We start from the raw sequence: 139,182 nt of genomic DNA, 5'->3' as shown, positions 1-139,182 counted from the left end.
TTGAGGGCCCATTAAGGCCCATCAGCTAATACAACTGACCCATTGCGAGAAGCAGATACACCCTGTGACTCAGCAAGGCAGGGACAGGCCTAGGGACAGAACTTTTAAGCCGTGTGCTGGGCAGCTTGTGTTTGGAGCAAAGGAAGCACAAGCCACATGGCAAGAGACTATAAAAGGCAGCTGCAGCTCCTCCATCTTGTCTTCAGTCCTGCTTCTGACCTCTGGAGGGACTTTGCTACAAACTGAAGCTCTGCACAAAGGACTGAATGACCCATCCCAGCAGGGGATGTTCCAGAAACTTGATTTGAACCTGCAGTTTACTCCAGCACTGCTGCAAGCCTGAACTAAGAACTTTGCCATTACTGTATGTAACTGATTCCATTTAACCAATTCTACCTCTCATCTCTACCTTTTTCCCTTTGTAAATAAACCTTTAGATTTTAGATTCTAAAGGATTGGCAACAGCGTGATTTGTGGGTAAGATCTGATGTGTAGATTGACCTGGGTCTGGGGCTTGGTCCTTTGGGATCGAGGGAACCTTTTTCTTTTACTGGGTTATTGGGTTTTCATAACTGTGATGGAGCAGGGACTGTCTGTGTGGGGGATGGGAGAGCCAGGGAGGATTTTAGGTGAGAGACAGGGAGTCAGCCTGTAACCTGAGCTAGGCAGGGGGGAGGGGAGGTCGACACCTCTGCCCGGGAGCTGGACAAAGGAGAGAAGCTGAGGGGGAGGGTTGGGTCAGTTTTCGGTTTGGGGCTGGGTGGTGGGTTTGCAGGGGAACCTGTGCTGGAATCCAGACACCCTGAACCCCCAGAGAGGCCAGAGTGAGGGGTCCTGGCTCTGAACACGAGCTCTGCTGTAGCCTGTGCTCCTGTTGTTCAATAAACCTTCTGTTTTACTGGCTGGCTGAGAGTCACTGTGGGTCCCAGGAAGAGGGGTGCAGGGCCGGGCTCCCCCACACTCCGTGACAATAACCATTCATCCCCAGGACGAGTGCACTGGTGGTGATACTGGGAGACTGGAGTGTCTAAGGAAATTGCTTGTGTGACTTGTGGTTAGCCAGTGGGGTGAGACTGAAGTCCTCTCTGTCTGGCTGGTTTGGTTTGCATTAAAAGTGGAGAAACCCCGGCCTGGGGCTGTGACTGCCCGGCTCTAAATAATTTGTCCTGAACTGATGCTCTCAGAAGTGTCCCGCCAGAGGCAGCACCGTCACAGTGGCATAGTCGGCAGGATCCACAGAACCAGGTCAATGAAGCTTTGGGTCAGAACCCCACGCTGTCCACATTGGAATTTGGGATTGAGAGTTTGGTTGGCTAAAGAGAAGTTGCAATGGGTGAAGCACCTGAAAGCTGCTGCTTACCACCCCCGGCCTGCATCTCATTTCCCCTCCCCTACAGTGAGTGGGGCTCAGGGCGGCAGGTCTCCCCCGGTTCACCCAGCTAGTGCCGCTCACCTCGAGCTGTGCCTGCCCTTCACACTCTGCCAGGATGCTGCTCCGCAGCAGACCCCAGACCCACTAGCTGAGTGTGACACCAAACCGCCTCTCCCCTGGCAAGCCGGTTCCGGCTGGGAGCCAGGCGCGTCTAGAGCGAAGGTGCCTCTGGCACGGGTGCCCTGCCAGCCCAGCTAGTCTCAACGACAATGGGTCTCCGGGGGCTGCGGTGCCCTGGGCTAGTGGGCGGGTGCTGGGGTGTTGGTGGCCTGTGCTACACAGGAGTCAGACGAGGAGATCGGGGGGGCCCTTCTGGCCTCCAGCGCTGACACTTGAAGGGAATGACCCCCTATTGCTCCCCCTTTGCCACCGGCCTTGGGGCGCACAGTCAGCACAGAGGCAAATGGGCAACAGAGACGGGCAGGGGCTGCACCTGCCGCATGGACCATGCGGCTGTAGAGATACAGACGTTGCTCCCCAGGTGGCCAGGTCTCCATCAGGGTCTGTCTCTGTGGGAATCGCTGGGCAGAGCTCATGGGGTGAAGCAGGGGGGCTGCAGGCCCAGAGGTCCAGTCTCAGGAGGCGGAGAGGCCGCATGGGGGTGACCCTGGAGGAAGAGTGAGACCTATGGGGGTCTGACCCGTTGATGGGTTCCTCCTAGAGACTGCTCCAGAGCTGGGAGTGCAGCACCGATCCGGTGGCTCCGTGACACTCCTAGACCATCCTCTTCCGAGTCGCTACGGTCCCCGCCCTGCCCGCCGGCTGCAGTCCTGCTCCCCAAGGGGAGGGCTCTGCCGCTGTTTGCCTGGGCCCAGCTTACCAAGGGATCCCGCTCGCTCTGGGTGCCAGGCCCGTCCCCATCGGTCTGCGCCAGGCTGCGTGTCAGCCACAAACTCACGCCGCTGGCTCTCGTATTTACTGCCAGCTCCGGGAGGGATGACAATGCTGAGCAGCAGCAGGCCTAGAACTGCCCACAGTGAGTGAGCATGGGAGGGGCCCGGCTCCAGGCAGGGCTGTGGGGTGAGAGGGCCGGGGTGGGGGCAGGTGCAGCTTGGGGGCGCAGGGCTGAGAGCCCCGCATGGGGGGAAGAGCTGCACCCGGCCACGCGAGGAGAATCCCACGGTGCCCTGCCCCCGCCTGCCCCCCCCCTGCAGCTCAGACGTGCAGCAGCAGGGCCCCCGCGGCCAGTTAGCGCCCAATTAACGGGCTCTGCTGTAGGAGGCCGAGCAATTAGGCCGGCAGCTGTGGCCAGGCTGCCGGCCGGCTCAGCACCTGCCTCCCCGGCCCCACTGCTAAGAATAGCCCAGGGCCTGTAGCAGTGACGCCAAGGGAATTGCATCAGACCCCGTGTGTCCCCCCCCCCGCCCTCTCCAGGCCCCCAGGGCCATGCAGCCACCCAGCGCCCGCCCCCTCCTGCAGAGGGGTGGGGGGTAACCCCCGGACACAGGGAGCCCCTGGGGGGTCCCCGCTCCCACACAGCCTGGCACAGCTCGTCCGCCGGCGTGAGGGGCGGGCAGGGCAGCGGGGACGGGGAGTGCCGGGGCCTCAGCTAGGGCTGCCAACTTGGGCTGGACATATCCCTGGAGGTTTCATCCCATGACATCATCTTTAATTAACAATTAATTAATTCCTGGAGACTCCAGGACTATCCTGGAGGCTTGGCAACCCCCCAGCTCAGGCTTTCTCCCCGCAGAGGAGCAGTGAGGGCCCAGAGATGGTGCCCCTGTCCATCAGGCTCTCCCCACCCCCTCCCCGATCCCCTCTCCCAGCCTATGCTCCCCACACCGCCCCCTCCCATGATCCTCCCTCCTGGCCTGTGCCTCCCACACTGTCCACCTCTTAATGTTGTGTATGAATGCTGTGTGTGCCTCAGTTTCCCCTACGTGCTGTGTGTCTAACGAGGTGCTGGGCGAGGGTGTTTGTTGTTGTGGAGTACCAGATGTGACCTCGCCTAGCGGCCTGGACACAGGCAGCCTGGACACTGTAAGTTAGTGACTGATGCCCAACGCTGCTTGTGACCCGCAGGAGAACCAAGGCTGAAGAGAGACCCCAGGTGATGTGTTTGCTGGAAGGAAGACAAAGGACGTGGAGGGGCTGGGAGGCGATTCAGTGGGGGCCACTGGGAGGAGGTGGCTTTGGGACCGGGGACAAAGAGCGGCCTGAGCCCAATAAACCTGCTGAGAGTCACTGCAGGCTAGAGAGTGGGGGGCATTGCTCCCCCTGCCTGGGGGTGGAGGCCCCGGGGGGCCAGGGCGAGGGGACTCCCTGAGGGGGCCCACGGCAGAGACAGACGCGCTGAGGCTCAGAGAGGTGCGGCTCCAGGGGGCGGTGGAGCCCGGGAGACACAGAGTGGGATTCCCAAGAAGGCCTGTCGCACTGAAGGGGCTTCCTCCCAGGGTCTGCACGGAGCCGAGAGAGCACGTGGCCTGTGAATCTGTGACACGGCCAGACTGGGTCAGACCAATGGTCCGTCTACCCCAGTGTCCTGTCTGCTGACAGGGGCCGGTGCCAGGTGCCCCAGATGGAATGAACAGAACTGGACAATTTATCAAGTGATCCATCCCCAGTCCTCCAGTCCCAGAGCATGGGGTTATGTCCCTGACCATCTTGGCTAATAGCCATTGATGGACCTGTCCTCCAGGAACTGAGCTAGTTCTTTTCTGAACCCTCTTATACTTTTGGCCTTCACAACATCTCCTGGAGAGGAGTTCCACAGGTTGTCAGTGCATTGTGTGAAGAAATACTGCCTTTTGTTTGTTTTACACCTGCTCCCTATTAATTTCATTGGGTGGCCCCAGTTCTTGTGTTACATGAAGGGGTAAATAACACTTCCTTATTCAGTTTCTCCACACCAGTCATGATTTTATAGACCTCTATCATATCCCCCCTTACTCATCTCTTTTCCAAGCTAAACGTTCCCAGATTTATTCATCTCTCCTCATATGGAAGCTGTTCCAAACCCCTAATAATTTTGTTGCCTTTCTCTGAACTGTTTCCAATTCTAATATGTCTTTCTGAGATGGGGTGATGAGAACTGTATGCAGTATTCAAGATGTGGGCGTACCAGGGATTTATATAGAGGCAATATATTTTCTGTCTTATTATCTCTCCCTTTCTTAATGATTCCCAACATTCTGTTCCCTTTTTTGACTGTCGCTGCACATTGAGTGGATGTTTTCAGAGAACTCTCCAAGATCTTTCTTGAGTGGTAACAGCTAATCTAGACCCCATCATTTTATATGGCTAGTTGGGATTATGTTTTCCAATGTGCAATATTTTGCATTTATCAACACTGAATTTCATCTGCCTTTTGTTTCCCAGTTTAGTGAGATCCATTTGTAGCTCTTCACAGTCTGCCTGGGACTTAACTATCTTGAGTAATTTTTATTGTCTGCAAATTTTGCCACCTCGCTGTTTACCCCTTTTTCCAGATCACTTATGAATACATTAAAGAGCCCTGGTCCCAGTACAGACCCCTGGGGGACACCACTATTTACCTCTCTCCATTCTGAAAACTGACCATTTATTCCTACCCTTTGTTTCCTGTCTTTTAACCAGTTACTGATCCATGAGAGAACCTTCCCTCTTAACCCACGACAGCTTCCTTTGCGTAAGAGCCTTTGGTGAGGGACCTTATCAAAGGCTTTCTGAAAGTCCAAGTACACTATATCCACTGGATCCCCGCTTTTCTGCATGTTTGTTGACATCCTCAAAGAATTCTAGTAGATTGGTGAGGCATGATTTCCTTTTACAAAGCCATGTTGACTCTTGCACAACAAATCATGTTCATCTACGTGTATGGCAATTCCATTTTGGGTTTTTTTAAAGAACAGATTTAAAATTTTTATTAAAGTTAATGTTTAAAATTAAATATACACAAGTTAAGAGGGAAGGTACTGTACATCTGGGGTCCGGCTTGAGTTATGAGGGATTACAGGTATCAGTTGCAAGGGTCACAAGATACATACATATCATATAACCAGCATAGATCAGTTTCAACCAATTTGCCTGGTACTGAAGTCAGGCTTACAGCCTGTAATTGTCAGGATCCCCTCTGGAGCTTTTTAAAAAAAAATGGTATTACATTAGCTATCCTCATCATAAGCTGATTTAAATGATAAGTTACGGACAACAGTTAGTAGTTCTGCAATTTCACCTTTGAGTTCCTTCAGAACTCTTGGGTGATACCACCTAGTCCTGGTGACTTGTTGCTGTTTAATTTATCAGTTTGTTCCAAAACCTCCTCTAATGACACCTCAATCTGTACAGTTCCTCAGATTTGTCACCTAAAAAGACTGGCTCGAGTTTGGGAATCTCCCTCCTGTCTGCTGCAGTGAAGACCAATGGAAATAATTCATTTAGCATTTCCACAATGGCCTTGTCTTCCCTGAGTGCTCCTTTAGCACCTTGATCTGCCAGTGGCCCCACTGGTTGCTTGGCAGCTTTTCTGCTTCTGATGTATTTAAAGACATTTAGTTTTTGAGTCTTTTGCTAGTTATGCTTCAATTTCTTTTTTGGCCTGACTAATTATATTTTTACACGTGACTTGCCAGAGTTTATCCTCGTTTCTCTTTTCCTCGGTAGGATTTGACCTCCAGTTATTAAAGGATGCCTTTTTACCCTCTAGCTGCTTTTACTTTTTTGTTTAGCCATGGTGGCACTTTTTTGGTCCTCTCACTATGTTTTTTAATTTGAGGTCTACATTTCATTTGAACCTCGATTAAGGTGTTTTTAGAAAGCTTCCATGCAGCTTGCAGGCATTTCACTTTTGAGACTGTACCTTTTAATTTCTGCTTAACTATCTTCCTCATTTTTGTGTAGTTCCCCTTTCTGAAGTGAAATGCTACTGTGGTTGGCTTCTATGCTCTTCCTCCCCCCCCCCAAAGATGTTCAATTTAATTACATATTGGTCACTATTACTGAGTGGTTCAGCTCCGTCCACCTCTTGGACCAGATCCTGTGCTCCACTTAGGACTAAATCAAGAGTTGCCTCTCCACACCGCCCCTGCCCTCCAGGACCAGCTCTGGTGGGGGCGAGCAAGGCAATTGCCTGGGGTGCATGAGGGGTTCCTGCCGTCAGCTTGTCTGGCTGACAAAATTGCACTGGAAGCCTAATACTGCGGGATCCGCAATTCCGCCATATTGCAAATGAAGTAGGGCCTTACTACTAAACAGTCTGTGCCGGCATCGCTGCAATTTGATAGCGCTGGTGACATTTCTAGTCAACATCATCTTCGTCTTGTTCATTGTTCTGATCTCTGCTGAGTGTGCGGCTTACCACAGTCTCCGTTGCCTTGGTAGGGACACAGTTCAGTGCAGGGCGGATTGTTCTGACTACAGACACTGTTGATATTCTCGAGTACTTTTCCATGGCACATTGGTTCTGGACGTGTTCTAGGTTTTGCAAATGCTGTGCATTGCATAAGAGACTATAACAGGGCTCAAAAAAGAACTAGGTAAGTTCATGGAGGATAGGTCCATGAAGCTGGGAATGGGCGACAGGGGCAGGGCCACCCAGAGGGGGGGGCAAGAGGGGCAATTTGCCCCAGGCCCCGAGCCCCACAGGGGCCCCCACCAGAGTTTTTCGGGGCCTCTGGAGCAGGGTCCCTCACTCGCTCCGGGGGGGCCGGAAAACTCTTGCGGGGCTGGGCGCAGGAGCTTCTTCTGCTCCCGGTCTTCGCCAGCGGGGGATCCTTCCGCTCCGGGGCGGAAGGACCCCCCACTGGCGAATTACCGCCGAAGACAGAGCGGGACCCGCCGCCGAGTTCAGCTCGGTCTTCGGCGGTAATTCGGCGGCGGGGGGCCCTTCCCTTCTGGGACCCGCCGCCAAAGTGCCCCGAAGACCCGCGGCGGGGGCCCCCCTACGCCGAATTACCACCCAGGACCGGGCTGCACTTCGGCGGCGGGTCCGGCTTCGGCGGTAATTCGGCGGCGGGGGGGGGCGCCGCGGGTCTTCGGGGCACTTTGGCGGCGGGTCCCGGAACGGAAGGGCCCCCCGCCGCCGAAGACCCCGGGCCCCCGGAATCCTCTGGGCTGCCCTGGACAGGGGATGGATCACTTGGTGATTCCCTGTTCTGTTCATTCCCTCTGGGGCACCTGGCATTGGCCACTGTCGGCAGACAGGACACTGGGCTGGATGGACCTTTGGTCTGACCCAGTGTGGCCGTTCTTGACAATGTGAGCCCCAAACTCATGGGGTAGCCATGCAGGCAGCCCTGTGTGCAGTGGGGTGAACACTCTGGAACTGCTGAATACTAGGTGCTCTGCAGCTGAGTGGCACCGTCTTTGAGTGTCTTCTGAAGGCTGGTACTCAATGCTGCTGAATTATCGGTTCTTTATCTATCAGCCAAAGGTCAACCTCTGTCTCTGTTGGGGCTCACACCTAGCTGAGCTCTGAGGCCACAGTCACCTGGCTTTGGCTAATGTTCGGAGGCTGGCTAGGATTGCAGCGGGGTTGTACAAACCCGCTTGCTCGTTTGAAAGCTGTTCGTCAGGCTCACTTGCCAGAAGAATGTCCACAAAACATGTGGATGACTAAAGTTCCTGCTTCTGATTACCAGCAGCTTGGCTCACATCAGCAAAGAAGCAAAGAGTCTTGTGGCACCTTATAGACTAACAGACGTATTGGAGCATGAGCTTTCGTGGGTGAATACCCACTTCGTCGTGGGCATCCGACGAAGTGGGTATTCACCCACGAAAGCTCATGCTCCAAAATGTCTGTTAGTCTATAAGGTGCCACAAGATTCTTTGCTGCTTTTACAGATCCAGACTAACACGGCTCCCCCTCTGATACTTGATCAGCAAAGAAGGAAGGCATGTTGAGTGATAACTGTGTGACACTTTGTACCTCGGGGGAGTGCCCTGTAACGCCCATATTCCTCATTTGTATATAATTGTGATATTGCATATAGAGCATCCCTTGGAAGGTATCACGGGAAAGGCTATGATCTGCTGAAAGTCGCTGTTCTATCTAAATATGTACATCATTAGTGCACATGAAGTTATGAGAATTGTGTTGTGTGGTTGTCACTAAAATATGCTGTAAATTGGGAAATCAGCCAGAGATTAGCTTCCTAGACACAACAGCAAGGAAATCAACCAATGCCCAAGTGGGTGTCAAAATAACCATCAACAGCCATTGTCCAGCAAGGGAGCTACAATGCAACGACTCACCTGCATGAGGCCACACCAGGGGAATTGCTCAGCAATGCCGCAGACATGCCTGGACTTGTGTTCTCCAAGCACATGGACTGAGGGTATAAAACAGGACGCGGGGACCCCGTGCTGAGCCTTTTCTCCTCCCCCCACCTCTCTGCAAGCAACAAGGACACTCAGAAGACTGAAGACTCCAACAGAGGAGACTGGCCCAGGTTTCAAGGGTGAAACCTGTGTCCTATGAACTGCAATATCCAGTGGGGTGAGAAAAACTCCTTAGTCTAGATGTTGCCCAGTCTAATAGGATTGGGAGTTTAGACTGCAGGCTTATATTTTACTTTATTTTGGTAACTAACTCTGACTTTTTGCCTGTCACTTAAACAAATTTATTGACTACAAAAGATAGATTTTAATTGTTTATCTTTACCAGTGAGTTTGCCTGAAGTGGTTGGTAAATCTGCTCAGGTTACAAAGGCTGGTGTATATCCACTTTCCGCTGATGAAGTGCTGAACCAACGAATAAAGATGGTATTTTCCTGGGGTACAGCGCTGGGAGCTGCAGGGGATTCAGCTGGTGCCTTTCTCTGGGTGATTCATGAGCGGCTCTGGGAGCATTCATGTGACAGAGCTGGGTGTGGGGCTCCACACACGGTGGTGCTGAGTGATCACAGTGCCTGGAGGGGTTTGCTGCTGGTCACTAGCCAGGCCTTGTGAGAAAGCCCAGGTGAGAGAGAGTTCAGGGGCCACAGTGGTCCCCCAGTCTCAGGCTGCACCTGGGGATCCCATCACAAACTGCATCGTTAGCAATCCAGTCATCCACAGATCTTCTGCACAGCAACAGAAGCAGCTTCTCTTAGATTGGTTGTGCTCTCAGAGGTTTCTATTTTATGAAGTTTCTTGTCAGTCCTGTGTGTTTTTCTCAAGCAAACAACGCAAAAGAACCAGTTGCTGGAGGACGTGCTTGCTCTGGTGGCTACAGAACTGGTGAACGTGATGCTTTCTGATCAGACTCAGAGTCTGTTTTCTTTCCTGGGTCCAGTACAACTCTAACATGTGCCAAATCGACTTGCTTGTGTATTTCTGAAAACAACCCCTGTGCTAGAGGATTGATGGCACATCATCTGAATGAGAAACCTCGTCCAGTAGCTACAATTCATCTCTCCTGCTTCTGTGGCCAGAAGCACAGAGTTCAGTCCTGCACTGGGGCCTGGGTTTGTGGCAAATTTTTGCTCTTTGATGTAAGCTTTAAAGGGCTTGTCTCCTCCATGTCTTCATACACTGGAACATCCTGTAGAGATAAAATTCCCCAAGTACACAGTGGAGGGAGAGGGGCTTGTTAAAGGGACGTCCTTTGTCAGATTTTCACACTATGAGGTAGGAAACTGAGGCAAAGGACACTGTCCAACATACTGTGGGGTGGGTGTTTGCTTGTGATCACATGTGAATGATTGTGGTGGCGTTTTCCCAGCTTAATACTGGGTTCCATTCCCTTCTAATAGAAGTTTTCTTTTATTGGACTCAGACTCAAGACTTGGGAGAGGGGAAGCATTGCCTCTGAGAGGTGCCCAAGAGTGGGGTGTAATTTTCCCCGATTACCGGATGGGGGCTCGAGCTGGTTCTGTGCTGTATTGTTAAACGGAACCCATAGACATCGAACCCGGCCCTTGCTGCTTCTGAGAAAATCATGACTGGTGTGGAGAAAGTAGGTTAGATAAGGAAGAGTTGTTTACTCTTGCTCATAACACAAGAACCAGGGGTCACCCAATGAAATGAAAAGGCAGCAGGTTTAAAACAAACACAAGGCAGTATTTCTTCACTCAACACACAGTCAACCTATGGAACTCCTTGCCTGAGGATGTTGTGAAGGCCAAGACTATAACTGGTCATGGAAGCTGGGAATGGGTGACAGGGGCTGGATCACTCGATGATTCCCTGTTCTGTTCAGTCCCTCTGGGGCACCTGGCACTGGCCACTGTCAGAAGACAGGACACAGGGCTAGATGGACCTTTGGTCTGACCCAGTAGCACCATTCTTATGTTCTTATGATATCACTTTGCAGAGGAGTTACACTAGAATATTTGAAAGCAGAGGTGGGCAAACTATGGCCCGTGGGCCACATCCAGCCCGCGGGACCGTCCTGCCCAGCCCCCGAGCTCCTGCCAGGGAGACTGTCCCCCTCCCTTGCAGTCTCAGCTTGCCGCGTCGCCAGCACTCTGGGCAGCGGGGCTGCGAGCTCCTGACAGGCAGCGCGGTGGCATGGCTGGCTCCAGCCGGTAAGGGGGTGGGGAGTGGGGGGTCCCAGGAGGGGGCAGTCAGGGGACAAGGAGTGGGGGGGTTGGATGGGTTCGGGGTTCTGAGGGGGGCAGTCAGAGGGCGGGAAGTGTGAGGGGCAGATAGGGGGCAGGGGCCCAGCTGTTTGCCCCCCCATTTTAAAGGCTAATACTGCACGCATAGGTAATTTCAGAGTAAAACCTTCTACCAAGCACACGTGCTACATTGTCTGTGCAAAGGCTTACAAATGTAGATGCATTACATTAGGAATTCACATGCATTTATATCTACCTGCGGTGCAGTGCAAGCTACGGGCACACGATCTGGTGCTACTGGTGCGCAACCTGCAGCGTGACACTGAGCTGGTCAGCAAAGTTCCATTGAAAATAGAGAAAAAATAATCACACATGAGATACTCTGAAAATGAAGCATATGAGCCATGAACCCATTATGTGTTAGTATATTGCACAGTGTTGATATGCCCCACTTTTGTCACATGCTAAACAGCTTCAGCATCTCTGGAAAAAACCCATGGCAAAACCAACGCAAATCTTCTCACACATGCTGTTTGGTAGCTTTGGCCAATCAACCCCGAAATCAGATGTTGACATGAAGGTGACCAGTGCAGTCTGCAGTCACAGCCGTGGTGCAGTGGTTCTGGAATTGTGCAGAAAATGGCACGTTCTCATTCCACAGACTGTTGTCCCCCCACGCCTACAGGCGCCTGGCACCACTTGACAGCTCCAGCACACATCCTCACCACACCTAAAGAAAGCTCTCAAATGACCCGTGATGTGGGCGTGTGTAGGGTGGGTACATTAAACTGCAAACACATGGCCCTTTTCGGAGACCTGTCACCCGTCTACCGCCGCATTGTTATTGCTCATTCTGCCATTTCCACCGGGTCATGGATGAATACCATTGCTAGGATTTAATATGCTTTAAAACCTCCTCAGAGCTGCTGGCCATAGCAGTCTCCATGTGTCCTTTTGCTCCCCTTACCAATTTTTTCCAATCCATAGCTTCTGATTTATATGAATTACCGTCACCTTCCTCTTTCTTCCATTTGTTGCATATTATTTTTCTATTTTTTATAGCTGCCTTCCCTTGCCCTCTAGCCCAGGTGCGTGTTTTAACCAGCCTGGCCTTCTCCCTGCATTGCGGCTTTTGGGGCACCGCGGAAGATGTTCAGAAACAATTCCCAATTGTCATTCACACTTTTCTGATTAAATTCTTGCTCCCCGCTGAGCTGGCTCAGAATAGTTTTCAGCTTTGTGACACTGTCCCTGTTAAGTATCAGAGGGGAGCAGTGTTAGTCTGGATCTGTAAAAGCAGCAAAGAGCCTTGTGGCACCTTATAGACTAACAGACGTTTGGGAGCATGAGCTTTCGTGGGTGAATCCCCACTTTGTTGGATGCATGACGAAGTGGGTATTCACCCACGAAAGCTCATGCTCCAAAACGTCTGTTAGTCTATAAGGTGCCACAGGACTCTGCTGCAGTGCCTGTTAAAGCACCAAGTATTCGTGTTATGGGTCTGGACGTCATTCTGCTCACACATTATAACTGTGATCAAGTCACGATGACTTGCTCCTAAGCCATCGTTCACTGTCAGTTCTGGGACCAGTTCCCCTTTATCTGGGGACAAGGTCTATCATAGTGGCACTCAAACTTTTCTACTGGTGCCCCCTTTCGCACAGCAAGCCTCTGAGTGTGACCCCCCCCATAAATTAAAACACTTCTTATATATTTAACACCATTATAAATGCTGGAGGTAAAGCAGGGTTTGGGGTGGAGGCTGACAGCTCGTCACCCCCCAGGTAATAACCTTGTGACCCCCTGAGGGGTCCCGCCCCCCAGTTTGAGAACCCGCGAGGCTTTGTCTACACAAGCACTTTTCTCAGTCAGGGGCGTGAAAACACACCCTCCTGACCGACGAAACGTTCACCGCCAGAAGCACTAGTGTGGACAGTGCTATGTTGGCAGGAGACGCTCTCCTGCTGCGGACACAGCTACTGCTGCTCGTTGCCAGCAGGAGAGCATCTCCCGTCAGCAGGGAGCAGCGCAGCAGCCGAGATACAAGGCCAGTGTAGACAGGGCCTAGCACAGAATTCCCCACTTTTGGCTGCAGCTCGTATGGCGTCTGGAGGTTGCTGTCTGCGACGGTGAGAAATTCCAAGGATGTTTTAGTTCTGGCCGCAGCACAGCCCTCGGGTTGACGTTCCCCATGGGAGACACGTGCGTAAGGAGCCACTCGCGCTGGTCCCTCGTGTGCGCTGGGCTCTGGAGCAGACAATAACTGTTCCATTGCCATTCATAGCCATCGATCCATCAGCATTCATGCCCCTTTGCGTCCCAGCTCTCAGCAACTCGGAAACAGGGAACGCCAACTTGGATGTAGAGTGGCCCCCTTTCCCCTCCCCCTTCTACCCACTCGATCCTTCCTCACAAGGTTACAGCCCTTGATTGGAACATTCACCAAGCGAACCCTCCTGCAGGTCTCAGTACTAGCAGCTAGATCGAGTCTGTGCTCGTCCCTGAGCAATTCCAGCTCCTCTGTTCCCAGGACCTGGCACTGGGGTAGAGGAAATGTGAGAATTTCTTCTCTGCAGCCACCCATTGAAGAATTACCCTCACTGCACACTTCTGGGTTGGGCCGAAGTCCTGAGCCAGGCCTCCCCCTCAGAGTGTACGGGGGGGCCGTGCCCATGGAACTGGGGGGGTCCTGTCCTGGATTTGCTTATTGGGGCTAGCCGCGCGTCATGGATCCACAGGCCTGGTGCTCTCGCATGGTGTGACGTTATTGTGACATTATTGATAGAAACTGGGACCATATAGAACATGGGTTGCAACCAAGGTCCTGTAGTGGCACCAAATCTTATGTAAAGGGGGTCATATAAGATGTCTAAGACCAGGTTCTGGGTTGCTGGTTATGATTACGCTGTCTGTATGTCTGTGTATCATTTTGTACCTGAAGTTATGAATATTGGCTCTGTACTGTCTGTATTTCAACTTTGTGCTGTGATTCTGGGATACACCCCAGACAAGTTGGTGTTAGCTCTGTCTAGCCTGCTTGATGGCCCATTAAGGACCATCAGCTACACAATTGACCCATGGAGAGAAGGCGACACGCCTTGTGACTCAGCAAAGTATGCAGAGACTTGCCCATGTGACTCCAGACTCCATTTTGCTGTAATTTTCCACAGTAAGAACAAAGAAGTGTTCTTACACCTGGAAGAGCCTATATAAGGCTGATGCCTCATCTCAATCTTGTCTTCAATCCTGCTTCTTACCTCTGGAGGGACTGTGCTACAAACTGAAGCTCTGCACAAAGGACTGAATGACCCATCCCAGTGGGGGATGTTCCAGAGAGTTGATTTGAACCTGCAGTTTACTCCATCACTGCTACAAGCCTGAACCAAGAACTTTGCCATTACTGTGATGCATCCGACGAAGTGGGTATTCACCCACGAAAGCTCATGCTCCAAAACATCTGTTAGTCTATAAGGTACCACAGGATTCTTTGCTGCTTTTACAGATCCAGACTAACACGGCTCCCCCTCTGATACTTTGCCATTACTGTATGTGATTAATTCCATTTAACCAATTCTAGCTCTCATCTCTACCTTTTTCCCTTTATGAATAAACTTTTAGATTTTAGATTCTAAAGGATTGGCAACAGCGTGATTTGTGGGTAAGATCTGATGTGTATATTGACCTGGGTCTGGGGCTTGGTCCTTTGGGATCGAGAGAACCTTTTTCTTTTATTGGGGTGTTGGTTTTCATAACCATTCATCCCCAGGACGAGTGGCACTGGTGGTGATACTGGGAGACTGGAGTGTCTAAGGAAATTGCTTGTGTGACTTGTGTGACCAGAGTTGTTGGACTGCCTGAGTACTGCCAAGATTTTCACTAAACTAGATCTGCAGGGGTGTGATGAAGTGAAACTGTTCTTAATGTTTCCTCTGAATACTGTGTGGGTGCCTCAGTTTCCCCTGTGCATTTCTTAAGTCTCCAGTGTGCATAAATTGCCAATACTTTGTATCCTAGCAACAAATGGCTGGGAGCCTCCCCTGCACCTTGCAAGGGGATGCCTAAAGGTGAACAAAGAGATCAGGTGACCTCCTGGCCTGGGAAAGAGACAAAGGGAAGAAAGAAGGGGCTGGAGGGGGTTTCAGTTGGGAGCTGGCTGTGGACGGGAAGTGAGGGCAGAGGTGGGGGTCTGGCTCACTGCCCCCCAGAATGGACCCGGCCGAGGGGTCCAGTTCTCTGTACCTACAAGCTCTGTGTTAGACCCTGTTCCTGTCATCGAATAAACCTCTGTGTTACTGGCTGGCTGAGAGTCACGTCTGACTGCGCAGTGGGGGGGCAGGACCCTCTGGCTTCCCCAGGACCCCGCTGGGCGGACTCGCTGTGGGAAGCGCACGGAGGGGCAGAGGATGCTGAATGCTCCAAGGAGAGACCCAGGAGGTGAAGCCGTGGGAGCTTCTTGCCCTGGAGACCGTCTGCTCCGAGGGAGAGGAGGCTCCCCAGAGTCCTGCCTGGCTTTGTGGGGAGCAGTTCCAGAGCATTGCCCAGGGACTCCGTGACAAGGGGGCACACAATCTAGTGTGCATAAGGGCTGGGGATGAATGGAAGAGCATGTTATCTACCCAAGATGGGCATGACAAAGTGGGGATTTTCCCTTGTTATGTTGTATGTGAGCCTATGTGAGTCTTACTGTTTTGCATGAATACTGTGTGTGCCTCATTTTCCCTGTGTGCTGCACCGAAGCCCAGGTGGTGGGAATAGAGGTGTGTGATTTGGCTGACACCCTTGGGGACAGGTGAGGCTGTCCAGCTGCAGGCTATGGCTGTTGCCCTTCGTAACCTGAGACCCAGGAGGGGGATGCAATCAGGTGACTCTGCCCGGAAGCGAGACAAAGACAAAGAGGAGGAGCAACAGGGGTCGAGTTGCTGGAAGAGGAGGAGCCCAGGATTCCCCCAGATGGACTTGGCTGAAAGTCACTGATTTCTGTGCTAACAAGTTCTGCCCTACGCTGTGTTCCTGTCAACTAATAAACCTTCTGTTTTACGCTGGCTGAGCGTCACGTCTGACTGCGGAGTTGGGGTGCGGGGACCTCTGGCTCCCCAAGAGCCCCACCCGGGCGGACTCGCTGCGGCAAGCGCATGGTGTGAGAATGGGAGGCTGAACGCTCTGAGGTCAGACCCAGGAAGGCCGAAGCTGTGTAAGCTTCTTGCCCCGGTGATTCATCCCCAACTTATCTGAACAGCCTCCTCCATGTAAGAACCTGTTGGATTAGAATCTGGGACCCTGGGCCGCCAGGCCATAAGACTTCTGCATCGCCTTGTGAAGCTAGACACTGCAGGACACACCGCCAAGTGGGGCTGGAGTGGTTCCCCCCAGATTGGCCCATGGCAGTTGTGACGAACTGGGAATGTTCTTAATGTTTCCTCTGAATACTGTGTTGGTGCCTCAGTTTCTGGCCGACCCTCTGTCTCCTGGCAACTAATGGCCGGGGCCCTTCCCCCCTGCAAGGGGATGCTAAAGGTGGGGGAGAACAAAGAGGTCAGGTGACCTCCTGGCCCGAGAAAGAGACAAAGGCCAAAAAGGAGGGGCTGGAGGGGGTTTCAGTCTGGAGCTGGCTGGGGACGGGAAGTGAGGACAGAGGTGGGGGTCTGGCTCACTGCCCCCCAGAATGGACCCGGCCAAGAGGTCCTGTTCGCGGTACCTACAAGCTCTGTGTTAGACCCTGTTCCTGTCATCAAATAAACCTCTGTTTTACTGGCTGGCTGAGAGTCACGTCTGACTGCGAAGTGTGGGGGCAGGACCCTCTGGCTTCCCCAGGACCCTGCCTGGGCGACTCGCTGGGGGAAGCGCACGGAGGGGCAGAGGATGCTGAATGCTCCAAGGAGAGACCCAGGAGGTGAAGCCGTGGGAGCTTCTTGCCCTGCAGACAGGCTGCTCCGAGGGAGAGGAGGCTCCCCAGAGTCCTGCCTGGCTTGGTGGGGAGCAGTTCCAGAGCATCGCCCGGGGACTCCGTGACAGCAGTATATCGACCAGAAACAGCTCCCGGAGCTGGCTGAGCGATGACCCAGACGTCTCCAGCTGTGCCCTGCCGAGAACCCCAGATGCCGGCTCCTGACCCCGACTCGGAGCCGACCACGGACCTGGCCACCCCTGCCCTGAGTGATGCCCGGGTGAGCTGGGGGCAGCAGCCTGGGCAGGGGCCAGATGCTCCGGGCACAGGGCTGAGCCAGCTCCAGGCAGGGCCCCCTACACCTCCTGGGGAAAAGCAGCCAATCCGAGCACTGCAGGAGGCAGGAGGCGCTCCTCGCCCTCAGGAGCCAGAGGAGTTCCTGGGGGGGGGGACAGCCGACACCATTCTCCCAGGCTGGGGGGAGAGTTGAAGAACCCAGTCCCCCCCCCCCAGCCATGGGTCAGTCTGCTCCCTGCTCCCACCCTCCTGCAGCTAGGGTGACCAGACAGCAAAGGTGAAAAATCGGGACGGGGATGGGGAGTAATAGGAGCCTATATAAGAAAAAGATCCAAAAATCAGGACTGTCCCTATAAAATCGGGACATCTGGTCACCGTACCTGTAGCACCCAGCCTGGGAAGGGGGGTGAAGAGCTCCTGGAGCAGAGGGGGAGATGTGGGGGGGCAAAGCTGATATGGGGGGGCGGAATTCTTTGCCGGGTGTGAGGAAGGGCAGGATTAATGAGAACATTGGGGTTTGGGGAGTAGGTGGGGCCCCCACTCCAGCCGGAAGCTGCATGAGCCCCTTGCTCTGGGAGTGGGGGGAGCTGGGACTCTCCTACCCCTCCCCCAACAGATGGCACCAGGGGCAGGGGTTCAAAAGAGCAACCAAAGAACCCAATATCCTCACTCTGAGGGTCTGACTCGTGCCAGCTGAACATTGGGGGTCAGCTGTGCTGGGGCCAGCCAGGGCAGGGGATGAGGATGGGGCCCGATGTACTGGGGCTGGGGCTGGCTGTGCTGGGTGATGGGTAGCAGCAGGGTCCCTGGGACGCCCTGGGGGGCCAGGCCCCTCTCTGCTGCAGCTTCCGATCCCTCCAGGAGCTGCCCGGATGCTCTCTGGGCTGAGCTCAGAGCTGCTGCTTCTGCTTGGCCCGTGCCAGCCCTTGCTCGGGTCCCTACGAGCTGACCCCGTCCACTCCCTGCTGGCAGCGCAGCCCATGCAGGGCTCTGGGTGCCCGGCCAGGCTCAGGGCAGGTCTGCACGGCTCTCACTCCCCCCGAGGAGCTGCCCTGCTCAGCCTGGCAGGACAAGGCCAGGGATCCTGCTAGCCTGAAGCAGCAGGCTCCTGGCACGCGGTGCCAGCCACGGCAAATCCTCCCTGTGGTGCCCGGTGTCCACAGCACAAGGGAGCCGAGCCCCGGGGAGGCAGGAGAGACCCGGTGCTGCCCTGCCCAGCCCCCTCGTCCTTCACAGGCGCGGGCAGATGGCGTCGGGCCTCACAGCAGCAGTTTGGCTTAAAGCCCAGATGTTATTTTTGATCATGTCCCGGCTCGTCCTCGTCAAGGGCACAGTGTGGCCCCCACGTCAGAATGTATAGGGTAGGGGTGTTAGTCTAGATCTGATCTGTAAAAAACAACAAAATCTGTGGCACACCTTATAGACTAACTGACGTTTTGCAGCATGAGCTTTCGTGGGCGAATGACTTGCATCCGAAGAAGTGGGTATTCAGGATTCTTTGTTGCTTTTACACGTCAGAATGGTTCAGCTCAGCGCACTGGGGCCTTCCCCCCCCACCCACAACACCTCAGGCCCAGCCCCTGGGCTCAGTGCACTGGGGCCTTCCCCCCACCCCACCCCACCCCACAACACCTCAGGCCCAGCCCCTGGGCTCAGTGCCCTGGGGCCTTCCCGCCCCACCCTCAGGCCCAGCCCCTGGGATCAGTACACTGGGGCCTTCTCCACCCAACCCCACAACACCTCAGGCCCAGCCCCTGGGCTCAGTGCACCGGGGCCTTCCCCGCCACAACTCCTCAGGCCCAGCCCCTTCAGCGCACTGGGGCCTTCCCCACAACACCTCAGGCCCAGCCCCTGGGTTCAGTGCACTGGGCCTTCCCCAACACCTCAGGCCCAGCCCCTGGGTTCAGCGCACTGGAGCCTTCCCCACCCCACAACACCTCAGGCCCAGCCCCTGGGCTCAGCGCACTGGAGCCTTCCCCACCACCCCACAACACCTCAGGCCCAGCCCCTGGGTTCAGCGCACTGGGGCCTTCCCCACCCCACCCCACCCCACAACACCTCAGGCCCAGCCCCTGGGTTCAGCGCACTGGGGCCTTCCCCACAACACCTCAGGCCCAGCCCACAACACCTCAGGCCCAGCCCCTGGGTTCAGTGCAACAACACCTCAGGCCCAGCCCCTGGGCTCAGTACACTGGGGCCTTCCCCCCACCACCCCACAACACCTCAGGCCCAGCCCCTGGGCCCAGCGCACTGGGCCCTTCCCCTGCCCCATCCACTCAGGCCCAGCCCCTGGGCTCGGTGAATGGGGCCTGCCACGCTCCAGACCCGGCCCCTGGGCCCAGCGTGCTCACGGCATTGTGCTCACACTCCCCTGGTCACTGCACTGCACACATCACCCTGGCACACAGTGCCACACACACACACTAGCACCCCCCAAAGCCGAGTCGGCTGGGCCTGGAGTGTTGTGAGGCCATTGTCTGTGTGCTCGGCAAGAGCCACCAACCATTGTTAGCCAAAAGGGCTCGTTTCCCCCTGGAGCTTACCTAATTACACCAAGGAGGCACGGAGACAGGAAGACAAGTACCACACCCTTTATTGATCGGTCAGCTGAGCGGGTGTTCCTCTCGGCTAGTGCCAGAGAAAGAGACACACCTTACATGGCCAGATGGGCCTACCTTTACACGAAACAAAAAACTTTTGCCACGTTTTGTCACGTCATTTGGTTGACCTATAGACCCTGTACATGTATCTATTAGGGGATAATTGGGTACGCAGGATACATATATCATTTTGTGGGGGCTACAAGAGACATACAGCTGTTGAGGATACATTTGTCATTCTGAAGGGGACACAAGATACATCCGTTGACCCTTTGTACTAGATACTTTGGATGCATACATGTGAACGCAGCTGCATGCACTTGGGGAGCCAACATATACTTGGGGAGCCAAACAAAACTGATAAGCGAAATAGCTGACTTAGGTAGATACACGGCCTTCAGTCTAATGAGTTCTGTAAGCTTTCCAACACAGTTTGGACAAGCATAACATAACTTTGGTTTACTCAGGCCTAATACGGAAAGGCTTCATTAGCACTATGATTTTCCAACACCATCACGGGGGGCTGTGTGTGGAGCCGTCACGGGGGGGGCTGTGTGCAGAGCCGTCACCATCATGCGGGGATGTGTATGGAGCCAGAGCCATCACGGGGTGGCTGTGTGTGGAGCCGGCACTAGCAGCGTCACGGGGGGCTGTGTGCGGAGCCGTCACGGGCGGGCTATGTGTGGAGTCGGAGTCGTCACGGGTGGGGCTGTGTGCAGATTTGGAGCCGTCACGGGGGGGTCTGTGTGCGGAGCCAGCGCTGTCACGGGGGGATGTGTATGGAGCTGGAGCCATCACGGGGTGGCTGTGTGTGGAGCCGGCACTAGCAGCGTCACGGGCGGGGCTGTGTGCGGAGCCATCACGGGGGGGTGGCTGTGTGCGGAGCCAGCGCTGTCACGGGGGGATGCGTATGGAGCCAGAGCCATCATGGGGGGACTGTGTGTGGAGCCGTCACGGGGGGCTGTGTGTGGAGCCGGCACTAGCAGCGTCACGGGGGGCTGTGTGTGGAGCCGGAGCCGTCACAGGGGGAGGGGGCTGTGTGTGGAGCCGGAGCCGTGACGGGGCGGGGCTGTGTGCGGAGCCGGAGCCGTCATGGGGGGGCTGTGTGCGGCACCGGCGCTGGCAGCCGTCATGACTCACACGGGGACTGCGTGCGGAGCCAGAGCCGTTACAGGGGGCTGTGTGCGGCGCCGGCGCTGGCAGCCGTCATGACTCACGGGGGGCTGTGTGCGGAGCCGGAGCTCCAGGGTTGTTTGTTTCTCTTTCCCAGCAGCTGTTCGGCAGATGGACACAGATGAGATGTGTCCACTTGGAGCCCCCTTGGCTGGCGGGGCTGGCAGCATCAACAGCCCTTAATGCTCCCAGCGTCTGCCTCCGGCGCCATCACCTCCTCCTCCTCCCTCCCAGCCAGCACCCCCTCCCCAGGCCCAGCGTCCCCCCAGCCCTCCAGTCGCTCCCATCCAGTGGCCAGCAGGAAGGGCTGTGACTGCTGCTGGCCCCCAGGCTGCCCTGCCCCTGGCTTGCAGAGGGTTCCCAGCGTGCTGGGGGCAGGAGGGCAAGGGAGGCAGAGCCAGGCTGAACAGAGTCCTCCAGCCCCTTGCTGGTGCCCCTCACACAAGGTCGCCCCTTCAGCACACACCGCAGAGCTGCCTGGAATAACAGCCTGCGTCAGGCGCCCGGCACATTCCAGCAGGAACCTGCCGCTCAGCTATCAAAGGGCCCTTCTTCTTCCCGGCGTGCGGGATTCCAGACGGCACCACGCTGGGCGGGATCCGGGCAGGCCCCGGGCAGCATGGGCACCAAGCACCAGCATGCCTATTGCAGGCAGTTTGCACCCACGCTGCACTGAGAGACGCAACACACCAGAAGCGGCGCAAGGGGCCTGTGTGTGTGGACTGGTCGGAGACATCCAGGCTGAAAGGGCCCGTTCTGACCATCCAGTCTGCCCTGCCGCATGGCACAGTCCAGACTCCCCCAGGCTTCCTGGGCAGAGCCCTCGGGTGAGGCAGAGTGTTGTGCGTGTGTGTGAGAGAGAGAGAGACGCTGTGTCTTTGGCCCAATTCTTATGCCAGCAGAGAATTTGTCCCTGGGTGTGTGGGTGTCTCTCGGGGGGGCAGCCAGACTAGGCAGAGGGGTGTTCTTCCCAGCACCTAGCCAGGTGGGAACTGATGGGGAAAGGTACTGCCCCTGCAGGGGCAGGGCTGTGGTTTTCTCACCGGTGAGCTGGTTGTGGTGAATCAAGCGGCCTGGGCTTACCGGGCCCAGCTCCATCTGCTAACACCACAGCTGCCATGGCCACTCGGGACAGGTCCCCGGGGTAGCTGGCTCACATGCAGTGCGAAGGCACCTGTTCCTGGTGAGGACACACAGTGTGAAACCAACGGTGTGAATTTAACGCAGGTGAGGGGACGCTTGGCCCTCGGGGGAGCAGCTCCTCTTTGGGGCGTCGCTGGAGTCAGTCAGGAATGAGGGTGAGCGTAACCACAATGAGCCGCTTGGAAACTGGCCGAAGAGCAGCCTGTGTGTGGACACTGAGTCTAGCCATGTCTTGGGGTGAGTGTGTGGGCTGGGCTCTGGGTGTGCAGTGGGGATTGTGCATGAGTGGGTGTGGCGGGTGATCCATTGACTCGCTGACCGCGCTTGTACAGCCATAGGGTCAGCTCACAGGCATTTTTCTGGCTGCCAATTCCACAGCAGCTCCAGGCCCCAGGTCCAGGGACGGTCGAGACAGTTGTGGGCAGAGCCCATTGATTGTGGCAAAAAGCAGAAAGCTGGAAGGGGGCAAATGAGGGAGACACGGAGCCCCCGGAAACTGGTTAGCAGAACCACCAGCCAAACTGCCTAGAGAGCAAAGGCCCTTGCTAAGAACAAGCCCCAGCTCAGCTCTGCCCTTGTCCGGTGGAGTTCAAAGGGTGACTTCCAGCATGAAAGAAAAATCAATAAGAATGGTGGGAGGCAGGGGAAATGGGGGACCCTGGTATGGGGAGGGAAGGGGAGAATCGGGGCACACAGAGCTCGTGACATGGGGGGAGAATGGAGTCCCTGGGATGGGGGAGAGGGGAATGTGCGGGGGACGCAGAGCCCAACAGCAGGGGGTTGCAGGGCGTTCCTGAAATAGAGGGGGGGGGGGCGCTTGTGGGGGGATGGCAGGACACACAGAGCCCCTGGCCGGTGTGATGAGCTCGACCTGCAGAAGCACTGAGCTGTGTGACCCTCTCATATGTAGCTGCCAAGGTGAGAGGGGCCCATTAGGACCAGCCGAGCTGACTGGCCCCGCTGCCTTGCCCAGGCCACCAGCCCCAGCCAGGGGTTCCTGCAGCCGCACTTCTGGGAGAGCCAGTGGAGCTTTAGAAGGAGACACCAAGTCTTGGTTTCAACAAACCTCCCAGCAATGGTGAATCTGGGTAAGTTGCTCCCACAGTTAAATTCCCATCACTGCTAGACATTGGTGCCATATATCCAGTTCGATCTGTCTGGCTCCGTTTCCGGCCATTGGAGCTAGTTCTGTCTTCTTCTGCTAGGATAAAGAGGCAGCTACTGTCAGAAAGCTGCTCCCCATGCCCAAAGTCACCGCTGACATTTCACTTTGCTAAGCTATATGGATTGAACGTCTTTGGTATCTTCCTGCCAGGCAGGTTTTCCAGACCTTGAATCATTCTTATTGCTCTTTTCTAAGCCCTTCTCCGTTGGTCAGCGGCCTTCCGGAAGTGTGGCTGCCAGAACTGGACACAGTAGCCAGTAATAGTCTCATTAATGTGTATACAGAGGTGGTTTCTCCTCTACCTCCATCTTCCCCTGCACATACATCCAAGGATCCACCACATTCTCTATTGTAGCTACAGTTATCTAGCAGGTCCCCAAAGTCCTTTTCATTCACCGCTTTCCAGGACAGGGTCCCCACCTACGGCTTCTTGGTTCCTCGCTGTATGACCTTGCAGCTGACTGTGTTAAAATGCACGTTGTTCAAATTAGCTCAACTTGCCAAGCGACCGAGGCTGCTCTGTATAAATGGCCAGTCCCCATCAGCATTCACCAAACCCCCCAATTTTGTTTCATCTGCAAATGTTAGTAGTACTGACTTTATATTTCCTTCCAGATCATTGATAAAGACAGTGCTGCCCTTTCTCGACTCAAGCAGCCAGTCAGATTTTGGGGTCCTGGGGATGTTCTGGCTGGAAGAAATGGACACGGTCTGGTGTTCTCTGTGTTTATTTACAAGCAATGTACAAAGTCCTGCTTCCCTGAACACAAGAGGAACCAAGATCAAAAGGAGCAGCTTCTTCGTTTACAGCCCCAAGCCTCTTTAGCCAGCACCAGACCCCAAAGCTCTCTTGCTTTTTCCTGGCTCACACTGTGCTCACAGGCTCCTGCTTCTCCCACTCTCTGTTCGTCTGTTCTCAATTTCTCCATGAGCTCCCTGCACACCCCCACCCCTAAAAGAGAACCCAGCCAAAAGCCTCTGGGCTGGTGTACACCCCCTGTTTTGTCTTGAATAGGGGCTTATGCTTTCAAGGGTGAGTTCACACCTATCAATCTCAATGGGATTTAATTAACGTCATAACAAGGTGTCATCCAGCTCACAACAACATGGAATGGATCCCTGCAGGACCCACTAGAAACAACCCTATGAGATGATGACTCCCCATTAACAGTTACTAGTGACAGTGAGAGTGTGTTGCAAACGGGTATGACAAGGACTTGGGGGGATGTAGTGTATTCAGTGAACAGCTGTGACAGTGGTTATGTGCGGGTATCATGTCTGGGTGTGACAGTGGCTGTGTGCAGGAGTTGCGTCGGGGGTGGTGACGACAGTGATTATGCGCGGGAGTTGCGTCCGGGGGTGAATGTGGGTGATAGTGATTGTGCGTGGGTGTTGTGTCTGGGTATGACAGTGGTTGTGTGCAGGTGTTGTGTCGGGGGTGGTGAGGACAGTGATTATGCACGAGAGTTACGTCCGGGGGTGAATGTGGGTGACAGTGGTTGTGCGTGGGTGTTGTGTCTGGGTGTGACAGCGGTTGTGCGTGGGAGTTGTGAATGGGTGTGACAGTGAGTGTGGGTGTGTGCGTGCTCCTTTCCTGCAGTCCCCTGTGGGAGAGGCGCCTTCGCCCGTCTGTGGTGCCCTCACTCCTTGGGCCATGGTGAAGCCCTGCCCCTTGTGCTGGTGCAATGCCATGACGGACGCCCCTACACAGAGCTACCCAGGGACATGCCCAGCGATGGTGCATATGCCCAGGGCAGTGGATCCTGGCGTCAGAGCCGTGGGACCCCAGCTGGGTGGGAGGGGCAAGGCAGGAACCTCAGAGCAGTGACCTGAGCCAAAATTCACAGCCCCGTCTCCTGAGCACAGTCCTTGCACCACTGGGTCTCACACACTCAGCCCCTGAGGGCAGCAGGATCTGCCCTGGGGTGCTGGGGCCAGATCCCACCCCCCAGCCCGGTGGGGTCTGTGCCCCTGGGGGGCTAGTGCTGGGATCCCACCCCAGCCCGGTGGGGTCTGTGCCCTCGGGCGCTAGGGCTGGATCTCCCGCCCAGCCCAGTGGGGTCTGTGCCCCAGGAGGGCTGGTTCTGGGATCCCCCCCAGCCCGGTGGGGTCTGTGCCCCGGGGGGGCTGGTGCTGGGATCCCCCCCCAGCCAGGTGGGGTCTGTGCCCCGGGGGGGCTGGTGCTGGGATCCCCCCAGCCCGGTGGGGTCTGTGCCCCGGGGGGGCTGGTGCTGGGATCCCCCCCCCAGCCCGGTGGGGTCTGTGCCCTGGGGGGTTGGTGCTGGGATCCCCCCCAGCCCGGTGGGGTCTGTGCCCTGGGGGGTTGGTGCTGGGATCCCCCCAGCCCGGTGGGGTCTGTGCTCCTGGGGGGCTAGTGCTAGGATCCCACCCCAGCCCGGTGGGGTCTGTGCCCTGGGGGGTTGGTGCTGGGATCCCCCCAGCCCGGTGGGGTCTGTGCCCCGGGGAGGCTGGTGCTGGGATCCCCCCCCAACCCGATGGGGTCTGTGCCCCTGGGGGGCTGGTGCTGGGATCCCCCCCCAACCCGGTGGGGTCTGTGCCCTGGGGGGATGGTGCTGGGATCCCTCCCCATCCCGATGGGGTCTGTGCCCCTGGGGGGATGGTGCTGGGATCCCCCCCCAGCCCGGTGGGGTCTGTGCCCTGGGGGGATGGTGCTGGGATCCCCCCCCAGCCCGGTGGGGTCTGTGCCCTGGGGGGCTGGTGCTGGGATCCCCCCCCAACCCGATGGGGTCTGTGCCCCTGGGGGGATGGTGCTGGGATCCCCCCCCAACCCGATGGGGTCTGTGCCCCTGGGGGGATGGTGCTGGGATCCCCCCCCAACCCGATGGGGTCTGTGCCGGGGGGGCTGGTGCTGGGATCCCCCCCAGCCCGGTGGGGTCTGTGCCCTGGGGGGCTGGTGCACAGGCTGGCAGCTCAGTTCACTGCTCTGAAACCCCGTCAGGGCCATGCGGTGGCCTGGCCGGCTGGGCAGAGAGCCCGCGGTGCCCCCGTGCCCCAGGCCCGGAGCAAAGCCGCCCCCAGGAGCTGGGCATGGCAGTGGCGGGGCCGGGAGGCGCTTGCTCTGTACACAGGGCTCAAGGCGCTGCTTGTTGTTATAAATATCCCGTGTGGCAGGGGAGCTGAGGCCTGGGCTCTGTGGGATTTGGCTGGGGCTCAGGGCTCCTCCCGGGCCCAGGCAGCCCTGCTATTGGCTCTGGGCTGCCGGGGGCTCCTGGCCAGGGGCCCACTTGTGGGTTTGGGGAGGGGAGGCAGCTGGTTTCTCTCAGCTCGGCTCTGGGGACGTTCCTGCTCCCAAAGAAAACACCCGGCTGGGTATTTATATCAGCCAGCACGTGGCCAGCCTGTGGCGCGGCGCCGGGCCCGGCCGTGTGTGGAGCAGGCGGGGTCGGGCTGTGTGGATTGTAGGGTGTGTCGGTGTGTACGGGGGTGCGGGGGAGGGAGCACATGCCGGCTGTGGATTTAATGGGGGGGGTGTTGCGGGGGGGGGGGGCTCACTGGGTGGTCTGTGTGTGTCGCTGGGCGTGGTGGGCGTGGCAGGCAGCCTCCTGGAGGTGAGGATGTGTCCCACGGGCAGGGCGTGGTGTGTGTGTGGAGTGGGGTGTGTCCCAGGGTGTAGGGGGCTGAGTGTGTGGGAGGCAGGCAGCCTGCTGAGGGCACGTCCCAGGCAGGGTGAGGTGTGTGTGTAGCACCGGGTGCAGTGTGTGTATGGAGTGGGGTGTGTGAGGTGTAGCAGGCAGGACAAGGGTATGTCCCAGGGCAGGGTGAGGTGTGTGTATCACAGGGTGAAGTGTGTAGCGTGAGGTGTGTAGGGGGGCAGGCAGCCCGCTGAGGGCACGTCCCAGGGCAGGGTGAGGTGGGGGGGCAGGGTGAGGTGTGTGTATCACAGGGTGAAGTGTGTGGAGTGGGGTGTGGCTGGCAGCCTGCTGAGGGCACGTCCCAGGGCAGGGTGAGGTGAGGTGGGGCAGGGTGAGGTGTATGGAGTGGGGTGGGTGGGGGCAGGCAGCCTGCTGAGGGCACGTCCCAGGGCAGGGACACCGACTCCGCAGGTGTGGAGGTGAACACAGGGCGGTGTGGGGAGCAGATGGTGCGAATGGTACATGGCTGAGGCCGGCTCCCCCCAGGGCAGAAAGGGCGGGGAGGGGCTGCTCCTTCAGGGCTGTCTGGGGGAACCCCTCCCACCCGCTGGGCCGAGACCCCTGTCTGGGTCACACACAGACCAAGCAGGCAGGAGGAGCGGTGCAGGAGCTGGTTTTACATACAAGGTCAGCAGCACGGCTCCCCCCACAAGCCCATGGCACCTGCACAGCCCAGAGGAGCCAAACGCAGCACCCCTGCTCGCCCCGTCCTGCAGAGCTGATCACGCAGCCCGGGCAGGAGAGGAGACCTGGGTTCAGCTCAAGCTTGAAATGATGTGGAGAGAGGCTGCTCCAGTCAGCAGAACTGCAGTGGAGAAGGATCTCACACCCACAGCAGGAGACTGGGTGAAAAGCCATGGGGAGGGAGGAGGGGAGCAGAGAGCAAGGGCAGGCCAATGTATGTCCACGGACGGCTGGCCGCCTTGTGTAGTCGGGTGCAATGCTCTGCTTGGCCTCTACTATCCACCCCAGAGGTGGCTGCATTTCAGTGCTGCTGTGTGGAGTTTGTGAAGTACCTGCTATGCATACAGGTGCGCTGCACAGCACTGTGTGGGTTTGGCGCCTTTTTGACAACTGAAGAGGCCTGGCAGGATTTTTTGCTTTGTAGGTAGGTCCCATGTTCCATGCGGGTGACATGGTGGGTGTCACGGAGCCACCAGGCAATGCTCTGGAACTGCTCCCCACCAAGCCAGTCAGGACTCTGGGGAGCCTCCTCTCCCTCGGAGCAGCCTGTCTGCAGGGCAAGAAGCTCCCACGGCTTCACCTCCTGGGTCTCTCCTTGGAGCATTCAGCATCCTCTGCCCCTCCGTGCGCTTCCCCCAGCGAGTCCACCCCAGCGGGGTCCTGGGGAAGCCAGAGGGTCCTGCCCCCCCACTGCGCAGTCAGACGTGACTCTCAGCCAGCCAGTAACACAGAGGTTTATTCGATGACAGGAACAGGGTCTAAAACAGAGCTTGTAGGTACAGAGACCCGGACCCCTTGGCCGGATCCATTCTGGGGCTCAGCGAGGCAGACCCCCACATCTGCACTTCACTCCTCGTCCCCAGCCAGCCCCAAACTGAAACCCCCTCCAGCCCCTCCTCTCTAGGCTTTGTCTCTTTTCCGGGCCAGGAGGTCACCTGATCTCTTTGTTCTCCCCCACCTTTAGCATCTTCTTGCAGGGGGGAAGGACCAGGCCATTAGTTGCCAGGCTACAGAGGGTCGGCCAGAAACTGAGGCCCCACCACAGTATTCAGGGGAAACATTAAGAACAGTCCCACTTTGTCACAGGAATGGTGTCCCTAGCCTGTTTGTCAGAGGGTGGAGATGGATGGCAGGAGCGAGATCACTTGATCATTCCCTGTTCTGTTCACTCCCTCTGGGGCACCTGGCATTGGCCACTGTCAGCGGACAGGATACTGGGCTAGATGGACCTTTGGTCTGACCCAGTGTGGCCGTTCTGATGGGCTCTGCAAGTTGGGCAGGGACACTGTCACAGCACCATCAGTAGGGTTCAGAGTTAACGGGGAAGGGACTGGTGCCCCCGGCCAGGAATAGGTCAGGCTGCAACAGCCCCCACTTGGCCACGCCCCTTCCTGCTGAACCCGCATATTGACCCCGCCCATTCCAACATGGCCCCGCCCTCCCTGGCTGCTCCCAGACGCTCTTTGCAGCAGGGGGCGGGGCCCTGCGCAAGCCGGGGCCGCGGGAGAAGGGGTCGCTGGAGCCCCGCCCCCGGGGCCCACGCGGGGGGAGGCGGCAGTGCGGAGTTAGACCCTCGCCCAATGGGAGGTGCTTCTTAGACGCCACGGGTTCCGTTCAGCCAATGGGCGGGTGGCGTTCCGTCGCTTAGGAGACAGGGCCGGTGGGGCCGGGAGCGCATGCGCCCTCCGAAGGCTCGCCCCCACGGTGTTTACTGTCTCCATGGAGACAGCAAGGCTGACTGCGCAGGCGCAGAAGTGATTGGCAGACCCGAGATGGAGCGAGAGCGGCCGCGCGAGGACGGGACCCCGCAGGGGTAAGGGGGCGGTGCCAGGGCAACGGGGTCATGGGTGGGGTCAGAGTTCGAGTGGATCAAGGTAACGGGCTGTGGGGGCTGGCGCTGGGCTGAGGGCACCGGGGACCTGGGGGCAGGGCCCGGGGGGGGGCGGGCAGGTGTGGGGAACTGGGGGCGTGGCCTGGTGTGGGGACCTGGGCACATGGGGGCGGGGCCTTGTGTGAGGGACAGGGCACGTGGGGAACAGGGGGCGGGGCCTGGTGTGGGGACCTGGGCACGTGGGGAACTGGGGGCGTGGCCTGGTGGGGGGACCTGGGCACATGGGGGCGTGGCCTGGTGTGGGGACCTGGGCACGTGGGGAACAGGGGGCGGGGCCTGGTGTGGGGACCTGGGCACGTGGGGAACTGGGGGCGTGGCCTGGTGTGGGGACCTGGGCACATGGGGGCGGGGCCTGGTGTGAGGGACAGGGCACGTGGGGACCAGGGGGCGTGGCCTGGTGTGGGGACCTGGGCACGTGGGGAATAGGGGGCGTGGCCTGGTGTGGGGACCTGGGCACATGGGGGCGGGGCCTGGTGTGAGGGACAGGGCATGTGGGGAACAGGGGGCGGGGCCTGGTGCAGGGACCTGGGCACGTGGGGAACAGGGGGCGGGGCCTGGTGCAGGGACCTGGGCACGTGGGGAATAGGGGGCATGGCCTGGGTGTAGGGACCTGGGCACATGGGGGCGTGGCCTGGGTGTAGGGACCTGGGCCCGTGGGGAATAGGGGGCGTGGCCTGGTGTGGGGACCTGGGCCCGTAGGGAATAGGGGGCGTGGCCTGGTGTAGGGACCTGGGCCCGTGGGGAATAGGGGGCGTGGCCTGGTGTAGGGACCTGGGCACGTGGGGAATAGGGGGCATGGCCTGGGTGTAGGGACCTGGGCACGTGGGGAACTGGGGGCGTGGCCTGGTGTAGGGACCTGGGCCCGTGGGGGCGTGGCCTGGTGTGGGGACCTGGGCCCGTGGGGAATAGGGGGCGTGGCCTGGTGTAGGGACCTGGGCCCGTGGTGTGCAGGGCCTGGTGTGGGGCACAGAGCACGAGAAGGGCCGCACCTAGGGCATGTGTGGGATTTAGGGTCAGGGTACCAGGAGTATCTGGAGATGGGGCATGAGCCAGCCTGGATCAAGCCTCAGGGGCCCGGCCGTCACAGCACAACTTCTGCTTTCATTTAAAGAAGAGAAGTTTCTGGCTCTTGCAGCCATAAAGTAAAGCTTGAAACTGACCCCGGGTGAGCGTTGCAGCGACACTGCCTGTGTCTGCAGAGAGCCTGAGCTGATCGCTCTGTGGGGGGAGCTGGGGTGGAGGAACCGATACAGCCCTGCCTGCCTGAGTCTGAGATGATTGCTGTGAGAGGGGGAAGTTCCCTGGGCATCTCAGTGGCATGTTAGATGCCCTGCCAGCCCCACTGCAGCAGAGGAATCTGTATATAACAGGTGGGGCATGGCTCCTATCAAAGCAGATATCTCAGAAGCTGAGTTGTGAATGCTGGGGGACCTCCTTGCTGCTACCCCGTGTCACAGACCCACAAGACTGGAACTGTGTCACCAGCTTTGGAACAGTCTCTAGGAGGAACCCGTCAGTGGGCCAGACCCCTGGGGATCTCACTCTTCCTCCAGCATAAGCCACGCAGCTTCATCACCTCCTGAGACTGGACCTCTGGGCCTGCAGCCCCCCGCTTCACCCTGTGAGCTCTGTTCAGCAAGTCCCACTGAGACAGACCCTGATGGAGACTTGTCCACTCCGCAGGGATTAATGCACCTTGCCCAGTGTGAGGAAGTGAGACTGTTCTTAATGTTTCCCCTAATACTGTGGGGGTGCCTCAGTTTCTGGCCAACCCTCTGTCGCCTGGCAACTAATGGCCCAGCCCTTCCCCCCTGCAAGGGGATGCTAAAGGTGGGGGAGAACAAAGAGGTCAGGTGACCTCCTGGCCCGGGAAAGAGACAAAGGCCAGAAAGGAGGGGTTACAGGGGGTTTCAGTCTGGAGCTGGCTGGGGACGAGGAGTGAGGGCAGACAGGGTTGTCTGGCTCACTGCCCCCCAGAATGGACCCGGCCGAGGGGTCCAGTTCTCTCTGTCCCAGGGTCTCGCCACCCCAGGCAGGTCTCCCCATTGACCCCCACCTTCTGCTCCCACTGGGGGTCCCAGGGGCCTGAGCCCAGGAGACTCCACACAGACATACAGGCCAGGGCCAGGAGTGGGAGCCTGTCCACCACCCCACCCATCTGGCTGACAGCGTCTATGGCCCTGGGACCCAGCAAGGGAGCTGGATACCGGGGCGTTTCCGCAGGGTCCCCCTGGTTCAAATCACCCGCCTGCTTGAAGGCAGCACGGGGAGCATCCACATCCCCCCCCCTTAACCAGGGGCAGCAATTTAGTGTCAAGGTTCCCTGCGGAACTGGCAGCCCGGGGTCTATCCCCACTCACCCCTGGGCAGCCCCCTATGCCTCTCGGCCCCACCATCGCCAGTCCATGCTGCTGCTGCTTCTCCTGCAGCTTTTCCTCCGGCTCTTGCTCTCTCTCACGGCCTCTCGCTCTCTCGGGCTCTGCTCCCATCCCATCCGTCTCCGATCCCCTGATGGGGAACCCGAGCGTGAAGACCCTCGTCTGGTTGGGGACCAGACTCTCGGGGATGCCTGGCTGCTGCTCCAGCTGCTCCCAGATCATCTTGTAGCCCCATCTGGGTCAGGAATCTGCTCCTCAGAGCAGTCCTCCTCCTCCAGCTGCACGATTAACTGGGCCTTGGAGAACTTCCCCATGCGTAACCCTCTCTGTGTGCACAGGATCACAATGTCCTTCTCAAGGAGATGGTGACAGGCCATCACTGCACCGTTCCCAAGTGGCTTTGGACTCACAGGCCTGTGTGCTCTTGGCTGCCCCATGGTTTCCAGGAAGAACCCCTGGTGTGCCAGCCCTTCTCGTGGTCACCACCTCTTTGCCAGGGTTGAGCTGCAGACTCTTCCACCCCTGGGACTGCTCCTGCAATCCCCAGGGGAACCCTGCTACTGCAAAAATCCTTCTCTCTCCCAGGGTCGAGCGGCAGCTCCTCCGCCCCGAGACTGCTCCCTGCCGTCCTCAGGGGGACCCCGTTACTCCAACAGTCCTTCTCGCTGGTCACACACTCCCAGAGGTTAACCGCCCCCTGAAACCGTCCCTCTCTGAGCCTTCAGCACACCTGGTCCTCATTATCCCTCCTTTGTTTTACTGCTCCCCAGTCACTTACTGCAAGAAGCGCCATTCACGGGGTGCAGTACATCCCACCTCTGCCACCAGTTGTTACGGGCTCTCCAGGCGATGCTCTGGAACTGCTCCCCACAAGCCAGGCAGGACTCTGGGGAGCCTCCTCTCGCTCGGAGCAGCCTGTCTCCAGGACAAGAAGCTCACATGTCTTCACCTTCCTGGGTCTGATTTTGGAGCATTCAGCATCCTCTGCTCCTCCGTGCGCTTCCCACAGCGAGTCCGCCCAGGCGGGGTCCTGGGGAAGCCAGAGGGTCCTGCACCCCCACTTCGCAGTCAGACGTGACTCTCAACCAGCCAGTAACACAGAGGTTTATTCGATGACAGGAACAGGGTCTAACACAGAGCTTGTAGGTACAGAGAACTGGACCCCTCGGCCGGGTTCATTCTGGGGGGCAGTGAGCCAGACCCCCACGTCTGCCCTCACTCCTCATCCCCAGCCAGCCCCAAAATGAAACCCCCTCCAGCCCCTCCTCCTCTGCTCAGTTCCTTTCCCGGGCCAGGAGGTCACTTGACCTCTTTGTTCTCCCCCACCTTTAGCTTCCCCTTGCAGGGGGGAAGGGCCCCGGCCATTAGTTGCCAGGCGACAGAGGGTCGGCCAGAAACTGAGGCACCTACACAGTATTCAGGGGAAACATTAAGAAGAGCCCCACTTCGTCACACCCAGCACCTGCAGTGACACTCACCCAGCGCTGCCAGAACAGTCGGGTCTGTCCGTCACCTGGACGCAGCACAGGGAGCCCTTAGGGTAGCCCAGAGAACTGACGGTCGGAGCATCCTCCAGTCTGGCCAGCCCAGAGCCCAGCCACGCTGTGGGGAACTCCATGGGCAGTGGTGTAAGTAGAAATCATTTCTTGCAGGTACTGCACTCATGGGAGGAACACAAGGGGGGGATGTGACCTCCCCACGTGACCCTCCATGTGACCCCTCCCTGCCCCAGCCCGGCCTCCCCCCGCTTTCCCCGTCCCCTCTGATACCCCCCCTTTGTATGTACAAACATCAACATGCTTAGCTACTCACTTCCCCCCTCATGGAGTATTCAGTCTGTTTATGTGGAATATGGGAGTTGGGTGAGGAGCCATTTCAGCGTATGTCTGACTTATTAACAGACAAATTTTGAGTAGAACCGTACCCTAAACTAACTATTGTACCTAACGTATTTCAATGGGGGATTCGACTTCCTTTACAGGAACAGACTCCTGAAAGTCTTACCAGCCCACAAAAGTGATCCATAGTCATGCAAATAGTCTCATTGTCTTCAGTGGGGCTGATCAAATGATTAAGGGTTTACAGGATTAGGTTCCAAGTTTGTAAATTGTTTCGGACAAAACTGATGCCTGAGCTGTGAGATCAGAAGGAGCTTCATTCGAATAAGGTGGGCAGATGTGTGATCACTCTTAGCGCCGTCGCTAAGATGAGGAACATATTGTCAGCAAAGTTCTTGGCAGATTCCTGAGGCAGCTGGTTTAAGGCCGTCAGTGTCCGGCATTATAATCTTCACTTCTAGTTCTCTCACCCACAAAGCTGGAAAATGAGGCATTTGTTTTGCTGCTCCAGTTCCAGTTAGCAACATGCATGTTAGACTAGTTTGGCTGCAAAGAAGAATTCTTTGTACACTGGGGACAACACCTGATTCCTGTCAGGCTGCAGAACTGGGCTGACATCAGAATCCAAACATCCTGTGGGCAGTGCAAGCAGAGGCATTCCGCTAATGATTTGGACTTGATGTGATGAAGTATGGACGTCATGGATAATTCAGACCAATGGGGAGAAACAGACTCAAAACCACTGTTTAAACACCTTCCATCCCCCCACTCTCCCCTCTTGAGGACTCCTGACCAACAAGCCTTTGTTTAAGGTTGTTAGCATATGTATTGTGCTGTTAAAGCCAGTTCAAGAATGACTGCCCTCCCTAACAGCGTTCTGCTCCTTTAAGGAGCAGAGTGCAGCCCAAGGGTGGGGGGGACTAGCTCCCAGTCTTCCCGGTACCCAGTACTCGCTCAAATCTCTTGCCGGTACTGCGCACTGGAGGGTACCGCCCTACTTGCACTCCTGCCCTTGGGTCAAGCTCTATCTGTCGCTCCATCTGATCTCGTAGGTCAGACTCCAGGTGAGAACCCGGCTCCTCCCAGCTGCCAGCTCTGATCCCCCACCTCCTTCCTCCCCAGTCCTTTGTTCTCCAGCTGGGGAATGGTGCTCAGCCTCCCTGCTGAGAGGTGGGAAATCCCGATCCCTCTGGGGCCTTGGTCACATGGAGTCAATGTCTGGGTGACGAGTTGCCATTGTTTTCTCAAATGCTCTACTGCGTGGGGACCAAGGCCCAGACACGCCTGTCTCTCTTAGCCCGCCCTAGAGCAAACAGCCCTTTCCCACCCACTTGGCAACAATGCATCACACGGGGAAACTGAGGCACACAGGATTCTCAAAAATATTACAGAAAATTCCAATTTCCTCACACGCTACCTCTCCAGGAGGGAACAGGAAACCCTGGTGCTCCTGACGGGAGAGGGGCCCTGCTGCAGCTCCTGCCTCATTGTGGGGGAGAATGGGATCCCTGCCACCACCACTGGTCTGAGAATGGGGGAGGGCCATGCCATGGGGCAGGGCTGCATAGGTAGAGCCCCATGGACCTCTGCATCAAGGTGCACCTAGGCCCTGGTCTAGCTGGGTCTCTGGGTTGGGCCGAGGGTGAGACGGCGTTTGCTGTGGAGAGCAGACGTCGATTGTGAGCCCATGGTGCTGTGACCATAGTGTAAATGTCAGCGCTTTCTCCTTCCTCCTACACACAGGTCAGCTCTTCCAGAGCAAGCCGTGCTGCACAGCCAGGGAGAGCTGCCACGGCGCAGCGGAGAGATGCCGCCCTGCCACAGAGAGCTATCACCCTGCGTGGCAGAGATACCTGGAGAAATGCCACCCAGCAAGGCTGAGGTGGAGCCCTGTCTGGTTGAGATGCCACCCTGCCATGGAGAGCCGGGGGGCAGCCTTGGAGAGCTGCTGCCCTGCATGGTCGAGATGCCGCCCAGCAAGGCTGAGATGCCTGAGGAGCAACCAGGGCTTGTGCCCCGCGGGAAGTGCCTAGTCCGTAACTGGCAGGAGGAGGTAATTTCCCCCAGCTGTTTGCAGCACAGCGGCGGCTTGCTGGTATTTACACAGCAGCACAGACAATGCCACATTGATGCAAAGCACTGTGATGTCCCTACATCACTGCCCCGTGGCCACCAGCCTGGCATCACCCCACCCTGCCAATGGCCCAGGGAGGCCGCTACCTCCCGCCCCCGCACTCTGCATCAGGGCCCAGCTAGCCTGGTACCCACTCCTCACTATACCAGAGCAGACCAATGCCTCGCGTCTGCCTGAGTCTGTAGCCCCTGCGGCTGCTGCTGCTGCTCCACTGGGCTTCCCAAGCAGCAGCAGCAGCAAGGAACTAACGAGCCTCTGGTCAGTTTCATGGCTGCTTCGCCATCCCTGTGAGCAGTGGGGGTGCTATGGAGTCCTGGGGCGGTGTCTTGTGCTGAATGGTGCCAGTGGCTGCACTGGAGCCGTTCCTGGTGGGAGGTCACATGTATCAGACCCCTCCCTCCCCTCCCCCCAGGCAGAGTTTGGTATGACCCACCATCCTGCCTGCTGCCCCGAGCCGTAACCTCGCCTCATCTTCCACTCGGGCACTCCTCTGGGCCCTCACCCCCGGGCGAGTCTACATCCTGCTGATTCTTTCTGCATCGTCTCTGGAAGACCCAGTCTTTCCTGTCCACCCACCCCTCCGGGATCCCAGCGCCTCGCACCCCTCTCTGGCCTTGACAATGCAGCCCTGCCCCACTCGGCTGCATTCGGAATTCTGCTACCCAGGTCATTCTCCTCGCCCGTCACTTTTCCCACGTCACCCCTGCACTGGCTTCCCCGGCCAACCTCAGCGGCTTGTCTGCGCTGGGCCCACATGGCCGCTCTCCACCCACCCTGACATCTCCTTCATTACTGAAATGTCAGGGTCAGTGCCCTCCCGGCCAGGGCTCTCGGTGCGCGTATGGTCCCAACCCTGTACCCTCAGCACCGGCCAGGATGGGGTTCCCTGCAGGGCTCCTAGCCTCCCAACAGCCCCAGTGCCTGCCAGGATAAAGGGGATTGGGCCTTTCTGTTCAGAGGCTCAAAGGATCTGTCTCTTTTATGCTATGACAACACTTGTCCGACTCGCCAGGCCGGTCGTGGCTCAGTGAATTGAGTTCCAGGGTGGGAGGGTCCAATACCCTGATGCCAGTTTCACATCATAAATCCTAGACTCCAAGGCTGGAAGGGACCAGTGTGACCATCCAGTCCGACCCCCCGCACGGCACAGGCCTTGGCACCGGTCCGACCCCCCGCACGACACAGGCCCTGGCACCGGTCCGATCCCCGAATGACACAGGCCCTGGCACCGGTCCGACCCCCCGCACGACACAGGCCCTGGCACCGGTCCGACCCCCGCACGGCACAGGCCCTGGCACCGGTCCGATCCCCGCACGACACAGGCCCTGGCACCGGTCCGACCCCCGCACGGCACAGGCCCTAGGACCGGTCCGACCCCCGCACGGCACAGGCCCTGGCACCGGTTTGACCCCCGCACGGCACAGGCCCTAGGACCGGTCCGACCCCCACACGGCACAGGCCCTGGCACCGGTCCGACCCCCGGCACGGCACAGGCCCTGGCACCGGTCTGACCCCCCGCACGGCACAGGGCCTGGCACTGGTCCGACCCCCCGCACGGCCCAGGGCCTAGGACCGGTCCGACACCCCGCACGGCACAGGGCCCAGGACCGGTCCGACCCCCGCACAGCACAGGGCATAGGACCGGTCCGACCCCCGCACGGCACAGGCCCTGGCACCGGTCCGACCCCTGCACGGCACAGGGCCTGGCACCGGTCCGACCCCCGCACGGCCCAGGGCCTAGGACTGGTCCGACCCCTGCACGGCACAGGCCCTGGCACCGATCCGACCCCCGCACAGCACAGGGCCTAGGACCGGTCCGACCCCTGCACGGCACAGGGCCCAGGACCGGTCCGACCCCCGCACAGCACAGGGCCTAGGACCGGTCCGACCCCCGCACGGCACAGGGCCCAGGACCGGTCCGACCCCCGCACAGCACAGGGCCCAGGACCGGTCCGACCTGCTGTATAACAGCGGCTGGAGAACTTCCCTGGAATAATTCCTGTTTGAAGAAGAGCAGTTTTTATCTTGAATTACAAGGGTCAGCGATGGAGCATCCCCCAGGACCCTCAGGAGATGGCAAATTCCCCTCAGGGTGAAGCACTTACAGCTCAGCTCCTGTCTGAATGTGTCGGGCTTCAGCGCCCAGCTGCTGGATCCTGTTACACCTTCCTCTGCTAGACCGAAGAGCCGCGTGTCAATATCTGTTCCCCTTGTAGACGAGCAGACTGTGAGGGAGGCACCTGGGGCGCTGGCCTAGGAGGCAGGGGGTCCGAGGGAGGAAGAGGAACAGTGGGGGTGGGGGGGTTGGGCTGGACAGTTTGGTGCCAGCTGCACCTTTTGCCTGCCCCAGGCCAAGGGCCAGTTTCCCTCTTCCCCTTTTGAGAGTCTCTGAGACGAGTCCTGACGCACTGAGGCAGCCTTGCTTGTCTGGACCCTGCAGGAGAAAGTGGCCCGGTCTCAGGCCCTGCTCCAGCCTGTGGTCACCGAGCTGCTGCTCTCAGGGCTCGTGCTGGGCTCTGGGTGTTGGTGCGAGGCTGTATCCGTGCAGCACGTCTCACTGTGCGGAGGGCTCTGCAAGGCTCCCCCCGCCGAGGGCACAGGCATTGGCACAGCAGCACTGTGTCTCGGAGCTCCTCGGGGATTGGGGGAGCAGAGGAAGCTGGAGAAGGAGCCAGGCTTGGGGTGAGCTGCCCTCCGACCCGTCCCCTTGGCAGGCTGCCTTGCTGCTGAGGAGTGGTGCATGCTGGGTGCTGCAGTCTCCACAGGCCACGCTGCCCTCTAGCCGTCATCCTTTGGCGTGGGAGGCTGGGGCCGGAGCTAGCGCTGGGGCTGGGGCTGGCTGTGCCCTCCCCACCCTGGACTTCGTGCTGCTGCTGCTTGTTTCCAGAGAGCCACGAACGAGCTGGATCAAGTGCTGAGTCCAGAGCTGGGCAGTGAGGGCTTCTTCTACCGGCACGGGCACCGCGGGCTGCTCACCCTCCAGCTCCTCTCGCAGCTGGCCGACAGCACCACTATGAAGGATTCCTACCGCAGGCCCCGGCGGACTGGGCTGCCTGTGAGAGGTGAGGCCTGGGGGCCTGGAGCAGCTCGGGTGGGGAGCACAGGGATGTGTTTCCATGTGCTCCAGTGTGAAGGTGGGGTGGGGTAGCACCCTGGGCCACTCGCCTGTCCCTGTGCTCCGGGGCCTGTCTCTGCCCCACTGGCTCCCCAGGGGCCTGCAGGCTCAGTCTCTGCCTGTGAGGATGGGTCCCATCACCAGAACCCATCGGGGCTGGGCGGGACTGGCAGCGCTGGTCTGTGGAAGGGTGAGTGCCCCACCCCTGCCATGGCAGCCCCCATCCCTGTTCCACCTGGCTTGGGGGCAGGTACAGTATCAGGCAGGTTTAGCACTTTCCCTCCAGGCAGCACCCAAGCGTTTTGTAGCTGTGTACGCAAGGATCACTTACCCTGCCTCTGGGGTGGGGCATGCCAGCTGTTTAACAGCCCACAGCAACACAGCCATTTGAGACAGGAAAAGGAGACTTCAGTGCACAGTTCAAGCTGTGCCCTGGTGTGTGAGGCGCCCCGGCATCCCGGGGAGGCTGCGGGGGAGTAGGGACTGGCCTGTGAGCCGTGCTGCTGTAATGCTGGTAACGGCCCCTGCCTGCCTGGCCAGCTCGTCCCTCGCGCCTCAGGCTGGCTGATACGTGACCCCCTACGCCGCCCCTCGCGGGCTGGTGCTCATGGGCTCCCCCTAGAGGCAGCTGCTCTCAGCTGGCCAGCATGGCTCTCTCTGGGTCTCAGGCACCTGGGCTGTATCTGTGGGTTGCTGCCCTTCCCTATGGGGCCATGGTGCTCCCTGCGCCCTGCGGGCTGCCCTTGTGTTTTCTCTTGGCCCCCCAGCCCACCCCACACTGCTGCCTGGGCAGGGGCTCTGAGTCCAGGAGCTGCAGTACAGAGCCGGGCCCCCTCTCTCCCTGCAGGGCAGCGGGAGGCCATGCTGGAGTTTATGCTGTACCAGAAATACAGGTGAGTCCAGCAGGGAGGGTGGGAGGGCAGTGCGGGGCTGGCAGGGAGCAGGCTGGCTGCTGCAGTGGGAGATGGAGCTCCAGCCCGGGTAGCTGAATCACCGTGGGCATTGCAGCTGTGGCAGAGGTTTGGGCTGGCCCCCCGGGCTCTAGCCCACCCTACCGACCCTGGGGGCCAAGTGTGGTCTCCGCCTGAGTCTCTGCCGGTGCTGCAGCGTCTCCATGAGGGTGACCAGACAGCAAGTGTGAAAAATCGGGACAGCGGTTGGGGGGGTAATAGGAGCCCATATCAGAAAGACCCAAAAGTCGGGACTGCCCCTATAACATCGGGACATCTGGTCACCCTAGTCTCCACTGCTGTTCTTAGCGTGCTGGCCAGAGTCCCGCTAGCGGAGTCCGTTCCCCCGGCAGGGAGGCGAGCGCTGAGCAGCCGGTGCTGGAGAAGAGCCTGCGGAAATGCCCCGACGTGCTGCTTGGCTGCCCTGGCACTGCCAACATGCGTGGGCCTCCTGCCCCCACTGGCTCCTGCTTGCCCTGAATTCCCGCCCCCAGCTTTGGGTACAGGCCCCCCAGATTTCCACAGCTCCAGCACAATGTCACGTGGCTGTGGTTTCCCAGGCGCCCCATGGGGCTAGGGCAGGGGGACATTCTGTGGGGGTCCTGATCTGTGAGGGGCTGGGGAGGGGTTGTGCCTGTCTCACACGCAGTTTTATCCTGCTTACCGAGAGCCCAGCCCGGCGCGACCCCTCCCGAGGCTGCCCGGCCCAGATGAGTGCTCAGCCTGGAGGGTGTATGAGACACTTGGCTGGCCCAGGCCCCGCCAGGTGAGCGCTCCATGGGGCCCAGACTCCGGCAGTGCCGGGTGCCTCTCTGGCCTGCAGCACCCCTGCGGCTCACTGCTGCGAAGGGCCTGGGGCCAGTGCGGCTGGTTCCTGGTTCAGCCCAACCCACGCTGACCCCAGCCGGAGGCGAGTGCAGCTCAGATTCAGGTCGAGGAACTCGCCTGCACCCTGTGCTGAGCCGCTGGGCTGCGTCATGCTCCAGGCCTGGGGGTTTCCTGTTGCTTTTCCTTCGTGATAGCGTCTGGGGCCCGTGTGCTGGCTGCTCCCCCAGCCCGTGAGAAGGGAAGCCAGTGTTGGGAGCCTGGGAAAGGAGGCAGCAGGAGAGATTAGGAGCCTTTCCAAGGAGTCTGGGGGGCAACGCTCCTCCCCCCCAGGCGCAGTGTGAGCAGGTGGGGCTGGGAGCAGCCGCTCCAGTGGCCCGGCCCAGGAGCCCTGGGGGTACCCGTTCTGGCACTTGCCCAGTGGGGAGGGAAACGCCTGGGTGGCCATGGGCCTGGCCTGGGGGATGGCAGCTCAAGGCTGAGGAGCTACTGTCGCTGGGCCTGGTGGGGTGTCCCAGGACCCAGCTGGCCCATGGAGCCCCAAAGACGGACTGTTCTGGGGGGGTCACAGGTGGCGGCCAGCGGCTTTGTGTGTCTGACTAGTGGGAGCCCCGGGGGCACGGTCCAGCCAGGGCCTGCGTGATGCTGCAGGGGCACTGGCTTGCCGGGACAGAGGCCGTCGGCTTCGCTCCCGGGCTCTGGCAGCCCCTGGGAGGCGGCAGCCCAGCCTGAGAGGCACCATTCTGCTGCTTTCCTACCCAGCGCCCGCGTGGGCACCGGGGCACGGGCAAGCCCTGCTCCTGAGCTCGTTAACGCTCCGGGGCGGGGCTCTTCAGACTCCTCCCCCGGGGTGGGGCCAGGGGAGCACTCTGTGCAGGCTCCTCCCCATGGGGGCGGGGCTCCGTGCAGCTGGAGTCCTGTGTGGTTACAGAACCTTCCCCTGGGCCCCGGCAGGTGCCTGGGGCGCTGCGCCCCCGTCCCTCAGTAACCCCCGAGTCTCTCCGCAGGAAGGAGACCCTGACGGAGCTTTACCCTCCCGCCGGGCCCATGGAGTCGCTCTCCACCACCCACCGGGACTACTGCCAGGAGGGCTTCCAGGCTGCACGGCTGCCCCCCACCAGGGTGAGAGCTGGGCCCAGGGCTCTGCACCGCTTCGGTGCTCAGCCTGCAGGTGGGGCACAGGGCGGGTGGGCTAGTGACTGGTCCATGGAGGAGGGGCCAGGCGGGGGGAGCTGGATGGGCACATGGCCAGGGCGGGGACCTGACACCTGCACTCTCCCAGCTGGGGTAATGCGCAGCCTTCCAGCCCCTGCTGTTCCTGGCGCTCGGGATCACAGCCAGCGCTGACGGGGGCTGAGCTGCAGCCTCACGTGCTGCCCACTCTAGTGCCCGCCTCGGGGACCTCAGGCAGGGCAGGCCGAGCGCCCGGCCCAGGAGCTTGGGAAGCCTTGGGGGGTGCACGGCCAACGGGCACTGCCTGCTGACGGGCACGCTCTGTGTTTGTGCTTCTCCCAGCCCCACGACTATCGCCTGGAGCAGCCCCACACCTTCTGGCTGGAGAGCGCCCGCCAGCTGCCTGTAAGTACCCCCAGTCCATGCCAGCCGGGCTGCCTGTGGGCGACTTTCCCAGCAGCTCAGCCGTACCCGCCTGCCCCCCGCGCACGGCTGCTAGCAGGGCTGGGCCTGACCCAACACACTGGCAGCCACCCCCGCGGGCAGGGGAGTGGAGTGACTCCTGCTGCTCTCCTCAGCACACCTCTGCCACATCCCCCAGCCAGCGGCCCTGCCACATCCCCCAGCCGGGGCCCTGCCCCGTCCCCACACCCCCCAGCCGGGGCCCTGCCACCTCTGCCCCTTCCCCCCAGCCGGGTGCTCTGCCACATCCGCCACGTCCCCACACCCCCAGCCAGCGGCCCTGCCACATCCCCCAACCGGGGCCCTGCCACGTCCCCACACCCCCAGCCGGGCCTGCCACCTCTGCCCCCAGCCGGGGCCCTGCCACCTCTGCCCCATCCCCCCAGCCGGGTGCTCTGCCACATCCGCCACATCCCCCAGCCGGGGCCCTGCCCCGTCCCCACAGCCCCAGCCAGGGCCCTGCCACCTCTGCCCCATCCCCCCAGCCGGGTGCTCTACCACATCTGCCCCATCCCCCAGCCGGGGCTCCGCCCCATCCCCCAGCCGGGGCCCTGCCGCGTCCGCCCGGTCCCCCCAGCCGGGGCTCTGCCACCTCTGCCCCATCCCCCCAGCCGGGTGCTCTACCACATCTGCCCCGTCCCCCAGCCGGCGGCCCTGCCACATCCCCCAGCCGGGGCCCTGCCACGTCCCCACACCCCCCAGCCGGGGCCCTGCCACCTCTGCCCCGTCCCCCCTGCCGGGGCCCTGCCACGTCCCCACACCCCCCAGCCGGGGCCCTGCCACCTCGGCCCCGTCCCCCAGCCGGGTGCTCTGTCACATCCGCCCCGTCCCCCAGCCGGGGCCCTGCCGCGTCCGCCCGGTCCCCCCAGCCGGGGCCCTGCCGCGTCCGCCCGGTCCCCCCAGCCGGGTGCTCTGCCACATCCGCCACATCCCCCAGCCGGGGCCCTGCCACGTCCGCCCCGTCCCCCAGCCGGGTGCTCTGCCACATCCGCCACACCCCCCAGCCGGGGCCCTGCCATGTCCGCCCCATCCCCCAGCCGGGTGCTCTGCCACACCCGCCACACCCCCCAGCCGGGGCCCTGCCACGTCCCCACACCCCCCAGCCGGGGCCCCTCCCTGGAAGCCTGGCTCTGTTCACCTGGGACGCTGTCCAATTCCTCTTCTTTCAGGGCGTCTCCAACATCCGTAGCAGCGACACCCCCTTTAGGAGGAACGCGACCTTCACCACCCCAATCAGCGACTACCTGGACCAGCCCCTGCCCTACGCCCCAGAGAACTACCCCAAACTGTAGGCCCCGCAGGGCAATAAAGAGTGGACGGGACCGGCTGGCTGGTGTGATGCTGGGGGCTCCGCACTGGGCTGGAGGGCTGCTGCTGCGTGTGCTGCAGGAGGCGGCTGTTAGTGCCCCATGCAGGCTCGGGGTACTCGGGCACGGACTTGGGCCCCCGCCAGCCCTGCCCCCTCCCCAGTGCATTTGGGAGGGTTTGAGGTGCTGTGCTGAGCCAGGGCCGCCAGCATCCCTGGCTGCCCCGCTTGAATGGGGCCTGTTAGCCCGGCCTGCCCAGTGAGCCCAGCTGCAGCAGGCCAGGGAGCCTGGCTGGGGGACATTGTACCAGGCAAAGGGCTCCTGTGCCCGCCATGTCCCCAGCGCCCCCTCCCTGCAGGAGTCTCATGCGGCTGTTGGGGCAGTAGCAGGCAGTTCCACCGGGCGAGGCTGGCTGCCCACTGGGGCAGGCATGGCCCAGCCCTGGCCCTGGTGCCACTGGGGCTGGCGGTGGCAGCAGCTGCTGCCATCAGGCCATGGGGTGGCAGGTTTGCTGACTTCCTTGCAGCTCTGGGGTTGCTGCAGGCAGCTGCGGCACAGGGTGGGGTACCAGAGCTGCCAGCTAAGCCCTGCCCCATGGGCACAGACAGCCTGTGAGCCTGCACTGGGCTCTCCTGGCATCATGGAGCAGGGGAGCCCACCCCTGCTGGGCCCCCATGGGATGGACCAGATCTGCCAGCTGGGGCATCTTGCCCCCCCCTGCGGCTCAGCCTGCTCACACCTGCCTCCTGCTGGTGAGCCCAGAAGCTGAACAGGCCCCAGGGGGCCGGACCCTGCTCCCCACGACACCAGCGCAACCCCAGTGACGGCATGAGCAGAGCCCTGGCCCCCCCTCCCGCCTTGAAACGGGGAGCAGCCCCAGTCCTGCAGGCCCACTGCTCCCCCTCTCTGGGAAGCGGGGGTGATCTCACTACCACCAGCCCCGCTGCGGGCTCCGGGCAAAGGGGCCTTCCCGGAAGGGGCTGGCTGAGCAGGAAAGCTCTCCGGCCAGCGGCCAAAGCAAACCCGGCGGGGGCAGCGAGCCGTTCCCTGACTCTGCTCCAGGAGACGCAGCGACGCAGCCTCCAGCCCTGCTCTGCGCCCAGGAGCCAGGCGGGGCCTGCGGCTGCTGTAGGGCCTTGCTGCCAGGGCTGGTGCATGGCAGTGCCAGGGCATCAATGCACAGGGCCACCGCCCATGGCACGGGCACACGCTGCAGGAGCCAGTCTTCACAGCAGCCCCTGCAGCTGGGCACCAACTACCCGGCCAGGCAAAGCAACCGGACTGGCCAGGTCTCCCCAGCCCTCTGCTCAGGGTGGCACCAGCTCCCCTCTGCCTCCGACAGCTGCTGGGGTCGCACCGTGGCAGCCTCTCCCCCCCCCCCAGCCGCCTGGGTGGCACCGTGGCAGCCTCTCCCCCCCCCCCAGCCGCCTGGGTCGCACCGTGGCAGCCTCTCCCCCCCCAGCCGCCTGGGTCGCACCGTGGCAGCCTCTCCCCCCCCCACCCCAGCTGCCTGGGTCGCACCGTGGCAGCCTCTCCCCAGCCGCCTGGGTCGCACCGTGGCAGCCTCTCCCCAGCCGCCTGGGTGGCACCGTGGCAGCCTCTCCCTCCTCCCCACCCCAGCTGCCTGGGTCGCACCGTGGCAGCCTCTCCCCACAGCCCAGCCGCCTGGGCGGCACCGTGGCAGCCTCTCCCCCCCCAGCCCAGCCGCCTGGGTGGCACCGTGGCAGCCTCTCCCCCCCCAGCCCAGCCGCCTGGGTGGCACCGTGGCAGCCTCTCCCCTCCCAGCCAACCAGTTCGCACCACGGCAGCGTCTCTGAAGCCTGCCCCCCACCCCCATTAGCCCCCAGAGACACGTGGGGTCCGGTTCAGGAAGTCTGTATTTCAACAGTCGTGTGCATGGTTTGATCCCTGTATTTACACCCGGGGGAGGCTGTGGGCCCTGCCAGGGTGTGGGTGTTGGCCCAGCCCCCTGGGTAGTTACAGGGCAAGGGAAGGCGCGAGCAGCTGCATCGTGCTCGTGTGAACCAGGCCACAGGACAGGGGGCGAGGGAGCCACCCCCCCAGCTGGGGGCCAGCCCTGGCAGCAGCCCCAGCTCGCTCACCTCGGGGGAGGGCGCTGAGTACTGGAGAGAAGGCCAAGTGCCATGGGGGAGCAGCCAGGCCCCTGGGGGGACGGGCTCAGAGCCGGCTGGGCCCAGGGGTGGGGAGGCTGAGGGGCTCAGAGCCAGCCGAGCCTGGAGAGGGGATCACGGGTTACAGAGACTCAGGGCCCCGGGGCTCGTTCTCAGGCGGTGCCCAGGGCCCCGCCAGCCCCTCCCTGGCACAGGGCACAGCCAGGCTCCGAGGAGCACAGTGGGGTTGTGCCAGCACCAGTCAGGGCCTGGACTCGGAGGCTGAGTGGAAGGAGACTGCAGCTGGGGCGGGCAGGGCCGGGTGGGCAGCACGGCTCACCGTGCACAGGGCGCCTCGGCTGAGTGCCAGCCCTGTGTGTCTGCCAGCAGAGCAGGGCCCCGCTGTCGGCCAGTTCGGTTGGGGCCTGCAGTCCGGAGGCAGAGCCTGTGTGCCGGGCGCTCCCTGCCGTGGCTGGGGAGTGGTGCTCGGAGACAGAGCGCAAGCTCCTGCGCGCGGAGCCCCGCTCAGGGCAGAGCCCGAGTCAGCCCAGGGCTGGCCTCAGATGATGCTGTCGTCTGTCCGCTCGCCCAGCAGCCAGTACGTCCGCATCTTCCCTTTCCCCTGCAAGCCAGAGGGGAGCAGGTCAGGCCAGAGCCAACCCCCCCCCGCGTCCTTCATGGCCCAGAGCTGGAGCCAGGCCCCCCCAGGCTTCTCCTCTGCAGAGCCGGGGCCGTCCAGGCCCCGAGACGGGACGTCGCAGCTGAGAGCTCGGCTGTGCCCGTCGTTCCAGGCCAGGCAGTGAGCTCCCGAGGGGTCTCCCCGCTGCCAGGATGTGCCCTCCCTGGGCAGAGCTGCTGTGGCTGAAGCTGGCACAGGGGCTGCTGGGCTCAGCTGTGCAGGGGCCAGTCTGTGCATTCCCATGGCCCTGGCATCCTGGCCTACTGGCCCCGCGCCTGGCCCCTCCACCTGCTCCCAGCTCTGTGCTCACCTCCCAGCGCCCGGTGCCCCGTCGGCTCTGTATCTCCATCCCCGCCGGGGGCCCAGCCGGCCTGTCCCTGCCCAGGAGCACTGAGATGCCAACAGTCCTGGTCCCCTGTCCGGCCCTGGCAGAGCAGCACCCCAGACTCACCTTCATTTCCACGTCCCCTCGGAGCTCCAGCTCGAAGCAGCCGAACTCATCCAGGACCTCCTTGGTGGTGGACGAGATGTGGATCTTCAGTGCTGGGTCAGAGGAGGGGGAGGCGTCACCAGGGGCCAGAGCAGGGGGTCTGGAGCTACAGCCGCAGACCCACCGCTTGGACCTGGGCTCGGGGCTACTGGGCTAGATGGGCTCAACTCGCCTTGCCACTGGGCGGTGAGGGCCAGACCCCACACGCCCGGCCGCTGGGCGGGCCCTGGGTGGGGGCTGGCTGAGCTGCCCGCTGGGGAGGCGACTTACCCTGCCCGTTGGACTCCATGCGCGAGGCTGTGTTCACCGTGTCCCCAAACAGGCAGTACCGGGGCATCTTCAGCCCTACGACCCCGGCACAGACAGGACCTGCCGGGGGAGAGAGCCGTCACCCCTGCAGGCCCCGGGAACCCCTCCTCTCCCAGGCCAGCACGTCCCCCCAAGCCTGCTGGTGACTCAGAGCGTGTGGCTCCACCGGGGAGCTGGGCCCGGGCCCACCCGCCGGCTACAGGAGCCTGGCCTCTGCCGAGCGGCGCCGGTGGCTCACCGGTGTGGATGCCGATGCGCAGCCGGAGCTGGTCGTTGGGCCGATGCCGGATTTTGAAGGTTCTCACGGCCTCCAGCAGTGCCAGCGCCATGCGGACGATCTCGTTGGCGTGCAGCTTCCCGTTCCGCACCGGCAGCCCCGACACCACCATGTAGGCGTCTCCGATCGTCTCCACCTGGGGGCCAAGCAGAGTCAAGGCCAAGCACCGGCAAACGCATGCCTGGGTCTGCCACCCCAGGGAGCTCAAAGGGGAGAGACCCCGTCCCGCTGAGAGCCAGGCCCCGGGGCCCTTGCTGAGGGGCACCGGCCCAGGCCCTGCCCCGATAGCGCCATGCGCAGCGGCCGGCCAGGCTCACCTTGTACACGTCGAAGTTATCGATGATGGCGTCGAAGCAGGTGTAGAGATCGTTCAGCAGGGTCACCACCTGCGGGTGGGGAGCACAGGTGAGGGCCGGGTGCCCAGCCTCCTTGGCCACTCGCTGCACAGCCGGCACTGCCCCGGGGCGCCCAGCCACACCCACACTGCGGGCCACGGCCCCCCACGCACGGGCCAGCCCATGCTCAGAGCCCCGGGAACTGGGCTACCAGAGGGGCGGGAGGGCTGCTCACTGGCTGCTTCCCTACAGAGCCATCCCTGCAGGGGTCCCCTGGGCTCCCTGCAGGGGCGCTGCTCTCCCCACAACTAGGTGACCTGCTGTGACGTTATTGATATAAATGGGGACCATATAGAACATGGGTTGCAACCAAGGTCCTGTAGTGGCACCAAATCCTAAGTAAAGGGGGTCATATAAGGTGTCTAAGACCAGGTTATGGGTTGCTGGTTATAATTATGCTGTCTGTATGTCTGTATCATTTTTAGTTGAAGTTATGAATGTTGGCTCTATGCTGGCAGTATTTCAAGTTTGTGCTGTGCTTCTGGGGGAAGCCTCCCAGACAAGCTGGTGTTAGCTCTGCCTAGCCTGTTTGATGGCCCATTAAGGACCATTAAGGACACAATGGACCCATGGAGAGAAGGCAGACACGCCTTGTGACTCAGCAAAGTATGCAGGGACTGGCTCATGTGACTCCAGACTCCATATTTTGCTGTAAATTTCCACAGTGAAGACAAAGAGATTCTTACACCTGGAAAAGTCTATATAAGCCTGATGCTTCATCTCCATCTTGTCTTCAATCCTGCTTCTGACCTCTGGAGGGACTTTGCTACAAACTGAAGCTTTACACAAGGGACTGAAGGACCCATCCCAGTGGGGGATGCTCTCCAGAGACTTAATCTGAACCTGCAGTTTACTCCAGCACTGCTGCAAGCCTGAACTAAGAACTTTGCCATTACTGTATGTAATTGATTGCATTTAATCAATTCTACCTCTCTTCTCTACCTTTTTCCCTTTGTAAATAAACCTTTAGATTTTAGATTCTAAAGGATTGGCAACAGCGTGATTTGTGGGTAAGATCTGATGTGCATATTGACCTGGGTCTGGGGCTTGGTCCTTTGGGATTGAGAGAACCTTTTTCTTTTATTGGGGTGTTGGTTTTCATAACCATTTATCCCCAGGACGAGTGCACTGGTGGTGATACTGGGAGACTGGAGTGTCTAAGGAAATTGCTTGTGTGACTTGTGGTAAGCCAGTGGGGTGAGACCAAAGTCCTTTTTGTCTGGCTGGTTTGGTTTGCCTTAGAGGTGGAAAAACCCCAGCCTAGGGCTGTAACTGCCCTGTTTGAGCAATTGGTCCTGATTTGGCACTCTCAGTTGGGTCCCGCCAGAATCGCTCCGTCACAGTGGCGTAGTCGGCAGGATCCACAGAACCAGGTCAATTAAGCTTTGGGTCAGAACCCCACGCTATTCAAATTTTGAATTTGGGATTGAGAGTTTGGTCGGTTAAAGATCAGTGACCATGAGACAGAGAGCATCGGGAAAAGCAAGGAAACTGCAAGCCTTGAGAGACAGCCTGCAGTTTGATTATGAGCAAGAACTGGCAGAAATTCGAATGGAGAAAGAGGCTGATGAGAGAAAGAAAGAAGTTGCTAAGAGAGAAGAAAAAGCTCGTAAGAGGCGTCTGGAGCTGCTGGCTGCTGAGGAGAAAACTCGACAGATGCAACAGGAGACAGCTAGACTCCAACTCCAAGTCAAAAAAGCAATGGAAGAACAGCAGAGACTGTATCCTCTTGAAAGTCCAGTTTGTAACAATGTTGGTATGTTGTATAACTCTGAGCAGTTGTCTGGGGGTAACCACATGTACCCCAACAATGCCACCTTTTATGTCAATGCTGTTACTGTGGGTTCAGTAGGGGGTGGCCCCATAAATTGTGCCAGTGCTATGTATGAGAGTGTAAAAGTCAATGGTAAAAGCTGTTTAGGGCAAATTATGGCTTCTAACATCACTCTTGTTAAAGCAGATCTGGTCAAAGAGGAAGATTATTTACCAAATCAGGGTGTGAATGTTGTGATCCTCTGTGAGTTTACTGTCCGTGTGCCTTTAGCCAGAATCCACCTTGAGTGGAATGGGGCTCAGCATGAAGTGATAGCTGGCGTCAGGAAGTTATTGCCTAAAGATCTTTTAATTGGGGAAAATGTTAAAGATTTGTTCAGTCCAGGTAGCCAGTCACAGGAGAGGAATGATCTTAAACCTGTGTCTATTGTGGGCAATGATTTGCCTGAGGTGGGTTGCTCCAAAGGTTTGTCTGTGCCAAGAAGCAGTGTGTCTGTAAATGAAGTTTCTGAATGTCTGTCTAATGTCTCAGAAGTGAATCTGGAGTTAAATCAAGAGCAGAAAGATCTCATTGGGGAGGAAAATGTTTCTCAGGTTAAATCCCTAACTAAGGAAGGAGAGGGTAAATTTGTAATGGGTAATGGATTGGTGGCTAGTGCAGCTTGTAGAAGTAAACCTGAAATGGGTAACTGTGATTTGCTAAAAGTAGCTCAGTGTAGTGAAAAGAGCAGCAGCTTATCTGTTGGGAGAGGCAATGTGCCTGGTAGGGAAAGTTTGAAGGAGTCTAGGCAGCCTTGTGAGCTGATGGCTTTGTCTAATCAGCAGTTTGGGAAGGGAGGGATAGTGGAAGATGAGTGTCCCTGTCCCTTACCTGTTTCCTGTGTGGAGAAAGGTGACAGTGAGGGGAATGTGCCTGTGTCTGTCAGGGGTATTGACTTGCCTATGAAGGGAGCTACCTCGGTCTCCAAGCAGTTGTCTGTGAACAGCCCTGTGTGCTGGGACAAGGGAAATGAGGTCCCAAGCTGTGTGTCTGGTGAAGGAGAATGTGTCTCCGGCTCTTCTGTGTCTGTGGAGCAGACAGAAGGGGCCTTTCAGCCTGTAATGGTTAAGGGTGATTCAGTTGTCTCAAAGTTGGTTGTAAATACAGCTAAAGCCCAGGAAGGGAATGGTCCTGAGTTTGGGTCTGCTGGGGAGAATGGCACTGTGACTAGGTTGCATCCAGTTAGTGTCATAGCAAAATCCCAGAGAACAGACAATTCTGGTGCTTGTAGTTTGCCAGTTGCTAATGTGTGGTTGGAAAAGGGTGCAGCAACTCTGTCTGATCAGGGTGATACCCCAGCCAGGGCACAAGGAGAGCATAAAGGTGATTTAATTGTGTTACCGACTGACAGTTTGACAACTTGTAGCAAGAAGGAAAAGATTCCTGAACTTGTTCATGGCCAAGGGAAGGAGACTACTTCTGACCTGTTATCTAGAAAGTCTGTAGCATCTGTGGTTGCTCAGGGAAGTGTTCCTTTAGAGCAAGCCCTAGGTGAAGAGGAAGGGCAGAATTTCTGAGAGGGGAATTGCTGCTTAGAGAAGCTCCTAGGAAAGGAATCCTCATGGTAGCCTGTGCAAGCAGTTTACTGCGACTGAAGGGTGTAAAAGTGATTTAATCAAGAAAGTTTCAGTTCCTAACAGCCAGAAATTTTCTGTTGTTAATGGATCCACTGACTTTCCTTTTGAGAGATCCAGTGTGGGCAGCTTTGAAAAGGTCTCAGGTGGAGTAGAAGCTGTTAAGGAAGTTGAGCAGCCCTATAACCACCTGGCTGTGTGTGGCCAGCTTGTTGGGGAGACAATGGTGTTGGGACAGGAATGTCTCCATGCTGAATCGGTAAGTGAGCAGTCTGTGCTTCAGGGTCTGAGGACAGATTCAGTTACTGGTTTTTCAAAGCAGAACAGTTTTATGGCTGAATGCTTGAGGAGGCAGGGGAGAGCAAGCCAGCTCTCACCCTCAGACTCTTTGGATTTGTGTGGTATCTCTGTAAGACAAAGTCCAGCCGTGGAATCCATAGCAGCTAAGAAGTTAAAAGCTAGTGTCTGTGTTGATGCGAATTACTTGGCTGGCAGGGAGAAGAAAGACTTGCTAATAGCTGTTAGCACAGAGGGCCCACCCCATCAGCCGGTGATCTCTGTTAAGCAAGAGAAATCAGGGTTTAATCCTGCAGGACAAGAAGGAAAGAGAAGACTGAATTTTGCAAAGGGAAGCCACAGGTTAACCCTAAAATGCCCAATCTCCAATGGTATTGAGCCAAGGGTATGGCATGACAAATATGATTGTAAATGGACACTTGCAATGAATTTGTTGTTATTGCTGATGCTAATTTTTGTAACTAATGTGTTGCTATTGCCAAGGACTGTAACAATGTACAATGTGCCTAATCTTTTGGAAAATCCCTTAAACATGTTGAAAGGAATACATGAAAACACACTTTATGTTAAAGGGCCTTGCTATACTAATGTTTCACAGTTAATGCATGTAAACAATGTTGGAACTTTTCACAGGGCAAAATACATTCCAGACCTGATGTGCTGTATGAAAGGGGAAACTGAGGCACACTACCATATTGCTTTCATGGCTAAATGCCAAGATTCCTGTACTATGAACAACCTCAGTATCTACATTGGTTTAATGTTATTTGGGTTCAAAACATTGGCCAAAACTGGTATGGATAAAGTAGCTATTTTCTTTAGCTCTTGGCAAGATCACATGAAACATACAGGAACCATGCTGCAAAAGCTAACCAAGTTATACCTTGAGTTTGTAAAGAGATTCATTCATGTTATTGAACATGACTTTGATAAACCATTTCGGTTATACCCTGGTACGGCCTCTAGCCCAACACTAGCTGTAGTGAGACAGACCCAAGGAAAGGGGACTCTTGGGATGCAGTCAGCGATGTTTTGTCATCCCTTCCTGCATCAATTTTGCGTTGGGGGTGTGACGTTATTGATATAAATGGGGACCATATAGAACATGGGTTGCAACCAAGGTCCTGTAGTGGCACCAAATCCTAAGTAAAGGGGGTCATATAAGGTGTCTAAGACCAGGTTATGGGTTGCTGGTTATAATTATGCTGTCTGTATGTCTGTATCATTTTTAGTTGAAGTTATGAATGTTGGCTCTATGCTGTCAGTATTTCAAGTTTGTGCTGTGCTTCTGGGGGAAGCCTCCCAGACAAGCTGGTGTTAGCTCTGCCTAGCCTGTTTGATGGCCCATTAAGGACCATTAAGGACACAATGGACCCATGGAGAGAAGGCAGACACGCCTTGTGACTCAGCAAAGTATGCAGGGACTGGCCCATGTGACTCCAGACTCCATATTTTGCTGTAAATTTCCACAGTGAAGACAAAGAGATTCTTACACCTGGAAAAGTCTATATAAGCCTGATGCTTCATCTCCATCTTGTCTTCAATCCTGCTTCTGACCTCTGGAGGGACTTTGCTACAAACTGAAGCTTTACACAAGGGACTGAAGGACCCATCCCAGTGGGGGATGTTCTCCAGAGACTTAATCTGAACCTGCAGTTTACTCCAGCACTGCTGCAAGCCTGAACTAAGAACTTTGCCATTACTGTATGTAATTGATTGCATTTAACCAATTCTACCTCTCATCTCTACCTTTTTCCCTTTGTAAATAAACCTTTAGATTTTAGATTCTAAAGGATTGGCAACAGCGTGATTTGTGGGTAAGATCTGATGTGTATATTGACCTGGGTCTGGGGCTTGGTCCTTTGGGATCGAGGGAACCTTTTTCTTTTATTGGGGTGTTGGTTTTCATAACCATTTATCCCCAGGACGAGTGCACTGGTGGTGATACTGGGAGACTGGAGTGTCTAAGGAAATTGCTTGTGTGACTTGTGGTTAGCCAGTGGGGTGAGACCAAAGTCCTTTTTGTCTGGCTGGTTTGGTTTGCCTTAGAGGTGGAAAAACCCCAGCCTAGGGCTGTGACTGCCCTGTTTGAGCAATTGGTCCTGATTTGGCACTCTCAGTTGGGTCCCGCCAGAATCGCTCCGTCACACCTGCATGGGGGGCTCTTCCCCCCCAGTTACCTGCACAGATGTGTTCTCTCCCCCCAGTTACCTGCACGGGAGCTCGCCCCCCGTTACCAGCACAGGTGTGTTCTCTCTACCCAGTTACCTGCACAGGTGTGTTCTCTCTCCCCCAGTTACCTGCATGGGGGCACCCCCCCCAGTTACCTGCATGGGTGTTTTCTCTCCTCCCAGTTACCTGCATGGGGGTTCTCCCCTCAGTTACCTGCACAGGTGTGTTCTCTTCCCCCAGTTACCTGCATGGGGGCTTTCCCCCGGTTACCTGCACAGGTGTGCTCTCTCCCCCAGTTACCTGCATGGGAGCTCTCACCCCAGTTACCTGCATGGGAGTGCTCTCTCCCCCAGTTACCTGCATGGGAGCTCTCCCCCCAGTTACCTGCACAGGTGTGCTCTCCCCCCCAGTTACCTGCATGGGAGCTCTCCCCCCAGTTACCTGCACAGGTGTGCTCTCTCCCCCCAGTTACCTGCATGGGAGTGCTCTCTCCCCCCAGTTACCTGCATGGGAGTGCTCTCTCCCCCCAGTTACCTGCACAGGTGTGCTCTCTCCCCCCAGTTACCTGCATGAGAGCTCTCCCCCCAGTTACCTGCACAGGTGTGCTCTCTCCCCCCAGTTACCTGCATGGGAGTGCTCTCAGCCGATAGGGCTGTGAACCCCACAATGTCGCTGAAGTAGATGGTGACGCTGTCGAAGGCCTCGGCCTGCACCGTCTCCCCACGCTTCAGCTGCTCGGCCACGGAGCTTGGGGGGAGCAAGTCAGTGTGAGCTGCTGCCCCAGACTGCCCCCCCCCGCTGTGAAATGGGAGCAAGGCAGGAGCACCAGGCCCCTGCCCCCCACCCCAGGCACGGGGCCGGGTGCACCAGTGCTAAGGCCTCTAACCCCCATCCACCAGCCACTCCCACGACTCCACAGCGAGAATTCCCGTCAGCCCCCTCGTCCCCCCAGTCAGTCTGATGGGGCCAGGGCGAGGGAGGGTCTCTGAGCGAATGGCCAGGATCCTGTGGGGCTGTGGGAGGCCCCAAGGGGTGCTCAGTGGTGGCTCAGGCATCTGCTGCTTGGCACCACTCCCCCAAAGCCGTCCCCAGACCTGGCCCCCACAAGCCCCCGGCCCAGCCATTGCACAGCGTCTGCGCTGTCCCCCCACCCCCGGCTCTGGGCAGGGGCACCCTCCTGACCCAGTGTGCGAGGGTGGGCGGCCAGCGAGGGCAGGGGAGCACGTCTGGGCCTCTCACCTCATGGGGGCGCCCTGACCTACTGACCTAATTCCTCGGGCTCCCCGAGGCCTGGCCCACCTGCCCTCCCCGGCTTGTTCCAAAGTCCTGGGCAATGTGCATGTGCACCGGGTGCTGACCCCCCCTCCCGGAGGCCCGCTGCCCCGCACCCCGCCGCACGCTCATGGAGGTGCTCCGCACTCAGCCCGTGCCAGCACACACCCTTGGGGGAGCTTGGCATATCCCCCCCCAGCTCCCCCCATGCCAGCGCGAGCTCAGGGGCGCATGTGGGTCTCTTACTGGGGCAGGATCTGGTAGAGCAGGTTCTCGGCCTTGCGCTTCTCCTCCAGGTAGGCCTGCGTCCGCTCCTCCACCAGCTTCTCCAGGTTGTTGGCGTACTGCTCCATGCGCGACAGCAGGTTGTCCAGGATGCTGGTGCTGCCTTCCCTGCAGAGACAGGCCGGCAGGGAGGCCACGGGAGCAGACTTACGGGGGCACCATAACGCCCACCCACCCAGCGCCTGCTCCCCAAGGGCTGCTGCTCCCGGCTCCTCCTGGGGCTGGCTCTCAAGAAGAGGCTGTGGCACCACACAACCCTGCTTGGCACTGTGACCGAGTGGGAAACTTCTGGAATAGGTTACATGGCCTTGCGGTGTGCCTCAGTTTCCCCTATATTTTGCATGCTCGGGGGAGGGGGGAGCGGGGGAGAAGGGACCGGTTGCTCTCAGGGAGGCTGACACACAGGTCTGAATGTCGCCCTGCTGGCTCTGAGGCCGGCCCCATATCGATGGAGGATCTGAAAACCCAGTCACCAGGACAGTGACACCTGGCACCCCCCCCCACACACACACAAGTGGGGAGGCTGAGCAGCATGCCCCAGCTGAGAACACAGGACTGGGAGGTGGGAGATAAGACCCCCCCACCCCCACGTATTTCCCCCCCCGAGGGGCCGTGTGCGACACCGTAAGGCTCCTGTGTTCGCACGCACTCAGCGTCCTGCTTCCCCGTTCCTGCCCGGCCTGCGCCCCCTCCCTGCTCCCAGGTGCTCCCACGCCCCAGACACCTCCCCAGCCCCTGGGTGCCAGCTGCGCCCCAAGCCCCGTCCCGCCCCCGCCGGGGCACCCACTTGTTGAATCTGCGGATGAAGATCTTGATCTGGCTGAAGTCGGGGCGCTCGGCGGGCTCCTGCGCCCAGCAGCGCTCCATGAGCACGGCCAGCTCCTCGCTGTGCAGCCCCATGTCGATGGAGGGCCGGAAGAACGGCTTCTGGCTGTTCCGCACCTTCTGCACGATCTCTGCGGGGACGGGAGCGCGTCACCGGCCAGCCAGGCCCGGGGCACCAACACCCGCGCTGCCGGCTGCGCAGCCTGGGTGGCTTCGCCCGGGCCTGGACCGGCCCTCGCGCCTCGGGGACCCGGCCCCACCCCCCAGCCCTCGCGCCTCGGGGTCCGGGCCCTGCCGCCCCGTGCCCGGGGACCCAGCCCCGCCCCTGCCCTCGCGCCTCGGGGTCGGGCCCCGCCCCTGCCCTCGCGCCTCGGGGTCCGGCCGCCCCTGCCCGTGCCTCGGGGACCCAGCCCCGCCCCTGCCCTCGCGCCTCGGGGTCCGGGCCCCGCCCCCCTGCACTCGCGCCTCGGGGTCCGGGCCCCGCCGCCCCGTCCCCGGGGACCTGGCCCCGCCCCCCGGCCCTCGCGCCTCGGGGACCCGGCCCCGCCCCCCAGCCCTCGCGCCTCGGGGTCCGGGCCCCGCCGCCCTGTCCCTGGGGACCCGGCCCTGCCCCCCCTGCACTCGCGCCTCGGGGACCCGGCCGCCCCGCCCCTGCCCTCGCGCCTCGGGGTCCGCCCGTGCCCGGGGACCCAGCCCTGCCCCTGCCCTCGCCTTGGGGTCCCGGCCCCGCCCCTGCACTCGCGCCTCGGGGACCCGGCCCCGCCCCTGCCCTCGCGCCTCGGGGTCGGGCCCGCCGCCCTGTCCCGGGACCCAGCCCTGCCCCTGCACTCGCGCCTCGGGGACCCGCCCCTGCCCTCGCGCCTCGGGGTCGGGCCGCCCCTGTCCCGGGGACCCAGCCCGCCCCTGCCTCGCGCCTCGGAGACCCGTCCCGCCCCCGGCCCTCGCGCCTCGGGGTCCGGGCCCCGCCGCCCCGTCTCCGGAGACCCGGCCCCGCCCCCCTGCCCTTGCGCCTCGGGGTCCGGGCCCCGCCGCCCCGTCCCTGGGGACCCAGCCCCGCCCCCGCGTTAGGGTCCAGCCCCCTGCCGCCCCGTCCCTGGGGACCCAGCCCCCACTCACCCTTGGGGCTCAGGTCCATGCCCTCGATGTAGAAGGGCCCATTGCGCAGGGCGATCTCCTGCAGGATGATGCTGAAGCTGTACACATCAGCCTTCTGCATCCCCGGGAGGGGCAGGCGCCCCTGCTGCAGCAGCTCTGGGGCCGTCCACAGCTTCTCTGGGAGGAGCAAGGAGCACAGCCACCTCTGAGCGGAGCCCCACGGGTCTGACCTCCACCCGCCCGGGGAGAACCCAGCAGCCCAGAGCCCCCAGGGCCAAGCCCCACCCAGCTCAGTGGAGCCCGGAGGGGAGCAGTGGGGGTGCTGCTGGGGGAGCAGGCTGTGGGGCAGCCCAGGCCTGAAGGATCACGCTGAGCCGCCCCCTCGGCCCTGGGCAGGTTGGGGAGCATAGGGGACCCCTTCTCTGTGACGTTATTGACATGAACTGTGACCGACCCTATAGATCATTGTTGCAGCCACTGTTATATATTTGCAGCATATTGTACAAAGGTTGTTGTGTGAGGTGTCTATGGAAAGGTTAGGATTTGCTGGTTATGATGGTGCTGTGTGTGTCATTTTGATATTTGAAGTTATGAATATGGGCTATGTACTTGTATCTCAAATGTGTTTGATTCTAAAGCAGCCTCAGTGAAGCATTTGCTCAGCTTCTTGAGAACGGGCACCTACTGAGAAACACTTAACTGACAATGGACTTTGGGAGACGCCAATCCACATCTGAGCTTTCCTGGGAACGTTCAAACTAACATGTAAACAATGGCGTCAGGCTGCAAACAGAGTCATGCCTGGACATGTGACTTCCCCATGTGACATCAACCCCCATCTTGCTGCTGTGATTTTCCACAGTAAGAACAAAGGGGTGTCCTTCCACAGGGAAGAGAATATAAACGGCCCTGGAAACTGCTGCATTTTGTCTTCTATCCAGCTTCTTGCTTCTGGAGGAACCTTGCTACAAACTGAAGCTCTGCACAAAGGACTGAATGACCCATCCCAGCGGGGGATGTTCCAGAGACTTGATTTGAACCTGTAGTTTACTCCATCACTGCTACAAGAACTTTGCCATTACTGGATGTGATTGATTCCATTTAACCAATTCTAGCTCTCATCTCTATCTTTTTCCCTTTATGAATAAACCTTTAGATTTTAGATTCTAAAGGATTGGCAACAGTGTGATTTGTGGGTAAGATCTGATGTGTATATTGACCTGGGTCTGGGGCTTGGTCCTTTGGGATCGAGAGAACCTTTTTCTTTTATTGGGGTGTTGGTTTTCATAACCATTCCTCCCCAGGACGAGTGCACTGGTGGAGATACTGGGAGACTGGAGTGTCTAAGGAAATTGCTTGAGTGACTTGTGGTTGGCCAGTGGGGTGAGACCCAAGTCCTCTCTGGCTGGCTGGTTTGGTGTGTGTTAGTAATAAAGGACCCCCAGCCTGGGGCTGTGACTGCCCTGCTCTGAGTTGTGTCCCGCCAGAGGCCGCATCGTTACATGCTGCTGGCCGGGAGGGAAGCGGGGCTCCCGGGGAGGAGCGGGAGGGCGGAGAGCAGGTGCACTCCGGGGCGGGGCGGGGGCACTCACTGGCATACAGAGCGTGGCTGTCCTCGGCATCGCAGCTGGAGCGGAAGCTGGCCAGCCCGTAGTCCGTGATCTTCAGCACGAAGCGACTGTCCACCACGCAGTTGGAGGACTTGAGGCTGCCGTGGTGCCCAATGATGCTGTTGTGCAGAAAGGCCATTCCCTGTGCCAGACAGACGCTGCTGAGACAGACCAGGAGACAGCCCCGGCCTACCCCCCCAGCCAGAACCTGGGGGCACCCCATCAGGGCAGAAACTCTACCCCCTACGGACCAGAGGGCACAAGAGCTGGCATGACCCAGCCACAGCTACCCAGGGTCATCAGCAGGGAAAGTGCCAGTGTCCCACCCTGGCTAGCGGGCTGGTGCTATGGGGCTCCGCACTCCCTGAGGCACCAAGAGCAGGGACAGGTGGTTCCCTGGTGTGGGGTGGGGCCTCACAAGGTTCCCCCCCACCCCCAACACCACAGCCCAGAGCGGGAGGCCGGTGATGCTGTCTGGCCATGGAGTTCCCTCAGCCCAGTGCCAGCAGGGCCCCAGGCACGAGGCGCCAGACCCACAGGTGCAGGGCAGAGAGCAGCCCCGCCCCACGCTCTCGTACCTTCACAATGTCATTGATGAGCGAGTAGCGGAACATCCAGTCCAGGTTGATGCTCTCGTTCTCCAGGATGTCCTGGGAGGGACGAGAGGGAAGTGGGCTCCGGGCACTCCAGCCAAGCCACCCCCAGCCAGGCCCTCTCCACTGGGCAGGTGTGCCACGCCCCATGGGACACTCCAGCCACCAGCACCATGACTCCCCCCCGAGACATGCCCGAGCCCTCGTGGCCCCGTGCCAAGGCTCCCAGCCCCTGGACACAGCAACCCCCGCGCTGAGACAGGTGCTGCAACTGGCTTGGCGATGCGGCTTCTCTTTCATAGATTCACAGAGTGCAGCCAGAAGGGGCCATTAGATCATCTAGTCTGACCCGCCGCAGAGCACAGGCCATTCCAGTGCCCCTGCACACCCCTGTACAGAGCCCACCAACTGTGCCTGGCAAAGCATCTCCCGGAAAGGCTCCAGTCTGGGTCTGGAGGCCCCGAGATGGAGAAACGCCATGGCCCTTGGCAGTCTGTTCCAGTGGTCAGTCACCCTCACCGGTGCTGTATTTCCAAGCTGAATGTATCTGGCTTCAGCTTCCAGCCCTCAGTTCTTGTTCAGCCTTCAGTGCTCAGGGTTTGCTGCTGGGAAGGTCCTTGCACACTGTCAGCAAGTCGCTGCTCAGTCTTCCATTTGCTATGAAGCAGGGAGGTGATTCTGCCTCTCTACAGCCTGATACTAGATACTGCGTCCAGTTCTGGTGGCCACATCCTGAACTGCGTCTTGGCGAGGGGGCAGAAAAGAGCCACAACAATGATTTGAGGGCTGCAGAAAATGCCTGACAGCGAGAGACTTAAAGAGCTCAGTCCAAAAGATGGCGAGTGCCGCGATCAGCGTGTAAACACCGTTACAGACAGAAAACCCTGAGCACTGAAGGGCTCCCAATCTAGCAGGGAAAGGCAGAACCACCACTGAAGGCTGGACATTAAAGCCAGACAAATTTCAATTGGAAATACGTCTGCTGAAGCATGGGAACTGACTGCCATGGGCAGTGGTGGAGTCTCCATCTCTACGTGTCCGCAGATCAGCCCCGGAGGCCTTCCTGGACGATGCTTTAGTCAAACCCAAGTTCTGGGGCTCAGTCCCAGGGTAACTGGGGGGGGTCCCCTCTGGCCTGTGCTCTGCAGGGGGTCACTGCCATTCAAACTCAACGAGTACAGGAATGTTCTTCACGTTGTACATTCTAATTCACATCATTTGCCAGCGATACCTAGTTCCCCTTTTCCCATATCCAGTTGCTGCCATTGAAACCCCCACACCTCCTGGGGGTGGTGTCTGTCCCATCTAGTGGCACCGAGACCCCTTTGAGAGAGAGACGGGTGCGTCTGCTCTCCAGCCTCAGCTACCAGCCAGATGGCTTTTAGCTCATGCACTAAGCTCCAGAGGTCCCTGGTTTGATCCCACGTGTAACGCCGGCAGACCCGGTTGTTGGCGGGCGGGATCGAACCTGGGACCTCTGAAGCTTAGTGCATGAGCTAAAAGCCAAGTGCCTGTAGAGCAAACTCGTTACTCTCTCGCTCTCTGCACTAGCTGGGACAGACTCCACCCCAGGAGGTCTGTGGGTTACACCATCACTTCCCCACTGAACCAGGATGGGCTCCAGGGCCGTCCCTAGTTATTTTGGTGCCCTACGCAGCCCTTCCACCGGGGGGGGGGGCCCTGCCCCAGGCTCTGGGGGGGTGGGGCTGGCCACTTCCTGCGGGAAGCGGAGTGACCCAGCCCCAGCTTGCTCTGCTCCCCTGGCCCCCAGGCTTGGGGGGAGCGGGGGAACCGCCCCCCAGCACTCGCCGGCGGCGCAGCTGGGAGCCAGGGGAGCGGAGCAGGCTGGGGCTGGGTCGCTCCACTTACCATGTGGTGAGTGCAGGGAGCCCGGCCCCTTCTGGAGTCCTCAGGGGAAGGGGCGGAGCAGGGGCGAGGTGGGGCGGGGCAGGGAAGGGGGCGGAGCAGGGGCGAGAAGAGGCGTGGCAGGGAAGGCGAGGTGGGGCGGAGCTGGGAAGGGGCGGAGCAGGGGCGAGGTGGGGCGGGGCGGGCGGCGGGACGGAGCGGGGGCAGGGCAGGGCAGGGGCGGAGCAGGGGCGTGGTGGGGCAGAGCTGGGAAGGGGCAGGGGCGGAGCTGGGAAGGGGGCGGAGCAGGGGCGAGGTGGGGCGGGGCTGGAGGAGGGACAGAGCGGGGCAGGGCAGGGGCGGGGCCCTGGGAAGGCGGAGCAGGGGCAAGGTGGGGCGGAGCTGGGAAGGGGCAGGGGCGGAGCTGGGAAGGGGCAGGGGCGGAGCTGGGGCGAGGTGGGGCGGGGCTGGAGGAGGGACAGAGCGGGGGCAGGGCAGGGGCGGGGCCCTGGGGAAGGGGCGGAGCAGGGGCAAGGTGGGGCGTTGCAGGGGTGAGAAGAGGCGGGGCTGGAGGAGGGACGGGGCGGGGGCCGGGCAGGGCAGGGGCGGGGCCCGGGGGGAGGGGGCGGAGCGGGGGCGAGGGGGGGGGGGGCGGGGGGAGGGCCGGAGCGGGGGCGGGGCAGGGCCCTGGGAAGGGGCGGAGCAGGGGCGAGGTGGGGCAGAGCGGGGGTGAGAAGAGGCGGGGCAGGGACGGGGTGAGGTGGGGCGGAGCTGGGAAGGGGAGGGGCGGAGCTGGGACGGGGGCGGAGCAGGGGCGAGGTGCGGCGGGGCTGGAGGAGGGACGGAGCGGGGGCAGGGCAGGGCAGGGGCGGGGCCATGGGAAGGGGGGCGGAGCAGGGCTGGAGCAGCACACAGCTGCACAGGGCACCAGGATAGGCGGTGCCCCAAATTCCCTGGTGCCCTACACAGCTGTGTGCTTTGTGTGTGGGTCAGGACGGCCCTGACGGCTTCACCGGAGTTCCCCTCTTGCACAATTGTGGGATCGTTTTTGGCCAGCCAATAAACTCTGCTTTCAAAATTCCCACTTTTCATTCACATTTTTCTGTCTAAATTTTCCCTCCCAATAAATTTTACTCATCATTTGCCTCTGGGTTGGGAGACGCCCTTCTGGAGCAGCAAGTGCTGATCTCACTGGCTGGAGCTGTCCTCCGCTTGCTCGTACTGAATGTGGTCCCTGGGCCACCAGCAGCCTCCACACCAGTGATTCATTCATCTGCACCCGCGCTGGGTGTAACACCAGCTACAATGTCTAGAACCTGCTGGTCTTGTACCACGGCGGCAGGAGACCTCCTGACCGACGTCACGCACAACAATGCCATTTTCCTTTCCGCACGTTGCAGAGAGGTGCCGAAGGAGGAGTTCGTCCTGCTCTCTTGTGGGGCCAGTGCGCTGTAACAGACCCCGCCAGCCCCTTTCCTGGCCTCTGTCGGCCGCCGCAGCCTCTCCATGGGTCACCGCCCAGCACAAGCGAGCCGGCGCATGCCCCAGCCCCTCACCTGCAGGCTGCCCCGCGGGCAGTACTCCGTCACGATGCACACGTTGGGCGGGTCGATGCAGGCACCGATGAACCTGGTCAGGTGATTGAACTGGATGTCCCTCATCTAGGGCCAGAAACAGAAGCAGGGACCCATCAGAGCCCTGGCTGGGTAACCCCACACCACCCAGGCCTGGGAGGGGATGGGGCCGGCCTGGGTGTCTGGTGACCAGGGCAGGCACTCTGGAATCAGAGCCACACGACACGCTTGATGCTAGCACAGCGACGGCTGTTCCTGGGCCTCGGCTCAGGCCCTGAGAGCCAGATTCAGGCTGGATGATAAAATGGGGCTTGTGGAGTCCTGGGCAGAGCAGGGAGGTGGGTGCATGGGCACGGGTGCGTTGCTGCCTGTGTGCCCCCCCCCCCCATGGACACACGTGTCCCTGACATGTCTCTGGCACCTGGCGTCACGTGGGACCCACCAGGCTCCACAAGGCACCTCGACGTGAGCTGAGCACGGGCAGGGCTCTGAACCACGCCGCACTCAGCCAGTGCTGGGGCAGGCTGGAACCCCCCCAGCGTCAATCACTCCTGCCCCAGCACAGACCCCTGGGCCCCCCATCGCCTCCCCGGCCGCGAGCCCAACCTGCCCAGCTCCCCAGTACATACGTGTTTGAGTTCGAAGAGCACCTGCCTCGTCAGCTCGATCCGCTTCTTATTCACATGCTTGATAGCCACCACGTTCCCCTGGGGGCCAGGGACAGGGACAGGTCAGCGCCGCACGGGCGGGAGGTCAGTGCAAGGGGACGGGGCAGGCGCGGATGCCTTTGAACACCACGTTCCCCTGGGGGGTAGGGACAGGGACAGGTTCAGCGCCACACGGGGCAGGGCTCAATGCAAGGGGACGGGGCAGGCGAATGCCAGGGACTCACCTTGAAGTGGCCAGTGTTGGCGAAGATCTGGTACTTGCCATGGGCCGTCATCAGGGAGCCGTAGCTGGAGCCGCGCTGGGAGGGAACAAGGCAGTTAGGAGAGCGCGGGAGGGAGAGTGGCCTGGGGGGTGCTCTAGGCTAGGGGGTGGCAGGAGGGCCAGGGGCTGGCTTAGTGGGTGCCTGGAGGTGATGGGCGAGTTGTAAGAGCTACGTGGGGATGGCTGGGGAGGTGACAGGGGATAGTGCATAGAAAGGTTCTGTGGGGGTGGCTGAGGGAGTGTATAGGGCACGGTACAAAGGGTGGGGCCCCACAGGAGAGGGGCCGAGGCACAGGGGCTCTATCGGGGAGGGGCCGAGGTGCAGGGGGTCTATCAGGGAGGGGCCGAGGCGTACGGGTGCCTGGATGGCCACAGGCGTGGGCGCTCTGGAGGCGCGGGGCATACAGGCTCTGCCGGGGAGGGGCCGAGGCGCAGGGGCTCTGCCGGGGAGGGGCCGAGGCGTAGGGGCTCTGTCGGGGAGGGGCCGAGGCGTAGGGGCTCTATCGGGGAGGGGCCGAGGCGTAGGGGCTCTGTCGGGGAGGGGCCGAGGCGTACGGGTGCCGGGATGGCCACAGGCGCGGGCGCTCTGGAGGCACGGGACGTACGGGCTCTGCCGGGGAGGGGCCGAGGTGTAGGGGGTCTATCAGGGAGGGGCCGAGGCGCAGGGGCTCTGTCGGGGAGGGGCCGAGGCGTACGGGTGCCGGGATGGCCGCTGGCGCGGGCGCTCTGGAGGCGCGGGACGTACGGGGATGGGAGTTCTCACCAGCGACAGGGTGAGCCGGCTGCCCGCCCCCTTGTAGTAGCGCTCAGCGTTCCCAAACTGCAGCTCATCCCAGCGGATCCGCCACAACATACTGGCCAGCTCCTTCTCCAGCATCAGCTTCCTGGGGAGCACAGGGTGTCAGGGGAGCCCCCGGGGCACCGTGCTCACAGGTGACACGGCTGGAGTGTCCCAGAGAGTCCAGCCCCCAGGCCTGTCCCCACCCCCCTGTGCCCAGGGTGGAGTCAGACCCTAGTGCCACGCAGCCCCTCTCTCAGAGCCCGGTCACACTGGGTGTGCACGCACGAGCTTCACCAGGCATGTGCGGCGTGTTATGCTGTGTGTGCAGCGGAGCACAAGCATGTGCACATACAACATGGGGTGGGGCCTGTACCCGTTAGCCACCGCACTGGGGTGGCTGAGGGAATGGGGCGCTGTCCCCTGGGAGCAGCATCCTCCGGAGCCTCCTGTGGGATCCCTGTGGGGGACCCAGTCCCCCTGTGCCAGACGTGGCACCGCTCAGGGACTCCGTGCCGGTCAGGCGGGAGCAGGGGCAGACCGCACTCCCCAGGGTGGTGCACGTGGCAGGCTCGCTGCTGGAGGAGCCCCGGGAAGCCCTGGCCACAGCCTCCCGGCCCCTGCACTGGTGCTGTGACGCCAGCCAATGCCTTCGGATACTGCGGGGCGGGGGGCAGGCCGGCAGTTCAGATACCGCGCCAGGGTGCCAGGCTACAGAGCAGGATGGTGCCATGGGGCTGAGCTCCCCGGGAGGCTCCGGGGTTAATACAGAAGCTCTGAGCCGAGTGATTCCCAGAGGAACCCAGCTGCCGGTGGGCCTGGTGCTCTGGGATGTGGGGGTGGCCCCAGGCTGGGCAGCGTGGGGCTGCAGCCGGCCGGGCGGAGGACCCAGAGCTGCCCTCCGAAGGGCGGCTGGTATCGAGGGATCTTGCTGCGCTGTGTACGGCTGCTCCCCCTCACAGCTGCCTCCTGGCTGGAGCTGCCTGGGGACTGGCCGGCTCTGATCACAGGGGGGGACATTCGCCCAGGAGCCCCCAGGACAGGACGTCTCTGCCAGGGGGCCACCAGCCGGGCCCTGCGCCTTGGCGCGCTGCGGAGGGACTGGCTGGGCCAGGCACAGAGCACCCCGGGCAGTGGCAGAGCCGCCCCCCACTCCCGGTCCTCAGCTGGCCCCCTCCTGGGGGCTCCACTCGGCAGCCCCTCTGCCTTTGGCCTCTGCTGAGGGGCTGCTGGGTGCCAGTGGGAAGGGGGCTGCTAAGGATTCACCCCACCCCACCCTGCAGTGCACATGCAGTGGCTGTGATCCGACCTGGGAGCAGGGCCCCGGGAGCAGGGTCCCAGGGCAGGGCCCCGGGAGCAGGGTGCCGTGGGGGGGCCCCGGGAGCAGGGTGCCAGGACGGGGCCCCGGGAGCAGGGTGCCAGGGCGGGGCCCCGGGAGCAGGGTGCCAGGGCTGGGCCCCGGGAGTAGGGTGCCAGGGCGGGGCCCCGGGAGCAGGGTGCTGTGGCGGGGCCCCGGGAGCAGGGTGCCAGGGCGGGACCCCGGGAGCAGGGTGCCAGGGCGGGGCCCTGGGAGTAGGGTGCCGTGGTGGGGCCCCGGGAGCAGGGTGCCAGGAAGGGGCCCCGGGAGCAGGGTGCCAGGACGGGGCCCCGGGAGCAGGGAGCCAGGGCTGGGCCCCGGGAGCAGGGTGCCAGGACGGGGCCCCGGGAGCAGGGTGCCAGGATGGGGCCCCGGGAGCCGGGTGCCAGGGCGGGGCCCCGGGAGCAGGGTGCCAGGGCGGCGCCCCGGGAGCAGGGGTCCAGGGCTGGGCCCCGGGAGCAGGGTGCCGTGGTGGGGCCCCGGGAGCAGGGTGCCAGGGCGGGGCCCCGGGAGCAGGGTGCCAGGGCGGGGCCCCGGGAGCAGTGTGCCGTGGGGGGGCCCCGGGAGCAGGGTGCCGTGGCGGGGCCCCGGGAGCAGGGTGCCGTGGCGGGGCCCGGGAGTCGGGTGCCAGGCGGGGCCCGGGAGCAGGGTGCCAGGGCTGGGCCCGGGAGCAGGGTGCCGTGGTGGGGCCCGGGAGCAGGGTGCCAGGATGGGGCCCCGGGAGCCGGGTGCCAGGGCGGGGCCCCGGGAGCAGGGTCCCAGGGCGGGGCCCCGGGAGCAGGGTGCCATGGTGGGGCCCTGGGAGCAGGGTGCCAGGGCGGGGCCCCGGGAGCAGGATCCAGGGCAGGGCCCCGGGAGCAGGGTGCCAGGGCGGGGCCCCGGGAGCAGGGTGCCGTGGTGGGGCCCCGGGAGCAGGGTGCCAGGACGGGGCCCCGGGAGCAGGGTGCCAGGGCGGGGGCCCGGGAGCAGGGTGCCAGGGCGGGGGCCCGGGAGCAGGGTGCCAGGGCTGGGCCCCGGGAGCAGGGTGCCAGGACGGGGCCCCGGGAGCAGGAGCCAGGGCGGGGCACCCGGAGCAGGGTTCCATGGGGGGGCCCCGGGCGCCGGGTGAAAGGGCGGGGGCCCGGGAGCAGGGTGCCGTGGCGGGGCCCCGGGAGTCGGGTGCCAGGCCGGGGCCCCGGGAGCAGGGTGCCGTGGTGGGGCCCCGGGAGCAGGATCCAGGGCGGGGCCCCGGGAGCAGGGTGCCAGGGAGGGGCCCGGGAATAGGGTGCCAGGGGCGGCGCCCGGGAGCAGGGTGCCAGGGCTGGGCCCCGGGAGCAGGGTGCCGTGGTGGGGCCCGGGGAGCGGGTTCCAGGGCGGGGCCCCGGGAGCAGGGTGCCAGGGCGGGGCCCCGGGAGCAGGGTGCCAGGGCGGGCCCCGGGAGCAGGGTGCCGGGGCGGGGCCCCGGGAGCAGGGTGCCAGGCCGGGGCCCGGGAGCAGGGTGCCGTGGTGGGGCCCGGGAGCAGGATCCAGGGCGGGGCCCCGGGAGCAGGGTGCCAGGGTGGGGCCCCGGGAATAGGGTGCCAGGGCGGCGCCCCGGGAGCAGGGTGCCAGGGCGGGCCCCGGGAGCAGGGTGCCGTGGTGGGGCCCGGGAGCAGGATCAGGGCGGGGCCCGGGAGCAGGGTGCCAGGGCGGCGCCCGGGAGCAGGGTGCCAGGGCGGGGCCCAGGGAGCAGGGTGCCGTGGTGGGGCCCCGGGAGCAGGATCCAGGGCGGGGCCCCGGGAGCAGGGTGCCATGGCGGGGCCCCGGGAGCAGGGTGCCAGGGCTGGGCCCGGGAGCAGGGTGCCAGTGGGCGGGGCCCCGGGAGCAGGTTGCCGTGGCGGCGCCCCGGGAGCCGGTGCCAGGGCGGGGCCCCGGTATGAGGGTGGCAGGGCGGGGCCCGGGAGCAGGGTGCCAGGGCTGGGCCCCGGGAGCAGGGTGCCAGGGCGGGGCCCAGGAGCAGGGTGCCGTGGTGGGGCCCGGGAGCAGGATCCAGGGTGGGGCCCGAGCAGGCTGCCCGGGCGGGCCCCGGGAGCAGGGTGCCAGGGCTGGGCCCCGGGAGCCGGGTGCCAGGGCGGGCCCCGGGAGCAGGGTGCCAGGGCTGGGCCCCGGGAGCAGGGTGCCAGGACGGGGCCCCGGGAGCAGGGTGCTGTGGTGGGGCCCCGGGAGCAGGGTGCCAGGGCGGGGCCCCGGGAGCAGGGTGCCAGGGCGGGGCCCCAGGAGCAGGGTGCCAGGGCGGGGGCCTGGGAGCAGGGTGCCGTGGTGGGGCCCCGGGAGCAGGGTGCCAGGGCGGGGCCCCGGGAGCAGGGTGCCGTGGAGGGGCCCCGGGAGCAGGGTGCCAGGGCTGGGCCCTGGGAGCAGGGTGCCGTGGGGGGGCCCCGGGAGCAGGGTGCCGTGGGGGGGCCCCGGGAGAAGGATCCAGGGTGGGGCCCCGGGAGCAGGGTGCCAGGAATGGGCCCGGGGCCGGGTGCCGTGGCGGGGCCCTGGGAGCAGGGTGCCAGGGCTGGGCCCCGGCAGCAGGGTGCCAGGACTGGGCCCCGGGAGACGGGTGCCGTGGCGGGGCCCCGGGAACAGGGTGCCAGGGTGGGGCCCCGGGAGCAGGGTGCCGTGGCGGGGCCCCGGGAGCAGGGTGCCAGGACGGGGCCCCGGGAGCAGGGTGCCAGGACGGGGCCCCGGGAGCAGGGTGCCAGGGCTGGGCCCCGGGAGCAGGGTGCCAGGGTGGGGCCCCGGGAGCAGGGTGCCGTGGTGGGGCCCCGGGAGCAGGATCCAGGACGGGGCCCCGGGAGCCGGGTACCAGGACGGGGCCCCGGGAGCAGGGTGCCATGGCGGGGCCCCGGGAGCAGGGTGCCAGGGCTGGGCAGAGCCGTCTCACCTGAAAATCAGGAAGCTGGAGATTCCAAACATGATGAGGGTGAGGCCGGTGCCCAGCGCCACGATGGCCAGCGTGGAGAGTGGGGCTAGAGAGACGAGCGGAGAGCTCGTTAGCAGGGCAGGGCTCCCCACACAGCCCCCAAGCCCTGTCCTGAGGGCAGCAGCCGGAGACCTGGCAGAGCTCCCCATGCTCAGAGATCCGGGGATGGATCCAGGGGGCGGGGGGGCGGGGGGCTCAGGAGGGCAGGCAGCCCCAGACCTCGCAGGGGAGCAGGCGTCCTGCAGCCCCAAGGCTCCTGGCTCAGCTGGGCATTTTCCTGCATATGGGGCAGGCGCCTTCCAGTCCAGACGCTGCTGGGCAGAGGGATGCGGGGCCCCCCGACCAGACCCCCATCCCAGGGCAGGCTGAATGGGAGGCAAGGATGCCGGGGGCTCAGGGGACAGGCCCAACAGGATGCAGACTGCCCAGGGCAGGGGTGCAGGCCCATCACACCCACTTTTATCACAGGAGGGGTCATCCACATCGAAGATGCAGGGGGGGTTGTCGAGGGGGGGCGCCCCCTTCACCCATTGAATGGGCCTCCCCGGCCAGTTCAGCGTCTTCTCCGCCCCGACGTAGTGCCCTGCCACCTGCATGGAGAGAGGGCACAGCTGGGCCACAGCGACCCCTCCAGCCAGACCAGCAGATCCCCCACCCCTCCATGCACCCAGCCCCCCAACAGCGCAGAGCACAGGCGTCACAAAGCCTCCCCCTCCCCCCCGCTTTGTCCCCCCCAAATCCCTCCGACCCCCGCTGGGGGCACTGACCCTGCTGCATCTCCCTCCCCCAACCCCCCCGGCAGGCTCAGCTCTGCTCCCAGCCCTGCCCTGCCCTGGGAGGTGGCTCGGCAGCTGGGACAGGCCTGTGGGCACTGGAGCCCCCCTGGCTCGGGGCCGCACCCACCTCGTATTCCCCACTCTCGGGGTCACCCATCGCCCACAGACTGAAGTCCGTGTCCCGGTCGTTGTTGCTGTCCATGCTCACCAGTCCGGTGACCCCTGGAAGGGAGGGGCAGGGGTGAGCGCCCTGGGGCTGGGGAGGCAGAGGGAGGGTGTGGGGGTCCCCTCCAGCCCCAGCGTCTCTCCTGAACACCGACGAGCAGTAGCTGGGCCTGGGGCTCCCCCTGGCAACTCGTGTGCCTGGCCGGGCGCTGGGCCCGAGCGCACCCAGCGGGGCCAGCACAGGCCATGGCCGCCCTGGCAAAAGCTGCTGGGATAGTGACGGGGACACAGCCTGTGCCAGCCAGAGCGCCTGGGCTGGCCTCTCCCCTCCCCCCACGGGCTCCCCAGGCCGGTACCCTGGAACTTCCGGTCCCGCATCTTCTGCACGATGCGGGTGCCATCCTTCTTGGAGCCGCCCTCGGCCAGCGTCTCGTTCAGCGCCATGGCGTAGAGCAGCACGCCGTCGTAGAAGCAGCCGGCCACCAGGTTCATCTGCCCCGGGAGAGAGACATCAGAGCCCTGCGCCCGTCCTGGTGCCTGCACCGGAGACAGCCCCGTACCCAGCACAGCGCCAATCCCAGCACGGCCCCCCAGCCTGATCCCTGACATGGCCCGTACAGCCCCCCCGTACCTCCTCCGCGGTGCCCTGCGCCAAAGCCAGCCCCGCGCCCGGCACAGCGCCAATCCCCAGCATGGCCCGTACAGCCCCCCTGCACCTCCTCCGCGGTGCCCTGCGCCAAAGCCAGCCCCGTACCCGGCACAGCGCCAATCCCCAGCACGGCCCCCCAGTCCTGATCTCTGACACGGCACGTATAGCCCCCCCAGTACCTCCTCCGCGGTGCCCTGCGCCAGAGCCAGCCCCGCGCCCGGCACAGCGCCAATCCCAGCACGGCCCCCCAGCCCCCTGGCTCTGATCCACAGCACAGCCCATACAGCCGCCCATGCCTGCCACGGTCCCCTCTACCAGAGACAGCCCCGCACCCGACGTGGCCCCTATCCCTGACACGACCCCCCAGCCCCCCGTGCCCCACCTGGCAAGGGTGCAGCAGGAATGCAGGGCTTCTGAGCAGGGCACAGAATGAGCAGGGGCCGGGTGACGCCCGGTATCGAGGGAGAGTGCAGAGGTTGGGGCTGCACAGGAGGGACCCATGGTGACAGGTGAGGGAACGGGGCTGGGGCACTGCTGCTCCCCTCAGAGGTCCAGGCTGTGGGGTGCAGGGGGAAGCCTCAGGAGGCTGTTGGGTGCATGTGCTGCTGTCCTAGGGGCTGTGTGAGCACCCGCCCGTCTCCCCCACCTGCAGCAGGACCCCCCCGCTCCGTGGGGCAGGTGACCTCCCAGCTAAGCAGCTGGGGCCTGCACACAGCAGGTGGGCTCCCCACACGCTCCCCAGGGCACCATCGGATCCACTGGCTTGTCCTGAGCCGCACCGGCAGGCAGCTCCCTGGGGTCACACCTCGGGGGAGCGCGGGGCCCTTGGGGACAGTGGGGGTTGGGGGAGGGCAGCTTCCCAAATCTCACTCCAGAGGTTGCTTGGCAGAGAGGATCTGCTCCCAGGCACCGAGCCCTGGAACTTCCCGGCCTCTGGCCCAGCAAGCCTGGATCCATCACTGGAGCTGTCCCCTGCCCCGTCATTGCTTCGCACGGGCAGCGCCCGCTCCCCTGGTGCTGCCCGACACAGGGAGCCAGGCAGTGCTGCAGCCTGAGCGTCGCCCAACAGCAGCTGGCTGGGCTCCCAGCCCAGCCCAGCCCAGCCACGCTCCAGAGACTCCCCAACAGCGAGAGCGACCCCCGGCTCCAGCCCCCTGCTCCAGCCATTCCACAGCAGCCTGCAGCCCCATCCTGGGGCCCTCAGCCACCCACCAGCACAGCCCCAGGGGGAAGCTCCTAAAGGTCTGTCTACACAGCAAAGAAAACCCCACGGCTGGCCCCTGCCAGCTGACTTCGGCTGCGGGGCTGTTTCATTGCTGTGGCTGGAGCCCCGGGCTCCAGGACCCTGCGGGGTGGGAGGATCCCAGCGCTCAGGCTGCAGAATCCACACAGCAGGGACGAGCCCCACGGCTCAAGTCGGCTGGCACGGGCCAGTGGGGGTTTTGCTTTGCTGTGTAGACAGACCCTGAGACGACTACAGACTCCAGCTTCCTGGCTGAGGAGTGACTCCCAGCCACCAGGCCACAGGGCAGTGAAGTCTGGGCTCCAGCTCTAATCACGACCTTCACATAATGGGGCTGCACCCCGAGAGTATCCCCACTACAGCCGCTCTGCCCTCATAGGAGGGATCCCAGCATACGGCATAACCTGGGCAATTCCCTTTGTTCATAAAGATACAGAGAAGTTAAGCAATTCATGGAGCTACCTGAGCCACAGAAGTCAACACCTGCCAGCCGCAGCACCAGAGGAGCTGAACCTGCCGCAGCCCCACGCCCCAAGGATGGGACGGCAGCCCCATCCCTCAGGGCTCTCCCACTGCGAGGCACAGGTCCCTCCCAAACTGGTTTTAATCCTTAGTATTGTGAGTCTGGCTGGTCTCATTCACCACAGAAATAGCTGAGCCTTCCCTGGGCTTGCAGCCTCAGTGACACCTTGTGGCGGAGAGTTCCGCAGGCCGATCACACATTGTGCATTTGCTTTCATCAGCTGTAACGCTGCTGCCCCTTGGTTTCCCTGGAACTTCCTTGTCCCCGTGGCATGTGAGAGGAGGGAGAGGCTCTCACGAGCAGCCACCCCCACCCCACGTGCACAGCAGGCACCGCCGAGAGCAACAGCCCAGGCGACTCCCGCTGCAGCGTGCCAGATTCGACCGCACGCGTCGCCCCTTCCAAATCCAGGAGGTTGCTAAGCGACACTCTCCGAGCATTCAGAAACCCGGGCCCTTAGCAGCACAGAAACGATAGGTCAAGGATGCCCTCAGCCTCCACCTGCCTGCACCGCAATCAGGGGCTGTTGTCACTGTGCAGGGCACTGCAGCGGCCGTAACTCTGTGAGCCCTGCGGGCAGGGCCCAGCCCCCGCTGCCTCCATGAGACACAGACCTGCTGTCCTTGGAGGGGCACTGTTCAACGGGAACCATCCCCAGGGCCAGTCCTCAGCGAGCGAGGGGGGAGCTCCCAGTGCCGCTGCTGCGGGGGGGTTGATGTGCCAGAGACAGAGGGCAGCGTGTGTGTCAGGGCAGCGTGTGTGTCAGGGCAGAGTGTGCACGTTTAAGGGTAGCACATGTGTGTCAGGGCAGTGTGCACACATGTAAGAGCAGCGTGTGTGCCAGGGCAGCGTGCACACATGTAAGGGTGGCGCATGTGTGTCAGGGCAGCGTGCACACGTGTAAGGGCAGTGTGTGTGTCAGGGCAGCGTGCACACGTGTAAGGGCAGTGTGTGTGTCAGGGCAGAGTGCACACATGTAAGGGTGGCATGTGTGTGTCAGGGCAGCGCACACATGTAAGAGCAGTGTGTGTGTCAGGGCAGCATGCACACGTGTAAGGGTGCTGCATGTGTGTCAGGGCAGCATGTACATGTGTAAGGGCAGTGTGTGCATCAGGGCAGCGTGCATACATGTAAAGGCAGTCCGTGTGTGTCAGGACACCATGCACACGTGTAAGGGCAGCGCATGTATGTAAGGGCAGTGTGCACACGTGTAAGGGCAGTGTGCACACGTGTAAGGGCAGCCCGTGTGTGTCAGGGCAGCGTGCACACATGTAAGGGTGGCATGTGTGTGTAAGGGCAGTGTGCACACGTGTAAGGGCAGCATGAGTGTCAGGGCAGCGTGCACCCATGTAAAGGCAGCGTGTGTGTGTGTAAGGGGAGTGTGTACACGTGTAAGGGTGGTGTGTATGTGTCAGGGCAGTGTACACACGTGTAAGGGCAGTGTGTGTGTAAGGGCAGTGTGCATACGTGTAAGGGTGGAGCGTGTCAGGGCAGCGTACACATGTGTAAGGGCAGCATGTGTGTACAGGCAGTGTGCACACGTGTAAGGGCAGCGTGTGTGTGTCAGGGCAGCGTGCACACGTGTAAGGGCAGCATGAGTGTCAGGGCAGCATGCACACGTGTAAGGGCAGCATGTGTGTGTCAGGGCAGCGTGCACCCATGTAAAGACAGCGTGTGTGTGTGTAAGGGGAGTGTGTACACGTGTAAGGGCAGTGTGTGTGTAAGGGCAGTGTGCACACGTGTAAGGGTGGCGCGTGTTAGGGCAGTGTACACACATGTAAGGGCAGCATGTGTGTACGGGCAGTGTGCACACGTGTAAGGGCAGCTCGTGTGTGTCAGGGCAGCGTGCACACATGTAAAGGCAGCTCGTGTGTGTGTACGGGCAGTGTGCACACGTGTAAGGGCAGTGTGTGTGTGTGTAAGGGGAGTGTGTACACGTGTAAGGGTGGCGTGTATGTGTACGGGCAGTGTGCACACGTGTAAGGGTGGCGCGTGTACGGGCAGTGTACAGACATGTAAGGGCAGTGTGTGTGTCAGGGCAGTGTGCACACGTGTAAGAGCAGCGTGTGTGCCAGGGCAGCGTGCACACGTGTAAGGGCAGCATGTGTGTACGGGCAGTGTGCACACGTGTCAGGGCGGCTCGTGTGTGTCAGGGCAGCGTGCACACGTGTAAAGGCAGCGTGTGTGTGTACGGGCAGTGTGCACACGTGTACGGGCAGTGTGTGTGTGTGTGTGTAAGGGCTTCCTACAAGTTCAGCCAGTGCCATGCGCGTGTGAACAGGACCCTGCAGCCCCACAGCACAGACCTCAGCGACTGGGGCTCACAGAGAAGCACTGTCAGGAACCGGGGTTGGGTGGGGCCCCTGGATCCCCCGGCGTAACCGGGCCAGGCAGGGCCGCTGCCGACCAGTGGCACAGCCAGAAGGGCCCTTTGCATCTACCAGCCTGTTCCCTTCCTGCTCGGAGCCCTGGGAGAGGGTTCCCGTGCGGGGCAGGTGGGTGGGACGGGGACTGGCCGGGACCCACCCGCTTCCCAGCTGCCAGCACTCCCGTGTGGAGAATCCTCAGGGCCTGCGGGGGGGAGGGTGCCAAGAGCTCCATGGGGGGCGGGGGGCGCTCACCCTCCACACTCCTGTGCTGGGTCCCTCCTCCTCTCTCACGTTTTCGTTTTCTCCATCCCACCCTGCGCCCTTCATCTCCTGCTGGCTCGCCCAGCCCACCCCTGCCCCGGGGAGGGGAGCCAGCCCGCACGCCCGCCCCCAGGCTGCTCTATGCCACCGGCACACATGGGGCAGGCTGGCCCGGCCCAGCCCTGGGACCAGGCAGCTGAGACCAGGACCAACATTTTACAGGCCTTGCCAAGGATGCTCGGGCCGGGCCCCGTCCCCGTAGGCCTCTTGGGTCGTGCCACGGCACCCCCTGCCCACAGCCCAGCAGGGAAGGTGCCGGGCAGACAGCAGCCCTGGCAACGCTCTGGCAGGCCCAGCCCACTTACCAGCGAGTAGCCGAGCTCCACATTGAACTGCTCCTTGGCTCGCAGGATCAGCTGGGTCTGGAAGTGCTGGTACTCGGGGTTCTGGGGTTCATGGTAGGTGATCACCAGCACCGTCTGCAAGGCAAAGCACAGGCCACTGCCTCGTACCCAGCGGCGAGCCCACCCTGCTGGGGCCGGGGGGGGAGGGCGACAGCGCCCCTCAGAGAGGGGTGTTCTGTCTCAGGGCCCCGGGGGTGGCCACGTGGGAATTTTCTGTAACATTTTTATGCAGTCTATGTGTGCCTCAGTTTCCCCAGTGTGCTGCAGTGTTACCTAGTGGGTAGAAAGGCTTGGTGCTCTCTGCAGTGGCTCAGAGACTCGGGTGTGGATGGCTCCCTGCAGTCTGGGGCTTGGGCCCCATATCCAGGGAGTTTGTGAGAAGACAATGGAACCCCAGTCACTGGGACATTGATACCTAGCAACCAGCGGCCATGGGCGGCTACCTCTCACCAGGAAGCCAAGTAGCATTTGCCCAGCTGGAGAAGAAAGGGCTGGGGAGGTGCCAGGGGTGGTTAAGGGCTGGCTGCTGAGGGCTTGGGGCACACACCGACAGGGACACAGCGGTAGGGTGACCAGATGCCCCAATTTTATAGGGACAGTTCCGATTTTGGGGTCTTTTTCTTGGCTCCTATTACCCCCCATCCGCGTCCTGATTTTTCACATTTGCTGTCTGGTCACCCTGCACAGCGGTCAGGGGCCAAGGCTTGGGGCTCTGGGTGGACCTGACCAGGGCTAACCAAGGACTTCCTATGCTGTGCGCTAGTCGACTAATAACCCCGGCTGTCTGTCCCCGCTGGCTGCGGGTCCCTGCAGACGCTGGCGGAAGGGTGCGTTGCTCCCCAAGGCTGGACAGGTCTGCCTCGGACTCGCTGGGCAGCGCTCACAGGGTGGAGCAGGGGGTCCAGCCTAAGGAGGTGGAGAGGCCGCATGGCTCACCCTGGAGGAGAAGTGACACCCTAGGGGGTCTGGACCATGATGGGATCCTTGCAGAAGCTGTTCCAAAGTTGGGGTCATAGCACCGGTCCTGTGTGACACCATGTGTCCCCCTGGAGTCTCCCAGAATCCCCCCCACGGGGGGTGTGTCCCACCGCCAGTGTCCTGCTCCTGAGGGAGAGGGCATGAGGTGAGGCTCCCCACAATCACTGAAGAGGGAATGGCTTTTGTGGGGGCCCCCAAACCCGACCCCAGGCATGGACCTGGAAGCTCTGGTGCAGTCCCGACCCCTGACCCCCAGGCTAACATAGGCCTGACCCAACTCCAGCCCTGGCCTGGCGTAGGCCTGACCCCCGTGTCAGGGAGTCCCCGGGCGACGCTCTGGAACTGCTCCCCACAAAGCCAGGCAGGACTCTGGGGAGCCTCCTCTCCCTCGGAGCAGCCTGTCTGCAGGGCAAGAAGCTCCCACGGCTTCACTTCCTGGGTCTCTCCTTGGAGCATTCAGCATCCTCTGCCCCTCCGTGCGCTTCCCCCAGCAAGTCCACCCAGGCGGGGTCCTGGGGGGGCCACAGGGTCCTGCCCCCACACTGCGCAGTCAGACGTGACTCTCAGCCAGCCAGTAAAACAGAGGTTTATTCGATGCCAGGAACAGGGTCTAAAACAGAGCTTGTGGGTCCAGAGAACCGGACCCCTCGGCTGGGTCAATTCTGGGGGGCAGTGAGCCAGACCCCCACGTCTGCACTTCACGCCTCGTCCCCAGCCAGCCCCAAACTGAAACTCTCCAGCCCCTCCTCTCTGGGCTTTGTCCCTTTCCTGGGCCAGGAGGTCACCTGACCTCTTTGTTCTCCAACACCTTCAGCTGGCACCTTTGTAGGCAGGAGACAGGGTGTCGGCCATTTTCTGTTTAGCCAGCATCACATCTGCCCTCTAGGGCTCTGCAACAATCACACCCCCTTCTCCCACCACCTAGATCTGGGGTAGGCAACCTATGGCACGTGTGAAAAGGCAGCACACAAGCTGATTGTCAGTGGCACTCACACTGCCTGGGTCCTGGCCACCGGTCCGGGGGCTCTGCATTTTAATTTAATTTTAAATGAAGCTTCTTAAACATTTTATAAACCTTATTTACTTTACATACAACAATCGTTTAGTTCTATATTATAGACTTATAGAAACAGACCTTCTAAAAACGTTAAAGTGTATGACTGGCACGCAAAACCTTAAATTAGAGTGAATAACTGAAGACTCGGCACATCACTTCTGAAAGGTTGCCAACTTCTGACCTAGATACTTAAGAAATGCAAAGGGGAAACTGAGGCACCCACACAGTATTCAGAGAAACCATTACGAACATTCCCACTTCATCACACCCTGACCCCCAGCCTGGCATAGGCCTGACCCCTGACCTCTAACCCTGACCTGGCACAGGTCCAACCCCTGACCTCTAACCCTGACCTGGTATAGGCCCAACCCCTGACCCCCATCCCCAGCCTGGCGTAGGCCCGACCCTTGACCTCAGCCCCAGCCTGACCCCTGACCTAATCCCGACCCCTGACCTCAGCCCTGGCCTAGTCCTGACCCCTGACCCCTGACCCCAGCCCTAGTCCTGACCCCTGACCCCCGGCCTGTGCCATGTGGGAATTTTGGTAATGTTTTTAAGATCCCCGTGCGTGCCTCCATTTCCCTCTGGACTTGGCGAGGCCAGGCACTGCCTGGAAGGGAAGGGAGGAGGTGCTGACTCAGCAGCCCGGCTGGGAACCAGAGTCATTAACATGAATGACGTCCACAGGTGTGTGAGAGGAGGCTCCGGCGAGCCGGGGGGGCCCCAATGGCGGGACAGTCGCACCGAGTGAGAACAGCCGAGGAAGGAGGTTCCCTGCAGAGCAAAGCCCGGAGCGGAGAGCACAGGGGACCGGTGCCAGGAGCTGAGTGTGCAGAGACACTGAGCACACCCCCGGGACAAACGACAAAGGGCGAGACAGGGCTTGGCTGGGTGTTGGCTAGACTGACCCGTCTGAACCTCTGCATCCGTCTGCCGACCTCGGGACCTTCGCACGCTGCGCCAGGTGCCTCGGGCCCTGGGGGAGCTCCCTCGGGGCTCTGGCTCTGCAGGATTTTCTGCAGGGAACCGATAACAGGGTGGCTCACCCCTTAACAGCTGGCCCACCCTGGTTGCAGACTGAGCCCCCGGAAGAGGAATCAGGTGATGCCAGGAGAGAAGCAGCAGGAGGCCGCGGAGAAGGGGGAGTCCAGGACGTTGTGGTTATGTCTGCAGAGAGCCAGGCCTGTCTACACTCAGGGTCAGGCTCGTGTCGAACTAGCTGTGCATGTCTCTACGCTTCCATTTGTCTCCCGCCCACGCATGCGCCCTGTTACGGCGACGCAGTAACACCATCGGTCCTCCAGCTGCTGTCCCACAATGCCCAGCACAACCACTCTGGTCACAACTGTGAACTCTGCTGCCCAGGGGCACGAAGACCGGAACCCAGCACCCTATTTAAAAACCACCGGACATTTCTGAAATGCCTTTTCCTGAGTGTCCAGCTCGCCTAGCAGCCCTCCACCGTCATGTGCAACTGCCCAGCCAGCGACGCGCTCCTTCCTGGAGCAGACAGGTACCGCATCTCCCAGGCCTGTGGGGAGCACCGCTACGGACCGGCCATAGAAACGTGGACAGCCGTGAGCAGATTGCTTGGGGGATGCAGGAGAAGGGGTGTGGCAGGGACCAGTGGCAGTGTCGCATGAAAGCAGAGGAGTTGCGGTGGGTGTAACAGGAAGCCAGGGAGGCCAACAACCGATCTGGTGCCAAGCCACAGACCTGCTGCTTATACAAAGAGCTGCATGCCACCCTCAGCAGAGACACCCCCAGCCCCCTCCGCAGATGCCTCCAAGAGCCAGAGCCAGACCATTGCTGTGAACAGTGAGGACAAGGAGGAGGGGGTCCTGCTACACCACGAGCCAGGACCTGTCTGAGACTTCCCCAGGCCAGCCAGTCCCGCCTGGATGTGCCTGATGCCTGGGAAGGAACGTGAATGCCCTTCTCATGACAGTCTAAATGCAGTGGTGGTGACGGAGCGCACTGTGAAAGGACACAGCCATCGACTTCTCGCTCATGTACTCGTACGGGAAGAGGTAGCAGCACACCGACGAGACGAGAGGTGGCGTCTGCCCTGTGGAGTTAGGCCAGGGTGGCAGGCAGAGCAGCGTATTTATGTGCTGAGGGATGTTCCTTGCCTCCTCCCGCGAGCTCTCGGTGAAACGTTCACAGAGAGACTCTGCAATCCTCTCCCGAAGGACTCTACGGATGGCAGCCCGATTCTTCCTCCACAGTAGGACCCCGTCCCACGCCAATCTGTGATGAGCTCGGCTGGCACCACTGCAGGAAACCGGCTTCGGGACACCAGCAGCTGCCGCAGTCTCTGTGCCTCCCGTGAGCGAGAGCTCAGCTGAAATCCGCACGGCCCGTCGAGTGTCTGTTCTCAGTGTCTTTGCCCCAGGCACGTATGTAACATTCCCTCGCCCCCCTGCCGCCAGATGACCCAGACTGCAGAATGGAGCTGGGCACAATCACTCAGGGCAGGTGTCAACGAGAAAGTCTTGTTTCAAATGTTAGGGGAGCAAGGGGAGTTCTGCAGCTTTGCTTTCACTTTCCGTTGTGACTCCGCTGACAAGGGTACCGCTGTGTGCTCCAGCTCTAGCTCTGCCACTGCGGCTTCAGGGGGGTTCCCCCTCCTGAGCCAGAAGAGGACTCGGGATTTAAGAGGACATGAACCCCTACACCCCATGTCCAGTGAAATCCTGCAAGCCAGCGCTGCCTCAGACTGTGAGCAGAGGGCCCAGAGCGAGAATACTGCAGACTGTATGGAGAAGGAAAGAGCAGACAAGAGAAAGGCCCCAGGGTCCCAGCAGGCCAAGGAGAGGGAGGTGCACCAGGCCATGATGGGGCTTCTTCGGCAGCAAACACAGATGCTGCAGACTCTCGTGGACCTACAGGTTCAACAAGCCCGGGCTCGCCTCCCTTTGCAATCCATGGAGAACTCCACGGCAGCACCTCCCTACAGCCCTCTTAACAGTCCATGTCGCATGGGGGCGCAGCCCTGCCTGCACCCCTACACCCCGAGGGGCAGCCAGGAGCAGCCCAGCTTCCTGTACACTGACAGGAGAGAGCCAGGGCTGTGGTATGGGCACCCAAAATGGGCCGAACTGGACAAGAATGTTCTTTCCCCTTGTTTCCTTCTGTTCCTTTCTTTCTGAACTTTCTAGCGTATCAGTTTTTAATTATCAGAGGGGGAGCCGTGTTAGTCTGGTTCTGTAGAAGCAGCAAAGACTCCTGTGGCACCTTATAGACTAACAGATGATGTTTTGTTTTTAGTAGCCTGAGTGGGTGAACACCCACTTCTTCAAGCATGCAGTGGAAAAGCAGGGGCAGGTGTGTATATATATAAAAGCAAAAAGCAAGCTAGAGATAACGAGTTAGATCAATCAGGGAGGATGGGGCCTGTTCCAGCAGTTGAGGTGTGTGCAAGCCAAGCCATTCACAGTCTTTTTTTAGTTCCTAAACTGATGGTGTTAAAATTGCAGATGAAACTGAGCTCAGCAGTTTCTCTCTTTGAGTCTGAAGTTTTTTTTTTTTTGGATTTGGCCACCCTAAAGATCTGCTATTGTGTGGCCAGGGAGGTTGAAGTGTCTCCTACAGGTTTTTGTATATTGCCATTCCTAATATCTGATTTGTGTCCATTTATCCTTTTCCTTAGAGACTGTCCAGTTTGGCCGATGTACATAGCAGAGGGGCATTGCTGGCATATGATGGCATATAATTGCACACCGTCGCCATGCTCCGCTTTGGGCACCAAGAGAACCTGGTTTGGGACAATCATTTATCTTTATTTAGCCACACATGCTACGGAAGGCCAGCGCTACTGAAATGCCCCCGACTTGTTATCGTCCTGGGCACCAGAATTCTTGGGCTCAGCCACGCACAGTGTGACAATGATAAAGGTACAGCACGCAGCGCCCAATTCACAGGTACACTGACAAGCTGTTCTCATCAGAAATGGTCCCCAGCCCCAGCACGTAAGGGCCAGGTGGAGCACTGGCCCCCACACCACATTGTCGGGATCACGGGCAAAGGGCTCTTTCAAGGCCTCCCGCAACCACATGAGCTCTTCTCACAGTCCTTCTGTCTGTCTGGTCAAACTCAGGAGACAGTCACTCCCCCTCCACGCTAGCAGCAGCTTTTCCCCCAGTGCCTCACTGGTATTCTGCAGGACACAACAGGGGATGTTTTTCTCACTGAGATCTAATCCCGTGAGCAACCACCACCAGCGTCTCTTCACTTGACCAAAAGCATATTCCACGGGCACATCTTTCCTTGGTGCTGTCCAGGTGGCTGGTGTACAGCTTCATGAGCCACAGGAGTAAGGGGTGGGCTGGGCCCCCCAGGATCCCTACTGGCATTTCAGCATCGCCAATGATGATCCACTGATTGGGAAATAAAGTCCCTGCTTGCAACTCTCTGAGCAGTCCTATGTTCTAAAGATGGGAGCGTCCGGACCAGTGAACACTGACGTCAGTGAAGCGTCCCCAGTGATGCACCAGCATTGCATAAACACAGAAAAGCCCATTCTGCTGATGTGCTCTATGGCAAGGTGGTCTGGGGCTAAAATAGAGCTATACGTGCTGTCTGTTGCTCTACCGCTGTTCGGGAACCCCACAGCTGCAAATCCATCCACTATGTCCTACACGCCGCCGAGAGTCACAGTCCTGCATAACAGGAGACGATTAATGGCCCTGCAGGCTTGAATAATAACGGCCTGTGCTGTGCATTTTCCAATTGCAAACTGCTTTCCCACTGACCAGTAGGAGTGGGGCATTGCAAGCTTTCACAGTGCAATCGCCACTCACTTCTCTGCTGTCAGTGCAGCTCTCGCTCTGGTGTCCCTGGGCTGGCGGCCTGGGGTGAGCTCGGCACACAGATCCAGGACTGCGCCAATGCTCGTCGTCCCAAACCTGCACCGCAGTGCGATCCCACCGGTCACTGCTCATTTCTCAGCCCAGGAGCGGCACTCCACCGTCTGCAGCTGTCTTGTGAGACCACCAACAACCTTGAATTGGTTTTTGGACGTCCCATGGCAATCTGTCCTCCATGAAATCGTCACATTCCCTGTTGATGCGGTTCTTCCTGCAGCTCTGCAAACACCAGAGGCTCGTATGTCCCATGTTCGCAACGCGTCTGACGAGCGCAGAGCGGTGCAGGCTCCAGGCTCCTGTCAGATCCAGCAGACTGTGAAGTGCTGGGCAGGTCTGCAGGACTTTTGAAAAAGGTGCAAAACGTACAGCCTAGGGATGGCATTTAGGAGGCTGTTGCGTGCTGGGGACTTGCTGCCTCACTCCCTGTCACCCCTGCACAAGTCGTCTCTGCCCCATGTCGCATCACCAGCATTTGCCAAAAGCCAACGTGCCGGATGATGTGAGTTCACGCTGGACACCTACCCATGGAGCACCGCCCTGATCATGGCCACAAGCACAGCGCGAGGACCCCAGCAGGCATGTGCACAAGCCAGGTATTAACTGCAGTGGCTTCATGCCAGCGTCCTGGGCACCGGCCGAGGTCTGTAGCATAGACATGGCCTGAGGAGGCTCCTGCAGGGCCCTGAGTCAGCAGTTGGGGGAAGGACGCACTCCAGATGGGAGGTGCTGGGGGGCAGGACTGTGCCCGGCTGCAGCTGGGAGCTGGGCTGCCTGAGTGGGCGACTGCTATTTGAGTTGATCATGAGAGAGACGCTGAGCTCGGGCTGGAGGGGCAGGGGCAATTGGATCCTAGGCGGGGAATGCTTCATTTTCTCTGGACTGGGTGGTGCTCGTTTAAGAAGCCCTGAGAAGGGGAAAGCAGAGCCTGAGCACTGCAGAGGTGCCCCGGGCACCAGGGGGTGCTCTGGAGGCAGCTATTATAGCGCCTCAGAGGGAGACAGGGATCGTGTGCACCCAAAGGCCCTGCTTTGGAGTCTTGGAGGCTGCCTGGGGGCTGACACGGGACAGGCCCCAGCCCCGAGCCCCAGCCCCGGGGGGTACCTGGAAGGCCTGACGCAGGCCCACGTCCTGACTCTGTTTGTTCTGCCAGGGTTTCAAGGCGTCGCGGGTGGCACTGGCGCGCAGGCTCTCCCCAAACACGTCCACATAGAAGAAGACGTAGTCGCCGTTGGTCAGGCTCTCCCGCTGGGCCAGCCTCATAATCTGGTGCAGCATCTCCAGAGGGCCGCAGATGTAGATGACTGTGGGGGGAAACACAGGGGAGGCATCAGTCACTGTGGGCAAGAGATGGGAGGGAAGGGGCGGTGTCAGTTTGCTGCAGAGCAGAGACAGGCGGAGGAGGGGGGACGGGAGGTGTTAGTCATTGGGGGCAGAGACAGGCGAAGAGCTGACGGGGACAGAATGGTGTCAGTCGCGGGGCAGAGACAGGCAGAGAATGGGGATGATGAGGTGTCAGTCACTGCAGAGACAGGCAGAGGAGGGGGGACAGGCAGTGTCAGTCGCTGCGGGCCAGAGACAGGCAGAGAATGGGGGTGTCTCGGAGTCCCCGGGCGATGCTCTGGAACTGCTCCCCACCAAGCCAGGCAGGACTCTGGGGAGCCTCCTCTCCCTTGGAGCAGACTGTCTGCAGGGCAAGAAGCTCCCACGGCTTCACCTCCTGGGTCTCTCCTTGGAGCATTCAGCATCCTCTGCCCCTCCGTGCGCTTCCCCCAGCGAGTCCGCCCAGGCGGGTCCTGGGGAAGCCACAGGGTCCTGCCCCCCCCTTCGCAGTCAGACGTGACTCTCAGCCAGCCAGTAACACAGAGGTTTATTCGATGACAGGAACAGGGTCTAACACAGAGCTTGTAGGTACAGAGAACAGGACCCCCTTTACCCAGAGAGGCCACAGCCCTGTTGGGAGGCCCAAGCCCTGTCAGGCCTCCCCTCCAATTCCCAGCCAGCTTCCAAAACTACCAAACCCCCTCCAGCCCCTCCTCTCTGGGCTTTGTCTCTTTCCGGGGCCAGGAGGTCACCTGATCTCTTTGTTCTCCCCCACCTTTAGCATCCCCTTGCAGGGGGGAAGGGCCCAGGCCATTAGTTGCCAGGCGACAGAGGGTCGGCCATAACTTAGGCACCCACACAGTATTCAGAGGAAACATTAAAACCAGTTGTCACAGGGGGTGATGTGGTGTCAATCGCTGCGGGGCAGAGACAGGCAGAGAATGGGGGTGATGTGGTGTCAATCGCTGCAGGGCAGAGACAGGCAGAGGTGGGGGGACAGGCAGTGTCAGTCACTGTAGGGCAGAGACAGGCAGAGAATGGGGGTGATGTGGTGTCAATCGCTGTGGGGCAGAGACAGGCAGAGAATGAGGGTGATGTGGTGTCAGTCACTGCAGAGCAGAGACAGGCAGAGGTGGGGGGACAGGCAGTGTCAGTCGATGTAGGGCAGAGACAGGCAGAGAATGGGGGTGATGTGGTGTCAATCGCTGCAGGGCAGAGACAGGCAGAGAATGGGGGTGTTGTGGTGTCAATCACTGCAGGGCAGAGACAGGCAGAGAATGGGGGTGTTGTGGTGTCAGTCGCTGCAGGGCAGACAGGCAGAGAATGGGGGTGATGTGGTGTCAGTCACTGCAGAGCAGAGACAGGCGGGGGGACAGGCAGTGTCAGTTGCTGCAGGGCAGAGAATGGGGGTGATGTGGTGTCAATCGCTGTGGGGCAGAGACAGGCAGAGAATGGGGGTGATGTGGTATCAGTCACTGCAGAGCAGAGACAGGCAGAGGTGGGGGGACAGGCAGTGTCAGTCGCTGTAGGGCAGAGACAGGCAGAGAATGGGGGTGTTGTGGTATCAATCACTGCAGGGCAGAGACAGGCAGAGAATGGGGGTGATGTGGTGTCAGTCACTGCAGAGCAGAGACAGGCGGGGGGACAGGCAGTGTCAGTCGCTGCAGGACAGACAGGCAGAGAATGGGGGTGATGTGGTGTCAATCGCTGTGGGGCAGAGACAGGTGGCGAGTGTACGTGTCAGTCACATCTCACTGCACAAACACATGCCCGTGCTCACACCCGCAGGCCTGGGCTCTGCCGCGGCTGGCTAGCTGGGATCTGCCGGGCGGCTGAGGGCTGTGAGCCCCCTGGGAACACGCCACGCTGTCCCAGGCAGGAAAAGCTGGGAGTCTGCACAGAGCTGGGGGGACTGGCCCCAGGGTGATGCAGGGCCCAGAGCCCCGACGGCCCAGCCCCGACGGAAGGGCAGCGCACGAGGCTCGGGGCCGATGCAGGACTCACACCACGCCAGCAGAGGAATGTACCCAGAGCCCACCCCCACCACGTGGATGGGTTTGCAGGCACTGCCAGGCAGGATTGACCCGGCACCCATCAGCCCAGGGCCCCGCCCATGGGCAGTGCTAGATACTCCCGAGGAAGGCACAGCGACCCCGCAGGAACAGGTGTGGGACTATGTACCTGTAGCGGGGTGGTCGCCTGCTCTTCCCTAAAAAGGCTCACAGCAGCCCGGGGAGAGGCTGTGGCAGGGAGGGAAAAGCGGGGCTGACGGGGAAAGCAGCCTCAGCTGGGGGCCATGCCCCAGTCAGGCCGTGGCTGGCTTAATGAGGGCCCGCTGGCCCTTATAAGAGGGCTGGGGCCAGAAGCCAGAGCAGGTCTCTCCTTCTAGCTCTTGAGGGAGAAGGGCCTGGCTGCCTGGGAGTGAGCAGGGCTGGGGGAAGGCCAGAGGCGCTGGGGAGCTCTGGCCTGGAAACCCCCCCATGCTGAGGCCTTGTTAAAGGCCAAGAACAGGTACTGGGGGTGCAGGGGGCAGCCCAAGGGAGGCAGAGGCAGCAGGTCCAACCCCCCTTGCTGGTGATGAGTGGCTGACACTGCAGTCTGCCCCAGGGAACGGGGGCTAGGTGGTGACTGGCAGTAGCCTGCTACTGAGGTGAGGTGAGGTGGGAATGGGGTGGGGGGGCTCCCTGGGGAGGGGAGACCCAGATTTGCGGGGGGGGATTGCCAGGGGGCAGCACCCTGGCCTGAAAGGGGTACTGGGGTCCACGAGGGACTTGGGCCCAGCGGGTGCTCTGGAGCTGGAAACACTAATTCCCAGGATGACCAGCAGGAGGTGCTGCAGGGGTGAGTCTCGCACCTTGGCAGTACCCCACATCAGGTCCCATCCTGGTCTCTAATAGTTAGAGATTGTTCTCCGGGTTTGAGGCAAAGTTTAATCTCCCTGCCAGAACTGTTAGCATTAACTGCACCTTGAATATTGCTGTAATGCTCAGGAAGGGCCAATCCCCTTTGAAACTTGTTAAAAGTTTGGCCTCAATGAAATCCTGTGGCAGTGAGTTCCACAGGCAAATTACACACCATGTGAAAAAGTTTCATTTGATCTGTTTTCAATTTCCCTCCTTTCAGTCTCACTGGGCGTTCCCCCTTGGGCGGGCGGGGGGGATGGGGACAAGGAAAGTTCCCAATCTACCTATTTAAGGTGACTACACCCCAACAAAAACCCCTCAATGCTCCATCATCTCCATCTGGATGGCACTTCTGTGCACCAACTCTCCCCCTCAACAAGTCACCCCCCTGGAACAGCACCTCAATCCCCCCACGAGTCACCCTCCCGAGACGGCCCCTCTACATCCCAAACCCACAATAAGTGTTTCCCCCGTGACAGCTCCTCCACGCCCCAGTCCCCTACAACAGAATCACCCCTCTGGGATGGCCCCTCCACATGGCCTAGGGTTGCCAGGTGCCCCTTTTTTCAACTGGAAAGTTTGGTCAAAAAGGGCACCTGACAGTGTCCAGTCAGAACACTGACCGGACACCCAAAGTCTGGCTGCTGCCTGCAGGAGCACTGGGACAGCTGGGACCAGGCAGGTACCTGGGCAGGGAGGTGCTGTGAGGGGATTGGGCACAGAGCTGGCAGCAAGTGACTGTTTCCCCCACACACACACACTTTGCTTCTCCCAGCGTGTGCCTGCGCCAGAGTCTCCATTGCCGTCTCCTCTGCTCCAGCAGCAGCGCCAGGGATGGGCAGCCCAGGCCCTCCCCCCCGCTCCTGCCCAGCTGCCCTCCCCAAATCCCCCCCTCTGCTGCGCCACAGCCAGCTTCCCCCTGGCACGGGTGAGTAGCCAGGCCCGCTCCTGCCCAGCTGCCCTCCCCAAATCCACCCCTCTGCTGCGCCACGGCCAGCTTCCCCCTGGCATGGGTGAGTAGCCAGGCCCGCTCCTGCCCAGCTGCCCTCCCCAAATCCCCCCCTCTGCTGCGCCACAGCCAGCTTCCCCCTGGCACGGGTGAGTAGCCAGGCCCGCTCCTGCCCAGCTGCCCTCCCCAACCCCCACCTATCTGTGCCTCTGCTGCGCCACGGCCAGCTTCCCCCTGGCACGGGTGAATAGCCAGGGCAGGGTGCCCCCCATCTGTGCACCTGCTGTGCTCCCTGCCCAGGACAGCCCACCTGCCCCTTGGCAGTGTGTCACCTCACTGCCGACTCCCCTGCACACACAGCCTGGAGCTGCCGTGTCCCCAGCCAGCCCGAGGCTGCAAAACCCCTGTGTGCCCCACTCCCGCAATGGGGCTACCTTGGCTCTGAGCCTCATCCCCCTTCCCAGGCATGCACCCTGCCCATGCAGTCCTCCCCCCTCCCTGCACAGGACTAGAGCCAGCTCCCCTGCCACTCATTCCCCAGGAGGAACACAGATACCACAATGGACGCCCCCCCCCCCATCCCAACCCCCTGGAATTACTCCGTTCTGCAGCCTCACCTCTGGTGTGTATGGCGGGGGAGGGGGTCTCTGTGTCAGTACTGGAGTTTATTTAATGGTCTTTGACTTTTTAGGAACCTTTTTTGGGGAGGGCACTGGAGGTTCAGCTCAGTAGAGTCAGTGTCTCTCCTCCTCCCCACATGCTTCCCTCAATGCTGCGTCTTAAAGAGGGTCCTAAATACCCGCTACCTCCTTGGGGTTATTCCAGGACTTGCCTCACTGAGCTGTGGACCTTTTCTCTGTGCAGCGCAGAGATCATACATGGAGCTACACCTATTGCACAGAGCTGGAAGGGATCCCGCAGGGTCATTGGGTCCAGCCCTGGCCTTCACTAGCAGGACCAAGTGCTGCGTTTGCCCCAGCTCCCTAAGTGGCCCCTCAAGGGCTGAACTCACAACCCTGGGTTTAGCAGGCCAATGCTCAAACCCCTGAGCTCTCCCTCCCCCATCTCTGGGGAGAGGAACGTGTCACCTGATCTCAATGTGATCTTGGCAAAGGTGGGGCTCGGGTGCTGGCTCTTCTGACAGAGGAGGGGCAAGAATGAACTTCTCAGCCAAACTGAAAATGCAGCCAGCTAAAGTCCATGGTTTGCTTTCATTGTACAGAGGGGAATCAGAGCAGGGTTCTGCTGCTGAAATGCATTTGCTGTGTTCATATTTCATGGTGCACAGTCCTTGTGTAGTAACTATCTGTATCCCAACGGCTCTCTGCTGACGGGTTGTTATGGCAGCAGTCTCATCCCTCTTTTCCACAGCATCTCTGGCTCGGCGCGGCAGGGATGCAGGTAATGGTACTTACTGCAGCAGGAGTGAGCAACTCCTTGACACTTTCCAGAGTCCCTGACAAATACAAGAGAAGTATTGCAGCAAAGCTTCACCGCCCCCGCTCCTCAGAACACATGATAAGGGTTCAGATTGAAAGAGGGGGTAGGAAACATGCGATTTCCTGCCGTAATTCCTGCTTTGGGGTTTGGGTGTTTTTGTTTGGATTGGAGGGGAGAGGAGTGAGCGGGGGCAGGGCCTCAGCAGAGGGGCCAGAGCAGGGTGTCTGGTTTTCAGAAACTGGAAAGTTGGCAACCCCGTCACACCCCAACCCCCCAATGCGTCTGTGACGAAGTGGGACTGGTCTTAATGTTTTCTCTGAATACGGCATTGGTGCCTCAGTTTCCCCCACGTACCTTGGTGGGACAAGGGTGTGATATCATTGCAGAGGCCCCTAGAGGGCAAGTGTGACACCAACTGGCTGCCAGGGACAGAGAAGGCCGGAGCCAGCCCCTGCACGAATCAGCTGGAGATGCTGGAGAACAAAGAGGTGGAGGCCAGGTGAGGTGACCTGCTGTTTGCTGGGAAAGAGACAAAGGCCAGAGGGGGGCAGCTGGGCCTGGCAGAGGCTGGGCCGGTCAGTCTCCTGTTTTGGGACTCGGAGGTGGGGATGGGGGGAGGGAGCCCTAGGTCCCCCCAAGATGGACTTTGCTGAATGTTCCTGAGCTAACGAGCTTTGCTCTACGCTGGGGTCCCGACGACTAATAACGCGTCTGTGTCACACGCTGGCTGGGGCACTGCTGGCTGCGGAGTGGGGGGCAGGGCCCTGTGGGGACGTGAGGCTCCCCAGGGGTCCCGCCCAGGGGGACTCGCTGCGGGGAGCTCCCGGGGTGAGCAGGGGGCCGAACGCTCCGAGATCAGATCCAGGAGGTGCCGAAGCCGAGCAGGCTCCTTGCCCTGGTGACAGATGCCCTGAGAGGAGACGCTGCCCCAGAGTCCTGGCTGGCTTCCTCCGGAGCCGTTCCCGCTGTGACTCTGGGACAGTCACCCCCCGGGACAGCCCCCCCATCCCCCTGTACCCCTCCAACAAGAGTCACCCTCCTGGGACACCCCCCCAGAGAGTCACTCCCCGGAAGGCCCCTCCACCCCAACCCCCCCAACGAGCGTCACCCTGTGGGGACAGCCCCCCCCCCCCGCCTCCCCTCTCTCCACCCCCCCAGGAGTCACCACTCCAGCCGGGGGTCGTTGCCAATGCCTTCCCAGCAGCCTCTGGCTGGCTGAGCCAGGCCTTCCCCAGCTAATCCACTCAGCGCACAGGGACTAGCCGGCTCCACCCCAGCCCCCGGCCCCATTAGCTGGTTCCCCAGAGAGCCGGTGGCTCCCAGCTGCCTGCCCTGACAGCTGCCTGTGCAGGGCACGCAGGCAGAGGCAGCCAAGGGGGCTTTGCTGGCTCCCAGCTGCTGCTGCCTGGGCCCAGAGATCGGACTTAGGGTCAGCGACTGTTCAGGGGGAGCAAACTGAGCCCTGCCGAGAGCACTAGCTTGGTGTCCCCTCCCCAGTCCAGCCCCTCTCCTGGCACTGGCAGCCTAGGACAGGGGGGGCCAACCAGAGCTGAGCAGGAGCCAGAATTTACCAAAGTACATTGCCAAAGAGCCGCAGTAATACGTCAGCAGCCCCTCACCCTGCTCCCCACACCCTGCTCCCCACACCCTGCTCCCAGATCCTCCCACCACCAGCAGCCCCCATCAGCTCCCCACACCCTGCTCCCCTCACCCTGCTCCCAGATCCTCCCACCACCAGCAGCCCCCCATCAGCTCCCCACACCCTGCTCCCCTCACCCTGCTCCCAGATCCTCCCACCACCAGCAGCCCCTCACCCTGCTCCCCTCACCCTGCTCCCCACACCCTGCTCCCCACACCCTGCTCCCAGATCCTCCCACCACCAGCAGCCCCCCATCAGCTCCCCACACCCTGCTCCCAGATCCTCCCACCACCAGCAGCCCCACCGATCAGCTGTGTCATGGTGTGCAGGAGGCTCCTGCGGGGGAGGAGCGAGGGCTCAGCAGGCTCAGGGGAGGGGGCAGGGCCTGTGGCAGAGCCAGGGGCTGAGCAGGGAGCTCCCCTCCGGCACATTGGAAAGTTGGCACCTGTAGCTCCAGCCCCGGAGTCGGTGCCTGTACAAGGAGCCGCATATTAACTTCTGAAGAGCCTAGGGCGCCCCAGGGCCAGATCTCCCCAGCTCTCCAGGGCTGTCTGCAGCCAGGAGCTGGGGGCACCTCCCTCGACCCCCAATGCTCGGTGCTCCCAGTGCTCATTCGCTGTATGCGGTGCCTGCTCAGCAGGGCAGCACAGGAGCCCTGGATGCTCGGGAACACAGGCTGTGCCAGGCCTGGGACGCCTCAGCCAGCCAGTGCCTGAAGCTCTAGCCCAGGGGTTTGCAACCTGTTTCTTTCCGAGGCCCCCCCAACATGCGATACAAACTGCCCAGCCCGCCTAAGGCACAACTGCTAAATGCCAGGGCCGGCATTGGGGGGTACCAAGCAGGGCAACTGCCTGGGGCCCCTGCAAAGCTGAGTTGCTCGGGGTTCGGCTTTAGCCCTGGGTGGCAGGGCTCAGGCTTTGCGGTGCAAGGATATTTTGCACCCCAGGCGAAACTTCCACCTTGGCGCACCCCGACCGCCGCCACCACCTCAAAACTAGTAACCTTGGCATTATAAACAGCCTGTCAGAAGGGGGAAGGGCTTTGTGATGTTTCTTTTTTACCTCTAAGGCGTTTCAGTTGTTTGCCATTGCCTCTGATGGTGTCCCAGTCAAAGTCCTACTACTGGGCAGAGCTAAACAGCTGAGCCTTGCACTGCATCCCCAGCCAGGATAGGCAGGGTGACAAAGCCCCCTTGCCCCACAGGGCCGTTATCCCCTGGTGACGAACTTCTACACCGAGTCTATAAAGCACTTTGAAGGTAAATACATTATTCCTTCACTATTACCCATGCACACATCTCACAAAGATTCTCACTCTTGACAAGTTACCAGCCTTGTGTAGATCCCTTCCACGTTCCTCTTGGTGGGCAAGTGCCCTGTAAGACTCGTGTGGGGTGCAGTGAGTTTGTCAGGCCTGTGGTGACAGCTGTTTGTGAAGATCAGGGGGCCCTTTGCCAAGGGTGCTGGTGTCCCAGTGAGCTTGGGGTGGCTGGCAGTATGGGGCAGGGCACTGAGGCCGGTGGGGCAGGTAACACTCACTGGGCTGGGGGGCAGGTGGTGCTGGGATGGAGCAGGGGCAGGTATCTGTCAGTCTCCAGCACTCGGGCCGTGCCAGCAGCCTCTTCACCTCGGAGTCTCCCCTGCCTGCCCGGGGGCCGCTCCTCCTCTTAGGCTCCCTGGCCGCGGCTGCTGCGGCCACCCGGGAGGACACAGCGGGGGGCGCCGCCGCGGAGGAGACGCAAGGGGCTCGGCTGGGGCCCGCCACCTGCCAGCCGAGAGCAGCAGGAACCGGGCGCTGCTCGGCGGGAGCCGGGTGGCCTGAGCCCAGGGCAGCGGCAGCAGGGGCAGGCGGGGAGCGTAGCTGCCACGGGGCAGGAGAGGCCGCGCTGCTGCTGCGGTTTCCCGCCTACAGCCGCCCCTTGCGCCACATGGCAGCCAGCGGCCCCCGGGTAAGCGGGGGAGACTCCGAGGTGAACAGGCTGCTGGCGCGGCCCGAGCGCCGGAGACTGACAGGTACCTGCCCCTAAGCAATAGTCTAAAAACAAATTGGGGGCCCCCCTTTTCGGTGCCCCCAAATCTTGGCCCCCCAGGCGGCCGCCTAGTTGGCCTAGTGGTTACAGCAACCCTGCTTGAGCCCCAGTGAGTCTAACACAGGCTCTGCTCTCTGGTTTCTCTGGCCAGCCCCCCAGGCCGAGAAGTGCTGCTCCAGAGGAAGGCACAACCCGCCGCACCAGGCCCCTGCCCGCCTGCCCCAGTGCTGTGTGGCTCACGCGCTGCAGCGCTGCCAAGACTGGTCAGACTAGTGCCAGTAGCGGAGGCGAAGGGGCTGGTGCCCGGTCAGGGCCGCTGCCCTTCCTGGGCGGGGCCAGCCAAGACGGCGCTACCCCTGCCCTGCTGCGCTCAGCGGCCCCCACCGCCTGCCGGGGAACCTCCCTGCAGAGACAGACCCACATCTGTCCCCTGCTCCCCAGACTGCGTCCCAGCTCTGCACACGGCGCCGGGATGGGCCCAGCTCGGGGACCCGCTCCCCGGAGGATGGGGACACTGGAGAACTCGGCCTGTTGGTGAGAGCGCTGAAGGGACGGCTCAGCGGCGATGTCCCCCCGACCTGTCAGCCCCTCGGCGGGGCAGCGCACTCAGGGCAGTGAGCCGGCAGCTGGCACTGGGCAAACCCAGCCAGACGCTTGCCAGTGAGGGACACGATGCCTGGGCAGAGCTGCCCTGGAGACGGGGGGATTCTCCATCCCTCGGGCCCTTGCACCCAGATGGGGCATCTCTTCCTGCAGCCGGGCTCTGGCTCCCTGCGGCTCAGGGGTGTCTCTGGCCAGGGGATGCTGGAGCTCGGGCAGCCCCTGATGGTCAGACTGGTCCCTAGGATGCTGGCTCCAGTGACCCCCCCCCACGCTACATTCGGGGCAGCCCTGGACCGAGTCCAATGACTCCAAGGGCAGCGGGACCCCTGTGCCCACCCAGTCTGACCCCGGTAGGACACGGGCCAGAGACACCAGGAGCAGATCTCTTAGCAACCAGCCCCGCCCTGAGTGAAAAATGGTCACTGGGGGAGAACCCACCTCGGACACTCGTCCCCGCGGTTCGTTCCCCTCCCCCCGCCCACCTCCTCTCTCTCCCCACACCGGGACCAGAGCTTATGGCCCTGCCTGTCCCCCCTTTGCTGAGCACCTATGGAGAATGAAAGTGCCATTTCTAGGGTGGCCAGCAGGGGGTTGATCCCCAGGGTGGGGGGCGAGGGGGACTCCCTGCAGAGACTTGTGTGATCTTGCAGGCAAAAAAAAAACATACATCAAAGTGACCCACAGCTAGCCAGCCCCCCACCAGCTAGCCAGCCCTCCCGCCCATGCCTCCAGCCAGTCCCCCTGTGCACCCCCAGCCGGCCAGCCCCTCCCGCCCCTATGCCCACAGCCAGGCCCCCCACATGTCCCCAGCCAGCCAGCCCCCCACCAGCTAGCCAGCCCTCCCACCCATGCCTCCAGCCAGTCCCCCTGTGCACCCCGGCCAGCCAGCCCCTCCCCATACGCCCACAGCCAGCCCCCCACCAGCTAGCCAGCCCGCCCGCCCAAGCCGCCAGCCCGTCCCCTGTGCACCCCAGCCGGCCAGCCCCTCCCGCCCCTATGCCCACAGCCAGGCCCCCACACGTCCCCAGCCAGCCAGCCCCCCACCAGCTAGCCAGCCCTCCCGCCCATGCCTCCAGCCAGTCCCCCTGTGCACCCCCGGCCGGCCAGCCCCTCCCGCCCCTATGCCCACAGCCAGGCCCCCACCAGCTAGCCAGCCCTCCCACCCATGCCTCCAGCCAGTCCCCTGTGCACCCCGCCAGCCAGTCCCTCCCCATATGCCCACAGCCAGGCCCCCACATGTCCCCAGCCAGCCAGCCCCACCAGCTAGCCAGCCCTCCCACCCATGCCTCCAGCCAGTCCCCTGTGCACCCCGGCCAGCCAGTCCCTCCCCATATGCCCACAGCCAGGCTCCCCACGTCCCCAGCCAGCCCCCACCCTCTAGCTAGCTCCCATAGAATCCTAGCCAGCCCCACAGACATCATCAGGAGACCCTGTGCCAGCCCCACCCCACGCAGACCTCCAGCCAAATGCCTTCGCCAGCCCCATGCTGAGCATCCCCACCCCTTGCAGGCCTTCAGCCAGCCCCATGTACCAGGCCAACCCCAGCAAGTGCTTCAGTAGCAAACTGGGGACCTGCCCTTTTGCACTGCTCCAGCTTCGCACCTGCCCCTCCTCACCCCCATCTCCTGCTCTGGCATCTCCAGAACTCAGCCCCCCAGAGCCCTGCCCCCATTCCTCTCTATCCCCTGGCCTAGCCCTTCTGCCCCTGGCACAGCCCGGGGACCCACAGCGTGAGCAGCCGCCCAGCGAGGCACCGACAGAGCCCAGGGCCTGCCTTTGATGGGGGACGGGCTTCGAAACAGGTCCCAGCTGCTCTGCAGGCCCCTCTGTGTGGGGCAGAAAAGTGCTGGGGGAGCCTGCTCTGAGCTGTCCCCTTTGCTCATCCCCGGCCCTGGGTCCAGGAGCCCCTGACACCCACATGGGGCAGAGTCTGGCGCAGCCGGGGAATCCTTGGCCAAAGCCACCAGGCTCCAAGCGGGGTGAAAACATGTTTGGGTTTGCGGCGGAGGCAGGAATGTGCAGGTCCCTGGATTCCTGCCCCTAGCGCCGCCCCGGCGCTAATTGGAAACAGAGCAGCTGCCCTGCCGGCGCCTCCACGGACAGGAACGGGACGCCCAGGCTGTCTCCCCGGCCAGGCCAGAGCCCTGCTCAGCACCCCAGCCGCCAGCACTGCCCCAGGGCGCCCCCGGCCTGCCAGCTGAAATCCCCTCCCCAAGGGGGTCCCTTGCCCCAGCAGGGGGGCAGAGGCCGGGGAGCAGCCCGGGCCTCCCCCAGCAGCTAGCAGGCCGGGGGATTGAGCAAGCCGGGGGAGGAGGCTGCAGCAGGAATGTCACACGGTGCTGCAGGCCAACCCCTTGCACACAGGCATGCCCACGCCCTGCCGTGGGGGGAGCAGGGCAGCAAGGCCAGGCGCAGCGGGACGGGGGAGACGCCAGGCTCTGGGACAGACCTGGCGCTGGAAGGAGCCAGGAGGGCGCAGGGCCCTGGTGCCAGTATCGCTCCCAGGCAGGGAACCGCCCACGTTCTGTCTCAGCCCAGCACTTCTCCGGTTGATCTCAGGCCTTTAGCCCAAGCTGAGGCCTGCTGGGCCCGAGCACGGTGCTCAGGACACTCACCGGGGGCGTGGGAGACGCTGGGCACCCACAGCACGATGAACAGAGGAGCCCTGGCTGGGGGTGTCTCCCCACCCTGAGCACTCGCTGCCACCATCCCTGGAGCAGGGACTTAGCCTGGGTCTCCAGCACCTACCAAGTGCCCTGGCCACTGGACCACCCCCAGTGCCCTTCCTCTGCCCTAGCCCAACGACTGCCCACCGTCAGTCACACAGCCCTGGCACTGACCCCTCCCTGAGCTGGGCAGGGGGCCCTGAGGGCCCAGCATTCAGACCCTCCGCTGGGCTCAGGGGCTGGGTCCCCTCATGCTCTCAGCCCCCCAAGGGCCAGGTCACTGCAGCTCCTAACTCTCAGCAGCAAACACTGCGTCTCTAGCCTGGGCCTGGCACCTGCCTGCTCCCAGCATGAGTGTGGGGCAGCACAGAGGGCGCCCCAGGCCCAGCACCTGGGGCAGGAGCCAGCACGAAGCACCGACTGCCCCATGCCCCACTCCTGCTGTGGCCAGGCTTCCATGGGATCAGAGCCGAGTGCCCACCAGCCACGCCGGCTCCAGCATGCCAGACTCCCTGCCCTTCTTAATGACACAGCATCTCAGGATCCATTAGCCAGCAGCCGAGCAGCTGCCTCCGGAATCAATAACCCCTTCTCATCAATAATGAACCAGCCTCAGGCTGCCCTTGGGCTCCAGCTGCTCCGTAATCCTCTCCATTTCCTCCTGCTCCCGATATAGCTGCTCTCCCAGGGCCACCTCCCGGGCGGGCCGGCAGCTTTATCAATCCATCAGCAGGCTGGCGCAGCCCCCCGCCCCTCCCCCATCACCCGGACCTGGAATCCCAGCTCCGGCCAGCTGCTGGGAAAAGTCACGCACTTGTTTCCAGCTCTGTGCTCTGCTCCCTGGCAGCTGCCCTCCTGGGGACCGTGCTGGGGGCGGAGAAGGTGACACTGCCCAGCCTGGCCCAAAGGGCGCATGCCAGCTTGGAGACTGGCACTGCTCTGCCGCTCCCTGCATGGGCCTTTAGCCCATGGTGCCTTCCCCAGGCTCTGCCCAGGCCACACCCCGCCCCATCATGGCACTAGCATGTCCTTCGCCACTACCGCGCTGTTCCCCTCCCCCGGCCTTGTCTCTTGCTGCATCAGCCTGGGCAGCACCCGGCCCGACGGGGCCCCCTGATCTCGGCCGGGGTCTGGGCGGCGCCCGGCCCGACGGGGCCCCCTGATCTCGGCCGGGGTCTGGGCAGCGCCCGGCCGACGGGGCCCCTGACCTCGGCCGGGCTCTGGCGGCGCCGGCCGACGGGCCCTGACCTCGGCGGGCTCTGGGCGGCGCCGGCCCGACGGGGCCCCCTGATCTTGGCTGGGCTCGGGGCGGCGCCCAGCCCGCCGGGGCCCCCGACCTCGGCCGGGCTCTGGGCGGCGCCCGGCCCGACGGGGCCCCCGGACCTCGGCCGGGGTCTGGGCGGCGCCCGGCCCGACGGGGCCCCCGGATCTCGGCCGGGCTCTGGGCGGCGCCCGGCCCGACGGGGCCCCCGGATCTCGGCCGGGCTCTGGGCGGCGCCCGGCCAGCGGGGCCCCGGACCTCGGCCGGGCTCTGGGCGGCGCCCGGCCCGACGGGCCCCGGACCTCGGCGGGCTCTGGCGGTGCCGGGCGCCACGGGCCCCCGACCTCGGCCGGGCTCTGGGCGGCGCCCGGCCCGACGGGGCCCCCGGATCTCGGCCGGGGTGTAAGTGCTGCTATCACAAATAATAATAATAAAGTCCCACCCAGTGCCCCGAGCCACACTGCCGGGACGGGACGGGACCAGGGGTGCCCTGGAACAGCCGGGAACCCACACCGGAGCCAGGCCTACAAAGCCTGTGGGGGTCGGGCTGTGCCTGAGGCGGGTGCAGTTCCTGTAGGGCGCAGCCCGGGGGCTCCTGCAGCTCAGTCACGGGCGAGTTCGTTCCCCTCTGGCCGGTCTCACCCCCATGCCTGGGCACAGAGCTCAGCCCGGGAGCCGCTGGGGTCTCTCCTGGCCCCTGCGGGCCCCGCCCCACCGCGCCAGCTCCATTTACTCTAAGGCCGGAGCCGCTGCGTCGCGTCCCGTCCCCCCGCAGAGCTGAGCCGCCCTCGCGCACGGACCCTGCCCCGGCTCCCGCTCCGCCCCCCGGGACCGCCGGACGGCCAGAGCGCCGGGGAGGCTGGGTCCGCGCCGGGGCCGAGGAGAGCTGGGCGGCAGGGGGCCGGGCAGGGGCTGTGGGGCACAGTGGCAGGTGCCATGGAGCGGAGGAGACCAAGGCGTGGCTGGGCACCGGGCGGAACCCCGGGCTGGTACCGAGACTCCTCCGGGCGCGGCGATGCCCCCTGCTCCGCCTAAGCTCCTGCGCGGACACTCAGCCCAATTTCCAAAGGGCTGCGCGCGCCCTCAATTCCCACCCAGGGTGCAAAACGGGGGTGCGGACCCCTCGGGAACCGACCCATGAGTGCGCCCGGCCGTCCCGCTGCATTCCGGGACACCTCTGCCGCTGCGCGCCCTGCAGAGACCCCGCGCGCAGCCCCTGCGCTCTGCCCCGCGCCGAGACCCCGCGCACTCACCGCGCCCTGCGCCGCGCCGAGACCCCGCGCACTCACCGCGCCCTGCCCCGCGCAGAGACCCCGCGCGCACTCACCGCGCCCTGCGCCCCGCGCACTCACCGCGCGCGTTGGCCCGCAGGAAGCGCAGGGCCGCCTCGGGGCCGCCCTCCTCGGACGCGTAGTTGCGGTAGCCCACGGTGAGGTTGAGCGCCTCCTGCAGCGCCTGGAACACGCCCTCGATGGTGAAGTAGTAGGGCCGGTCGTCGGTCTTGTGGTCGGCGTAGAGCAGCGCGGCGCGGGCGCTCCAGTTGAAGTGCGCGTGGAGCTGCGAGACGAAGACGCCCAGCTTGTCCGCCGAGGGCCCGGTGCGCACCGTGGTGCCGTAGTGCTCCTGCTTGTGGCCGAAGCCCGTGGCCACGGCCCCGGCCGTGATGAGCGGCAGGCGCCAGTGCGAGGCGAAGCGCCCCACCGAGGCGGCCGAGTAGACGCAGCCCGGCCCGAAGAGCACGTCGGGGTCGTGGTAGAGCTTCAGGTCCACGGCGTTGAGGGGCGCCACGTACTCGGAGCAGGCGCCGTCCAGCTCCGAGCTCCTGAAGTGGAGGCGCAGGGCGAGCGGGCCGGGCAGCAGCGGGGGCTCGCCGCGCTCCAGCGCCTCGAGCGCCAGGCGGATGGCGGGGCCCACGCGCGGCCAGGCCCACGGGTAGCTCACGTTCCGCTCGGGGAGCACCACGGCCAGGCTCAGGCTGCGGTTCGCGCCCTCGGGCTCGGCGCGCCCGGCGGCCCAGAGCGCGGCCAGGAGCAGCAGCGGCAGCGGCGGCGCCGCCATGGGGGCCCGGCCCGGCCCGGCCCCTGCCCTGCCCCGGGAGCCGCCCGGCGCTGTCCCTGCCCCGCTCCGGCCCGCGCGGCGCCTGCTCCTCGCCCGCCGCTCGCTCGCTCCGAATGCGCCGAGCTCCCCAGGAGAGGCGCCTCCTCCCCCGGCCCGGCCCGGCCCCGGCCCCCGCTGCCCTGCGCCTCCCTCCGGACGTGACTGCACAGAGCCCGCCGCTGCGGAGCCGCCCAGCGCCCCCTGCCGCCTCCGCCGCCGCCAGGAGCCGCCCGCCCGCCGGTCCCGGGCCAGGGCCGGGGGGCTCCCGCGGGGCTCGGCACGGGGGCCTGGAAGCGGATCCGCGGCCGGAGCCGGGGGCGGCTGCTCCTCGGCCAGCCCCGCCCCACGCCAGCGCTGAGCTGGGGAGAGCGGCGCCCGGGCCGGGGATCGGGGCCGCCGGCTGCAGCCCGTGGGCGCCTCGCGCGCTGGCCCCACGATCCCGGCCCCAAATCCTGGAGCGCGGCCGGGACGCCCCAGGGCTGCAGCCGGGCAGCAGTCGCGGGGGAGGAAGCCATTCACCACAGGCTCGGCGCTGAAAGCTCCCAGTGCTCCGCCATCCTTAGGGACACGAGTCAACGCCCTGGGAGGTGAACGGGGCGCTCTGTTCTGGGAGCTCAGGGCACCCGGTGCCCAGCAGGACCCCCCTGCGCGACAGGGGTGTGGCAGGAGCTGTGGTCCTAGGGGATGAGCCTCTGCATCAAGCCACCATCACAAGCATCCCCCTCGCGGGCAGCCGGCAACAGAACCATGCCCCCTCCCTGCCCTCCACAGGCCCAGCCGAGCAGCTCCCCAGACCTTCACCAGGCCCTTGGATGGTACTTCCACAGCGGAACTGCAGCCCCCCAGCTGTCAAACCAGCTGCGGGCCCCTGCGCTCCCCGTGCCCCCCTCTAGCGCTGCCCCCAGGTGGGGGAGTCCCCGTGCCAGGTAGCTGTACAGGGCCCTGGCACAGGACTGCAGCCAGAGCATGGGGAGGGTTTATGGAAGTGGCATGGGAGGGGCAGAGGGGCTCTCAGCTGGCAAACTCGTCTGTGGGAGTGGAGCAGGAGGCCTCGTGGTACCATCCGTGCGAGCGCCCGGGAGCGTTGGGGGTGTGGATGGGATGGGGTCCCGCACCCTGCTGCCCTCCCTGGGACAGGCCTGGGCCTACACGCCCAGGGCCGGCCAAGGCGGTTTTCTCAGTAGGCTGCAGCCTGGCAATGTGGCACAATCCCACGCGTGGGCTCCCCGGGCGCTGCTGGCAGGAATTCAGTTGGCTCCATGGTGCAGAGCGAGCTGGGAGCCCAGGCTCAGCACAGCTCCCCGGGGCGACCCCAGACAGTGCACCGGTGTCCTCCGTAGCACCAGTGCGGCAACATCTGGCAGCCTGGGAACCGCAGCTGTGGCTCCGGTCTCCTTACACAGCAGCTGTAGAGTGGGAGGGTGGCGGCGGCTGCAGTGGCCCCTCTGACATGCCAGGCAGGGCTCTTACACCCGTCTGAGCAGCTTGCGGGTGCCCCACTGGTCTCCGCTGAGCTGAGCACTGCTTAGTGCCAGACGTCTCCATGGGAAGTGTTTTATGGGCTCTGTAAAATGTAGGATCTGAGGTTCCAAACAACTGGAGCTGCTTCAGAGCCTGCCCCCCAAATCCCCTCCCAGCCGTCCCTGGCTCCCCCCTCAGACACGCTGCCTTCAGCCGCCTCGGAGCCACCCTCCTGCCCCCCAAATCCTCTCCCAGCCGTCCCTGGCTCCCCCCTCAGACACGCTGCTTTCAGCTGCCTCAGAGCCGCCCTCCTGCCACCCCCATCCCCTCCCAGCCTCGTCCCTGGCTCCCCCTTGGACACGCTGCCTTCAGCCCCCTCGGAGCCTGCCCCCCCAATCCCCTCCCAGCCTCGTCCCTGGCTCCCCCCTCGGACACGCTGCCTTCAGCTGCCTCGGAGCTGCCCTCCTGCCCCCCCCCATCCCCTCCCAGCCTCGTCCCTGGCGAGTTGCCTGTTGGGAGCTGAGCTGTGCCCTGTGGGGCTGAGGTCGCTGCTTGCCACGGTCTCTCTGGGGCTGCCTGACCGGCTCTGCCCTGAGGCCAGCACAAGGAGCCAGCGATCCCAACAGCCCCCACGCTGTACAAATGTGTGCACCTAGACACAGCACCCTGCGAGCCCCCCGCGGCCTCCCTCACAGAGCCAGGGAGCCCCAGATCAGCAAGATGTACTGCGTAAACCCCCCCCACCCCCGCGGCCCTGCCCCGGCCCACTGGCATCCCTCCGCCCCAGGCAGATGCCATGGGAAGGCAGGGAGAGGCTCTCGGGCCGACGAGGCCCACCAGGCTCTGAGGGAAGGGCGCTTGGTCCCCTCCAGAAGCAGGGGTCAGAGCCCGAGCTCAGGTGGGCTCTGCAAGAGTCGCCCAGTGGCAAAGGGCTGGAATGGCCCTGCCCATGGGGGTTGCACCCAAATGCCCTACAGGCAGCACTGCTGCTGGCCCCACCAGCCAGGGCCCAGGGTGCCCGTGGCCACCCTCCTGTCTGGCTGCCGCCTCCTGTTTTCTCCAGGCTGCTGCTGTGAGAGGAAGTGCTGGGCCGGGGGAGCAGGAGTGTCTGGCTGGGGCCTGGAGCCGGGGCCGGTGCCCAGCGCCCGGCCTGGGCCGCGCAGCACAGAGCAGGTTTGCCTGTGTCTGTCTCGCGCTGCAGGCAGCATTCTTCTCATTCCTGGGCAGGCCCCATGGTCCTGCGGGGCCGGCCCTGGAGCAGGGCCTGCTGCACGCAACGCCAGCGCCAGCGCCAGCCCTCGTAAACTCGGCAGCAGATGTGAGAGCCGCTCCCCGCCCGGCCACAGAGGCAGCTTCCCCTGGGGCCCGGGCTGCAGCCTGGAGCAGGGCTGGGGGAAAGAGCCTGGCCTGAGGTGTGGGGGGCACCAATCCCCCGGCCGGTGCCCACTGATCCACGCACAGGGAGCTGGGGAGGGGTTTGGAGCTCCCAGGAGCAGATGGGACCCGGGGAGGGGGGAAGCAGACAGAAGTACAAAGGGCCGAGGATGGGCTGGGCAAACAGGGAGAGAAAAGGGCTCAGAGGCAGAGGTGAGACCTGGCAGGGGCAGTGCCCATCAGGGGGAGCAGTGTCCTGTGGTGTAGGGGCAGGGCCCAGTGGGGGAGGGGGCAGTGGCCTGTGATGTGGGGGGCAGGACCCAGTGGGGGAGGGGGCGGTGGCCGGTGGTATGGGGGGCGGGGCAGGGCCCAGTGGGGGAGGGGGCTGTTGCCTGTGGTTTGGGGGGCGGGGCAGGACCCAGTGAGGGAGGGGGCAGTGGCCTGTGATATGGGGGGGGGGGTCAAGGCCCAGTGGTGTGTGGGGCCCAGTGGAGGTGGAGGCAGTGGCCTGTGGTGGTGGGGGGCAAGGCCTAGGGGGGGATGGGACGGGGCCCAGTAGGGGAGGGTGGGCAGTGGTTTGTGGGTGGGGGAAAACAGTGGGGGTAATTCCCCCCCATCCCTGCCCCCAGGCACAGACACTAAGTGTGAGGGAGGTGGCAGGGCCCTCCGTGGGGTGAGCCCTGGCCCCAGTGGGCACATTCCAACCATGGGCATAGTTAGGGGAGGGTGAGGCGGCATAGTCCCCCCAGACTGCAAGCTTGGGGCAGGTGCAGAATCCCCCCCCCCACACACACAGGGCCCCATTGGCCTGACTGGAGCTGCCCCACCCAAATATACAGCAGAACCTCGGAGTTACAAACTGGCCGGTCAGCCACTCACCCCACTGGAACCGGAAGTACAGTCAGGCAGCAGCAGAGACCAATAAAGAAATAAAATAAATGAAGTGAATCCCGCACAGTTCTGTGTTAAACGTGAACTACTACAAAATAAAGGGTAAGTTTTAAAAAGTTTTGACGGGGAAGGAAACTGATTCTGTGAGTCTTTCATTTAAATTCATATGGGTAAAAGCAGCATTTTCCTTCTGCACAGTAACGTTTCGAAGCTGCAGTAAGTCACTGTTCAGCTGTAACTTTGGAAGGAACCAGGAGGTTTTGTCCGAGTTCCGCCCGTTTCAGGGTTACGAACCCTCCATCCCGGGGGTCGTTATGAGTTCTCCTGTGGACGTCAAACTACGCCTGTGCTTCCCGCGCGCCCCTGGCCGTCACTCGTGGGCCCACACGCGGAGCCCTCAGCTCTGCCCCAGAGCCGCACCCGGGGGCTGCCCCAGAGCCCCCGGCCAGCTATGGGGTGACTTTACTGACATGAGGTGACACCTGGTGGCCAGCAGGGGAAATCCAGGCTCCCTCCAGCTCCCGGGCAGCCGGCCAAGGAGCCAAGCCTGCGGGATGTGGCCCCCAAGGTCACACCGCACGAGCCAGCCCCACAGATCTTCACACGAGGAGCGTGTGGCTTTTGGCCTGGCCTCTGGCTGTTGAGCTCCCACAGCGCCTCTCGGCCTCCGCGCTCCTGCCAGCGACCCACATTTCTGGAGCTGGAACGAGGCGACTGAGATCAAGTTACCGGGAGCTGGATTCAGCACTGGGCTCCCAGCCCCGCTCTGCGCCCCCTCCCAGCAATCAGTTCTGCCCTGTTCTGCTTCCACATCACCTCTACCCCCACCCAGGCCTGCTCCTCACCCTACTCGGCCCCTTCCCAGGCGGGGGCTGCAGGGAGCAACCAGGGCGCTTTCTGTCCCCCCTCCCTCCCCCACAAACTCCTCTGGTTCCGGGGTGGGGGGTGGGTGCAGATGTTTCCCCCCCAGGAGAGGGAGCAGCAGGGAAGCAGCCAAGCAGAGGGGGCTGAGGCTCCCAATGCCCGGCTGGGCTCCAGCCCCCACTGATGCCCTGCGGCGGGGGAGTTGGCAGTGCCAGTACCTAGAGCTGGGACCAGAGACCCGGCCCCACTCCTGAGCTAGCACCAGACTCCTGGCCGCCCTGCCCCGCCCCGCGCCTGCCGCCCGTCCGTCACACAGCACGGGCGCTCAGGGCTGGGGATCGTTCTGGGCCTGGCCCCACGCAGTCGTGGTACAGCCCTGCTGGGGCTGGGCTGTTCTGCAGCAGCACGTCGCACCTGCCCCCAAACTTCCCTCCCGCTCGGGGAGTTGTGCAGACAGGCCACTGCAGCTCTCCGCACAGCCCTGGAGCTGCACAGAGGGCAAGACCCCGGCCTGTCTCTGTAGAGAGCAAACGCCAAGGGAGAAAGACACTTCCCGCAGAACGCCAGAGCTGGCCTTTCGCCCAGGGCCTGCGGGGTGCACAGTTCCATGCATAAACACATGGGTGCACACTCACACCTGGTGTGCCCCCTCTCTGATCACAGGTGTGTGCACGTCCCAGCATTGCACCGGCTGATCAGGCAGGTGACTGCACATGCAGTTTTGTGCATGGAACTTGTGGCAGAAGGGCCCTTTGTCATGTGATCTAGCACATCAAGTCTGGAATGTCTTTTCTCCTGTTTACAGGCATTAACTGTGCAACATTAGCATTACAAGGCCTTTTAACATAGAGTGTGTCCCCATGTATTCCCCTTAACATGTTCAAGGCATTTTCCAAAAGATTAGGCACATTGTACATTTTTACAATTTTTGATAATAGCGACACATTAGTTACAAAAAATCACCATTAGCAATAACAACAAATCTGTTGCAATTGTCCATCTACAATTATTTTTGTCATGCCACACCTTTGGCTCAATACCATTTAGGGTTACCCTGTGGCTTCCCTTTGCGAAATTAATTTTTTTCTTTCCTTCTTGTCCTGAAGGATCAAACCCTGATTTTTTTTGCACTGGTTGATGGGGTGGGCTCTCTGTGCTAACAGCTATTAGCAAGTCTGTCTTCTCCCTGCCAGCCAGGTAATTTGCATCAACACAGACACTAGCTTTTCAAGTGCTACCAATTCCAAGGCTGGACTCTATCTTACAGAGATACCACACAAATCCAAAGAGTCTGAGGGTGAGAGCTGGCTTGCTCTCCCCTGCATCCTCAAGCATTCGGCCATAAAACTGTTCTGCTGTGAAACACCAGTAACCAAATCTCTCCTCAGACCCTGAAGCACAGACTGCTCACTCCCAGAATCAGCATGGAGACAGACCTGTCCCAACACCATTGTCTTCCCAACAAGCTGGCCACACACAGCCACGTGGTTATAGGGCTGCTCAACTTCCTTAACAGCTCTTACTCCATTTGAAACCTTCTCAAAGCTGCCCACACTGGATCTTTCAAAAGGAAAGTCAGTGGATCCTTTCACAACAGAAAATTTCTGGCTGTTAGGAACTGAAACTTCCTTGATTAAATCACTTTCACGCCCTTCAGTTGTACCAAATTCCTTGCACAGATTACCAGGAGGATTTCTTTCCTTAGCAGCTTCTTTAAGCAACAATTCACCCCTCACAGAAATTCTGCCCTTACCCTCTTCACCGAGGGCTTGCTCTAAAGGAACACTTCCCTGAACAACCACAGACTTAAATAATAATAAATGGAGATATACCAATCTCCTAGAACTGGAAGGGATCTTGAAAGGTCATTGAGTCCAGCCCCCTGCCTTCACTAGCAGGACCAAGTACTGATTTTTGCCCCAGATCCCCAAGTGGCCCCTCAAGGGCTGAACTCATAACCCTGGGTTTAGCAGGCCAATGCTCAAACCACTGAGCTATCCCTCCCCCTTTTCTGTAGCATTAGTCACAGACTTTTTCTGCATCTTACTCACATCCATGTTCACCTTTGGCCCATCAGGCGGATTCCTACACAATCCCCTTTCAGGCAAACTTATAGACTCACTAGAAAAAGGATTAGAAGCATTCTCCTTCCCTTTGCCACACACAAGTTCAGGAATCTTGTTCTTGCTAGAAGTTTCCCAACTGTCAGTGGGTAACACAATCAGATCACCTTCATGCTCTCCTTGTGCCCTGGCAGCTCCGTCTGATCACCCTGATCAGACAGAGCTGCTACACCCTTTTCCAACCACACATTAGCAACAGGCAAAATACAAGCAGCAGAATTGTCTGGTCTCTGGGATTTTGCTACGACACTAACTGGATGCGACCTAGTCACAGGGCCATTCTCCCCAGCAGACACAAACTTAGGATCAATCCCTTTCTGGGCTTTAGTTGAATCCAGAACCAACTCTGAGACAACTGCACTATTCTCAGCCATCACAGGCTGAAAGGCCCCTTCTGTCTGCTCCACAGACAAAGAAGAGCCGGAGACACATTCTCCTTTACCAGACACACAGCTTGGGATCTCATTTCCCTTGTCCCAGCACACAGGGCTGTTCACAGACAACTGCTTGGAGACCGAGGTAGCTCCCTTCATAGGCAAGTCAATACCCCTGACAGACACAGGCACATTCCCTTCACTGTCACATTTCTCCACACAGGACACAGGTAAGGGACAGGGACACTCATCTTCCACTATCCCTGTCTTCCCAGACTGCTGACTAGACAAAGCCATCAGCTCACAAGGCTGCCCAGGCTCCTCCAAAATCTTGTTCTCCTCCCCCTTGTCTTGATTTAATTCCAGATTCACTTCTGAGATATTAGACAGACATTCAGAAACTCCACTCACAGACACACTGCTTTCTGGCACAGACAAACCTTTCGAGCAACCCACCTCAGGCAAATCATTGCCCACAATAGACACAGGTGTAAGATCATTCCTGTCCTGTGACTGGCTACCTGGACTGAACAAAGCTTTAACATTTTCCCCAATCAAAAGATCCTTAGGCAATAACTTCCGGACGCCAGCTATCACTTCATGCTGAGCCCCGTTCCATTCGAGGCGGATTCTGGCTAAAGGTACACGGACAGTAAACTCCTAGAGGATCACAACATTCACACTCTAATTTGGTAAATAATCTTCCTCTTTGACCAGATCTGCTTTAACAAGAGTGATGTTAGAAGCCATAATTTGCCCTAAACAGCTTTTACCATTGACTTTTACACTCTCTATGAATTTGCCATTCCCACTCCCATACATAGCACTGGCACAATTTATGGGGCCACCCTCTACTGAACAAACAGTAACAGCATTGACATAAAAGGTGGCATTGTTGGGGTACATTTGGTTACTGTGACGAACTGGGAATGTTCTTAACGTTTTCTCTGAATACTGTGTTGGTGCCTCAGTGTCTCCTCTGCAGTTCTTAATATCTAGGTGGTGGGATCAGGGGGTGTGATTGCTGCAGAGCAAGGGGCCAGTGCACCTAAATGCCTGGCACTCTGTCTCCTAGCAACTGATGGCCTGGGCCCCTCCTCTGCAAAGGTGCCAACTGAAGGTGTTGGCGACAAAGAGGTCAGGTGACCTCCTGGCCGGGGACAGGAGCTGAGCAGAGGAGGAGGGGCTGGAGGGGGTTTCAGTGTGGAGCTGGCTGGGGACGAGGAGTGAAGGGCAGACGTGGGGGTCTGGCTCACTGCCCCCCAGAATGGACCCGGCCGAGGGGTCCGGTTCTCTGGACCCACAAGCTCTGTGTTAGACCCTGTTCCTGTCATCGAATAAACCTCTGTGTTACTGGCTGGCTGAGAGTCACGTCTCACTGCAAAGGGGGGGTGCAGGACCCTGTGGCTTCCCCAGGACCCCGCCTGGGCGGACTCGCTGGGGGAAGCGCACGGAGGGGCAGAGGATGCTGAATGCTCCAAGGAGAGACCCAGGCGGTGAAGCCGTGTGAGCTTCTTGCCCTGCAGACAGGCTGCTCCGAGGGAGAGGAGGCTCCCCAGAGTCCTGCCTGGCTTTGTGGGGAGCAGTTCCAGAGCATCGCCTGGGGACTCCGTGACAGTTACACCCAGGCAACTACTCACAGTTATACAACATACCAACATTGTTACAAACTGGACTTTCAAGAGGATACAATTTCTGCTGTTCTTCCCTTGCTTCTTTGACTCGGAGCTGAAGTCTGGCAGTTTCTTGTCACATCTGGCGAACCCTCCTCAGCAGCCAGCAGCTCCATGGGTCCCTTACGAGCTCTTTCTTCTCTCTCATCAGCCTCCTTCTTTCTTTTATCAGCTTCTTTCTCTCTCTCTGCAGCTTCTCTTTCTAATTCAGGTTTTTTGTCAAGACCCTCATATGCTCTTTGCTCATCCATTGCAACTGCTCTTTAACCAACCAAACTCTTAATACCAAACTTCAAATTTGGATAGCATGGAGTTCTGACCCAAAGTTTAGTTGATCTGGTTCTGTGGATCCTGCCGACTACGCCACTGTGACAGTGCTGCCTGTGGGAGCCAGCTGAGGTCACTCAATTAGGGTGAACTGCAAACAGAACGGGGCAGACAAACCCCAGACGCTGGTGGTTATTCCAATATGTAGATTTACCAACCAGCACAAAACAGCTTCTCTAGTACCTCACTGGTTACTCAGAAGTTCAAACACCGCAGTTCCCTTAAAGTGCCCAGCCTCAGGCCTCCATCCAGACACATCCGACGAAGTGGGTATTCACCCACGAAAGCTCATGCTCCAGTACGTCTGTTAGTCTATAAGGTGCCACAGGACTCTTTGCTGTTCATCCAAACACACCTGTCAGATATGATGATAATTACTGAAAATCTTATCATACAAAAGAAAAGGTTCTTCCAATCCCAAAGGATCCTCTAGGTACTTACACATTGATTGTTTAAGAATTTGTTCCAGTATCTTTCCAGGTATTCAAATTAGGTTGACATATCTATACATCCCCGGGTCCTCTTTGTTCCCCATTTTAAAGAGAGGCACTATGTTTGCACTTCTCCAGTCCTCTGTGACCTTAGGAGTTCCTAAGGAGTTTGGGGGTTGGACTAGATACCTCCTGAGGTCCCTTCCAACCCTGAGATTCTATGATTCTCTGTCCTCCAGGAATTCTCAAAGATAATTGCTAATGATTCTGAGATTGCTTCAGCTAGTTCCTTAAGTACCCTGGGATGAATTTCATCAGGCCCTGCATCTAACTGATCTAAATATTCTTTAACCTGTTCCTCCCCTACTTTAGCTTGTGTTCCTCCCCACTTGTTGTTAATAGTAACTGGGTTGAGTATCTGGTCACCATTAACTTTTTTAGTGAAGACTGAAGCCAAATAGGCATTAAACCCCTGAGCCTTGTGATGTCATTAGTTACTGTCTCTGCTTCCCTGCTGAGCAGTGGACTTCCACTTCCATTCATCTTTCTCTTGCTCCTTTTCTCAGAGTCCTTTCTGTCCCTTGCTAAGTGTAAATCCTTTTGTGCCTCAGCCTCTCTCATTTTGTCCCTGGAAGCTTGTGCTGGTCCTTTGTACCCCTCCTTAGCTATTCATCCATCTTTCCACTTTGTGTTGGATTCTTTTTTGGTTTTCAGGTCATGAAAGAGCTCCTGATGGAGCCATATTGGCCTCTTACTATTCTCTTCACATTGGGATAGGTGGCAGTTAGTTATGCCTTTCATTTTGTCTCCTTGCGAAACAGCCAGCTCTCCTGAGCAACTTTGTCCCTTAGATTTTCTTCCCATGGACCTGACCTACCAGTTCTCGGAGTCTGTTCAAGTCGGCTTTTCTGAAGTCCATTGGCCTTATTCTGCTGCTTTCACGCCTTCCTTTCCTTAGAATTATGAAATCATCACTTCACAATCACTGTCACCCAAATTCCCTTCCTCCTTCAGCGTCACTACCAATTCCTCCCTGATGGCCAGAATCATGTATAAAATGACTGTTCCCCTGGTTACCTCCTCCACTTCCTGAAACAAAAAGTTGTCCCTGACACATTCCAAGAACTTACCAGAAATTTTGTGTTTTCCCATATAACTTTTCCCACAGATGTCTGGGTCATAAGTGTGGGAACTAGGGTGCAGGGGGTCCCCCAGGTTTTACACGGGACTCCGCTCCTGGCCCCATGCTTGCCCCCAGCCTTGGCCCCCTTACCCCTGTCCAGGTCCCCCCTCCTGGAGACGTGGCACTGCTCCAAGCCCCAGCTCTGGTGGGCAGTGGGGGACATGAACGGGGGGGAAGCACGAGGTAAAGTTTGGGGACCATTGCTGTACAGTTTCATTGGCTTTCAGCACCCCCACTATAAAAAGTGTTCCAGCGCCCCTGGCTTGGGTAAAGCCCCTCACTACTGCCAGGTCCTGTGTTTTGGATATTTCTGTTATTTGTTCTAGAAATGCCTCCTCTGCCTCCTCCTCCTCCTGATTCGGTGGTTTATAGTAGCCCCCCATGACAGGCTCTGCTCCTGCCCCCTCCCAGTGGCCGCGGTTCCCGACCAATGGGCGCTGCGGAGACAGCACTCACGGCAGGGGCAGCATGCGGATCCCCTTGGCCACCCCTCTGCCTAGGAGCCGGACATGCCGGCTGCTTCCGGGAGCTGACCGGACTTTTAGCAGCCCGGTCAGCAGTGCTGACCAGAGCCACCAGTGTCCCTTTTTGACCAGGTGTTCCAGTCAAAAACCGGACACCTGGCAACCCCAACCATGGACCTGGAGCAGACTGGAACCCCCCAAGCCAGCCAGTCTCCCCTGCCTGGGTCCAGGTGAGAGCCAGCACCTCCTACTGCAGAAAGGCCCCATGTGCCATTCCCCACCCACTGGACTAGCCATTCCTCCTGCCATGGGGCCAGATTGGAGCTGGTATCTCCCCCGCACCCTCGCCACGGGCCATCACACACACTCCAGCTGGGATGGCTCCTACACAGGCCCGGTTCCCAGGTTCCCAGCAGGCCACCTGCTGCCCCCGCCTCTCTCCTGGCACTGCCAGGCTGAGGGGGCGGCTGTGCTGGGGAACCCGCAACGTGCCATTCAGGGCTCCCTGGGCTGGCACAGCCCTCACAGTCACTCCATCTCTCACTGTCTTCACCTTGGACTCAGTTCACAGGCTCCCGTGCTGACTGCCTGGAGCCAGGCTGCAGGTTTGCCTGAGCTCACAGATCCCTAGAGTCCCAGGCCAGAAGGGACCACTGTGATCACCCAGTCTGCCCCCCGCCCCCCCCTGCACAGCACAGACCGTGAGACTAGTCTGACCCCCTGCACAGGTCGGGCCAGAGAACTTCCTCAAAACAATTCCCAGAGCAGATCTGTTAGAAAAACATCCCATCTTGATTTAAAAGTTGTCGGGGATGGAGAATCCCCAATGACCCTTGGTAAACTGTTCCAATGTTAAAAATGTGCCTTATTTTGAGTCTGAATTTGTCTAGCTTCAACTTTCAGCCATTGGATCATGTTTAGACCTTTCGCTGCTAGACTGAAAAGCCCATTGTTAAATATTTGTTCCCCAGCCAGGTGCTTACAGACTGCAATCGAGTCACCCCTTCCCCTTCCCTTTGTTAAGGTAAGATTGAGCTCTTTGAGTCTGTCGCTACAAGGCAGGTTTCTAATCCTTAAATCATTCTCGTGGCTCTTCTCTGACCCCTCTCCATTTTATCAACGTCCTTCGTGAACTGTGGGCACCAGAGCTGTATTCCACCAGTGCCCAATAACCTCAGTGCTACTCCTCGAGGGTCTCGTTTACATGTCCCTAGCTCAGCGAGGTTCCCATCCAAACCCAGCACTGCAGTGAAGTGGGCCTGTTCTAGGCAGTAACCGGCCCAGTCCTGCCTGGGGGGACGTAGCACCCTAGCCTGCCCCCCCAGCTCTCCTGTACCCACCAGGCTCCAGCCACTGCCCTTTGCTCCCGGGTGTTTCCTTTAGGAGCCCATGTGGCCTGAGAGCGACCGGACGGCCAGGGACGGAGACGCGGGTGCTGTGGAGAGCACAGGCTGTTGAGACCGAGGGGTCATTGCTCAGTGCCCCAGCACTGCTGGGAGCCGGTGCTGGCATCTGTCCGGACAGGCCCTGCCCCAGAGCATGTACAGGGTTAGTAGCGGAGACAGGGGAGGGTGGAGAGGGGGAGGCGGTGGGAGATGAGGGTCACATTGGAGGGGATACGAGGCTGCGGTTTTAGCATGTGTGGGGTATAGAGGCAGCATTGCTTAATGCCACCCCCACCCCCAGTCCTGGGGCAATTCCACCCCCAGTGGGACTTAGAAGAGGGAACAGCTGAGGTTGTGCTAAGCTGTGCCATAATGGTCCCCTGCGAGCACTGGAGGGCAGCACATGCTGGCCCCGCCCCACTCAGCACCTCCACCCTGGCACACACCCTACACCAGGGCCAGACAGGGTTTGGTGGCAGCTGGGGATCCCCCTCACTCAGTAGGGACCATCTCAGCGGCCCATTTAAAGCAGCCATAAAGCAGCAGAGCAGTGCCCAGGGGTGCAGCTGAGGATCTCGGCCAGGTGTGTTGGAGCCCCATGGAGTGTGGAACACCTGGGGCGTTGCCTCTCCCTAACCCACAGGGGCCGCGCCTGCTGCAGGAAGGTGCTCAGAGCCCGAGGCAGAGTGGGGCGGCGTGAACGGATGGCGCCTGTTGTGGCCCCAGGTCGGGTGTCCCTGAGTCAGGGTCGCCCGAGGGGGCCGGCTCAATGCAGGCACTGCGGGGTGCTGCATGCCTGGCCGCAGCTGGAGCCAGCGTTCCAGGGGAGACCGGCCCAGGGGTTAGACAATATTATAGCCCCATTGTAGGGTCACTGCGTGTCCCTCTCTTCGCTCACCTGAACGCCACGGCCCCCGCTAGGCCTCGAGCCAAGCCTGGCTGCTGGGCCTTTTCCTGCACCGACCCAGGGAATAAAGTCCAAGCGATCTCTCCAGCTTGCTTCCCTGGGCATTTCTCAGCACGGAACCCGCTGCCAGCCCGGTGCTCTGGGGTTCTCCTCCAGGCTGCTTTGCCCCAAGTCAGCGTCACCGGCCAGCGTCGCCCCCGCCCTGCTCCCTCCCTTTCCAGAGCAGCACGAACCAGCCCGGAGCGTCACGGGTCCTTGGGACACTTCTGCTGTGCTAGGAAGGGTCCATTCCTTCTCTTCGCCAGGTTCGAACCCAGGGCCGCGCTTTGCCCCTCACCCCGTGGCCACCACCTTCCTGCGGGACGAAGGGGTTCAGGGACGAGCCGCAAACAGAGGGGTGAGTGCGTACACTGCAGCAGCACAGGATGCTCTCCACCCACAGAGCGGGTGCTGTCTCCAGGCAGGCTTGGGACACAGGGAGCTGCTGGGAACTTGAGAAGAGAGGCAGGGAGCAGGCTGACCCCACCCTAGCCCCCAGCTGAGGAGGGTGGGGGTGGCTGATCTGTCACAGGAGGGCGCAGGCTCAGCCTCACCTGAGGGCTAGGCAGCCTGGGGCAGCCCCACGTCTCAGCAGCAAAGCCCCCCACAAGGAGCAGTCCTGTCTCTGTGTTGCAGCAGGGAACACAAGCCAGCCTGGGCTGAGCCTACAGAAACCCTCCTCCTTATTGAACTACGGCTCTAATCAACAGCACAGAGAGACCCAGACCCCGACCCCTTGCTGGGTGGGGGGCAGAGGGCAGGTACAGATGGCTGGACAGAGAGGCAAGCACAGAACTCCAACCTTATTACTTGGAAGCAGGGTCCACAGGAGCTCTCCCCCGCCAGCTAGCAGGGAGGGGGGAGATTTCAGAACCAGACTGTATTTACATGGACACCCCCCTCTGCGTCTGCATCCAGCAGACAGAGCCGTGCTGCCCAAAGTGATCAGCGCTGGCTGGTGTTGGGATACAAATCACGTTAGTGCTGACTGCAGGGGGTGAGACGCTGTTACCCATGTTTGTAATTGTAGGAGTAAGAGGGGGCAGGACTGTGCTTACCCTGCCCCAAATGAGGGGTTGTCCTTAGCTGAAAGGACCTCATTAAGCCAGGGTGTTGAATGCCAGAGCCCCATGAAAGTAAGAGGGGTGGAGACAGGTGTCCCAGCCAGGGGGTGTGGATTCTCCCTAACATAGGGTGACCAGGTGTCCTGGTTTTATAGGAACAGTCCTGATTTTGGGTCTTTTTCTTATATAGGCGCCTATTCCCCCCCCCCCCCCAATTTTTCACAATTGCTGTTTGGTCACCTTACCCTAAAGGGCCCCAGTTGCCGAACTGGAAGGGACCCCAAGAGGTCATTGGGTCCAGCCCCCTGCTCTCACTAGCAGGACCAAGTGCTGATTTTTGCCCCAGATCCCTAAGTGGCCCCCTCAAGGATTGAACTCACAACCCTGGGTTTAGCAGGCCAATGCTCAAACCGCTGAGCTATCCCTCCCCCTTCTGCTTTGAACTCTTCCCTCCACTCTTCTAAGATAAAATAAAAGGCTCCTAATGGAGCCTATTTAGTTTTAAGGGCTTAAATCAGAGCTTGTGGTGGGGCAGCGTTTCCGCTCGGCCTGCTCAAAGCTGACACTCACTAGGAGACTGAGCTGCAGAGGTCCCAGCAGAGAGGCAGGTGGCAGCAGAAGGTAACAAACAGTCAGCTGGCAGGAGCCGCATGAGTGGCCGGCAGGGCAAGTGCTCAGTGGCCGGAGCGAGCCAGGTGCCTTCTTCCCCGGGTGGGAGGGGAACTCACCCAGCTGCACCTCTGAGCCCGGGGTCCTCACTGACCAGGACACCCCCTGTGAGTGGGGTGTGGTGAGGGAGCAGTGGAGGGCACAGAAAAGGAGCGGTCGGCTGTAGAACGGAAGAACACGAGGCGGAAGCTCTGCCCCACGCACACTGGGTGGGCGTCCTGCCAGGGGCGGCTCTAGAAATCGGGCTGCCCCAAGCAGCGCGGAGCGCTGCGCCGCCCTTCCCCGGTCCCGCGGCGGGTCCCCTCTTCCCGCGGCTCCGGTTGAGCTCCTGCCGGCATGCCTGCGGTAGGTCCACCGGAGCCCGGGACGAGCGGACGTGCCGCAGCGCGCCTGCGGAGCTCAACCGAGCCGCGGGAAGACGGGACCCGCCGCAGTCATGCCTGCGGCAGGTCCGCTCGTCCCGGGCTCCGGTGGACCTGCCGCAGGCATGCCGGCGGGAGCTCCACCGGAGCCAAATGCCGCCCCCCCGGGAAACGACCGCCCCAAGCGCCTGCTTGGCGCGCTGGGGTCTAGAGCCGCCCCTGCGTCCTGCTCACAGTTTGTTTATGAATCCTGCTTGTGGCATTTTCCCTAATTAATGTCAGGTGACTTCCCTCCTTTCATGAAAAGTTTCTTTTCTACACTCTGCTTGCTGGAGGGGAAGTTTGGCCTCTCAGAGGCGCCCAGGGGTGGGGAGTAATTGTCCCAGGTCACTGTGTGGGGGCTTGAGTCGGTTCTGTGTTGTATGGTTGAAAAAGAACCTCTAGCTATGGAACCCGGCCCTGGTTGCTGCTGGCTCCCATACTCGCCAAAGGGGTCTGTGTATCCGGGGTGGGTGCTTAGTATTAGCGATTCAGGTGATCATGCCACTAGTAAGTAGACTGGTGGTGCCAAAGTCATTACATGAAGCACATCCTGGCACGGCACACACGATGGGCTCGCACACCGTTGTGTGTGATGGCTGGGAATGGATTGGGAGATCACAAGTGTTGGTTTGCCAATCCAGCTTCACCAAAAGTTCACCCATGGGCGTAGCCTCAGCAACTCATGGCGCCTGTGCTGGTCCATTTATGGGAGGTTGGGGATGTTCTTAATAATAATTTATGCTCATTCAAAATGGATTGAGGCAAGTGTCCTGCCCCGCTCCACAGCCCAGGCTACAGCTGATAAACGGCGTCTTACCTTTGCCATGTTGAGGCTGCCTGAGTCAGACAGGAGGCACAATGGTACCCAGCTCACTAGTGCTGTAGTTCAGGAATTTATTTAACAACAAAAGAGCATCGCATCCAACACGTTCGAGCTGCGCCCTGCCACCCTTCTTCGAACGGCCGAGTGGCATGGCCTGTGTGAATCAGAAGAGAGGGAATGAAGAAGATGTCACGTGGGAGCATGGAAGCCAAGCAGGCCAGTCTTCTTTTCCAGGATCTTTTCACCAGAAGCTACACCAGGAAAGCCAGCTGCAGAACTCTTAAAGGGAAGGAACCTAGGAATTCACCTGGTCTCTCTGCACCCTGATGAAGCCGCTGAGAGAGGAGTAGGCTGGTTCCGATGTACAAGCACCACCAGAAACTTTAGGTGTAAGTAACGCACTATATGCTCTTAATTTTTGCAATGGCCCTCGCTGGTTATCAGGCCACATCGTAGCACAGGTGGGACCCTGTCCCGAGTTACCAGGTGGAAGGCACATTCGTAGATGTTAGTCAGGTTAATTTGCAGGACCATGAGGAGATGCCTGCAGAGAATTCTTTCGGAGCTGGAGGTACCAGGTGTTATGGTGCCATTAGACCATCCAATTGCTCCATCCAGACATACTGAGACGGCTGAGGACCGCATACCAACCCCTGCAGTGGACCTGGACGTGAGGCCGGCTGAAGGGTTGTGTTATCAGAGAGCCCTGCTGCAGCCGCTATCAAGAAGTGCAGGTGTTTCCACTGAGACTTTCCAGAGAATCTCCCAGACCTAGATACCGACTGGACGTGCAGTGGTACAACAATGACACCAGAGGGCAGAACAATCCCTTGTAAGTGCCTGAGGATGAGGGCGGTTAATCCAAGCTCTTTGTGAGGAGGGTGGGTTGAGTTGTCATAATGGCACCCCGCACTCCGTTCTCCCCTCACCACTGCCCATGAGGTGCCCACACATCCCCTCCAGCTCTGGCCCCAGCTTCCCCGAACGGACCGGCTGCACCGGAGCTGGGCTCTCTGGGCCTGCGGAAATGCAGATGGTGCAAAGCAGGAGCACGGCGATGCTCCTCTTGCCTGAGGGTGGCCCTGTCGCTGAGGCAGCAGCTCTCCCAGCACCAGGGAAATGTGAGCCATCCCATGGGACAGGCACACGGGAGCAAGACTTACAACACGGTCCCGTTCCTCTCTGGCTGCTGAAAGCCGGCGAGATGCACCTGGGCCACCACTGTTGGAGATCACCAGCACCTCTTCCAGGGAGGGCAGCCGTGCAGCAGCCCTGAGCCACAGGCCTCATGCACCATGGACGGAAGCCACTACTCACTCCAACAGGTTTGCTGACTGCAGCTGTGTCTACGGGTGACCCTGGCAGGACTGGCAATGGGCTAATCCTGACGCCTTAGGGACTCTCGGAGACAGAACCTGACCTGGGCTATTCTGCAACTGAAATGAGCCATCAGCTCTTGAGGGCTCCTGCTCACCGCGCCCAGAGGAACAAACCCTATTCGGACAGCTCCTCCCAAGGAGATCCTCACCTCCCAGAGGGCGTGCCCCCCAGGCTGCTGCACACAGTGCAGGGAGATCACACAGAAGCAGGAGATGCTGGAGACCACAGGACACTGTCTCTATTGCCATGGTTGGCCTGGAGACCACACAAGAGTCTTGACAGGCAGACAGATGCGTGGCTTAGGCAGCAGGGCACTTGGTGAGGAGGTCAGGTTCCACTTCCTTCCAGGGACACTGCACGATCACGCCATGAATTGCTGGGCAGAGTCAGGCCCTGTGCTCCCAGTGGGGTGTCATAGAACCATAGAATCTCAGGGTTGGAAGGGACCTCAGGAGGTACCTAGTCCAACCCCCTGCTCAAAGCAGGACCAATCCCCAACTAAATCCTATGAGTCAGGATTTTATGGACAAGCTGTTAAAAGCACATTTGCTTCTGGAACCAACAGAATGTTTGGGGGTGAGAGGAGACCCCACAACAGTGCAGGAGCAGGACCCAGCTGACAAGACCTCATGGTCAGTCTTGCTTCTTTCTGCCTAAGGAAGCTGGAGATAGCTCACAGTGTGCATCATTCTGAACTGAAAACTAGCACTCAAGATTAAGAAAACCACTTCATTTCTGCTTCAGCAGTGAGGGTTTGAACTGCCTCTGATACAGTTACATCAGTTCAACTGTATTTGTACTATGAGAGCTTATTCCCCACCCGGGAATAAGCACATTTATACCTGGATAACTACATCCATGATATAACTGCAATGTTTATCTATAATGATCAGAATCCCACTCCTAACAGACATTGCTACACCACTCCAAAGCCTGTGGTTAGACCAGACCTTAGACCACAGAGTTGCTTTTTTCCCTCCTTAGTGTAAAGGTAAAAAAAGGCCGTGCTTTGGTATAGCCAAGCGAGCAAAGAAATCCTTACCTGGCAGATAATCTCTCGGTTGGTAGCGCGTACTGTCCTCCTGTGTTTAGGGGTGTTCTACTTGTTTTTATCTTGAATCACCAAACGCTTACAGGCATAATAATCAGTCTTTCCCTCTGAAAAGACAATAGTATGGACATGAGAAACAAACCGCGACGACATACAGAAAAGACAAACATCAATAGAGTTTACCAGTATAATCTGAGCTATGGAAAAGTTAACTGTACCTCTCCTTCTCCTGAATTTCACTGGGTACCTCTTGAAGAGGCCTTATTCTTGACAACTTTCACAAACCCCTTGAACAAAGAAAACATAATTACAACTGGAAACAGTTACCATAGCACCAGGAAGTCTACTGATGGCTACTGTGAATTAAAAAGTGTCTGTGGGAGTTTTGCCTGTGCCGAGAGCTCGTGCAAGGGTCAGGCTGACACCCTCTGTGCAAGGGGATGGGCAATGGACTGGCTGCAGGGCCTGGCGTGTGCTCCCCGCCCAGGGGGATGGCACACTAGGAGCACGCCGCCCATTGTCCAGGCGAGACAGGCCAGACTAGAAAGAGCAGAGCTCAGGGCCTGGATGGAGGGGCAGCAGGACAGATTGGCTTGTTTAGTCTGCAGTGATCTGGCAGCGAGGAGATGGGGCCAGAGGAGTGAAGCCAGCTCAGGGCTAATGGGACGTGAAGGAACTGCTGGAGGTCGGTGGGCAGGCAGAGCTCAGGGTGCTGAGAACAGAGGCACATGCAGGGGCTGCCAGCCTGGGGCACCGTTACACATAAAGCTCTAAGATGCCAGCTCCAGGTGCCCAGAGCCAGTCCCTCCTGGGGTCTGAGGGGCACCGGAGGGGGCAGGAGAACAGCTTCCCTGGCCCTCTCCTGGCATTCGCACAGCCAGCCAGGGCAGAAGGGAAAGGCACTTGCTGTTAACGAGCAGGGGTAGCTCTGATTGGCCCTGCTGCCCCCTAGGAGTCATGCCCTCCCCCTTGGCCTGGCTGCCAGAAAATGGGGCTCTCTGTTTCCAGGGTGTGGCTGGTCTTGCAGGGGTCACTTCTCAAGCTGAGATCCTGGAGCTGCAGAGTCTGGCTGCGTTACTGGTTTGATTGGAGTTTAACTTCCCGCACAGGGCTGCATGGGAATGGGATGGTGTTACGTGGTGTGAGGGGCCCCCAGCCTGCCCCAGGCAGCACTCAGCAGCCCGCAGAGAGACAGACTATTCTGTGATATGCCAGAGAGGGCGTGTCCCCCAAACTGGTGCCCCGGGGCCTGTGGCTCATGGCAGCGGCACAGGCTGGGATCGCACCTAGGTTGCATCATCATCCTGACCAGTCACACAACCAAAACCTGGCGGCTGGGACTCAGCTGCCTGGCTGGGCCCAGGGGATGCCCAGCGCCCAGCTGAGTTTAACTGAAGGTGCTGGAGAAGGAGGCTAACCCTTCCCTAGGGCGACCCTTGGGTGCCTCTGGCGTTACTGCTCCCAACCCTGGTGAGAGACAGCAGAGATGCCAGGCCGGGGACAAGCACTGCTGGCAAAGGACCCAGGGGTCAAACCCCAAACACAGCATTGCCACACCCTGGTGCATTGCACCCGCCCTGGTGACACCACGGGGGCTGGGCCTACACTTGTATAACAAGGTCCGGCCCCTCAGGCCTCGAGACTCATCGACCGACCGGAGCGACAGTAACTGCTGCTGCCAGGGAGAGGAGCTCCAATCAGCGGCGTGACCAGGGGAGCAGCGAAGGCAGCAGGGGCCCGTCCGGCTCCTTCAGCCACATGCAGAGGCAGCGACAGTCAGGAATGAGCCTGGCCTGGGTTGTGGGCGGAAACATCTCAATAGCCATTAGCGCCTCCCTCACGGGAGCAGCTGGAGGCATGAGCTGAAGAGATGCAGCATCCAGGCTATTACAGTCCCTGGCCCAGAGCAAGCTCATGCAGCAGGAACCTGCTCCCTGGATTAGGCCCTGCAATGGGCTCTAGCACCGAGCCAGGGAGAGAAGCCAGTGTCGGGGCACAGGAATTGCCAGAGTGGATCAGCCCCAGGGTCCATCTAGCCCAGTGTCCTCTCTCGGATACTGCCAGCACCAGGGGCTATGGAAGGAGATGAAAGAACCCTGCAGTAGCAAGTGTGGGATCATCTACCCCGACATCAGGTCTCCTCCTGGTCTCCAATCGCTAGAGATTGACTCCAGCCCTGAGCATGAAGGTTAATATCCCTGCCAGAGCTTGTCATTCCTGGCAGGACTGTGGCTTTTTGAGACACAAATACCCAGTGGCTGTTTGAACCTTGTTAATTACTCCTCAACACATTACTCAAAACCAACACATACTCCAAAAGCCGCAGTCACACAACTGAGAAAGAAGGCCGTGCTGTTTAAAACCTGACCTGGTTTAGAGGGGAAGTGAAGCCTGCTATTAAAAAAATGTAACAAATGGAAGAAAAGAAAAGAGTATAGTAATGAATATAAATCAGAAGTTAGGAACTGTAGAAACTTGATAAGGGAAGCAAAGGTACACAAGGAGAAATCTGTGGCCAGCAGAGTTAAAGACAATAAGAAGTTTTTAAAAAAAAATACACTGGGAACAAAAAGAATCCTGACAATTACATTGTTCTATTACAAGAGGGAAATGGTAAAGTTATCAATAATAATGCAGAAAAGACAGAAGTATTCAATAAATATCATTCACATTTTTCTAATTAAAAATTCTTCCTCCCAGCTGATTTTGTTCATAGTTGCTTTCAGCTTTGTGAAATTGGCACCAAGTATGCATATTACTGGTCTTGATTTTAGTCTGCTTGCACATTATAAAAAGAGATCAAGCCACGATTATGTTATGTGTACCTAAGTGACCATTGATGTTTAGTTCTGTGATCAGTTCCTTTGTATATGTTAGGACACTGAGAGAATAAAGAATTCCCCCATGCTGGCTGCAATTATTTTTGCGTTAGCAGATTGTCATCTATAATGTTTAGAAATTCCAAGAATATTTTAGTATTGGCAGCATGAAACCTCCAGCACGTCTCTCAAACTGAAGTCCCCCACGGTCATACAGTCCCCCCCACCTATGCATTATACATTGGTGCGTAAGGAGACGGTCATCCTGTTCCCTAGTGAGATGTGGTGGTCTGTAGCAGACACCAACTAGGACATTGATCCATAAGCGTTCTGGATCATTTTCTTCAGAGTTATCAGCGACTTGGAAACAGGTCATGCTATCAAGTATCAGGGGGTCGCCGTGTTAGTCTGTATCCACAAAAACAACAAGGAGTCTGGTGGCAACTTAAAGACTAAGATTTATTTGGGCATAAGCTTTGAAAAGGAAATCTGTTAGGTGCCACCGGACTCCTTGTAGGTAAGGCTATTTTTGATACAGTGCCACTCCCCCATCCCTTTTGCCCACTCAATCCTTCTGAAATAGGTTATAGCCATTGATTTTGACATTCTAACCGTGCAAATCATCCCACAGATTTCAGAAATACACTAGCTCAAATTAACGCTCTTCCATGACGAATGCAGCACAACCAAACATTCAGCAACTCCCACGGCCCCCTTCTGCTTATCCTTACTCCTTGTATTATGCCTGCGCTTCAGCCCTGCTCCTTCAGGGACTCTGCATGAGAGATGCTGTGCCCAGTGGAGACTTACTGATGAGGCTATGGCCCATACAGAGCTCACTGTAGGACTGGGGCCATGAACAGTAAATTTCTTGGGGCAGGAGCCATGATTGTTGTGATGAAGTGGGAATTTTTTGTAATATTTTTATGAAGCCTGTGTGTGCCTCAGTTTCCCGTGTGCCACATTGTTACTTGGGGTTGGAAAGGGCTGTTTTCTACCAGGGCAGGTGAAGAGACATAGATATGGGTGTCGCTGAGCTATCTGGGCCTGATCCCCATATCAGTGGAGCCTCTGAAAGACAATAGCAAATCAAATTACCTGGACGTTGATACCTAGTAACCAACACCCCGAGGGACTCCCTGCCTCTCCTTAGGGAAACTGAACAACAGTCCCCCAGCTTGAGATCAAAGGACTAGGGAGCTGCAAGGTGGGGGGGGGGGAGATAAGCATTGGCTGCTGGAGGCAATCAGGGGGCTTTGACCTGGGATTCGGACCAAGGAGGTCAGACAGATGGAGAGACAGAACTTGACCCAAGGGGATCCCTACAGCATGGCTGGGCTCTGGGCTGGCCAGACTGGAGGATGCTCCAACTGTCAGTTCTCTGGGCTACCCTAAGGGCTCCCTGTGCTGTGTCCAGGTGACGGACAGACCCGGTCACCCGACTGTTCTGGCAGCGCTGGGTGAGTGTCACTACAGATGCTGGGCGAGGTGCATTAATCCCTGTGGAGTGGCCAGGTCTCCACCAGGGTCTGTCTCTGTGGGACTCACTGAGCAGAGCTCACGGGGTGAAGCAGGGGGGGCTGCAGGCCCAGAGGTCCAGTCTCAGGAGGTGGAGAAGCCGCATGGCTGACCCTGGAGGAAGAGCGAAGGCCATAGGGGGTCCAGCCCGCTGACGGGTTCCTCCTACAGACCCTTCCAAAGCTGGAGCCTAGCCCCAACCCTGTGGGTCCGTGACAGTTGTAGGTGTATGCAGTACTGTGCACAGGCATTGTGTGTGTCTGTACAGCACTGTGCATGCGTAACAGATAACGGACATTATTACACATCAGGAAGATCCAAGCATAATGGGGGCCACGCAGACAGAGAAACTACACACCCTGCGTATGTGCCCCAAGGTGGCAGAAAGGAACAAAGCACCTTGTTTTCTGGGTTTTCAGAAAGCAAAACAAGCCAAAACACTGAAAAGCTTCTGACTGTAACTGGTGAAAATGCCTTTTCCATCTCCTGGGACCACCCCAGAACAAGCCAACGAATGACAGAAACATGCCAGACACATTCCCCTCCGGCCTGAGAGCCGAGCGGAAACGTGTCAGCACCAAGAGCGACTGGCGAAAGGACGTGCTCCGCACTGAAAACAGGGGGCTCTGCCAGAACTGCCAGCTCTGCCGGGCCTAGTGCCGGTGTCCTGCCCCAGCACCTCTCGGCATTGCCGGCTGTGCTGTGCACAAGACACGCTGGAAGCGCCCAGCCAGAATGAAAGCGCAGAACAAGGGTCGGGGCTGGCAGAGTCTGGAGAGTGCTCGCCAGGTGCAGAAAGGGCTGAGGGGGTGGAGGTGCTGTGATCCAGGCAGGTCTGGTCGCCCCCGAGGAACCCATGTTACCACAGGGACCATGCGCAGGCTTGAGCACGGTAAGGGTGTCCCTTATCCTTAAAGGGTTTATAAAAGGGGAAAGGTGGAGCAGGAGGAGGGGCAGGTTTCCAGCAGGGGTGTGGGTGCATTATAGCCCCTCAGCCTGTAACACCAGCCACTCACCAGCCAGTCACAACTCTCCCAGCCTTCCTCACCCTTATGGTCCCAGGCAGGGACTGCCCCACTCGGCCCCTGCCGAGCCTTTTAACTGAGCCTGCTGGGCTCTGATTGGCTGCTTCCCTGCAGCCTTTCTAGGCAGCCCTGGAGGACCTACCTTCTCTGCTCCTGTCCTGGGGTGGGGGGTGGTAGGACCCCAGAGCATCCAGCAGGGAGCATTCAAGGGCCATTAATTCTGTGCCAGCCCAGACCCACATCTGCTCTTCCCCCCACCTGGCAATTAATCCTGCCCCCCCTCCATGTCTGCCCTTCCCCCCCGGCAATTAATCCTGCCCTCCATGTCTGCTCTTCCCCGGCAATTAATCCTGCCCCCTCCATGTCTGCCCTTCCCCACCTGGCAATTAATCCTGCCCCCTCCATGTCTGCCCTTGCCCCCGCCTGGCAATTAATCCTGCCCCCCCTCCATGTCTGCCCTTCCCCCCCGGCAATTAATCCTGCCCCCCCTCCATGTCTGCCCTTCCCCCCCGGCAATTAATCCTGCCCCCCCTCCATGTCTGCCCTTCCCCACCTGGCAATTAATCCTGCCCCTCCATGTCTGCCCTTCCCCACCTGGCAATTAATCCTGCCCCCTCCATGTCTGCCCTTCCCCCCCGGCAATTAATCCTGCCCCACTCCATGTCTGCCCTTCCCCACCTGGCAATTAATCCTGCCCCCCCTCCATGTCTGACCTTCCCCCCCGGCAATTACTCCTGCCCCCCCTCCATGTCTGCCCTTCCCCCCACCTGGCAATTAATCCTGCCCCCCTCCATGTCTGCCCTTCCCCCCACCTGGCAATTAATCCTGCCCCCTCCATGTCTGCCCTTCCCCACCTGGCAATTAATCCTGCCCCCTCCATGTCTGCCCCTCCCCACCTGGTAATTAATCCTGCCCCTCCATGTCTGCCCTTCCCCACCTGGCAATTAATCCTTCCCCTCCATGTCTGCCCTTCCCCACCTGGCAATTAATCCTGCCCCCCTCCATGTCTGCCCCTCCCCACCTGGCAATTAATCCTGCCCCCTCCAAATCTGCCCTTCCCCACCTGGCAATTAATCCTGCCCCTCCATGTCTGCCCTTTCCCCACCTGGCAATTAATCCTGCCCCCTCCATGTCTGACCTTCCCCCCTACTGGCAATTTATCCTGCCCCCATCCATGTCTGCCCTTCCCCCCCGGCAATTAATCCTGCCCCCTCCATGTCTGCGCTTCCCTCCACCTGGCAATTACTCCTGCCCCTCCATGTCTGCCCTTTCCCCACCTGGCAATTAATCCTGCCCCTCCATGTCTGCCCTTCCCCGGCAATTAATCCTGCCCCCTCCATGTCTGCCCTTCCCCACCTGGCAATTAATCCTGCCCCTCCATGTCTGCCCTTCCTCCACCTGGCAATTAATCCTGCCCCCTCCATGTCTGCCCTTCCCCCCACCTGGCAATTAATCCAGCCCCCACCATGTCTGCCCTTCCCCCCACCTTGCAATTAATCCTGTCCCCTCCATGTCTGCCCTTCCCCCACCTTGCAATTAATCCTGCCTCTCTCCACATCTGCCCCTACCTGGCAATTAATCCTGTCCCCCACCCCCTAGCAGCTGGGAACATAAGAACATCTTAGGAACATAAGAACGGCCACACCGGGTCAGACCAACGGTCTATCTAGCCCAGTGTCCTGTCTTCTGACAGTGCTGGTACAAGACACTTCGGGGGAAGGAACAGAACAGGGCAATTATCGAGTGATCCATCCCAGCTTCTGGCAGTAACAGGCTTAGGGACACCCAGAGCATGGGATTAGGTCCCTGCCCATCCTGGCTAACAGCCATTGATGGACCTGTCCTCCATGAATTTATCTCATTCTTTTTTGAACCCTGTTATAGTCTTGGTCTTCACAACATCCCCTGGCAAAGAGTTCCACACAGGGCCGTCCTTAGGATTTATGGTGCCCTAAGTGGGATTATTAAACTGGTGCCCCTGTGCCTGTCTTGCTCTTAGCAACACAAACTGGTTTTAATAACATACATGTGGCAAGTTTTCCAATACTGTAAGCTTATGTTTAAGTTAATTAAGCACACTGTAATGCTGATGGACTAGCACTAAAAAGTAGCACTATAGAAAAAATTCTGATTTGACAGAATGATGCAAATAATATATATTTTTTTAATTTGTCAACATTTTATTGGAAATTTATATGAAGAGGTATTGAAACAAGGATTAGTTTTTAATTAAAAGCAATCTTTCTGGCTTTTTTGGCTGCAAAATCAGTAATAATGTCATAGTATGACAAAGACAAAGTGATGTCTTGTTTGATTGCAAGAATAGCAAGACCAGTCAAGTGTTCCTGACTCCTTGTAGAGCGGAGATAGTTCTTAATGAGCTTTAGTTTTGAGAAACTCTGTTCTCTTGATGCTACTGTTACAGGAATTGTCAGTAGAATATGAGTGGCAATGTACACATTAGGATATATGTCAACAAGTTTGCTGGTATGAATAAACTGTACAATGTCCATCATCGATTTTGCATGTGGCAACAACTCAATACTTCATACAGTTCAAGTTCATTTAAATCAAAATGATCACCGTGCTTCAGGAGGTTCTCTAGGTCAGGGGTCCCCAATGTGGTGCCCGCAGGCGCCATGGTGCCCACAGGGGCCTCTCAGTGCACCCACGTACTGGCCGGAGGAGAAGCATCTGCCAAAATGCGCAGAAATTGGCGGCATTTGACGCCTCTGGATGACGCTGCTTGCCGCCGACAAGCAGCGTCATCCAGAGGCATCGCTGCCGAAAGGCAGCTGAATTTCAGCAGCATTTCAGCGGATGCTCGTCCGCCACCACGGTCGTTTGTCTGGCACCTGCTAGATGAAAAAGGTGGGGGACCACTGCTCTAGGTTCTTGCACTTTGTCATTAGTTGCTCTTGTTTCCCTATTTCGTTGAATTTAGTCCTGCTCAGCCCACTTCCAGCTGAGTGAATGGAACCGCAGGCCGACAGCGGGTTGAGAGGCTCAGCTGGGGTCTCAGCCGCCAGCTTGCTCAGCCCACTGCCAGCCTGGGGTTCCTTGGGGTTGTCTAGGCCAGCAGTGGGTGCTGAGCGGGGCTGGCAGCCAGAACCCCGGGTGGCAATGGGGCAGCAGCCGGAACCCCAGAGCAGCGGCGGGCTGAGCCGCTCAGCCCACCGCTGCATGCCATCAAAAATCAGCTCGCGTGCCACCTTTGGCACATGTGCTGGAGGTTGCCGACCCCTGCTCTATACACTAGTAAGGAGATGAGCATATTACAGTTGTTGGAGGGCTCTATTTAGCAGTAACAGGGCTATAGGAAAGTCAGTCAACATTTTTTGTTTCTCTGATGAAAACTGGCCCACTCCCTTCCCCATACCAAACTTGTCACAAATAATTGTCAACTTAATTTTCTGTTTTTGGCTAAGATATTGATTTAAAAAATATATTGAAATTGAATTCAGGATTGTTAGCAAGCATTTTTGGCATACAAATTTGCTCAATGACAATCAAAATGGCAACACAGCACTGCTTTCATGCTTGGCTCACCCCCCAGCCTGCTGGTCCAACAGCTGCAGTAGAGGAGGAGATAGGTGGAAAACTGCAGGACCCCAAAATCCACCTCTTGAGGTGCAGAGTGGCAACAGCAGCAGCAAACCCTCACTTCCGATCACACGCCAATGGGCACCACTGCCAGCCCAACGGACCATGGTGAAGTTAGTACAGCATCTGATCTCAGGGACGGGGCACCCATAGAGCCACAGCAGCTCATCCTGCCCTGTGCAGCTCCCCCCGGATGAGATGGATCACTGCCATCCCAGGGGAGAGACGTGCTCCCCAGCTAGGGTGACCAGATCCAGATGTCCTGATTTTATAGGGCCAGTCCCGATATTTGGGGCTTTGTCTTATATAGGCACCAATTACCCCCACCTAGGGTGACCAGACAGCAAGTGTGAAAAATCAGGACGGGAGGTGGGGGGGAATAGGAGCCTATATAAGAAAAAGACCCCAAAATTGGGACTGTCCCTATAAAAGTGGGACATCTGCTCACCCTACCCCAACCCCCTGTCCTGATTTTTCACACATGCTATCTGGCTATCCCCAGACCCAGCCGTGTGTGACCATTCCAATCCTGGCTGCCTGTGAGGAAGTGAGTTACTTTCACTGTCATTCCTCAGCAGGTAGGCAGCCAGCCTCCCACACCCCCGCCCCTCCCAGCCCTGACAGCCCTCACGCCGGGGGGAAAAAGTCACACTCACAGGTGAGTTCCTTCCCCCACCCCTTCCCAGAGACTTCCCAGCAGCCAATCCCCTCCCTCAGACTGTGCTGCATTCGGCTCTCTCTAGGACCCAGCAGCCCTGCTCTTACATGCTCTACTGCTTTCCGTCTGTCCAGGCTCCCGGCAGAGCGGTGCCCCCAGACCTAGTGGTGCCCTAGGCGGCTGCCTGTTCTGCCTATGGCTAAGGACGGCCCTGGTTCCACAGGTTGGCTGAGTGTTGTGTGACAAGGTTCTTCCTTTGGTTTGTTTTAAACCCACTGCCTATTCACTTCAATTGGTGTCACAGAATGGGAATTTTCTGTAATATTTTGTATGGAAATTGCGTGTGCCTCAGTTTCCCCTATACACTGCATTGTTAATGGGCAGCAGAAAAATGTTATTCACTCTCTGCAGAGACCCAGGTGTGACTGACACATGGCTGTGTGGGGCCTGGGCCCCGGGCTCATGGGGAGTCTGAGAAGACAGTGGCCACTCCAACTTCCTACACATTTGGTACCTTGCAACTAACCACCCTGGATGGCCGACCCCCCACAGGAAGCCAGCTGGGTTTGCCTGGGAACAAGGACAAAGGACTGAGGAGGGGTCAGGTGCGTGCAGGGGCGAGGGGGGTGTTAAGTGTGGGCTGCTGGAAACTAGAGACTCTCCTGAACTGGGACAAAAGGGGTCAGAGGGCTCTTGGCTGCCCAAGATGGACCAGGGCCAGGCTGTAACTTTCTGGTCTCTGTGCTAACCAAGGACTCTCTCTGCTGGGTTCCAGACACCTGATAAACCCAACTGCAGTCACCCCGCAGGCCGATCCTGAAGGTGGGGGTGCTTCGCTCCCCTTGCGAGCACAAGTCTCTCTCAGGTGTCCAGCTCAGGTGCAGGGAGCTCATGGAGAGACCCAGGGGTCCTGAAGGCTCCGAGATTTGATCCAAAGCGGCTGTGAAGCCAAGTGGTTTCCCCCAGTGACAGAATGAGACCCTAAGCGGGGACTGGCGGACTGACGGGGCCCTCCCTCGGACTGTTCCAAAGCACTGGACCTGTGGGTCTGTGACAACGGGTGACCGCTGGCTCTTGGGTTATGCGGAGGGGTAAATAACCTTTATAGTCACTTTCTCCACCCCAGTCATGATCCTACAGACCTCTCTCATTTCCCTCCTTACGTGTCTCTTTTCCAAGCTGAACAGTCCCCGGCTTTTCAATCTCTCCCCGATGGAAGCTGTTCCATACTCCTCATAATTTTCATTGTCCTTCTCCCTATTTTTTCCATTTCTAATATATCTTTTTTGAGATGGGGTGATGAGAACTGCATGCCGTGGGTGTACCCTACATTTATACAGAGGCGATATGATATTTTCTGTCTCTCCTTTTCTTAAAGCTTCCTAATGTTCTGTTAGCATTAGCATTTTTGACGGCTGCTGTCCGTTGAGCAGATGTTTTCTGAGAATGACTCCAAGATCTTTCTTGAGTGGGAACAGCTAATTTAGACCCCATCATTTTATATGTAGAGTTAGGATTATGTTTTCCATTGTGCATCACTTTGGGCAACAAACTGGCAGATGAATTTCAATGTCAATAAATGCAGTCACCCAGTTTTGTGAGATCCTTTTGTAGCTCTTCGCAGTCTGCCTGGGACTTAACTATCTCGAGTAGTTTTGTATCATCTGCAAATTTTGCCACCTCACTGTTCAGCCTTTTTCCAGTTCATTTATGAATATGCTGAATAGGACTGGGCCCAGAACAGGCCCTGGGGGACACCACTATTTACCTCTCTCCATTCTGAAAACTGACCATTTATTCCTACCCTTTGTTTCCTACCTTTTAACTAGTCACTGATCCATGAGAGGGGGGAACCTTCCCTCTTATCCCGTGACAGCTTCCTTTGCTTAAGAGCCTTTGGTGAGGGACCTTGTCAAAAGCTTTCTGAAAGTCCAAGTACACTATGTCCATTGGATCCCCCTTGTCCACATGCCTGTTAACCCACTAAAGAATTCTAACAGATTGCTGAGATATGATTTCCCTTTACAAAAGCTGTGTTGTATCTTCCCAATATATCATGTCCATCTGTGTGTCTGAGAATTCTTTTCTTCACTAAAGTTTCAACCAGTTTGCCCGGTACTGAAGTCAGACTTACTGGCCTGTAATTGCTGGGATCACCTCTGGAGCCTTTTTTTTTTTAAATCAGCATTACATTAGCTATCTGCCAGTCATTGGGCACAGAAGCCGATTTAAATAATAAGTTACAAACCAATTTCACATCTGAGTTCCTTCAGAGCTCTTGGGTGACTACCACCTGGGCCTGGTGACTTATTCCTGTTTAGTTTATCAATTTGTTCTAACAACTCCTCTAATCTCCCGCATCCTCTGCAGTGAAGACGGATGCAAATAATTCATTTAGCTTGTCTGCAATGACCTTGTCTTCCTTGAGTGCTCCGATGACCCCAGGGGTTTGGCAGGCGTCCTGCTTCTGAAGTACTTAACATGCTTTTTTGGTGCTAGTTTGTGTCTGTTTTGCTAGTTGCACTTCCATTTCTTTTTTTGCCCTGCCCAGTGACACTTTTACATGTGTCTTGCCAGAGTCTAGGCTCCTTACTATTTTCCTCAACAGAATTTGACTTCCAATGTTTTTGGTCTTCCTGGGTTTATTTTATGTGGGGTACACATGCACTTTGAGCCTCTATTTTGGTGTTTTTAAAGTTTCCATGCAGCTTGCAGCATTTCACTCTTGTGACTGTTCCTTTTAATTTCCATTTAACTAGGTTCCTTATTTTTGTGTAGTTCCCCTCTCCGGTGGTGGGTTTCTTTGGTATTTCCCCATGGTGATGTATGCACACCCCATCCCCCTTTGGTGAGGGGACACCACGGTTACAGTCTACCAGATTGTCCCACTACGGTGCAGCTCAATAGACAGTCAAAGCGGCTGCCCTGGGGTTCTGGGCTGCATGGCCTAATAGCCCGAGATAATACAGCAGCCTTCGAGGGCAGGGCTGGGTGGCTAGTGGCCAGACATGGGGACAGAGGTGAAAGTAAGCTGGTCCGGTCCGGTCCGGCGTACCGGCAATACCCAGTACGCCGTGCCAGACCGCACCGGCTTCCGCGGCAGGGATTTAAAGAGCTCAGAGCTCCCACGGCTGCGGGCAGCCCAGATCCCTTTAAATCCCGCCCGTGGCTCGGGCGGCCAGGCTGGGGCCGGGATTTAAAAGGCTCAGAGCTCCGGCAAAGCTCGGGGTTCCCTGCAGCAGCCGGAGCCCCGGGCCCTTTAATTTGCCCCTGAGGGCTCCCAGCCACCTCTTCAGCTGGGAGCCCCTGGTTGATTTAAAGGCCCTGGGGCTCCCAGCCACAGCCAGTGCCTTTAAATCTTGAGAGGCCACGCCCCTTCTGGATGAGGCCACGCCCCCCTCAGGACTCCAGCAGTACCGGTAAGTCCTGAAAGTTACTTTCAGCCCTGCATGGGGATCACCACCAGAGGGTGGTGGTGGACGGGGTAGGGGGACCCAGGCCCATCTGATTTCACTGGGTCCCAGCTCAAGGCCTTAATGGTGGTGGAGAATCCAACCATAATGTGCTGACCTTACATGGATGGGAGATACCACTCACTCCACCTCCCTGGGCTACTTCTGACTGTGCTGTTGGGCTCCTCACTGCAGGTAACTCCCTGGGACTCCGACTCCCACCAACCAGCTGTAAGCAACAGGTCTCCAGTCTGGGTCTCAGGATCTCCGGCTCCCGCAGGCAAGGGCTGTAACGGCTCCTCGGCTGGAGCCTCCGCCAAGCATCCTTCCTCCTTGGTGGTCAGCGCAGACTGAGCTGGGCTGCTCTCCTTTGTACCAGCCCAGCATCTGGAGCGTGCCCAGCAGAGTCTGAGGGATGGGACTTCCTCTGCCCATAGTGTGGGATTAACCCTTTCCTGCCCGGTGTGGGGTATGCACACCCCATCACACCCCTTCACCAGGATATTAAATGTAATTACATTACGGTCACTAGTACTGAGTGGTGCAACTACATTCATCCCTTGGACCAGATCCTGTGCGCCATGTAGGACTAAATCAAGAATTGCCTCTCCCCTTGTGGGTTCCTGGACTAGCTGCTCCAAGAAGCAGTTACTTTAGGTGTCAAGAAATTTTATCTCTGCATCCCAGTGAGGTGACCTGTACCCAGTCAATGTGGGGTTAACGGAAATCCCCTGTAGTGGTCCCTTGCTCTTGATCTATTTATCGCTGACCTGGGAACCAAGAGTAGGAGTGGGCTGATAAAGTTTGCGGATGACACCAAGTTGGGCGGTATTGCCAATTCAGAGAAGGATCGGGATATCCTCCAGGGAGATTTGGATGACCTTGTAAACTGGAGTATTAGTAATAGGATGAAATTCAATAGTGAGAAGTGTAAGGTTATGCATTTAGGGATGACTAACAGGAATTTTAGTTATAAGCTGGGGACGCACCAGTTGGAAGTAACGGAAGAGGAGAAGGACCTCGGAGTCCTGGTTGATCGCAGGATGACTATGAGTTGGCAATGTGATGTGGCCGTTAAAAAAGCTAATGTGGTCTTGGGATGCATTAGGCGAGGTATTTCTAGTAGAGATAAGGAGGTGCTAGTCCCGTTATACAAGGCGTTGGTGAGACCTCATTTGGAGTACTGTGTGCAGTTTTGGTCTCCCATGTTTAAGAAGGATGAATTCAAATTGGAACGGGTACAAAGAAGGGCCACTAGAATGATCTGAGGAATGGAAAGCCTGTCGTATGAAAGGAGACTTGAGGAGCTCAGTTTGTTTTCCTTAACCAAAAGAAGGTTGAGAGGAGATATGATTGCTCTCTTTAAATATATCAGAGGGATAAATACCAGGGAGGGAGAGGAATTATTTCAGCTCAGTACTAATGTGGACACGAGAACAAATGGATATAAATTGGCAGTCGGGAAGTTTAGGCTTGAAATTAGATGAAGGTTTCTAACCATCAGGGGAGTGAAATTCTGGAACAGCCTACCGAGGGAAACAGTGGGGGCGAAGGACCTCCATGACTTTAAGATTAAGATGGATAAGTTTATGGAGGGAATGGTTTGATAGGATAACGTGATTTAGTCAATAGGTCAATAACGTGCGACCACTGGTAATTAGTACCGAGGGTCAATGTTGGGATATTGAAAGTCTTTTTCCAGAGGGTCTGGCTGGAGAGTCTTGCCCACATGCTCGGGGTTCAGCTGACCGCTGTATTTGGGGTCGGGAAGGAATTTTCCTCCAGGGTAGATTGGCAGTGGCCCTGGAGGTTTTTCGCCTTCCTCCGCAGCATGGGGCAGGGGTCGCTTGCTGGAGGATTATCTGCTACTTGAAGTCTTTAAATCAGGATTTGGGGACTGCAACAGCTGAGTCAAGGGAGAGAATTATTTCAGGAGTGGGTGGATCAGCTTTTGTGGCCTGCATTTTGTGGGAGGTCAGACTAGATGATCATAATGGTCCCTTCTGATCTTGAATTCTATGATTCTATGAGTGGGGAGGGAGGCCACTCCGCCTCACGGCTGGCAGAGCGCAAGTAACAGTCTTACAGGGGAGAGCTCCAGCCCCCGGGCAGGGTGAAGCACATCAGGCTGAAGCTCACAGCCACCTGGCTGGGCAGACAGCAAGCAACACACAGGGGAACAGGCTGCCACCCTGGGGGCAGTAGGGGGACCCTGTGGTCCAAAGATCCTCTGTCTCCTCGGGGTACTCAGCTGCTGGCAGTTCCTGCAGTTCCTCGGGGTCCTCATCTGCCTCCCCTGATTGCAAGGTGTCGGTCTGCGCCAGGGCTGGGCCGGGCTCTTGCAAAGGCATCTGGGACGGTCCCAACCCCTTGAGGCTCCGTTTCTGTGCAGCAGGACGGTGCCTGGGCTGAAGCCCATGTTCTGTTCTCGCACGGTGGAGTGGTGGGCAGCAGTGGGCAGGAGAGAAGGAGACCCGTATAGACGAGAAGGGGAGCACGGGCAGCAGGCAGAGAGAGACCCATTGCTAATGAGAGACTAACCAGGGACATCCCCCAGTGTTCCCCTCCCTTCCGGGTTCCCCAGGGCGGTGGAGCTGGGGCAGTCCTTGCAGCTCTGGAAGAATAAGACCCATCCTCCCCACATGGCTCTGGCCAAATGGCAGTGCCAGGGGAAGCAAAGAGCCAGGAGGCGGGACCATCTTGGAAGAACTCAGCTCCCAGGGAGACAGTGACACCCCTCTGACTGGGCTCCCATCCCTGGCACCCTGCCACACGTCAGCTCCTGAGACGGAGACAATGAAGGTGAACACAGGTCACTCAGAGCAGCAAAGTCCATTAAGATGGACTGGCCTGTGCCTTGGGTCCTGCCCCATGCGCAGTGCAGCAAGCCTGCGGCATGAGATAATCTATGGGGATGGATTCCTGCACACGGGGCAACCTTTGCATTTATGGGTTTCCTGTGCCCTTGTTGTCACGGTAACCTGAAGGAGTCCTTGTTTTTGTTTGGATTTTATGTGCCAACGATGGAAAAAATGGAGCAGAGGCAAATATTTGAAAGGGAAAAATGTGGGTAATGCAGCAGCTGTGTTGTTCCATGGGTTCACGGCAGGTTCAGGGGACAAGCTTGTTTATGAGGCCAGGGGCAGTGACCCACGGAGAAGATAGATAGATGCTCCCGGCCTCCAGCCTGCTCTGGGCTGGGCACTGACCTCTAGCCCCAAAGGCACCCGATGGCCCCAGTACGACAGCCCAGCTTGGCCAGCTCACCTCAGAAGAGACACTTGCATGCAGAGACTTGAAGGCCATACCAGACCCCTGTGATCATCTCGACCAACCTCGTGCATAGCACAGGCCCTAGCATTTCATCCCGTGAGTCCTGCATCCAGATCCTTACTCGGGGCTGTGCTAGAGTGTATCTTGCAGAATGGCATCCCATCATGATGGGTGTGACCAGATCCACCGTGTCTCATGGCTAAGCAAGTGGCATCTTCAGCATTTGACTTGGTGCTCAGAAAATAGCATTATACCAGGTCAGTGCAGCACGTATTGAAGGGATTAGACACTGACTGACAGATCTCAAAATGTATTTGTAAATCAGGAATCATCATCCAAAGAGCTGTTTCTAGTGGGGTCCCGCAGTAATCTGTTCTCTTCCCAATGAAAATCAATGTCTTTATCAATGATCTGGAAGGAAATGTAATATCTTTTTCTTCTTTTGTGGCATCTCCATCACTGGAGGTTTGCAACCAGGGTAGCCCATTCAGTACAATCCTCTGCTAATCTCTGTGTGGATGAATAGATCTTTTGGTCCCCCCAGGAGACCATGTGTCCAACCAAGATCTTCTTTTTCTGCCTTGTGTTCTTCTGCCATCAACTTTCCTTTCCAGTGCCCATAAACATGCATCGCCCGCTGAACCTCTGAAAATGTGCCCTAAAATCAAATCTCTCTGCAAAAGTCTAACTGGGGTTTCTCAGAGAATGTAAAATCATTGATGGTAAAATTTGCAGATGACAAAAATTAGTTGAATGGTAAATAATGGTAATTAGTTGAATGGTAAATAATTCCGCCAGGTGATCTGGATCGCATGGTAAACTGGGCTCACTTGGATAACATGCGTTTAATAAAGCAAAACGCAAGGGCGTCTATCCAGTGACTGCAGGTCACACTTATAGTTTGGGGACTGGATTTTAGGGACCGGTTACTCAGAAAAGGACTTAAGCTTCATGGTGGAAAGAGTCTGCACATGAGCTCACAATGTGATGTGGGGCGACGAGAGCAAATGTGATGCAAGGAGTATCCCGTGGGAGCAGGAAGTAGCATTACCACTGGGTCTGGCATTAGTGAGACCATCACTGAATACTGGATTCAGTTTGGTGGCCACACTTCAGGATGAATGGTGACTAATTGGAAAGGGTTCAGAAAAGAGCTACGAGAATGAGTCAAGGTCTGGGAAACAGGCCAGACACCGGACTGAAGAAACTCAGCCTCTTTAAAAGAGAAGAAGGTTAAGAGGTGACTTGCTCACAGTCTCTACGCACCTCCACAGGGAGCAGATTTCCAGCGGCAGAGTGCTCTTTCCTTAGCCAGCAAAGGCAGAACAAGAGCCAATGGCGGGAGGCTGAAGCTAGACAAATTCAGGTGCTAGTTTTTAATAGTAAAGGTAATTAACCTTTGGCACCACTTGTCAAGGGACATGGTGGATTCTCCGTCACTCAGAGTCTTTAAAACGTGATTGAATTTCTTTCTAATGTGACTGTTCTCACTCCACAAGAAGTGCTGGGTGGGGTCACGTGGGCTACGCAGGTCACACTGGATGGTGCTGGCTTTAAAAATCTATGACTGTACAGGCTGGAAACTCGGGGCTTCATGCCATGTGCCAGGGGGGTGAAGGTGCCCAGGGGCGGCTCTAGGATTTCCGCCGCCCCAAGCAGGGCGGCGCGCCACAGGGGGCGCTCTGCCGGTCGCTGGTCCCGCGGCGCCGGTGGACCTCCCACAGGCGTGCCTGCTGACCTCCCGCGGGACGCCGCCCCTAGCGCGCGCTTGGCGCGCTGGGGTCTGGAGCCGGCCCTGAAGGTGCCCCTCCTTCCCCGCAACAAACACAGCCCTTTGGGTTGCCCTTCCAGGCCACTTACCGTGGGCTCCCCATTATACAGTCTGTTATCTCCCCACATCAGGGGCTGCTGCCTTAGCCCGGCCAGCAAGCCCACCTCCACCACCTGAGAACTGAAGAGAATCTCCGGCATCCAGGTGGCAGCAGATGGGACACAAGGTAAGAGCTACTCTGGCTGCTGCATCCCTCCTGGCTGCCCCTCACAGCTCAGGTGAGGAACCAGATTTCCTCAGATGGGAGCCAGGGACAAATCCATAACAATGCAGCTAATGCCAAAACCCAGACACCTGCTGACCAACCCCCAACCTCCTCCCCAGGGACACCGAGCTTCAAGGAGCTGGAATCGGGACCGGAGACTCTCTGGGAGTCAGGACGAGTCACACAGAGGGATGGGAGAGGAGAACTGGACTAGACTCCCCAGTGCACATTCACCTAGATTCTGTCTAGTCTACTTTTAAATACTTGCAGCAACAGGGCTCCCAGCCCTTCCCCGAGTGGGGAGGGTGTGCGTGGCCTGAACTTTCCCCCTGCAGACATCACCTTCCTGTGGAGGGGGAGCTGCCACCACCATCTCACTCTCAAGGGATTGTTTCTAAAATTCAGTCTGAATTCTCTGTGGTGTCCTTCTGCTGAGATCCCCACACCCCTTGTCCTGAGTCACCCTTCTCCCCCTGGGGTGCCTCCCATGCAGACTGACCCTGGCCCCCACCGTTTGTTAACAGGGATAAGATACGAAAGGGCTGGTAGGATGTTTCCTAAAGTTCAATGATCTGTTCAAAGCTGACTCCAGCCTCTCTCTCCTTGGAGCGTGTCGCTGCGCTCTGCCGTGCTATCCTGGCAGCTTCTCCAGAGCCAGGCCCTTTGCTCACCTGTTCGAGAGGTGAGTTAAACGGGACAGGACCTACCATTGATCCCTCCAGTACCCACTAGCAGCTGCCCACAACTAACTACACTGCCATTCACCGGTCACCTGCACACAGCTTCCAACAGATGCCCGAGTGCCCAGCAAATCCAATATTGATTCATTTCCCAGGTAAGACTGTCTGCAACTCCCAATACCAGATGCTTTCTACAGTCCAAAAGAGGCAACTGGGTTTGTCTGGCGAGACGACAGCTTTTATAACCAGCGCTGGGTAAATAATGTGCAGCCAGTGACGTGTTATGGGGCCTCTGCCTCTTCTGTTTGTAATTTGCCCACGGGCAGAGAGGTTCTCTGGTGTTTATTTATCTACCGAAGAGTCATGTTCAAAGTGTGGAGAAATTCACATGGCCACACGGCATGTTTCTGTGCTCTGATTGGGTGAGCCTGATGCTTATAGGGCCCGTTCCAGCTCCCATTAAAGTGCACCCATATGGTGCAAACGTGTCCATTGATGCAGTCAGCGTTTGCATTCTGTAGCTATCCCCAGCCCATGGGTTCCCTCCAGCCACCTCCTTTGCTAGCACCTTGGCAGAAAGCAGGTGCCCAAGAGGCCTGGCCATGCTCAGACTGACCCGGCTCTGTCCGTGAGCTGCTGGCTGGGGGGCTCTGGTGCGGTCTCGTAGTGTATGCACCACCACCGTGAAAAGAATAGAAGTTCGACGTGGGGATGGGATGCCAGGATCATCCCCCTTCCAGAGTCACAGATCCATGCCATGGCCCCCCCTGCCTGTTGGTACCTCCTACAGTGTCTGTCTGTTGGCAATAGGCGAGTGGAGTCCCTTAAAATCTGGTTGCATGGTGCCTGGGCTGGCTGGTCAATGGGCATGGTGCCCAGGGTTCCCTGCTTGTCACTAGTGATATGTCTACACTGCAAGACAGCGCGCCTCAGAGCCCAGGTCAACTGACTCAGGCCCCTGGGGCTCGCACTACGGGGCTCAAAGCAGCAGTGTAGCTATTCCCACTCGGGCTGGAGCCTGGGCTCTGAGACCCTCCCCCCCGCCGGGTTTCACAGCCCCGGCTCCAGCCCGAGTGGGAACGTCTACACTGCTACTTTGAGTGGACCCAGAGCCTGAGACTCACTGCGGCAGGATTTTTTCTTTAGTGTAGACGTAACCCCAGGTGTTTTACTGGGGTCCCTTATTAACCTCTTGTGCAGATGCACTCCTGGCTGCACACACGTCTCTGTAGCAGACCCCCCAGCAGCTGAGCCGTGCACCATTCATGGACAGACCCCCCCCCTTTAGCAGTGGCTGTACTTTCCCTTGGTTGCACTGTTGCCCCTCTGGCACCATTAGCTGCGGCCGCTCTTTGCTCTCTTCTGTCAGCTGCTGCGTGTGGCTGCTTCCCCTTGGACTGTCCCAAGACAGTTGGATCTCTCACCTCAGGCCTTTGACCCTTGGGAAGCCCCTCCAGCTGCTTCTAGCTCTGTTCAGCCATGTACTTATCTGGCCCTGATTGTCACAGACTTACTGTCTAGTGTACGTGTCCTCCCACCCCTTGGGGGCCAGGCCGGGCTCTTATCCCCATGGCCCCACCATCTTGCAGCCTCTCCCTGGGGTTTCCTGAGGGCCCTGCCCTCCCCCGGCCCCGTGTCACCCCGCAGCCCCTGGCTCTCACGCACTCCCCTGGCCACGTCCCTGCCGGGAGTGTGGCACTGGCTTGGCAGCACTTTTCCCTCCTGGTGCAGGAATGAGCTGTGATCTCCCAGGGTTATTTCTGACTCACAGGACAGGAAACATTGAGGGGTTTAAGTTGAAATGAATAATGTGCTCATTTCCTTGTTGAGACTACAAAGCAACTGCTGAAGGAAATTTACAGTGTGCCAGCCCCTCGCACTCGCTGCCGAGCTGGCCGCCCGGATGTTTTTATTTTCCCAGCATGGCCCACAAGCGCCAAGTCCTGTTTTCCTAAACACCCTGGGTCCCTCCTGTCACGTTCCACCCAGTGCAAACAAAACTGAGTGCAGCAGCAGAGCCCCGAGCCCAGTCACCTCCCCCGTGCAGCCGGCATCCGGAGTAGCGAGGGGGCCAGAACGTTCTGACCTGTCCGCTCAGTGCAGTTGTGTTCCAGGCGGGTGATTCCCAGGCCTGGGGAGACGGCAGGGGGGATGCAGTCAGCGCTGTGGGAATGGCTCAGACTGGCTCCAGCCCTGTCTCAGCGCTGGGGGCTGTGAGCCAGCCGGGAGCAAAGGGCCAGGCCTTGGCTGACCACGCAG

The 139,182-nt window shown here is 59.7% G+C and overlaps 2 protein-coding genes and 1 long non-coding RNA gene across 6 annotated transcripts; 2 read left to right on the top strand and 1 right to left on the bottom strand.

Annotated features, from left to right (window-relative positions):
• Window positions 1–21,356: 21,356 nt before the first annotated feature.
• Window positions 21,357–24,099, top strand: LOC120408736. Its single transcript, XR_005600927.1, has 4 exons — window positions 21,357–21,674; window positions 22,075–22,227; window positions 22,901–23,078; window positions 23,771–24,099. It is a non-coding gene; the product is annotated as an uncharacterized LOC120408736 (long non-coding RNA).
• Window positions 24,100–29,118: 5,019 nt separating this feature from the next.
• SPAG8 (sperm associated antigen 8) lies at window positions 29,119–43,580 on the top strand. Of its 4 annotated transcripts, none has more exons than XM_039544861.1 (7): window positions 29,119–29,305; window positions 35,343–35,652; window positions 38,621–38,795; window positions 39,696–39,741; window positions 41,631–41,745; window positions 42,139–42,201; window positions 43,428–43,580. In XM_039544861.1, exons 1-7 carry the CDS (start codon window positions 29,169–29,171, stop codon window positions 43,548–43,550), a joined length of 969 nt encoding a protein of 322 aa, XP_039400795.1. In that variant the 5' UTR covers window positions 29,119–29,168; the 3' UTR covers window positions 43,551–43,580. The 4 variants fall into 4 exon arrangements, with proteins under 4 accessions (XP_039400795.1, XP_039400797.1, XP_039400798.1 ...); XM_039544863.1 differs by lacking the exon at window positions 29,119–29,305 and adding an exon at window positions 30,355–30,548; XM_039544864.1 differs by lacking the exon at window positions 29,119–29,305 and adding an exon at window positions 30,614–30,753.
• A 1,851-nt stretch (window positions 43,581–45,431) lies between these two features.
• Window positions 45,432–98,933, bottom strand: NPR2 (natriuretic peptide receptor 2). The gene is made up of 22 exons (XM_039544954.1): window positions 98,228–98,933; window positions 83,167–83,366; window positions 75,124–75,237; window positions 70,070–70,205; window positions 69,676–69,770; window positions 69,230–69,362; window positions 68,734–68,818; window positions 64,475–64,595; window positions 63,674–63,748; window positions 63,411–63,488; window positions 62,764–62,868; window positions 59,348–59,419; window positions 58,752–58,911; window positions 57,181–57,336; window positions 56,027–56,195; window positions 55,201–55,347; window positions 54,306–54,429; window positions 47,749–47,817; window positions 47,393–47,567; window positions 47,116–47,214; window positions 46,807–46,898; window positions 45,432–46,298 (listed from the first exon to the last, which is right to left on the bottom strand). The coding sequence occupies exons 1-22, from the start codon at window positions 98,931–98,933 to the stop codon at window positions 46,236–46,238; spliced, it is 3,174 nt and encodes a 1,057-aa protein (XP_039400888.1). The 3' UTR covers window positions 45,432–46,235.
• Between the last annotated feature and the right edge of the window lie 40,249 nt (window positions 98,934–139,182).

This window comes from Mauremys reevesii, linkage group 6 (genome assembly GCF_016161935.1).
Source record: "Mauremys reevesii isolate NIE-2019 linkage group 6, ASM1616193v1, whole genome shotgun sequence".
Lineage (NCBI taxonomy): Eukaryota > Metazoa > Chordata > Testudines > Geoemydidae > Mauremys > Mauremys reevesii.
The sequence above is the reverse complement of the archived record's forward strand: the minus strand, read 5'-3'. Positions and strand labels throughout refer to the sequence as shown.

Bases quoted from the DNA above. Each gene is read 5' to 3' on its own strand.
- SPAG8 (XM_039544861.1), top strand. From the start codon at position 29,169: ATGCGCCCTCCGAAGGCTCGCCCCCACGGTGTTTACTGTCTCCATGGA. The intron at 29,306-35,342 runs GTAAGGGGGCGG...TCCTACACACAG, and splicing joins GAGGACGGGACCCCGCAGGG to GTCAGCTCTTCCAGAGCAAG. The intron at 38,796-39,695 runs GTGAGGCCTGGG...CTCTCCCTGCAG, and splicing joins GACTGGGCTGCCTGTGAGAG to GGCAGCGGGAGGCCATGCTG.
- NPR2 (XM_039544954.1), bottom strand. From the start codon at position 98,933: ATGGCGGCGCCGCCGCTGCCGCTGCTGCTCCTGGCCGCGCTCTGGGCC. The intron at 62,869-63,410 runs GTATGTACTGGG...TTCTGGCCCTAG, and splicing joins TGCTCTTCGAACTCAAACAC to ATGAGGGACATCCAGTTCAA. The intron at 46,299-46,806 runs GTGAGTCTGGGG...TCTGGCTTGCAG, and splicing joins GAGGGGACGTGGAAATGAAG to GGGAAAGGGAAGATGCGGAC.